The sequence below is a fragment of the Castor canadensis genome, chromosome 8 (assembly GCF_047511655.1).
Source record: "Castor canadensis chromosome 8, mCasCan1.hap1v2, whole genome shotgun sequence".
NCBI lineage: Eukaryota > Metazoa > Chordata > Mammalia > Rodentia > Castoridae > Castor > Castor canadensis.
The window spans coordinates 41025545-41169723 of NC_133393.1; the positions used below are offsets into that span (position 1 = coordinate 41025545).

Here is a 144179-nt window from a genome sequence, read left to right on the forward strand (position 1 = left end):
AGAGGGTGTGCTATGGTTTGAATGTATACCCGAAAAACTCATGTGTTGGAAACTTAATCCCCAAATTCGTATGTTAATACTATTTGGAGGTGGGAGTATTGGGGAGATAATTAGGATTATGTGAGTCCATGCCTTTATGGCAGCTTCACTGGCTTTATGAGAAGAGAGAGATGAGCTAACAGCTTGCTCTGTCTCTCCAGGGGACCCCTCCCATACACACATGTCATGCTGCAGCAAGAAAGAACCACACCAGATGCTGAGCAGATCTGGCATCATGCACTTGAGCTTCCCAACTTTCAGAAGCAGCAGCCAAATAAACCTCTATTCTTTACCCATTATCTGGTCTCAAGAATTTTGTTAGAGCAACAGAAAATGGACTAAGATAGGTAAGAATTGTCAGGAACAAAGTAAATATGGAAGAATACCATTTTCAAATGTCTAGTCGTTTTTGAAACCAGTTGCAAGGTCCTTTGCCACACTGCACTGTTTACTCCATTCCTGGCCCCTCTACCCAGAGACTGACAAATCTTGGTCACAGCCTGTCCTCTACTGATCTGCCCCAGGTCATAGATAACTTTTCCCACACTACACAAAAAGGGCACTGTTGATGGGGTACCCTATTGACACAAAGGATTTATGTAGGAAGTCAGGATTACTTACCACAAAGTCTCACCTTTGGTATTTTTGTTTTCATTGGTAGAGGGAGTAAGGGGACGCAGTTCCTCCATTGTGTATTAAACACCAGCAAGACTTCTCTCTAATCTGTCTCCTGAGTCTCTCAACTTCTGCATTGTTGTTATTATTTTCAAAAGCTTTGGAGGAAGGTTCCAAGGAAGCCCAATCTCCAATCAGCTGTCTTGGGACATTGGTACCTGGCAGGCTTCATCTGGCAAGGAGGTGGAAAGGCTAATAGTGCCTGCTAATTACTGGGGGCAATGGGGTGTCAGGATGGCTCAGTAGCTGGCAGTACTTCAACCAAAGACAGAAGTGGTAAAATTAAAAAAAAACATCACCTTTCCTCTGTACACCATTAATTCCTGATGGAAAACAGCATTTACTTATTCCACGTAGACCCTGGGGAATGCCCCCTAAGGAAAATCTCTTCAAATGCACAGAATCAAGATGCCTACTTTTCAACAGTGATTTCTCATCTTAGGGTAGGTTCAGTTCTATCTTCTTCCTGGGGCTTCTGCAATCCTGCACCCAATCCCTTCCTAGCAGGATCATACCAGGACATAGCTCATGCTTTCTCCCTGCTACAAATCCAAAAAATTAAAAGAGCACCAAAGAAAAAGACATTTAGAGAGAAAGGAAGTGGCTGTCAGCCACAATTTAAAGGGAACAAACACTCAAACGCTGGTCTCCTCCCAAGATCTACAAAACCTGTCTGTAAATCAGAAGTTGAATTGTTTGTGAATGCCTGTATTCAAATAAAAGTGCTGACTGAGAACATCAGTCCAAAGTAGAGAAAAATTCGCAAAGGATGAGTGATCATCTATAGATAGAAAGAAATAATTCGAACCACTGTTTTTACTGGAACTTACCCAATCTCCCCTTGAGTGACTTGGTGAGGAAGTATATTTCATTTCAATATTCATTTGTAGTGGACATCTGCTTTTTGTGTGCACTATAAGACTGCCTTTTGGGAAATGTCCCCCCCTCCCTTCTGTGGCTTCCCCCAGCTGTCATTCTTGTGACCTTGGCTTCTATGCACAGCAATAAGCATAGAACAAGGATATATCCTTGTTGACTGAGAGGCAGCTTCCAACATGGACCACAACAACCTCACCTTCTTTTCTTTTTTTTTTTTCATTTTTCTTTTATTATTCATATGTGCATACAAGGCTTGGTTCATTTCTCCCCCCTGCCCCCACCCCCTCCCTTACCACCCACTCCGCCCCCTCCCTCTCACCCCTCAATACCCAGCAGGAACTATTTTGCCCTTATTTCTAATTTTGTTGTAGAGAGAGTATAAGCAATAATAGGAAGGAACAAGGGTTTTTGCTGGTTGAGATAAGGATAGCTATACAGGGCATTGACTCACATTGATTTCCTGTGCGTGGGTGTTACCTTCTAGGTTAATTCTTTTTGATCTAACCTTTTCTCTAGTACCTGTTCCCCTTTTCCTATTGGCCTCAGTTGCTTTAAGGTATCTGCTTTAGTTTCTCTGCGTTAAGGGCAACAAATGCTAGCTAGTTTTTTAGGTGTCTTACCTATCCTCACCCCTCCCTTGTGTGCTCTCGCTTTTATCATGTGCTCAAAAGTCCAATCGCCTTGTTGTGTTTGCCCTTGATCTAATGTCCACATATGAGGGAGAACATACGATTTTTGAACAACCCCACCTTCTTGTATTCATACCTTTGTGTACTAAACTGGTCTATGTGACCAACAGAATATGGTAGAAATGATGGTGTGACACTTCCAAGATTAGATTATACAAGACTAGGATTTCTATTTAGGGTTCTCTCCTCTCTTCTCCTTTCCTCTCCTTTCCTCCCCTCTCCTCTTCTCTCTTCTCTTCTCCTGTCTCGGGAATATGTCACTCTGAGGTAACCCAGCAGCCTATGAAGAGGTCACATGACAGGTGCCCAATAGCCAATGACAAACCCAAAGCAGCCAGATGGGTAAGCTTGGAAACATCTTCTACTCTAAGTGCAGTCTTGGTATGATGGTGGCTCTAGCCAAAAATGTCCCTGCTACTTTATGAGAGACCCTGAGCCAGAACCATTAGGCTAAGTAGCTCCTAGATTCCTGACCCACAGATATTGTTTGAGATAATAAATGTTTTAAGTTGCCAAGTTTTAGAGTCAGTTCCTATGCAGCAATAGATAACCATAGACTGACCAATCAGATAATGTCAAACCCTTGACCACATAGAATGCTGTGACTGGTCCAGGGATGAAAACACAATCCAAGCAGAGCCAATCAGAATCCTTTTCAAGAAATGACTTGGAGACTATAGGACAGAGTCAGGCCATTTTTTCTGGGATCATTACTGTGGGTACAAAGTCAATCAGAGTTGTGGATCTCAAACAGGGAATGTTCTGTCTGCTTTAGGGGTGTGTGGAAATGTAGGAAATATATACAGTAGTCATAATGAATATATGGCAGTGCTACTGGCATCCAGTACCTGGGAGACATGGACACTCAATATCCTGCAATGCATGGGACAGTCCCACACAAGAAAGAATTATCTATTCGGAATTGTCAATAGCACCAACATAGAGAAACCCTGACCTAGAGCCTCGTGTAACTTTATAATTGCTATTTCACATGGAGAGAGCTTTCTTGAGAATGAAGCAAATCAAAGTGACAGCAGAACCATGGTATACTGAAATAAAGAGTCTTGATGCTAAAATTAGAGTCCCTGAATCAGCCATGCCTAAAGCTAGAGGAAAGACCCTTAGAATGTCTGTATTACATGAAGCTAATATATTTTATCTTATTCTTAAAAGAAGTTAAATTGGTATAAGAGACTGAATGTTTATGTCTCACCAGAATTCCTATGTTGAAACCCTAACCCCCAAGATGATAATATTAGAAGATGGGGCCTTTGGGAGCTGAGGAGGTCATGAGGGGGATTATGTGCATTTATAAAAGAGACCCCCAGAGAGACTCTTACCCCTTCCACTGCATGAGGATATGGTCAGAAGAGGAACTGTCTGTGGATGAACCAGGAAGTGTGTCTTCACTAGACACCTTGACCTTGAAATCTTCCACTTCCAATAGTGTAAGAAATAGATTCCTGTTGTTTATCAGTCAGCTAGTCTATGTTATTTTGTAATAGCAGCTCCTGCAATCTAAGACAATTGAGTTGTTGATGTTTGCCATCCAAAGAACCATGACTATTTTAATCATTCAGCCATTCATTCATGCAAACCACATTTATTAAGCCTGTAATACGTAAAGTCATTGGTTTAAATTCTTACAATAGATAGTTAAACATAGAGCATTCCAGAATGACAATGAGTTACCTGGTAATGAAATAAAAAAGAGAACCAAGCATCAGCACATTCCAATGGAAGGAAGTACTCAGGGAATATCTTGCTCAGATAAAAAACAGAATTAATGGCTTATAAAAGGCTGTCTAGAAATGCCAGCAAAGAGAGTAGAGGAGACTTGTTTGACAAACAACAAGCACCTCATTGCCAGGGCCAAAGCTTTTAATATATACCAGTTCTGGCTATTGAGACTGAGATCACAGTGATTCAAGAATCACTTACAGGCCATTTGGGAAAACACAGAATAATGAGACAAAGAGGCATTGATCCAATAAACTGTCCCTTATAAAGCACTTGGGTCATTTTCTTTCTCTTTTTTATGATCTCTAGTATTTCATCTCAAGAAATGTCTCTATTATGAAAGCAACTCTGCTTTTTAAAGTGATAAAGGAAAGAAGATATTCTCTCCCAACCAGACTCAGGTCAGAGCAGGGAAAATCATTTTCATTTGCTTCCGTATTTTTACTTCTCCTTCACCCAGCACTCAGAATTACAGGAGGAAATTACACACTATTAATTGGTGCTGATCCATAACACTGTTGCTTAGGATAGAAGGGAATGAGGTAGTGCTGATAGTTAAGGAGATTTTCAGTCTCTGGTGAACACTTGGACTAAGTCTTGGTTATGTAGAGAAAAGAGTAGCCATTAGATTTTTTTCCAGAGGCCTCTAAATATTCCCCAGCTAGCTCCATTAACTTCCGAATGACAGGCCATCAATCAATCACATCTCATAATGAGTTCGGGAGTCTATGGAGGGAGAGGCATCACAGGAAACAAAGGGAAAGAGTCACAGTCCTTGTTCTAGGGAACTTACATTCTAATCAGAAAGACAATTGTAAAGTGACAAGTATTCAGTGTCAAGGGCTGACCAAGCCACAACAGCCTAGTTAGTTTCATAGATGCTTGCCTGGAACTTGCACTGGACCTATGAAATGGGTAGCATTTGATCAAGTAGCAAGGATACTTTTCACTAAGGCCAGAATGAGCAGAGCCCAGAGGAAGCAGTTCAGGAGCTGTGTGCCAGGAGAGAGAATCTGAGAAGCAGCACGAGCCAGATGGGGGAGCAAGGAAAGGCCAGTGTCCAGCTAGATATCTGCCACCTCTCAGCAACAAACTCACTCTTTCTTACCTGCTCTGTGACAAGGGAGCTTTAGATCTTTCTCCTTTGCATCAAACACAATAGGAAACTGTCAGCAGAGAGATCTGAGCCTGGGCCAGAGGAAGGAGCTGCTCTTCCTTGGCACTGATTTATTTGTTGCTGTCTTCTCTCCCACTTTGGGCTATGTGGCTCTCAGCGGTTCCTCCTATCTGTGCACCTAGAGTACACAGTCCTCAAATGTATGGCCAGCCCTGGCCCTTTGGCCACCTATGGCGCTCCAGGCTACACCCTGAGCACCTCTGTCTTTGTACCACCTGCTGGGTCCCTGACACTTCATCCCTTTTTGTGCATTCTTCCACCAGCCTTGGCCTCCACTCCAAAGAGTGATTCCTCCTTGCCAACAATGAGAGGTGTTGTAGTCAGTTTGGGCTGATATAACAAAATACCTGAGGCTAGGTATTATGAATAGTAGAAATTTATTTCTCACAGATCTGGAGGCAGAGATGTCCAAAATCAGGGCACAGACAGGCTTGGTGTCTGGTGAGAGCCTGGTTTCTCTTTCTAGAACACCACCTTGAATACTGCTTCCTCCAGCGGGGACCAATGCTGTGTCCTCACATAGTGGAAGAGACAGAAGGGATGAAGTTCCACCTTCAAAGTCATTTATGAAAGCACAAATTCCATCCATGAAGGTGGAGCCCTTATGACTTCGTCACCTCCTAAAGTCCCCCTCCCTTTAATACAGTTGAATTTTTGAGGGGATGCAAACATGCAAATCAGAGCAGTGAACAACTCAGGGGGCTTTACACAGAGAGTTGCAATCACACCTCCAAGAAGGCCTGAATCCCAGTTTTGGAGAGGGACCCCTTCCAAGCTTCCATGGGTTCTCCCATCAGTCATGAGGTAATCTTCAGCTTTTCTTTACATCTTTATCATTACTTCCTTATTACAGTTAATAAATTTTTATATTAAACTTCCCACATTCAAATTACTGTGTGGTTTCTGTATCTGGATTAGACCCTGGCTGTCAGAGCCAGGCAGGGGAGTAAAATGATGTAGCAGAGAGCCATGCAGGTGGGGTGGGGATGTCTGTGCTGAAAACTGCAGTGGGTCCACTGGAATAGGAGAGAACAGGTACCAGAATTCTTCCCTGTTTTATCTGCTAATCTCAAGCAGATGAAGATGAGTGGGAGGCATGAGAAGAGAAAGGGAGGGGATGAGAAAAAGGAGACTCAGAGAAGAGAGCAGTGGAGGAGAGGGCAGAGCAAGAACCACAGACTTGGAGATCTACTCCATCAGGCTTCCCAGCTGCTCATACACCCATCATGGGCTCAGGTGCTTCTGGCCCTGCAGATCCACAGCCTGAGATCTCCAGCCCATGCACAGTAATATGCTAAGAATGGAGACCCTGCGAAGGCTTGGAGGATGGAGTGAGTGGCTGCTATGGCTTGAATGTATATCCCCCAAATCATGTGTTGGAAACAATTCCTAATGCAAGGGTGTTGGGAGGTAGAGCCCAATGGGAGGTATTGAGGTCATAGATTAATGCCACTATAAAAATGGCTTGTAGGAGTAGGCTCACTCTTTCACTTTTCCACCTTGTGGGGACACAACATTCCTCTTCTTTTGCTCTACTCCCTTCCACTATGTGAGGACCCGGAGAGAAGGCCCTCACCAGAAGCTGACAACTTGATCAGGGATACCTCAGCCTCCAGAACTGTCAGAAAATGTCTTTTCCTTATAAATCACTCATTTGGTGACATATTGTTATAGCAGCACAAAATGGTTTGTGACAGTGGCAAAGGATTTGAAAGGTAAAAGGCAGAACCCAGGTTGGCAATGTGGGACTAGATAGTCCAAAGGAAAAATGGACAGGGATTAGTGCCTTTCAAAGTCCAGGCAACGAAAGACTGTGGAAGCAAACAAACAAAAGCAGGAGTTATTTCCAGAAAACCTTCCTTTTCAAAAGAGGGCATGAGGGAAGGAAAGGATTGGCCTGTCCTTTGTGTGCATTGCTTGGGTGAGTCACTGACCTCTCACCTCAGCTTCCATACTTAGACAGTAGGAACAACACCACCTCCTGCAAGGATGGTCTTAGGGATTCAGTGGAATGCACCTGGTACAACATCAAGACTTTGGAAATGCTTACCATGTTGGAAAGTTGGGAGCAATGGTGGAGAGTACAGACAATGGGTAAGCTTGGACCCACAGTGTCAGGGGAGGAAGACAAAGGAGCTATCTGCAAAGATAGGGCTCCTTGAACCCTGAACAATAAGAGAGCAGCAGGAAAGCCAGGGGAGGCTAGTTCCCAGAGTGAAGAGAAGATGTCAAGAAAGGAGGGAGAAAGCCACCTTCCCATGTCTTTAACTAAGCTTATGGGCTTTAAAATGTTCAGACCTACCCTTGAAGTGCATTTGTGATTATTTCCTGCTTGTTCAACAGGGTAGTGTATTAAGCAATTCAAAGTGAATTAATAATTTTTTAAGTAGATAATCTAATGTCTATGTCTGTGCATCAGAGGTCACCCTTGCTCTGTGGGCCACACCCTAGAAGTCAGAAGAAAATATACATGACCTTTGTCAGGGAAGTTCCCACCTTGAACTTCTTTTTAAACCTCTCATCTTCGAAAATCCCCTAAAGGCTAATTAAAAGCTTTACTTTCCAGTCTCCAGTGTATTGTGCTAAATATATTTGTTGGTTTGGATGTCAACAGCAACTGATATTTGTGAATAGCTTATGCAACATCAAAGAGTTGAGGAAAAGAAGAGAGAAAGCCTTCACGATATGCCACAGCTGAGAAAATGTCTCACCTTCAGAGCTTATTACAGTGATCCAATTCTACAAAAGAAGTACTTCATTAAAAGACTACAGGTAAATGAACATTTTCAAGTGATGCAATTTTTTAATTTAAATAAAGCACTCCAATATTCATATGTATATATTAGAATATAATCACATGTTGATTGGGTCAAGAGTAATTAACAAGGGCTGATGGGAGTAGCTCAAGTGGTAGAGCAACTGCTTAGCAAGTGTGAGGCCCTGAGTTCAAACCCCAGTACAACACACACACACACACACACACACACACACATACCCCATATCCCAAGAGTAATTAACAAATGTAATATGATAAAAATGGTTATGTGTTAAGCTTTGATGAAACTTCCTCTCTACCACCAGATAGGAGACTGAGCAGACTCATCTATTATACTGTATTATAGATATTAAAAAGAAGAATCAGCTCAGTGGTAGAGCACTTGCCTAGCATGCATGAGGTTCTTGGTTCAATTCCCAGCACTAAAAAAAAAAAAAATGGAGGTGTTGTTCAAGAGTTTCAACCTCTTGAACTAGAATTCTGGACTTTATTCAGATTCTAGATCCTATGATGATGATTATGACCACAGAGATAATGATGATAATTATTTTTTAAGGATTTAAAAACAAAACCAGGAAGTTGCTGAAAAATACACTTTATAATGATTTTCCCTTTGAGAGCCCAATTCAAATTTCTCCCAAAACTAACACCCAATTTTTTAGAAAGAGGTTTATGCTAATTAAAGTCAAATCCCTTGGTTCATCAATAATGAGTTACCATTAAAAACAAATTTCATTAAGTTCTACTTCTAAGTTCAGAACTCTCTGCTTCTATTAATTACTTAACGATTGAGCAGTGTATTAGGGACCCACTTGGAAATGCTAGAAGGAATGCAAGAGTCATTTATCACTTGCTTACTTGGCTTCTATAGTGAGTAGATTCAAAGGGGAATAGAACTTAGCTTTAGTGGTTGCTATAGTTTGGATCTTGAGTGTCCCTCAAAGGCCCATGTGTTTTAACTTAAGTGTAATCCTAGTCCTCAGCTTGGTGCTACCAGGAGGTAGTGGAATCTTTAAGAGATAGGGCCAACTGGGGTGTTTTAGTTATTGAGATCATGCCCTTGAAGGGGATTGTGGGATATTGGTCTCTTTCTTTCATTTCCTAGCTGCCATGAGAAAGCAGCTTCATCCACCACATGCTCCCACCATGATATACTGCCTTACCACAAGCCCAAAAGCAACAGGGCCAACCAACCAACCAACCATGGACTTGACCCTCTAAAATTGTGGGTCAAAATAAATCTTTCCTGTTTTTAAGTTGATTAACACAGCAGTATTGTTGGGGAAATCAGAGTTTATAGGTAATTCTTTTAGCCCAAACCATGCAATACCACCATCCCTGAATGCTCTTCACTTTAAACTTTGCATTCTTCTCTATGAAACTCTCTCTATAATCACATATCCCAAGGCCAAGCCACCCTGGTTTCCAGGTTAGGCTTTGCTCCATTTATTAGGCCTACTCCTAGATCCATGTGGCAAATCATAGGAGGCTGAATACATTCCAAGAAAGAATACTTGATTTCAAACTGTGTGATGGTTAATTTTATGTGTCCCCTTGACTGTGCTAAGGGATGCCTGAAGAGATGGTAAAACATTCTTTCTGGATGTGTCTGTAGGATATTTCCAGAAAACATTAGCATTTGAACTACTGCCTCTATAGACATTTATTTTTGCTCCCTCAAGTGTTTATGGGCTGTGCATCAATCCTGAGCACAAATCCTGTTGATTTCTCACACAGGTTACTATGTGATCTGTGGTACCTTGTTGAGAGCCACATTGGTCTGTGGTGTAGGGTGTGATGGTTCCTGATATTATCTGTAGGTTGTTGGACATTGCCAAATAGTAAAATACTGTAAAGGAGCATGTGGAGAGACTTCCAACTCTCAATAGTGGGTAGCAGAAAATAAAAATGGAAAGCAGGGCTTGGGGTAAAAAGTGAAGAGTGTATTAGGAAAGACCCACTCTCATGTTTGTTTTGTCCTTAATTTAAGGAACCCTCTAAATCTGGCTCCAGCAAGCCCGTTATCTAGAGGACATTCAGATAGTAGTGCTGATGAGAGAACAAGGGCAATGTTTGGGTTTGCTTGGACTCAAGTCTCTGAAGTCTGCTTGGTTGCAGTGTGGACTGCAAAGGCTCTGGAAATGTCCTTGAAGGCATTGCAGTGGAGGCAGCAGCCTCAATGGACACTGTCGGGGAAGGGGAGAGGGAGGGGAAGAGACAGCAATAGGAACATCTGGGGGCTGTGGTCTTTGTGAAAGACAGGCTTGTACTGGCTGCTGGGTGAGGCTGTGTCTTTCAGAAGCAGCCAGTAGGAATGAAGACAGCTCTAGCAACAGATGCAGGAAAAGATTCAAGGCTGTCTCAAAATCAAACTCAAAATCAGCCTATGCTGCCTCATATATTAGTTAAATCCAGGTGCCATTTTGTAGAAAGGTAATGGTTTCAACAGTAAAGTCACATGTCCATTTTCAGCATGCTACTGATAGCTCTTTCCAGAATTTATTTCTCTGGCTTGAAATTTGATATATTCAGTGGCACCAGAAGTATCTTTACTGTGCTATTAATGTTGATGGCTATTTCAAAGATCTTGTCAATGACAGTATTATATGATTAATATAGAAGGCCAGGTACAATGGTTCATGCTTATAATCCCAGCTACTTGGAAGGCAGAGATGGGGAGAATCACAGTCCAGGTCAGACTGGGCAAAAATTTGCAACTCTATTTTAAAAAATAACTAAAGCAAAAAGGGCTTAAGGTGTGGCTGGAGTGGTAGATTTCCTGCTAACAAGTACAAGGCCCAAAATTCAAACCCAAGTACTGAAAAAAATAAAAAGATTAACACTGAATACAGAGGTATGAAGGGATGCTTGTTTTTTATCAAGCCCACAAGAACTTATAAAATAGAAAAACAGAATTCTTTTTTTTCTAATGAGCCCAGAGCCTTTTAAAGCACTCCCAAGTAACTTAATAACAGCTTTATGTGATAGGAGAGATAGAAATCAATGCAACCAATTTATAAATGGTGAAAGAAACAACCAGAGCAGGCTTTCCCAAAGACCTATGGCAAACCCCATGGAGAAATGGGTGATGGGTAGCCCGACACCCACTGTAGATGAGACAATGAGAATTTAAAGCCTCTGGTTGAGAGCTGAGAAACTTATCAACCTCCCTAATTTTTGTTACTGACTCCTAGACTTTATCATAGACAGATACTTGAAAGTAGAAAAAAAAGTCTTGCCATTAAGTTAAAAAAAAAAAGTGGGCACTGAGCAAACTTTCACTTACAAAGGGACCTTTCTGATTTTTTACAGACAGGAAAACTGAGGCAGAGAAAACCAATGACTTCATCAGAACACAGAAGTAGTAAGTGGTAAAGCCAGAGATGAGCTCAGACCTCTGATTCTTCCACCATGCTATCTCCATGTTGACAGAACCAACTTTTAACCCAGCTTCAACAGAAAACAGTCAATACTAATCGCTGCTTAGTCTGCATAACAACTGATTAAACTCAGCTAAGAGATCAGCTCACTGTTGTTTTGATTTCTAAAATGTCAAAACATGTAAAGGATCATGAAGTTAAAATTGGATCTCAGGGAGGATTGGGCAAAATTGTCCAATTTTAAAGCAAGGAAGGGAGGGAGGGAGAGAGGAAGGAAGAAAGTTGTCAAGCATCTTGGCTTACTCCCATCTCTCTCCACCATGTTTCCAGCACATAATTCATAAGTTTCTTTTATCAAGATAATTTGGAAAAGAGCAGTCTGTGTAATTGGCCTACATCACTAGCAGCTTTCTGGTCTTCAGTATAAATTCTCATTTTCATCTGTACTTGGGATCCTGAGAAAAACTTCATTGTGACCTACACATAGCATATGAAATGCATTAGAGGTATAATTGGATGAGAAAATGAGGGAAATGGCCATTTAACATTATTCCTCATATAAAGCTCCATAGCCCAAACCATCTTTCTTCTATAGCTATTCAACCAATATTGAGCAAACGTTTCCAGTTGTTGGAGAAATAAGTCTCATAAATTATAGTTACACGCTGCACAGCACTAACTTTGAGGGGCAGGAACTTATATCCTGTGCTTTCATTAACAAAAGAAAGACGAAAGACAAAGGAAATGCAGGCTACTTGAAATACATGTGGAAAATGCAATATTATCTGTTGACAACCACTGTTAACATGTCTCTCATTCCTGCCCTTTTTCTGCTTTTACCCCACTACTGAAATTATACTGAGTATATAAATTTATTTCCTGAGTACTTTCCTTACAATATTATAAGAATATTCCCACTATTTCTAGAGAAACTCCATGAGCAAGATTTATTCTTAATTAGTTGTTTTGTCTTTGTCTTCTTGTGATGTAATCAGTCATCACATTTTAAATGCTTTTGTTTCGAAGTTGCATTACACTCTGATTAAGTAGAGATTGTAAAGCAATGTTTTAGCATTGCTGAAGTTTGTATGAGTTTGTTTCAAATCTCATGTATGAGGCAGATGTTAAGGGACCATCCACACATACACTGATGTTTCAAAGGGCAAAGAGCTAATGTTGAAGGCAAAGCATTCTCCCTTCAGATTGGAAAGAGAAAGCCCTAGAGTTTCCAGTTGGCAACTGCAAAGAGAAAGCCAAGGGATTATTGAGAAAAATCAAATTAACTGCTGATCTAACATCCAGATTGTACTTCTATTATACACAATCAAGGCAAGAGATCTCTTGCTAGAGGTTAGCAAAGACTGTAGGCAGCTAGTTGTCTGTGGAGCTAAAGAAACACTGGAAAGTGAAAGGACTTCTGGAAGGAATTCAGGGTAAGAAAAAGGATGTGTTCATTCTCTTTAAGCCCAGACAGACAGAATACGAGGGTGAGATGGACAATAAATAAAAAAGGTTCAGAAATAGTATAAATGAGGGTTAATTTTAATTACACTGTTATATCTCCTTGATCAATTAAATTGCAGGATTGGAAGGTGTGATATGATGATTTGTGTCCCCTAAAAATTCATATGTTGAAGTCCTAACCCCCAATCAGAATGGAGCTTATTTAAAAACAGGGTTGTTGCAGGTGTAACTAGTTTCGATGAGGTTGCACTGGAATAGGGTGGACCCTAATCCAACAGGACTGATGTCTTTATGAACAGGGGAGATTTGAACAAAGTCTGAGGCACTGGTAGAGTACCATGTGAACACTGTAGTCACACTGTCACAGCCAAGGTGCTACCTGACGCAGGGAGAGAGGCCTGGTGTAGATCCTTCCCAGCTTCTTTGAGAGGAAGCATGGCCCTGCTCATACCATGACCTTGGACCTGGAGCCTCTAGAAGTGGGAGAAAACAAATTTCTATTGGTTAAGTCACCCACTTTGTGGTGCTTTGTTATAGCAACCAGAGGAAGCTAACACAGAAGGGACCCTAGAAGCTACTTCATCCAGAATCTTATGTAAAGTAGATCTTCTCAATAAAGGACAGACCTCACTTTGGCCAGTGTTCTGATATGCTTTCCGTTGCTGTAACAGAATAGCAAGGACTGAGTCATTCCTAAAGAAATGAAGTTTATTTAACTCACAATTCTGAAGTCTGGAGAAGAGTTTATGCTGTGTCATAACAGGTGGATGGCGCTGTATAGTGGGAACACAGCAAGAGTGGTGGGCAGGTGGGTGCAGAAGATGGGAGACAAGGGAGTTGACCTGCTTTATAACAACTCACTCTCACAAAAACTAATACATCTCTCAGAGAGGAAAAAAAAAAGACATTAATCTCTCTTAAAGGCCCCACCTCCCAACACCACTGCACTCACAACCAAATTTCAACATGATTTTTGGTGGGAACAAACCACATCCAAGCCATAGCAGCCAGCCTCCTTGGGATACTTCTTCACTGTTCTTAGGGAAACACCTTCCATTACTGAGTGGCTCCAATTATTTTGTCATGTGGAATATCATGCTTTCATAATATAAATATTAGCAAAACAGGCTAATGTTTGTTATACCATTTTTATTTTCCCCATAAAGCTTGATTTTACATTTCAGAAAAGGGTACTGTGTACAAAAGTACGTGTGTCTCTGCAGCTTAGCCCTTAACCAAAGCCCGATCATTCATCCAGAGACAGCAAAAGTACCAAGTCCTAGAGGTAAAATAGGCAGCCTCTGGTCTGGCCTTGTTCACACAAACCCAGAAGCGAGAGTACACTGCACTCTTCTCCATGGCTCTCGGAGCCTTCTGCCCGGCAGTGCCCGCCAAGAAGAGATCAATGTGAACAGGCTGGCTGGCTGAGTCATAGGAAGCACAATGCAGGAGCCAGAAGCACGGCATCTTCCCTTCCTGCTATGAAAGGGCAAGGAATCAAGCCGGCTGTGAGTCACACAGTAGCACTGGAAAAGGGGAAATCCCACCAGAGTCGTCAAGGGTGATCTGAGAGACGTCTTTGATATGTTCCATTCTGTTTTTTTCTTCCACCAGCCATATTTCAGAAAGGACTAAAGCTGAGAGGTAGCCATCTCCCCTTCAGTCTGATTCTATCAGGGTTTGCTGTGAACACTGACTGACCATCTCCTCAGGGAGGAATAACTAGAGTGATGGAGCTGATTCATTTGAAAGAGCCAGCTGCCAGGAGGTGCTTGGGGCTAAATGACTCACGATCAGAGATCAATGCTCCAGGAAGAGGTGGCAAATAGACCTTACTTCCAGAATGCCTGGCTCTGGAGGTGGTGAAAAATTCTGTCCCTACTTTGTAATGTGACCTCCCACCATCCTCTGGTGATGAGATGAAGCCACCTCACGGCAGGAAGCAGCTCCTGTATTAGGAATGGTTCCCAGTCCCTGGATTCTGTGTGACTTCTGCTCTCACACATTCAACTCAACCAATGGTTACAGAGTGGTGTTAACTCGGGACAAGCCCCATGTTAGGGACCATAGAAGCTACAGAAAAAAGCCCCACGCTGAAAAGAGCTTGGGGGAAAAGCAGGACAGTGCTTTCTTCCCTGCCAGCAGCAGTTCAGAGACACATTTATTATCTTCTCAGATGGGAAGCACGAAGAACCAGGTTCATCATCTGACTTGCTGAGACAAAATCCTAAGAGGATTCATGAAACTTGACCATCTGATTTAGAAATTCACAGGCAAAGTCAGAGACCAAGACTTTCAAGGGAATTTTAAAGATGGTGGCCAACATTGGGGCCTCTCGCTGTAAGCTATCTCATTCAGTAAAAGTTACTGTGATTAAATCAATGTGGTTTCATCATAAAACTGAATGAGTAGAAAAAAGTTGCGAAAGAAACAGAAATAAACTCACATCCATGTCAGAATTTCATACGTGACAGAGGTGACATTACAAACCAATAAGGAAGTACAATTCCAAAACTGGTCCTCAGCCAGACAAGGTAGCTTACACCTGTAATCCCAGCCATTTGGAAGGCAATGATTAGGAGGATAGCAATTTCAGGCTAGCACAGGTGAAAAATTAGTGAGACACCCCCCGCCCCAGCTCAACAAAAAAGCTTGGCATGCTGGAGCATACATGTCATCTTAGCTAAGTGGGAAAAGTAGGAGGATCATGGTCCAGACTAGCCCAGGAAAACATGCAAGACTCTATCTGAAAAATAACTAAACCAAAAAAGGTTGTAAGAGGAGCAAATAATAGAAGAACGTGAGGGGAGCAAATGGCAGAAGTAACTTTGTCTTAAATAAGACAGGAAGGCATCCTTAAAAGCAAACATCTAAGAAGACCATGAGGACCAGGCCTCCCACCAAGAAAATAAAATATAGCAGTCTCTCCTAGATAAGGGAGACAGGAAAACAAACATCCAAAGAGATGAGAAACAGGCTCCGCAAGGAGAGTAACATGGCAAACCTCCCACCAAGACAGCAAAAGTTAGCTATGAAGTACAAGTGGTGCGCCTCAAGGTGAGGGTGAGCTGACCAGGCCCTCTTAGAATGTTCGGTTTGATAAGGATGTGGTTAGGTTCAACAAGAAGTCAACTAAAATAACATCTAATCGCACACTACTTTCAAGGTAGAATAGGAGGATTAAACTAGCTATTGTCCTATATCATCTCCTAGACTTCACCCTTTCTTTGGCTTAGCTCTTATCACTAAGTCCCACCTGTCAGGGAGCTTTGCTATCCTTTCAATGAATTGTGCTTGCTTTACTCTTAACTCCTGGTCCAGCATCTTCAATCTGTCTACATCAGGATACAAGCTTGGAATCAACAGTCCAGTATCAGGGCTGGGGGAGTAGCTCAAATGGGACAGCACCTGCTTAGCAAGTGTCAGGCTCTGGGCCCTGAAGAAAATAGAGAGATGCCTACAGATCCATGTAGACAGGCTAACCTGGGATTAAAACTCTGAGATTTGGGGTAGTTTGTTATTTTAGTATAATCTAGCCTCTCCAATCACAAAAATAAATCCTCAAATAAACACAGGTGATGAAGGCCTAAGGTGGAAACTTTTAAATTTTTAGAAAAGGATACAAATAAATATCTTTATAAACTCAGAATACAGAAGGATTTCTTTTCAAAGTTTTTAAAAATTATAAACCATAAAGAGAAAGATCAATATATTTGACTGCATCTGTTCACAAACACCACAAATTGAAAAAACAAGCCACAAACTAAGAAAGATATTTGCACTTTTTAAAACTAACAAAATATTAGTGTGGAGCATACTTAAAAATACTCCAAAGATTAATAAGGAAGCAACAAACAAAACAAAAGGAAACTGAGCAAAATTTGTGAAGTGATGACAAGCACACGGGAAAGCTGCTGAACTCATTTAATAATTGGGGAAATGAAAAGTAAGGCAATTAAAGCATTGTATACCCATCAGTTTGGTACAAATTTATAATTTGATAATACCCAGCATTGTCAACAATGTAAAGAAACAGAAACTGTTTTGAGAATATTGGCAGATGTGACAAATTAGTAAAAAACCCTGAAGAACAATTTGGCTAAATCATATGAAGTTTAGGATGTGTAAGTCTCTCAACTCAACAATGCTTTTTCTTCTCATACTATTTCTAAAGGAATCCATCCACGCTTGCACAAAGAGGTGTGTGATGACAAGCATTCGTCTTGTTTTTAATAGCAAACCATCAGAAAGAACTTGAGCAGCCACTACCCAGCAGAGTAGATAATCTGTGGTACACACAGTGGTGATACACCAGTCCTCTGTGTCAGCGTGGACAAATCTCAAAACAAAATCATTCACATGGTAAAGAGCTGTGTGGAATATGCAAGAAATGCTGAAACTGGGTCAGGAAAGCACCAAAGTCAATTATGAAGAAAAACTAATACAGCACAACTTTAAATTGGGATGAGACCAATCTCAATCCCTGAGAGGTGGGTTCATAGATGCTCTTTATCCTCTTTGTACTTTTCCACTGAGGCAGGAGGAAATTTATGACTTTCCAAGGCAAATGGCAAGATGACCCTAGATAAATGCTTTAGTCATCACACCACACTGCTTCACTTATATAAATAAATCTAACATTAATTAGTAAGCTTTAATTTGAATAATTATTTATCTCTTCTGCATAAGCCAGTCTCTCAAGGCAGTAGTTCCCAAACTTAGCTGCATTTTTGGAATCAGTGGGTTCCCTGGGTCCCAACCCTAGAGATTCTGACCGAATCACTTACGGCCTAAGTAGCCCCAGTGTCAAAGCTTCCAGGTGATTCCTGTATGCAGCCAAAGCAGAGAACCAGTGCTTCAAAGAACTTGGGGAAAGAACTCAGGCTTTAGGATCTGCCAGTTGTGGGAATCTCAGGTCTGCCACTTCTTCACCAATTTATTATCAGTTTTTCCATCCATCCAATGGGATAACAGCATCTATTTTGTTGGATTGCTAGAATTATAAAATATTGGTATAAATGAATTATCCAGGATGGTATCTGATTACAGCAGAAATAAGTGATTTTTCTCATAAGGATAGATAAAGAAAAATGTGAAGTATTTTCTAGAAATAAAACTTAGTTGCTCTCTTATATGATCTTACAAAAAATGAATACCATGTAGCTAGCTCAACTTCTGGGCATTAAAGGATGGATGGGCTGGGACACCCTGGGTTTTGCCTCCCCTGCAAGAGTGCTAACTCAACAATGTCGCCTAACTGATACACAGTCCTCTTCAATCTTTGTGTCTACCCTACTGACTATTCTCCAAATAGCCCATATTCCTTCAGCATGCCAGGCCCATCCCATTTAAACGCCCACCTGCAAGTTTGAAGTTGCAATTGCATTTTACACCCAAAACAGACCTCTGTAGCTAATGACTTGGTCTGTTGGATTCCCAGTTTCTTTTAAACTGGTATCATTATCTCAATGTGCAAATATGATCACTGAATTAAAGAATGGAAAAAACTGCTTCTTTTCTTTTTGCATGTGTGTTTTACAATGGAAAGAAAGAGGTCATATTACAAAATCAGCGTATTTTAAACTATCTTGATCACGGATTAGATTCCTCTTAACCACAAGCACTTTTTTAAGGTCTATTGTTACTCATTTTGTATGTCATACATGACAAAAATAATGTTGTATATTCATTTTCAAAACTGCCTACTAATTTCTCAAATTTTCCTTTTATGTCTGTGTAGGAAGAGGGTTGATGATGAGTCAAGGCATCCAAAAGATACAGGACCATAAACGTGGAGCCTAGCTGGATGATTTTGCTCCCTAGCCTAAATTCTGTGCTGCAAGTGATTAGTGTGAGTCCACCATATACTGTATGTGAGAGCAACGCAATGTGTGGTTCTGATCTCTATCACAAGATGCTTGGAATAGACTTTTGAAGAAAGGTACAGGCTTGAAAAGAAAACTTATAAGACGGACAGTTCCTGAGTTAAGGCCCATCTCATGACACTGAATGGTTGCAAGTATTGGCTCTACATGTGATTAGCTTTAAAGGATAAATGATCTCGCAGATTCTGAGGTTTACCTCCAACTCATTCCCCTATCCCTCACTGCTTCCAGATCCCTGCTTTTGTTTAGACAGCAATGTGCCCACATCTGGGAAATAAACCATCTCTATGGCAATCCTGTTGTTTTTGCAATTGATGCATCTGGAAATGAGTTTAGGGTCCACTTTTGCTTACTAGAATTCTGGAAAATATTTTCTTCTCTTTTTTTGAGCTTCTTATTAAAATATGATTCTTAAGCTGACTCCACATTCTAGTGAATGTTATGCAAAACATAATGAGCTAGTAGAACAAAGGACAAACAAGTCTGGGCAGTTAGTGACATTGCAGAGCCATTCTGTCAGTCCCAGGACTGCCCAGCTCTGAATGTTCTACTATGTGAAATAACTATGTCTTATGAGTTGAATTACTTTAGCTGCCTCTTCCATTACTGATACAGTGAGGCAGGCATCCCAAGGAGGGCAGCAAGAGCTACTAGCATATTTGGGGGACTAAAAACAGGCAGATTTGATGAGGATGGACTAGTGGACATAAGAAAGGGGACATACACTGAGATCTGGTGAACAAGAGCAAGGGATTCAGAACCCACCAGATATGAGATCAGTCATGGTTTAGTCATTTACTCCCTATGTGACCATGGGCAAATTATCACACTTCTCTGCATCTATTTTCACATCTATAAAATGAAGCTACTTGTATCTATCCTTAGGGTTGTTACACACTTGTAAGTAATAGGTGGTCAACATTATTATTTGCTGAGAACCTAAGCTGAAGCCTAATGTGGAGGGCCTTTCACTACCAGGATAAAGAATCTGAACTCAATTTTATTGATAACATGAAGTCCTTGAAGGTTTGCATTTTACAGCTTTTAATACTATATATATTTATTGTTTAATTATTAATATTAGCCAGATGATATCCTCAAACTAACTGCCTATTTATTCCAGTCCTCTTTATGCAATAAAAACATCCAGTTTGCAACAGAACTACAAAATTCACAAGAGGAGATATATAAAATTGAATCAATAATTGAATAGCCTTCCACAAAAGGAAGCACCAGGTTCAGGTAGTTTTCCAGTTAATTCTATCAAATATTTAAAGAAGAAATTATACCAATTCTTCACAATCTCTCCCAGAAAATTAAAGCACAGAGACCTAAGTCATTCTGTACAGAAGCATTGCCCTAATACCTAATAAATAATGGCATTGCAAGAAAGAAAAGCTACACATGAATATTTCTCAAGAATATAGATGCAAAAATCTTCAACAAACATCAGCAGATCAAATCCAACAATGTATAAAAATTATGCACTACACCAAGTGGGATTTATTCCAGATATACAAGAGTGGATCAGTATTAGAAAATCAATGTAATCCACCACATCAACAGGCTAAAGAAGAAAATTAAATGATTATATTAATTGCTTCAGAAAAAATCATGTACAAATCCAAAACCCATTCATGAGAGGAATTACCTTAATAACTCCTTCAGAATTCTATATAGGATCACACCTAATGTTGAAAAGAAAATGTTTTTCTCTTAGAAATGGAGGCACCAAAAATAATCAGTCAATCTTTGACAAGACAGAGGACAGTCTTTTCCAAAAATGGTCCTGGAACAATTGAATGTCTTCATACCAAGAAAAAGAAAGCCTATATATAGACCTGAAACTTTTCACAAAAATTAATTTAAAATGGATCATAGGCCTAATTGTAAAACAGAAAACTTCTGGAAGAAATCAAAGGAAAAAAATCTAGGTAAACTTGGGTTTGGTGATAAGTTTTTAAATGTTACATCAAAACCACAATCCATGGAAGAAAAACAAACTGATAAGTTAGGTTTTATTAATAATTGAAAAATTAGGCTTTTAAAGCTTCTGATCTGAAAAAGACATTGTTAAGAAAATGAAATGACAAGCCACAGTTTGGGAGAAGATATTTGCAATGAACAAATTTAATAAGGGGTTTTTAGCTAAAGTACACCAAAAAAAAAAAAAAAACCCTTCTTACAACTCAATAAGAAACCAACCTAATTAAAAAAATGGACAAAAGATCTGAAGACACCTCATAAAGGAAGACATATAAAAGCAAATAAGCTGATGAAAAAACACACACCATCATTTTCATTGTGAAATGCAAATTTAAATAACAACAAAATACTATACACCCATTAGAATGTCTAAAATCCAGAAGAGCAATAATACTAATTGATGGTGCTGATGTAGCAAAATGGAGATTCATTTGTTGCTGGAAGGAATGCAAAATGGCACAGCTACCTCAGAAGACAGTTTGGCAGTTTCCTACAAAGCCAAACAAAGTCTTATCATAGGATACACCAACTGTGCTCCAAGATAATTATCCAACTGCATTCAAAAATTATGCCATATAAAAACTTGCATATGACTCTTTATTCATAATTAACAATAACTGCAAGCAAGCAAGATGTCCCCCAATAAGTGATGGATGAACAAACTGTGATAGATGCATATAAAGGCATATTAGTCAGTAAAGCAAATGAACTATCAAATCACACAAAGACATGAATAAATCTTAAATGCATATTGCTGAGTGAAATACTGTAATTACATTACTATCTGGAAAAGGCAAACCATAGACATGATTTTTAAAAATCAGAAGTTGCCAACAGTTTGGAAGGAGGGGAAAAAGTTAAGTAAATGAAACAAAAGTTACTTTGTGGTGGTAAAACTATTCCGTGTGGTAGTGTAATGGTGCATGCATGACTTTAGGTAGTTGTCAAAACTCATGGAACTTTTCAGCACAGAGTGAACCTTAATGTATGCAAACTTAAAAGAATCATTCAAGCCATTATGAAATACCAGGATGAAGTGCAGAATATGGACAAAACTATCTAGATTACAAATGCCTAAAACAATCTCACTAAAGAGATGGGAGGAAAAGGAGCTGACATGAATAACTTAGGAAATGAACAAAGTGTAAGACAAAAGGCCAAAGGAGCTGAACTTTTGTTCAGTTTAGTTTATCAACTAAAGCACAGTGCTTTGGTATCCCCTGGGGAGATGGGTTAACCATTCTGATACCATTATATGCATACATTGGGTTTAAATAGTAAGAATCTGGATGGTGGCTGATGGCAGGTAGTATAATTTGAAATCAGGTATTGTGATTACCTCCAGCATTGCTCTTTTAGCTCAGGATTGCTTTGGCAATTCAGGTCTGTTCCCATATAAATTTTAGAATTGAATTTTTCTATTACTATGGTGAATACCATTGGAATTTTGGTGAGACTGCAATGATTTTATAGATTGTTTTTGCTAATATGGCCATTTTAACACTATTAATACAGCTGATACATGAACATAGAAGGTCTTTCTCATGTTCTAGTGTCTTCTACAATTTCTTCTCTGTTTTATAGTTTTCATTGTAGAAGTATTTCATCTGCATTGTGTGGGGGGCATTGTGGACTTTTTTTTTAAGGCTATTGTGAATGAAATTTCCTAAGTTCTTTTACAGTGAGTTCATTATGGACAAATTGAAAAGCTACTGACTTTTGCATGCTGGATTTTGGATCCTGCTACTTTGCTCAAAATGATTACCAGATCTAAGAGTTTTCTGGTAGAGTCTTTAGGGTCTTTTAAGGATAGGATCATATCATCTACAAACAGAGATAATATGATTTTTTTTCTTTCCTATTTGTATCCCTTTTATTTCCTTATCTTGCCTTATTTCTCTGCCTAAGATTTTAAGTACTGTATTGAATAAGAGTGCTGATAGTGGAAAACTCTTGATTTTAGAGGAAATGCTTTTAGCTTTTCCCTGTTCAATATAATTTTGGCTATGCATCTTTGCAATATAGCCTTTATCATGCTGAGGTATGATCCTTCTATTCCTAGTTTCCTCAGAGATTTTATCATGAGGAAATGTTGGGTTTTGTTGTAGGCTTTTTCTGTATTTATTGTGATGATTTGTGATACTTTTCCTTGATTTTGTTTATATGTTGTGCTATACTTATAAATTTGCATATCTTGAACCATCCTTGCATTCTTGTAATGAGTCCAGCTTGATCATGGAGTATAATCTTTTTAATGTACTACAGAATTCACTTTGAAAGTATTTATTACTTTTGCATCAATGTTCATCAAGGAAATTGAACTAATATTTTTGTGGTTTTCTTTTCTGGTTTTTGTGTCAAGGTAATTTTAACTTCATTGAGTGAGTTTGGAAGTGTTCCTTCCCTTTCTATTTTGTGGAATAATTTTATGTTAGTTGTTCTTTAAAGGCCTGTTAGAATTCAGCAGTGGATCCTTTCTAATGATGCACCTTTAGTTTTACCAAAACAAGAGCAAGCCAATCCCAAAATTAGGAGAAGGAAATAAATAATAAAGATCATAATGGAAATTAATAAAATGAAAACTAAAAAGACAATACAAAGCATCAATAAAACAAAGAACTGGTTCTTTGAAAGGATAAACAACATTCACCAGCCCTTAGCCAACCTAAGAGAGAGAAAACATAAATCAATAAAATTATAGATGAACAGTTTACATTACTGTAAGTTCTGCTTATTTGTGGATTTATTACATAGTTTTGACCAAACATAATAAAAAAATTTAAAAAGCCACATGAAATTTCAAAATCAAAATTTTAAACTCCCACATGCACATCGTGTGTTCAGTTGATGAAGAAAAGTTCTCAATCAGCCCTATAGTATCATTAGTTATGTTTAAATCATTCTGTCATCTGTTGAGTATTTCCCTATCTTTTATTTTGTAAAAATTTGCCTCTCCAAAAGCAGATTGGTGGCCCCCAAAGGAAGATAAAAGTTAATGTGTTTGGTTTAAGGGATATCGTGAAAATTGGAGTTCTGTTGCAGTGTGGCATGTCTTCAGAAGAACTTGGGCAGCATTATGGGGAAAATGAATCAACCATCTGCAGTAGCACTGAACTCTGCATTCTGAGCATTCATGGTTTTTCTTCAATGGTGGTCTTCTTGAAACCACAGACATGTAGATACCAAGGGCCTACTATACAGCAGATACCACTGAAATCCAGCAGATCATTGGGGAATATTTTGAAAACTTATATTCCAATAAGTTGGAAAATCTGGAAGAAATGAATAAATTTCTAAACACATGACCTATTAAAAGTAAACAGATCAATAACAAGCAATAATATTGAAGCAGTAATAGAAAAAAATCTCACAATAAAGAAGAGCCCAGGACTGGACAGATTCTGTAGCTTGATTCCTAATACCAACCTCCAATAAAAGAATGGTCAGTTTTAGGCCTGAGATAGAAAATATACAAGATAATCCTAGAAAATCTTGTAGTGCCTGAAAATAAAGAAATGCTCAAAAAAAGAAGAAAGAAAATATCCACGGTGATCGAGACATGTCAAACGGAAACCAATTGAAAGAATTATCAATGGGCAAAAGTGGAAAAAAATTGAGCAACAAATTAAATAAACCCATACTGGATTGTCCCCAAAATATATATCCCTGAGTCCATACTGAAGTAAAGACTGAATGGGTAAATAAATGAAGAAGAGACAAGTCTCCCACACAGAAATACTTCATAAGTGATGTAGATACTCCACCCTCAATGAAGTGAAGCATAAATTCCCATGTCCTCAGAGTGGGCTACTCATAGAATGGAAAGGGGAAAAGAGTAACTTTAAAAGTAAAAATCTGCAAACACTAGGCAATTAAGTGATCAAGGCCACACCAACCATCAACATCATAACATGTACAATAGTATAATGCAATGAAAATGGCACTCTACCTCTGTGATCTTGGTCCCATCCCATAGCCCCAGTTTAATCACAAGAATAATATCAGACAAATCCCAGTTAAATGGCATTTCACAAAATACCTGAGCAGTCTTCTCAAAACTGTCAAAATGAAGGAAAGTTTAAGGAACTGTCATAGCCAACAGGCTCCTAATGAGGTAGGAAACCAAATGGAATGTGGTATCCTGGATGGGATCATAGCACAGGAAAAGGAAATTAAAACAAAACCTAGAAAATTCATTGGTTCATTAATTGTAACACATATACCATCTTTGTGTTAGATGATAGTAAGACAGAAAATTGAGTGTGGAATTCATGAGAACTTTCCCTACCATCTTCTGGATTTTCTGTAAATCTAAAGCTTTTCTAAAACGAAAAAGCATATTTTAAAAATATATACTTAATTTTTCTTGCAAGCATGACATTAGAAGGCTCTTCTTAGAGTCAATAGCCCTGGTCAAAACAAGCTGGATCTCAGAATCAGGATCTAAGGAACAGCAGGAGGCAGACAGTTATAAGGAAAGGTGATCAAGTGTTGTTATGGTTAAATTATAGAAATAATCAATAAAACAATTGCAAATTAACCAACAAAAATGAGAGAGGAGAGTAAGAGGAAAATGACATGCATCAAATGTTTCCTCTCTCAGACAAGAGAAGAGAGAGCTACAGTGTAAAGTAGATATGTTAACATCCACACACAGCTAAAGGGAACACCTCTAGCAAGTGGATAGAGCTATCTTGGGAAAAGAAAACTTCTATTTTTCACCTGGCAGCATCCTGAATGTAGCTACCAGATGAGGAAGAGGGTTGCTATGGCAATTGATTGAGATAATGCATTTAAGGCATTTGGTCCAGAATCTGGAACATAGTAAGTGCTCAGTAAATCTTAGTGTTATCATTGCAGAGCTTCCATAAGTGGATCTACAGGAAAGGGAACGAGGGCCTCAAATTCCTCAGGGTCTTGTAACCCAAAAGCACAATGTAACACAGTGCAGGAAATTCCTCTTGCCCAACAGAGCACATCACGGCTACATCACTGTGGGTTCATTACTGCTTAATGTATCACATGTTGCAGTGTTGCACGCCAATGTGTGTAAATTGGCTGATGTACCAATGTCAGACAACTGTACAGATAAGAGATCCAGGCTCCCATTTACCTACATAATTGAAAACAAATGATGCCTGACAGATGTTTAATTATTTCTGCATCTCATATTAGAACAATGTCAGCATCTTGCAAAAGAGATTTTGATGAATAACTTGGCCACAGTAAACCTTTTAAAAGAAAAATACTGGCTTTGATGATCTGAGGTTTCAAGATTATGAGATCATTAATCATGCTAAGTGTTATGTCTCATTTCTGCTAGAGTTATTTTATACCCTTGGAGCCATGGTGTGTTTATCACCCTGAAGTTTAAGAAAATGGTTTGTGCTCGTGGCTATTCAAATTCTGTTTAAAATAATTTCTAAACCAGAAACTAGTTTTCTATCCCTCCATTAAATATAGGAAATGTTAAAATGAATTTAAAACAAGACTCTACCAGGCTCCCTGTACATTTTTCACACCCTACTGTGGTGAGATGTTATTAACGTTTGCTGATAAAGAACTTTGCTCTTTGGTGAGGGTGCTACTTTGGTAATTCTGAACTCCGGCTGAGCCAAACCATGCTTAGGTAGAAACAGCACATGGGTATGCATTAGCTTTGGGTTAAACATTTCACCCCTACCTCATGTGGATATACTTCAGCTACATTATAAGAAAACATTCTAACATTTCTGGAGCTCACAGGAGCTCATTTTGATCACTCCCGCTAATAAACACAATGACCAGACCCTTCACTGCGAGTTGCTCCTAAGCCTGCAGGAGGAGCAAGTAGAAGCAGAGAGGTAGGAAAGAGATGCCAAAAAGAAGCTAATTCATGCAGAAGAGCCTAGAGAAAGCCTGAACATCAAAGACACTGGCCATCTCTGAATCTGGGGTGGCCATGTCATTGGGAGGCGGCACAGAGGATCTGAGCCTTCCGCAGTCAGGCAACTAACTGCTTCTCCCCTGCCCTGCTGAAGTCCAGAGAAGTCTATATCCAGAGATGCAAGGGTCACCCAAGGGAGGAGGTGATGAGCCCTGCTGCAAACAGAGACATTAAATGATAGACTATATATTGAAAAGAGAGTCAGACACCCTCCTTCCATCAGCTTGTAAAACACTGGCAGTCAAGATTATCCTCTGTGGGGAAACTCATCAGCTTACAAGACAGACCTGCAGAGAGTGAGAATTGAGCAGCTGCCAAAAAAACAGGAGGATCCTCCCAGGGGCCCTCTGGTGACAAGCCCCAGCCGAGCACAGAGATTCCATCCGTTTGTTTAGCTCCTCACTAAACTGAAAAGACAACTGAAAATCAGAGTTGAGGGATGGTTCTCCATGGAAGATAGAGAACAAAATAGACAAATTAACTAGGAAGACATAGGCAATGCACGGAGCAAGCAAACACATTAAAAACTCTAGAATCAATGTACTTACTAAGGCATAAAGACAGTGCATTCGTGAAAACAAGAAGAGAATGTAGGTCAAAATAGCAAAGAAAAGAGGACAAGAAAGCATGAGAAATTGCAAGCATAATAAAATTAAGGAGAAATTATGGTAGATAAATTTGAGAAAACAATCTCAGAAATTAGATCAAAGTTGGGCATGGTAGCACATGTCTGCAATTCCAGCTACTCAGGAGGTGGAGATGGCAGGACCATAGTCCAAAGCCAGTCATGGGCGAAAAATCAAGACCCCATCTGAAAAATAAAACTAAAACAGAAAGGGCTGGAGTGTATGGTTCCATGGGTAGAATACTTGCCTAGCAAGCACAAGGCCCTGAATTCCAAATCTAAGTACTGCCAAAGGCAGGGAAAGAAAAGAAATAGATCAAATGCGAAAACATGAGCTATAGGAAAGAAAGGATAAGAAAATGAAAGGATTCTGGATGGTGGTGAAAAGCTGACCCATGGAGTTCCAGAAGCTAGAGAGAGAAAATGGAGGGGAGAGTATTGTGTAAAAGGTAACACAGGAACATTTTGAGACAAAAAGATGGGTCTCAGATGGAAAGGGCCTCCTGCGTGCTAGTACAATCAATGACAAACAGCTGCAAAATAATTTGTCATTGTGAAACTTTAGGACACTGTGGGTAAAAAGAAGACCCTAAGGGTCTCCAAAATGGAAAATACAAACACACACACATGCAAGGAATCAGAAATTAGAATGCCACAGAACTTCTCCATGGTAAAACTGAGGAGTTGAAAGTCAGTGAAGCAATGAGGAAGACTGGTTTCTAACCACCAGCCAGGCCCAGGGCTAGAAGAATTTCAGACACACAGTCTTAACATTTTTACCTCTTTTTCACCCAGAAAGCTGCTGGAGAATGGGCTTCACCAAACATGGAATAAGCCAAGGAAAAAGAAGGGATTTGAGGAAAAGGGACCTGAGAATTCCCATCATGGTGGCTGTGCAGAAAGTAGCCGACCTGGGTTGGATGTAGAAAGAAAGGGACTGAAAAGACTGGCTCCACAAGGTAAACTGGCAGATTGTCACATTTGACCCCAAGGAGAGTTTGCAGCTATCAGAGTCTCTGATACTTAAGTGTCAGAAACAAAGGAATTGAAGTAAATTCTAAAATAAGGGAATTAATCCCATGGAAAACAAACAGTTCTACAGTGTAAGAGAGAAAATATATTCAGAGTACACTATAGGGGATGGGTGTAGCTCAGTGCTAGAGCACTTGCCTAACATGCACAAGGGCCTGGGTTCAATTCCAGCACGACAAAAACAAGCAGAATGCACTATAACATTAGCTATGAGCAATATTACAGGGTCATGACAACCTAAGCACTAATGCTAATTCTACCAAAAAGTGAGATCTCTATATTGGGAATAGATAAGGAGTGGAAGTGTGTGTGTGTGTGTGTGTGTGTGTGTGTGTGCATAAGATAGTAAGAGAATTAAACTCTCACTTTTTACAAAAGGATATCAATAGATAATGACCAAAATTGAGGAGAAGATTAAGAAATTGCCAAGTGCGCATAATTTTCGGAAATATAGAAAGAAAAAAAAGATCTGAGAGTCAACTCAAATGCTTTGACCTTTCTTCTCAAGAACAAATAACTGGATGATTATTTGATGTCTTTGTTGCTAGAAGAGCTTGGAGAGAATGAAATGATATATGCCCAGTTCCATGTTTTAGTGTTCATATTGACAATCCACATTATAAAAACTAAGAGGCTTGCCCGTGTGGGCTCCACACAGATCACAGAGACTTGGACCTCAGTGACCCTACTTCTAGCTCTCCTGCTGTGACTCCTTTGATCATTTCCAAGGGTTGGCTTTATCATCTATAAAATAAGGCCATTGGATTTGCACCCATAATATCTTTCTAGCCCTAATATTTGATGATCAAAACTTGCCTGGGGCTGGGTACCAGTGGCTCATGCCTGTAATCCTAGCTACTCAGGAGTCAAGGATCAGGAGCATGGTAGTTTGAAGAACCCAGGCAAATAGTTCCAGAGACCTGATCTTGAAAATACCCAATACCAAAAAAGGGCTGGTGGAGTGGCCCAAGTGGTAGAGCATCTGCCTAGCAACCATGAGGCCCTGAGTTTAAATCCCAATACTGTCAAAAAAAGAAAAAAGAAACTTGGCTGGATATGGTGGTATACACCTGTAATCCCAGCACTCAGGAGGTGGATGCTGATGGATCTTTGAAAGCCAGCCTTACATAGTGAGACCTTGACCCAAAAAAAAAAGAAGAAGCAGCTTTAAATCTGGGGCATGTTTTTCAGAAGTTTGAGTATTGAGTTCCATTTTGAGAATTTACTGTGGAAGTTTCATAGATTCAGTAAGTAACTAATAATTATTCCACTTAGGACATCCTTCTGCATAGATTTAGGTATTTCACTAAGTGTAATGAATAATAGACTAATGCTGATGAAGGTGTTAGGAACAAAGTTCTAAAACTTTGACAAGAATGCAAATTAATGTTGGAAATGAGTGAAATTGTCAATAACCTTTCATTATCCATGCTAAGAACACCTGTCCCTCTCCTGCTCTGTGTTTTGGCACTCTGCTGGACCCACTGCCTGATTCTGACCTTCTTCTTGGCTGTCTTTGAAGTGCGCTCACTCAGTGACTTACATCTATAGTCAGATTCTATATTGTGGCCATTTCTTTAAAATCAGTTCTCTAAGGGAGATTTCACAAAACACTAATTTCACAGAACACTAATCCCACAAAATATTAATAGATGTTTTAAGAGAGAGTTCCATAATTACATAAGTTTGGGAAACCCTGAACTAAACCACTGGCCGGGTCTCCTTAACTCATTAACTTTTCACACTGCTTGCACTGATGCTTGGGAGTCTCTGGGGTAAGATGCAGGCTGCTGGGCTTCCTCAGCACACACAGCCATGAACACTTCCTTTCTTGGACCAACTACTTGGACATGTTCCACATCATATATTTTAGAACACTTGTTTTGATGAGATACCCCTTTAAAAGCCCATAATTGTCTATATTTTTCCAATGAGGTGTGACATGGATGGCTACCATGTCCAAGAGTCAAGGAGTATTTGTATACTATGCATAACAGGAAACCAATAATATGAGTTAAAATAATGAATCTTGAAGTTTTGTGCCAAAAAATCTGGCAAGGCTCCCATTTAGGATATAAAGCTATAAGTAGGGAACAGGGTTAAGTAATTAGCAGTGCAATTTCCTCCTCATCCCCAAACCAGAATTTAGAATTCTTTGGTCTCCTGGGAGTATTTCTTCACTCCATTTTTCACTACAGCAGCAAAAGGTCTCACAAAATTAGGCTACACTATTTGTTCCCTTTTAACTGTTCATCTTACAGGTCAGAAATAAATTTATAATTTAAAAAACCCAGCCAAAACCAAAATTTGTAATAACAACAAATTTAATCATTCAAATAAATAGTTCTAGTTGGAATGTTGAAAAAATTCATATTAAACAGAAGTGATGTCAACAACCAGTCCATCGACTAGCTACGATAATCTCTGCAATTAGTAACAGGAATACAGTAAAAGAGTAAATAATTACCTCTGAGACAAGAGCTAATTCTGTCATTCTATGAGACATCAAAAAGGCAGCTGTTAGGGGTCAAAATATGTTTTCAATATACTTAAATGGATAATTACTAACTGGTAGAAGACCAACATGCTTCTCTTTCACAGATCTGTTCCTAAAATGTGAGTGTGAGAGTGTGGGAGTGTGTGTGTATGTGTGTGAATGAGTGTGTAAAAGTGTATGTGTGCATGTGTGAGTGTATTGTGTGTGCATGATAGTGTGTGTGTGAGCACATGCGTGAATACATGTGTGTATGTGTGTACAGGAGGTGTGCAGGAGCAAGTGTACGAGGTTCTTCCATAAATGGCATTAGATAAATAGAAAATGGAGAAGAGTGTGGGAGGTTTTGGCTCAACACGTATCAAAACTAGATGTTCACTTATTGACTAGTGATGTTTTTAGCATTAAAAATAACTGTATAGACAGTGTTGTTAAAATAATTAAAATTTACCTAAAATTCTATTAGAACATAAGCCTCTTTTATTCTGAGATATGGAACAACAAAAAGCTTCAATTGTTCTAAACTACTGAAAAGGATTTTAACATTAAGCCAGCTCTCAGAATTACCTTACCTTAGTCCATAATACATCTAATCACAATCAGATAATTCTTCATTGGCCCAACCATATTGGGATTTTATTGGCAAGAATTAGGGGGAAATGTTAAGTTTAAAATTATACAGCATACATTTACTTAAGAGAGAGAAAACAAATATAGCTGAAGGTTAACTATTGGCTCTAAGTGGTAAACAAACCAGCAATAATTATACTATTCCCTCAGCTTTCCTAGATCTATGAAAATCTTCATGAAAACAAGCTTGAAGAACCATCTTTTCATAAACCAGTGGGAGATCTATTTCCATTTGTGTTGACATAGTAATTCCCATTCTACTCCTTTCTCCTGCCTTCTGTAACCATGAGTTCTCTGGCTTCCATTCCTTCCCTCTGGCTGTCCAGAGCTGTCCTTTGGCAGCTGTCCACTGAGCATTCTGAGTTCAGCCTTGGGGAGCTCAGCTTTAGCTCTCTTCTCTCTTTATCTCTTCAATTTCTCCACAACCTCACCTTACCGTCACAAAGCCAGGCTCCTGAAGCTGGGTCTCCAGGCCAGACCTCTTGCCTGAGGTAAAACAATGTGATTGTATAAAGAATTTTCTTTGTCTTTTGTGGGAAAACCAAGATCTAAAACAACCTTCTGTGGGGCACATTCTCTGTCATGAAACCCCAGCCATCTCAATTTGAAAGGTTAATATGTTGCAAATCTAATAAACTTCTGATTAATTAAAATTCTGGCAGAGTAACTGTCTCACTTAATTGAGTGTTTTAATTAAATCAAGGTTCAACCCAACTTAGTAGACACAGTATTCAGGGTATAGATTATTATTTGTTTATCCCTAAACCTAAGGCACTTTCAAGTCAGCTATCTATACATTCAGAATGCTTAGGTTCAGATTACACCAGACGTAAATAATATATGCAATTGGGCTGAGTGAATATTGCTTCTAAGAGTCACTTGGCATTTACTCAAATTCCAATATTTACTTATCTGCATTTTAAAAAGTACTTTTTATATAAAAGTAAGGTTGCATACTAAGTATGGTGGTAGACACTTGTAATCCCGTCTTCTTAAGAAGCTGAGGTAGGAGGATCACAGTCGGAGACTGGCCCAGAAAAAAGCACCAGACCTTGTGTGAAAAATAAAAACTAAAACCAGAATACTGGGGGTATGGCTCAAGTTATGAGCTAGAGCCTTGAGTCCAACCTCCAATACCACCAAAAAAAGGGACCCTTTAAGTTAAGACCCAATGATTAAGCCTATCAGAATAAAAACTCATAAAGGATATTGAAGTAAAGAGAAATAAATATCTAACAAAGAAGCAAGTATAGCAAGTTTCAAGAACAAATGGTTAAATTCCTAGGGATCTTACCTGAAACCAAGGCTGTCATGGCTTAAGCAAAGCTCTGGTGGCCTCTCTGTGGCATTTCAAACAAAGGCAAATAGTTTTTCCCAGGAGGAGTGAGCAAACAGAGCAAGTCTCCAAAACTGCAGGCATTTGCAGCAATTTGCCTGCACTACACTCTGAAGTTAACTTGCTCCCCCATCTCAGTGTCCAGAACTTAATCCCATCACTTTGCTGGTCAATCCCAGCATCCCCTTGGCTTCAGATCTACAGAATTGTCATAATGGGAACTTTCTTCAAGATACGTATTTACAGCCTTATAAATGCCAATGCTGTCTGGTCTCTCAGCTTATAAGAGCCCAGGTAACTGCTTTCTTTAACCTGCTTCTTCTCTTGTCTATGTGAAGAGTTCAGAAGAAAATGAAACCGTTATTCATGATTAACATATAGTGCCAATTTCTCTAATTATCATAAGCACATAAACTGCTGCATAGTCCCAAATTATTTCTACTTTGCCTAACAATGGTCATAGTTAAATATGAAGTGATTTTTAAGATGTTTCCAGACCACCCAATGTAAGGTACTCCCCAACTAAATTGAGCTCTATTCTGTCGACCAGCTAGGCGAAGTCTGGAAATCAAGTCAAACAAAATTGAAAATCTTGCTTATAAACACAATATTTTTATTCCATTTTCTCTCAGTTTTCTCCCTTGCTTTAAAAAAAAAAAGTATGAATGCCTTTTTAGAAGTGCCATTGGTCGGGTCAGCTTTGTTGGAATGTTCTGGAATCTCAGTATGCAAGATAAAGGTCTTGACTCAATCAATGTTTTTGAAAGTTTGTTTGTCATTACCTGAAGTTAACAGGGGTGCAAAGTAATAAGTGAATCTCAAACACCAGTCAGAGAAATCAAACATCCAGTTTGGAAATAATAACAATTTAATAGACAAAAAAATTACCACAGTGAATAAAATATTAAAGCATTGCCCTTCTCTCATTCAACAGCATGAAGAGTTTTTGTTGTCACACATTGAAAACTCTTTAAAACCAAATTGACTTACTGTCAATTTGAAAGAAAAGGACCACCACGATACACAGACACACAAATTTAGCACTGCAGACACTACACAAAGAAGGAAAACGAACAGTACCATGTTCCAGAGTTTCTGGAAATCTCATTATATGATAATTCACCAACTTACTCATAGTATTACATTGCAGACAAAATGAACATTTTTAAAAAACCGTATAAATATATAAATCCAAACCACAAAACATCTCTTAAACATTATATTTACTCAAGGTACGAATGGATTTCTAGAAATTGCATTCCCAGTGCTACCTATAAACTAGGTTTTATGGAATCATAAAGTATTTGGCTGTATCTTGGGGCTTAAATTCTATGCATGGGACCACATCCCATTTACACTTTCTCATCAGCTTTCCTTGGGCGAACATGTTCTCAAACTTAATAGCTGTACAATGAAAATCAAACTGCTATTATAGATAAGTATCCTTTTTTCCTCAGGAGGAGACTGGCATTGGCCCACTGTAACTATTTTGCACAACAAATATTTCACCACAAACAAGCTAAAGTAGTCTTCTTAGTAATGCCCTCTTCTAAAAGTTACAAATATTTTAATGTTAATTGTCAGTCATGGGTTTTAGAAACTAAAAGCTTTTTGTTTTGCCTAGTTTCTGTGAACATTCTATTCTTCCAATCCTAAAATCTACCAGAGTTTCTTCTCATAAAATCTACCAGAGTTTCTTCTCATAAATATATACACTCAACTTCCCCTACATTGTGAAAGGAGTCCATTAACTCAAATCACATAGCTTATTCTTTGAGTAGATTTAAGGGCTTGAACCTATGATCAACCTGGTTTAATGACAACAGGGACAGCCATGTGTTCCACCTGCACCCTGCCACCTCCACTTGACTCCCCACAGGTTTTCCCAGCAGGGAATGGGCTTGGTAGGTCGCCGCCCTTAGCTTGGCCTGGACATCTGCAGCACATGGTCTCGCACATAAGCTTGAACCATTACGTTTTGGGACAATTCCACCCAGTACAGCAAGAAACTTAGGTTCTCATCTTGTCTCTGGGTGTTGGTTGCCACAGTTCACCTTGGATTATTACAGGATCAGGTTAAGTAAATCCCAATAGAATTTTTTAAATAATGGGAAGAAAAGGAAATCCCAATAAACTCATAGAGACTAATTTAAATGGAACCTTTTTCAGGATAAGAGGTGAGACTGATTAAACAATGTGGTTCAAAACAAAACAAAACTAAGGTGTTTTAAGGAAAGACTCGAATCAAGGTTTGCATGGACAGCAACTGCTCTGTGAGTTCATTGTCCTTGGTTCTCAGAGAGAGGAAAACAAATATGGAGGAGAGAGCACATGTTGGAGACATGTGGCCATGTTCTGCCAGGACATCTGCTATGATGTAAATGCCTCAATTTTCCCATTCCCTTTGGAAAGTGGAAAAACAGGTGCTCAGTTGAATCCACCCAAGGGAATGACTGGTGGTAGGGGAGAGTGCCCCGAGGGGACAGGCATCAGAGTGGCATTACCTGGATAGAGAAAGCACCAAAGATGATTTGGGGGCTTCAACAGCAGGAGTACAGGGGCATACTCTTTGTAAACCCATGTGTCTGGAGCAACTTTCCATGACTGAATGGAGGAATACATTCATCCCTACCTCCTCAAAGACCTCACTACAGCATGACGCCCCTCACCTTAGTGCCTCTCTGATGTGCTGAATGAAATCCTGCCCTGGCTCTGGGAATCTCACCCTGTCAGAGAGCCACAAAGACTGAGCACACACAGCTTTGCTTCTCTGCTAATCCCTAAGTAGAAATAAACATTTTTATTTCCAGCATACAGGAAAATTCATCAGGTCAACATTTAGATGGAAAATGGAGCACAGGCTACGGCTCAGGGCTTTGCTAATTCCATGGGCACCGATCATAAAGAACTCAAGAAAAAATAAGCCACACACACGGTGTTCCAATACAGCAAAGTGTATCCAATTGCTTATTTTGCATATCGATTAAGAAGGAAGTGCCATACAGTCCAGAAATTCATGACAAACGCATTGACAAAAACCATACACCATAAGGATGACAAGGCTAGAAGGGACAAGGCTGACAAAGACGACACCCAGAGTGACCTTCTTAGACACCAATAAGTAGATGCCTAAGGGTAAGGAGCTGAAGTACAGCAAGCCTAGCAGCCACACCAACACCCGGATGGAGGTCTGAAACAGCAGGGACGTGCAGTTCCACACTGTCCAGTTATGGGACACCGTGGTAACAGAGTCGAAACTTGCAGGCCTGTAGAATTCGACCACAGGAGCAGAGCTCAGAGATGGGGAGCTCTCCCTCTGCACCTCCATGATGGTTATGACCAGGCAGTTGGAGGATGTGTGAGAAGGACTGACGAGGGACGCCAGCCTCTTGGGGGTCAACAGCAGCTCGGTGGGGTTCTCTGGCAGGCACTTCTTCCCTTTACTGCCACAAGTCAAGTTTATGAGGATGTTGTTGTCATCGGGCAAGCTACTAACTTCATCATCCGGCAGGCACGTCTCAAACCTGCAGAAAGGACAAACGATGACACCTTGTGGGGAGTCCCCAAAGTCTATGATCTTGTAGAGGCATTTGGCACAGACCCTGTGACAGCACTCCAGCACTTTGGGTTTCCTCTGCTTCAGATTGTACCGGTTGTAGCAGATCTTGCACTCGAGCTCATCGGACACCTGAGATTCTGCAGGGTCTTCGGGTGGCTGGCTGGCCATCTTGAATTATGTATGCAGTCTCCCGCAGATGTGCCTGGTTGAGGAATGACTTCAATTAAGGTGTCCCTCTTAATATCACCTGAATCATGCAAGGAGGCAAAAAGGCTGGAAAAGTAGTGAGAGAAACCAGAAATCTTCCAGGCATTTTCAGCTCCTGGTTAGAGCTCTCTGTCTCAAATGCATATTTTAAAAAGGTCACTTGAAGGGTCTGCAAAGAAAAAAAGAGAGAGAGATTCTAATATAGTGAACAGTTCACTGAGGTGTTTCTAAAAAGTGCTCAATGAAATTCTCTAAGCTCCAAGGATTAGAAGCAATAGACTTAACAGGTTAAATCCCTCCATCTTTTCACATTGTCCCCAGGACAGACAGGATTGTCTCCATGCTAAGCTGTTCCAATCCATAAATATGGTAAGAGGAAGAAATTGAGAACTCTAATGGGTATACACTGTAATATGACATGCTCTACAGTGTATATGAGACATGAGAGATTTTTCTCTCTGAAACTTGTTCCAAATTCTGGCTTCTTTGAAAATAGAGTGGGACTTGCATCAGAAATAGCACTCATTTAGAGTATCTTTGGTGTAAACAACAATGGTGGAAATGCCTTCAAGAGGGCTTATAAACACAAAAAGAAGAGCATCTCAAGGACAAAGGTTAAGAATGTGTTTTCAGAAAGAGCTTTGATGGAGAGGAGAGCATTTTTAAGTGGAGTGGATGGCTCTCACCTTCCCCGTATAAAGAAATCTGTTACATAAAATGACTTTATTGTTTGACTATTCAATTTCAACTATTTGTTTCGCTATCAGTATTAAAAACAATACTTGTGCACATATATTCATGCAAGGTAGAATGAGGCATGAAAGCATTTGATATAAGCACTATAAAGAAGTCCAGTCTAATTTCCAAGAAACAGAAGTAAGTGCAGATAACACATGCATAGTTATGTCTCCACACATGAAGAATCCTTCTTAGTATGGCTACTCAGAAATGCTCAGTGCTCACCTACTCACCTACTTTATTTTGCATAAACACTCTTGCTATAGAAAACAGAAAGTGTAATGCAATCTGCAGTCCTGACACTGGTAACGATACTGTTACCATCCCCGGCTTTAGTCAGTCAGTTGTCCATGACTAGAATTAACGAAAGGGAGCAGCAATATAGGAAATCTCCAAATCATTTTCATTGGCTTTAATATATGTGATATTTGGGGTGGTAGATTTGTCTCAAATTATGCTTTGCTTGGAAAATATCAAAATGTATTTGAATTTATGTGCACACCCTCAAGCAACAGAAGCAGAAGGCTGTCATAACATTTCTGAGAAGCAGAGAGCAACTATGCTAGACTTGGAAATTTGCTATGGATCCTATAGCATTAACAGAGCAGAGGCAGTGGGCAGCTAAACTTGGAAATTCTAAACATCATGGACAGTTGACTTGTGTATGCACACAATCTTCCTTTTTATTTATGTCTTTGCATTTTTAATCAATATTCTATTCTAAAGAATGTGTAATGAGTATCAGTGGCAACATGTACACTTGCAGCAAAAGGAAGGAAGCCACTCAGCAGAATATCTAGTGATAAGCTAAAATACAGATATGATTTTGAAAAACAGAGTTTTCTGGACATGAATGTCTGCATATCAAAATTGTTACCATGAACCAGTATCTATGTATCTAGTCATACATACAGAAAAAAAAAAGAAAAGAAAAATAGGCACAAATACCAACTCTTCTGCTCCCTTTACTCTCATGTGCCCTAAATATTTTCTTCATTCTGATCCTTATCCGTGTCATTGTGAACATGACTACACCTTGCCCACAACTGCACAAAGCTGGTGCTGGGTTTTACCCTCCTGCAAGATGACTAGCTCTAACTGATAGCCAAGGCACACAAAGGCACTCCATCCTGGCCTCCACTCCTGGTCCTGCTGCCTTCACAGGATGGTCCTTAGCTCTGGGCCATGAGTTGATGAATGGATCACTCCCTGCTGCCACCATGCCCTGACCAGGCCTCCTGGGAGCCACACAGACCCAGGGCCCATCCAAAGAGGACACGGTGAGTTAGTTCTCTTTGCAGCTCCTTCCCACTCAGCCTCATGCTCTCCCAAACCTTGGAGCTCATAGTCGTAGTGGGATAACAGCAGCAATTGTCCCATTGCCACCGAAAGTAAATATGTGATGACATCAAGAAAAAAGAGGGTAAAGCAGAATTACCTCCAAAGGCTCAGAAAGCTGGAGTTGGCCCTTATAACCACCAACCGAAGGTTTCTGACTGAGAATGCATTACACTCTCAGCCTCTCACAGTCCTATTCCAAAATTCTGTCCAAGTTTCAGCCATTAGAGGAAGGCTGCAAGAATGTTCTATGTTGAGCAGCCACAGTTGGTTTTGTTTTTTTTTTTAATTTCCTTTATTCATATGTGCATACAATGATTGGGTCATTACTCCCCCCTTCCCTCCGCCCCCTCCCTTTCCCCTCACCCCCTCTTCCACCCCCACCCTCTCGCTTCCAAGCAGAAACTGTTTTGCCCTTATCTCTAATTTTGTTGAAGAGACAATATAAACATTAATAAGGAGGACCAAGGGTTTTTGCTAGTTGAGGTAAGGATAGCTAGATAGGGAGAGTCCTAGTTTTGCTTCCATGTATATATGTGTTACTTTCTAAATTGATTCTTCTCGAACTAACCTTTTTTTCTAGTCCCTGGTCCCTTCTCCTATTGGCCTTTGTCGCTTTAAAGTTTCTGCATTAGTTCCTTTGCATTGAAGCCATCAAATGCTATCTTTTTTTTTTGAGGGGGGGTTACCTACCTATCCTCGTTCCTCCCTGTGTGCACTCGCCTTATCATGTGATCAAAGTCCTATCCCTTTGTTGTGTTGGCCCTTGATCTAAAGTCCACATATGAGGGAGAACATACGATTTTTGGTCTTCTGGGCCTGGCTAACCTCGCTCAGGATGATGTTCTCCAGTTCCATCCATTTGCTTGAGAATGATAAGATTTCATTCTTCTTCATGGCTGCGTAAAATTCCATTGTGTATAAATACCACATTTTCTTAATCCATTCATCAGTAGTGGAGCATCTTGGCTGTTTCCATAACTTGGCTATTGTGAATAGTGCTGCAATAAACATGGGTGTACAAGTACCTCTGGAGTAATCTGTGTCTCGTTCCTTTGGATATATCTCAAAAGTGGGATTGCTGGATCAAATGGCAGGTCTATGTTTAGATTTTTAAGAAGCCTCCAAATTTTTTTCCAGAGTGGTTGTACTAGTCTACATTCCCACCAGCAGTGTAAGAGGGTTCCTTTTTCCCCGCATCCTCGCCAACACCTGTTGTTGTTGATGTTTCTAATGATGGCTATTCTAACAGGGGTGGAATCTAGTGTAGTTTTGATTTGCATTTCCTTTATGGAGCAGCCACAGATTTTAGCTGGCAATTCTGAGAACCCAATTATTTGTTCAACAATTTTGAACTGTTATTTGAAATAGAGCTTTCTTTTTTTCACAGAAATACTCCATCAGAGAGGAGGAAGGATAAGAAGCTACTTTGAAGGTAGAGATTGGGAGGATTGCAGTTCAAGGCCAACCTGGGTAAAAAGTTCACAAGACCCCATCTCAGCCAATGGCTGGGCATGGTGACATGCGCCTATCATACCAGCTACATGAAGCATAAATAGGAAGATCATGGTCTAGGATGGCTTGGGCATAAAGCAAGTGAGACCCTATCTCAAAAATAACCAATGCAAAAAGGTCTGGTAGGATTGGTTCAAGTGGTAGAGTGCCTGCCTAACAAATGCAAGGCCCTGAGTTCCAGCCCCAATATCAAAAGGAAGGAAGAGAGGGAGGGAGAAAGCGGGGAAGGAAAAATACTCCATTAGGCTTTTTTTTTTTTAAGCAGTACTGGGTTTGAACGCAGGGCCTCAAACTTGGTAGGCAGGTGCTCTACCACTTGAGCCACTCTCCTAGCCCCACCATCAGACCTTAGAATACATTGTTATATGGTCATAATGCTCATATTTAGTAAATTTCTTTACAGCCTCTTGGTAATATGCAAAGAAAATACTAAATGTTCAAATATTCAAACAAAAAGATACCTACTCTAATCCCAGGGCCAACTCTAGCAAACCCACTCCATCAGCTTGAGAGATTGACTCTAATAGTGGCACCTCTGGGTGGCCCCGAAGACAGCCTTGAGCCCTGGTAGCAGCTCTGGAAATGAGGCCACATCAGGGTCTCTTCTTGGAATGGCATAAAGCATGGCTACCACTCCCACTGAGAAGCCAGGCTACCAACTGCAACAGTTCTTAAAAACAAAATTCACCTGTCTAGCTGGGCAGCAGTGCCTCATGCCTGTAATCTTAGCTACTCAGGAGGCAGAGATCAGGAGAACCACAATTTGAAGCCAACCCAGGAAATAGTTTGCGAGCTCCTGTCTGGGAAAAACCCTTCACAAAAAATGGCCGGCAGTGGGGCTCAAGGTGTAGTAAGTCCTGAGGTCAAGCCCCAGTACCACAAAAAAAAGAAGAAAAAAATTCACCTGTCTTACCATGACTCTAGGTTCCCTCACACACCTGAGTGCTTTTATATCCTTGGATCAAAGCCACATGGTCATAGTTGGGTTCTCAAATACACTAATGGATCCTGTCTGCTTATGTTTAGTTAGAATTATGCTTGAATTTGAATTATATTCAAGATTAAATTGGTCACTGGACTCTTTTGTACTCTCTGGAGCTTCTGGTATTAAATTCATGCTTATTTTGTAAGTGAATTGGGAGCGTTTCATCTTCTTCTGGACTAGTTTAATGACAGAATTACTTTGAGCTGTAACTTCAATACGATCCATTACCATTTTCAATGGAGGCCGAAGCTTCAAACGCTCTGCGTCTTTTCATGGTTATTGTCCTATTCAGATTTTCCATTTCTTCCTAAGTCAAATTGGACATTTACATTTGGCAAGGGTACAATCTATTTCTTTTGGATTTTCAAATTCTTTGCCACAAAACTTCACAAATTTTATCATTGCTACTTTCTTTGACTCATTCCTGTGTCTCTGATTTTGTTCCTTTTCCCACTTGCAGTCTCCTACATGTTTTCTCTTTACTAATTTCCTAATCAGAAACACAAATCCTTGCATGTTTTATCCTTGTGCTCTTCAGAGAGCCCGCTATAAGTGTCTTTATCTATTTTTTACTCTCTATTTTCAGCCTTTCTTTTTATTATTCTCTCTAACCTATTGAGTTTGTTTTGTCTTTCCTTTTTCTCACTTCATAATAAAAGTACACTGTCTTTATTTTTAAATTACAAAAACAACTAAAGACTGAAATTTCTACTGATGACAGCTTTCACTCTGTCCTCCAGAGTTTGGAATGCATGTCTCCTTTCATTGATTTCCACAGAGCTTGTCATTTGACTTTTGATTTTTTCTTTGATACAAAAGTTAGTTTAATTTCTAAATAGTAAAGTTTCTTCTTATTACCCTATGTTATTTATTTCTAATATTAATGGATTATGATCAAAGAACAAGAGCTATAAAAATCCCTTTCCCTTTGGGGTTATTTAGGTGGTACTGTCATTTGAACTCAGGACCTTGCACTTGCTAGACTAGCACCCTACCATTTGAGCCATAGTTCCAGCCCTTTTTACTGTTTTTCAGATAGGGTCTTGTGCTTTTTGCCTGAGTTGACCTTGGACCTTGATCCTCGTACCCATGTCTCCCAGTTAGCTGGGAATTCAGGTATGAACCATCACACCAGGCTTGTTTATTGGAATGGGGGTCTCACCAACTCTTTCCCCATGCTGGCCTTAAACTGAGAACATCTCAATCTCCACCTCCTGGGTAGCTGTGATTACAGACATGAGTCAATATGCCAGGCCTTCCTTTGAACTTATTAATGTGCTCTTTGTAGTCATGTATATGATCAATTTTTCCAAGTGTTCCAGAAAAGAATACTTAAGAGACAAAAGACTCCAACATATCTATTAAATCATTTTTGTTTATTCAATGCTTCTATCTTTAAAGTGTGCACAAGGTTATGACAGTTGTGGATAAGCGAAGGAGGCTTACTGAAGTATCTCAATATAATAAATTTGCATTTCTAATAGTTTTACTTTGCAGAGTTAATGACCACATTATTTTAAAGTAATAAACCCTTCTTCATAAACCCTTCCTTTTTAACATTGTAGAATGCCTTTCCTGATACTACTTATGCCTGTAAGTTCAATGCCACCTTGTCTGCACCTAACATTGCTGACTCTACTTACTGCACGGCCTGGGGTGTTTATTGCTTCTTATCCTCAACGCTGACCACTTTATCTCTGGTGTTTCCCATGCACAGCACATAACTGGGTGTCAGTTCATAACTCAGTCTGACAGTGTCAAGGTTTTAATGGGAAAATTCAGTTCCACAGCACTCAGTGTAGCCCTTTTTTGTGAATTTATTCTTTCCTTCTCACTTGAGTTAGCTGATTAAATTTGAAATTTTTTCTTTCATCTTTTCATCCCTCGTTTTGAGGTCTGTGCTTCTGATTAGTGATTTCTGTCTGGTAATCTTTTCCCTCAAGGATTTTTATCAGGAAAAGTGTGGTGATATCTCCAAATTCTTACATAGTAAGAAATTTCATTTGATGGATGTGGCTATGCATGGGATTTTCAGACCGCTAGCCTACAGAGGTGCTGCACTTCCTCCAGCTTCCCATGTCATGGAAGAGAAACATACAGGTTGTGTGACCCTTCGTCACAGGAGATTTGCTTTCTGTCTGGAAGCTTCTACACTTCTGCTCCTCATTCCTAGGAGGTGAAGGACTTTTCCAATGTATACAGAAGTGTCTTGATGAGTCATTTGAATTTAAAGACTCAAGTATTGATTTCTAAGCTCAGAAAGCTTGTTTCTTACATTTATCTAATTATTTCCTTTCCTCCATCTGCTCCTTTTTCTTCTTCTGGAACTCCTGGTACTCACATACTGTATTTCCTCGACTCATTTTCTCTCGTAATTTCAATCTCTTTACATTTGGTTCTGTGCTTTCAGATTCTTCTACTTGACCAAGTCAGCTGTAACTTCTCTCAAGAACTATCATCTTCTCCCTCAATTCTGTTACTAAACTATTTGATTGGAAAGTATGCATTTCATTTCTAGAAAGTCTTTTCATACTGCATTTAAATCTCATCATGGACTCTTACTATTTTTGTCAGGTTGTCCTGTCCCCAGCTGCCACTCTATTGCATTAAGCATGCATTCTATCTGTTCTTATAAACTGTCTTCTCTTTGGCTGTGGTGCTTTCATCTTCCCTTGTTCTACCTCTGGGATCTTGGTCTGATTGTGGGAGGACCCACAGTCCTGCAGTTCTGAGAGGTGGGGGTGAAGTGGTCTCTACTCCTGGGATTTAGCATTGCAACTGTCGTGGAAAGGGGACACTGCCAAGGCATCATAAGAGAAGGCTTTCTGCTCCAAAACCTTGAGGCCAGGGAGGACTCAGCATAACTCTTCTCATTTTCCTTGGTCTCTTATGGAACAACCACCACCACCACCAATACGCGCACACACATACACTCACACACACACACACACTCACAAAATGAAGTGAGGGCAATTTTCAAACGTTCTTCCTAGCAGTCCTCCAACCTCCAGCCTCATGGAAGCATCCAGTGCTCTCTGATCATTTCAGTGGGCTGGTCAGATGACAGTCTTCAGTGCCAGCCCAGCCCAGAAAAGAAGCTTCTATCTGCTCCCCACTCCCCACCCTCAACTCCCACAAAGCTTGGTTTTCACCCACACTCAGGTCTCTGTCGGTTCCAGGAAAGGCTTGGGTCAGGAGAGATAGAGTGGAATTGACAGGGCAGGACAGTGGGCCACGTTTGCTTGCCATTCTCCCAGAATCCTTGCCAACTCTGATCCTTCCAAAGTATTTATCCAGATGGGAAACATGGGAAGTTGTGATAAGAGTTTAATTTGGAGAGTACACTGGCAATACTAATCATGTTTAGTGACTACTACATAAAGATGGGTAGCAAACTGATATTCTTCCCTACGTTCATAACTATTTCTAGAATGCACTTTTTGAAATTCTCCCTTCTGCACATTCTTTTGTTTCCTTTCCTCTACAGTAAAATGCCTGACACCCAAGGAATAAGAATCCTTCTACTTTTTCCTTGGTTATCTTTCCTCTGTAATACCTTTCAAGTTTTTAATCATAATTCAAAGAGTTATGCTACTATATAACAATTAGATTCAAAAGCCATTCAGTAAGAACTCTTCATGCTTTTCTATTTCAAAAAACATCTTATGTACTTTTAAAAACTTAGACTGCTTGAAGTCTTCTTCCCAGTTTTTCACAATGTAATTCTTCTATTTCAATTTTTAAATTTCTTAGATCATTTTACCTAACATTTTTTGCCTTGACCCTTAACAAGTGAGAAAATGTACAAATTATTCTCCATGGCCTTACAATGCAACTTTCTTTCTTTATTCCTTTTTTTTTTTTTCCAGTACTAGGGACTGAACTCAGGTCCTCACACTCTACCACCTGAGCCACAATCCAGTCCTTTCATTTTGTTTGTTTTCAAGATAAGGTCTCACACTTTTGTGTGGTCTGGCCTCAGATTGTGATCCTCCTCCTGCCACCTCCAAAGTATCTGGGATTATAGGCATGGATCACCATGCCTGTAACTTTCTTTTATTCTCATCAGCAGCTGGAGGAATATTTTCCCTATCCCTTAAATCTAAGCTGGCCGTGGGACTTGCACTGACCAGCAGAGTGAAGCTGAACACCCCTGCAGGAGTTCTGAACCCTGACCTCATCGTGCCAGTCAGCTTCTTCCCTTGCTCTCTTGAACCCTGAGGCTACCAGGCAAAAGCCCAGGCTGGACTTCTGAAGATAAAGAACCACAGAACCCCCACAAAAGCCAACACCAACACATGTCGAGTGAGCAAGACTGTCACAGAGTGCCCAGCCTCAACAGGACATCCTGCATTTGAAGGAGTGGCCCCAAGAAAGAGCAGCAGCCACTGAGCCCAGAGCCAATGCTGATCCACAGGCCCCTGAGCACATAAAAGGACGGTTGTCTCCTGCCACTATGTCCTCAAGTACTGTGTTTTGTGACAACAGGTAACCAAATGATCAGGCTAAGTTGTCTCTTCCAAACTAACCCAAAGTCAATCTGTCCAAAAAAGAGCATTTCTCTCATTTAACAATGGCTATCACTCCTACCTGAAAAACATCCTTAAAACTTTGAAACTAACCTATAGCTCTTGCAAGTTTTGTTTGTGTTAAAAACTAGTGGCCCAACTACAGGATATATAGTGGCCTATATGTTCTTCTAGGCATAAACTTTGGTCATGATTATTATAATAACTTCTGCTAATTAAGAGTGTCTCTAAATAACTCAAAAGTTTTAGAGACATGACATAAGGTCCACAAGAGGAAAGGGCACAAGGTCCACATACAGATGTATGAATGCAATGCCCATGGAAGGTAAGCACGGTCCCCAAGCTTATAGAACAGTTCAAATACAATGCAACTACAAAAAGCGCAGCCATCACTGTGACCCTTTTGTTTGCTTCCTGGGCACTGTTCTGTTACTCCTCTGTCAATATGAGTTAACTTTATAGATCTTAGGATGAGTTTACCTTCTTCAAAATATTCCATGTTCAGGTTTCATTTAGCCTGAATCTTGCTCACAGAGTCCATCAACCATTTTAATTTGACATTAGCAGGACAGATTATGTTTTTCCCCTATGAAACCACAACTGCCAAGTTTCAACTCTCATTTCCTGGATACTCCTCCCATCCTGGAAAATAAATACTGCAAGCATTGCAGTGTGTCTCCACCCGTCAGGACAGCACACCACACTTGGGGAAGTCAACATTTTATCTGGATACATATCTTGGAAGCTATACATTTTTGCTTAGATTTTTAAATTATATATCTAATATCCTGAAATTTCCATGAAGAAATAGTGAATTAGCTGAATTTGTCAAGAAATCTTTAATCACAAAACATAAAATGCAAAAAGATTCTTAAATCATAGCATATAAGAAACCCTCCAAGCATGCTGAACTGAATGAATTCCATTCTTTATCCTAATCATTTAAAATTCTCATTTTGATAAATATCTGTCCACCATCAGCTTCAAGTTTAGGCTTACCAAAGGTATCGATTAATATAAATCAGAGACTAAAACTCCCAGAGGATCATTTCTTGTAAACATCCATGCATCAACCTGAGGTAGTGTACTTTATCTTTTGGGCTTTTTAATTTTCTCCGAACGTTTACAGACTAAGCAAAATATTTATCACTACAATATCTCAATGTTGGCAGCTTTGACAAAATTATACATACAGCAAAAACTAGGAAGACATTTTATAATATAATTCTAGAATAAAAACAAAATCATGATGCAAAATATTTTTCACTTCATCACCTCCAAAACTGTTTCCTTCAGTTCCCATAAATTGCAAAGAATGTATCTCCTTTCCTCTCACTAATAAAAATGGCCGCGACACCTCATGAAGTGGAGTATATTACACAATCCACGCCCGCTGTACCCAGACTCAGCAAAATGTGACCAATTCAATTAATGGAGCGCTTCAATTAACAACAGGCAAAACATTCTTAAAAGAAAAAAAATTACTTTCAAATTCCATCACATCTCATCTATACCGACTCCAAGAGTGACAAAAGGAAGAGAAAAAGAGATTAAATTGTATTGAATTTATTTGTGCTTAATGGCTTTTCTGAGCAGGCCTTTTAGAATCAATTTTAATTAATGTATCACTTTGCAGCAGAAACACATATGTGGTATTATTGCTGACATACATTCAACTACGAAGATCAGAATAAAGCAAAAAGCTGCAAGTTTTCCCTGAGAAAAACGCTACTTGTAGAAAACAGAAGACTGTTAGGAGAGGTTTGTATTAGTACATATTAAGGCTAAGTGATTTTGTTGTGTGACAGACATACTGAACACTCTAGTCCCAAAAGGCAAACCCAGAAGAGAATTCCTGCCTTTCTCATCTGCCCAGGAAGTAAACAGTGGGGTTGGGCTAAGTATTTACTCCACAAAAAAATCCTTCTTATTTTTACAGTTGAGAGAATTAAAGCTCAGCTATTGGTTTCCTTGAAGATGGTGAGGATTAGTCTGGAAAAATCTTCACAGAAAGAAGTGAAACTTAGGAAGCTTTTGTAGTGAGCTAAGATGCATCCAAGGGAGAAGGAATGGTATCCAGTATAGCCATGAGTCACTCAATGACAGGATGCATTCTGAGACCTCTGTCCTTAGGCGATTTTGTCACTGTGCAAACATCCTGGAGTGTGCTTGCACAATCCTAGAAAATCAGTCAATCACTGAGGTGGCCCCTTGATACAAGCAAGAGACACTGTAACACCAGTGAACAAAGCTGCAGCCAGCACAACCCTGCAGACCGTTTTACAGTGAACTCCTTTATACCTGGAAGGAACTGACTCTAAAATAATGATTAAATATATAGTATAATGAAGACATAAGCCAGTAACATAGCAGTCATTTATTACCGCTATCAAATAAGATGTACTATACATAATTGTATTGCTCTACTTTTTATTATTATTATTATTGATTTTTTTTGAGACAGGGTCTCAGTTTGTAGCCAGGCTGCCCTTGAACTTGTGGTTCTCCTGCCTCTGCCCCTCCAAAAAAGATTTTATTCTGCATTTCATTCTTTTTTGAGGGCTATTATACTTTATTATTGTTATTTTTAAATTAGCATATATTAATTGTAGGGGGGATTCATTGTGACATTTACACAGGTGTTCATGCATGTTCATTAGAGCCCCCCCTCCATTGTTGTCATCCCCTCCCCCCTTAGAGCAATTTCAACAGGTTTCAGTGCTCTACTTTCATATACAGATAGGAAGTACATCAACCATACTCACCCTCTCCGTTTATCCTCCCCCACCCACTGGTCCCCACCCCCTGCACGACCTGTTTTACCTTCCTGTCCTTCATTTTTTAGGCACGCATTGATTGATGAAGGGATTTATTTCTAGGGTGTGGACTTGATGAGATCCCAGCTGAAACCCTGGGGTGTGTGATGGACTTTCTCCATGCCCGGCCTGAGCTCCACTTCCTCTCAGAGTGCCTGGCTCTGTAACCCACCCAAAGCTCTGCTTGCTATTTTATCCCCATGGCCGCCAGTGTCTCGGGCTTCCTGGCTTTGGGGTTTGGCCACGTGGGATCGTGGGAGCTCACGTGATGTCCACGTGGCTCTTGCTCCCTGCGGTGGGGCGCCTGTGGGTCCGGCTGCTTTGGTAACCCTGCATCAGTTTTGAGCGTGAGTGCCTGGAGCGTGAGGCCGCCTCACTTCCCGCACTTCCCTTCCCTGCGGGCCCTGGCCTCTCCAATCCTAGCGGCTTCTTTTTGCAAATTTTTGATAAAATTTTTCTTCCTGAGAAGGCTGGTCTGAGATAAGCTATTTCAATTTCACTCTAGATAGAAATGCAACTCTTTTTTTTTTTTCTTGCTTTCTTTTTTTTTTGGTGGTGCTGCAGGTTGAACTCAAAATATACTTTAGGGTCATCACTGTATTTGACTTAGATTGTCAAAAAGATGTTTCCTCATGTAATTTTCTTTTCTAAGTTAGTTTCCCATCTTGGAATAGACAATAAGAGTCTTCAATATATACAGTGTCTAGACAGGAAGAGTAGAAAATTATCTTTGAGGCTCCGGGCATGGTGGTGCACTTCTTTAATCCCAGCTACTTGGGAAAATCGTGGTTTAAGGCAAGCCCAGGCAAAAAAAACCTCACAAATCCCCATCTCACCAAATAAACTGGGTGTTTATTAACACCTATAATCCCAGCTACATGGGAGGCCATAGGTGCAAACAATGTGTGTGTGTAAGGCCAGCCAGGCAAAAACACAACACCCTATCTGAAAAACAATTAGAGAAAAACAGAAAGAAAATGATTTTGCAAAATTTTGACTAGGAAAATTTTACTCAATATATATATTAATAGCTAAGAGACTATTCTGTATAAAATGATACACTTGTCTACAGTGTGATTATAACACTGGTCTTTGAAATGCTTTCAGTGGTTCTTTGTTTCTTACAGTACAATTAATTTATAAAGTAATTTTATGAAACCATAACGGTGATTAAGTGTAGACCTTTATTTGTAATTTGTGGAATACTGAATCCAATTTATTTGGGTTTATTATTAGGAAACAAAACATTTAACTTCATTCATTAATGTCAACTTATTCTTAGTTTTTAATGAACTAGCATGGCATGTTTAATTTTTCATGTGAGTTCTTTAGAGCTTAATACTTTTTTTACAATATTGAAACTAAAAAAGCATTCTTGAAAATAGTTCATAAAAATTATTAGATTAGGCTGGGCACAGTGGCTCATGCCTGTAATCCCAGTAACTCAGAAGGCAGAGCCTGGGAAGATCATGGTTTGAGGCCAGCCAGGGCAAAAAATTAGAGAGCCCATCTCAACAAAAAATCTGGGCATGGTGGTACACATCTGTAATTCCAGATACACAGGAAGCACAAATAGTAGGATTGCAGTTCAGATTAGCCAAGGCAAAAAATATGAGACCCTATCTGAAAAATAAATCAAAAAGGGGTGGGGTGTGTCTCAAGTGGTGGAGCACCTGCTTAGCAAGCACAAGGCCCTGACTTCAAAACCCCAGTATCACCAAAATAATTTGTCAGATCCCCAGAAATTACCCTGGCCCATTCTGATATGCCAGTGTTACCCTGCTATTTTGCGGGATAAATAAAAGAACTTTTAACTGAATTATGAACCGAGGTATGTTAGCCATATTTTGTTCTATGTGGCACTGTAAGCAGCCAATTCATCAATGAACTATAATGATGTTATGTGTGTGTTGACTTTGAATTAAGAGAAGCTCACAAGGTAAGCCTGTAATGGTTTTTTTTAGATGGGACTGTGGTTTGAACTCAGTGCTGTGCACTTGTAAAGCAGACACTCTACCACATCAGCCATGCCTCTGGCCCATTTTGGTCTGGTTATTTTGAAGATGGGGTCTCACGAACTATTTGCCCCACTTGGCCTCAAATCTTGACTCTCCTGATCTCCTTCCAAGTAGCTAAGATTACAGGTGTCAGTCAACAGCATCCAGCAGCATTCTAAACTGTTTTTGTATTCCAGGTATTTAGTGTGTGCACGTGTGTGTGCGTTTATAACTGAAGAATTAAAAAGAGAAAATCAGTTTCTATCTAAGAACACTGTCCTTTGTCTTTTTCTGAAATTCCTATTTGATAGATAAGTAGATATGAATGAGCCTTGATAGCGTTGTCATTATTTAGTTGCATACAGGGAATACTAATGGCTACCCCATAGGTACAAAATAGTGGAAGTGGTTTTTAAGTTATAAAGTGCTTTATGCTTTTATTCAGCGGGTAGGTGCGTGTGTCTGTTAATACCATGCACGTCAAAGATCCCAGCCCTCTGCACTCTTAGTAGGACACACAGAGCTCGCTCTCACTTCACGGTCCATAGGTTTCTGGTGGCGATGCAGAACAGTGAACCTGTCATGCTGTGGTAAATGCAGACTGAGATGCCAGCAGAACTTTGCACATAGCACTTACCCAACTGTGTTGTAACTTCTGTATTTGCATGTCTGTCTGTCCCCTTCACTGGATTGCCAACACTGTGAGGAATGTGTTGTCTTGCTCACGGGCAGGTGTAAGGCACCTGGTCCATGGAAGCATTTAATAAATGCTTGCTAAGTGAAAAATGCTAAACAACAGTTTTGCACCAGACATTTGTTGAAACAGCGAGTCAGATTGTATTAAGGACTGCAGGAGCAGGAGAGAAGGGCGTCAGTGTGAGCAGAGCTGCACTCTACCCAAGCAGGCAGAGAAGAGGTGGTAGGACAGAGGTACCAAGGGATGTTAGGGGCTGGTCTGTGTGCTCAGGCAATCTTGGCTTGTTAATTGCCATTTATCTGGAGGAGGAACAAATTTCTTGTATCTTCATGATAGGAGGTGGATTTTCATACCCACCCCGGACAGCTGCTGAGTGGGGGACATCTCACAGAGGTGGGAGCTGGAGGAGACCCTGCTGGGAGTAGAAGGTCGATAGCAGTGCTTTTTGGTTTTGGTTTTCAGTGCTGAGGACTGAACCCAAGGCCTCAAGGATGCAAGGCAAGCACAGCACCCCTGATGTACAGTCAAGCCAACATGGATCTCTCAAGGAAGGGATTTATAATTTCAAGTTTAAAAAACAATGCTCTAGAAAAGGGAGGTCAAGGCCGAACCAACAAGTGCTGCCTGGAACAGACAGCAAATTATTTTGACTTGCATTGAGCATTCTCTTAAGTTTTTTCACTTTTTTATTAGTGTATATTAATTCTACAAAGAGGTTTCATTGTGATATTTCCATATCTGCATATAATGTACTTTGACCACATTCACCCCCTCTATTACTCTTTCTTATTCAACCTCTGCCCCTTTTGAGCAATATTTAGTGAGGTTTGTTATTCTGTTTTCATATATGTGTATGAAGTACTTTGGTCATATTCACACACACCCTTCAGCCTCTCCTTTCACCCTCCCTACCTACTGGTTTCCACCCCCAAACGGTCCCCCTGTTTTACATTTGTGTCATTCATTTCTTTTTTTAGATCTAGATTCTCCATAAGAGAGACAGCATGCAATATTTGTCCCTCTCAGTCTGGCTTCTTTCACTTAACATGATAATTTCTATCTCCATCCATTTTCCTACAAACATGATTTCACTCTTCTTTATTGCTGAATAATACTCCATTGTGCATGCATACCACCTCTTCTTAATCCATTCATCAGTTGATGGACACCTAGGCTGATGCCAAAATTTGGCTTTGTAAACAGTGCTGTTATAAACATGGGTGTGCAGGTGGCTCTGCTGTGTGCTTACATTCCTTGAGGTATATGCCCCAGAGTGGTATTCAGGATCGTATGGTAGTTCTATTTTTAAATTTTAAAGAGCCTCTATACTGATACCTGTAGTGGTTACACTAATTCACATTCCCGCCCACAGTGCATAAGGGCTCCTTTTCCTTACATCCTCACCAATATCTGTTGTTTTCTGACAGTTGTCTTTCAGAATCTCAGGGTCGTTTTGATCTGCATTTCCTTTATGGACAAGGATACTGAACATTTCTTCACGAATTTATGGCCATTTTACTTCTTCGGAGAACTGCTTGTTCATCTCACCCATTTATTAGTTGGATTGTTTGTTCTTTTAATTTTTGGAGCTCTTTCTATATTCTTTATCCAATTAATCCTTTATCCAATGAGTGGCTGACAAAGATTATCTCCCATTTCTGTAGGTTGTCTCTACTCTGGTAATTATTTTCTTTGCTGTGAAGAAGTGTTTAATTTGTCCTTTATTACTCTTATCTCTTGAGCAATTGGAATCCTATTCAGAAAGTCTCTTCCCTATTTTTCCTCTACTCATTTCAAAGTTTTATTTAGATCTTTGACCCATTCAGAATTAATTTTAAACAAGGTGAGAGATAGAGGTCTATTTTCAGTCTTCTTCATATGGATATCCAATTTTCCCAACACCATTTATTACACAGACCATCTTTCCTCCAATGTATGTGTTTGGCTCCTTTGTCAAAAATCAGATGGCGTAACTGTGGGGAGTTATTTCTGAATCATGTATTCTATTCCTTTGGTCTGTGTGTCTGCTGTTGTGCAATTACAATGCTGTTTTTATTGCTATATCTCTGCAGTATAATTTGAAGTTTGGTATTGTGGTATCTCCAGCATTGCTCTTTTTTGCTTAGGATGGCTTTGGCTATCTAGGGTCTTTTATGCTTCCATGTGAATTTTAGGGTTCATTTTTCTGTTTTTGTGAAGACTGACAGTGGAATTTTAACAGAAATGGCACTGAATCGATAAATTGTTTGGGTAGTATAGCCATTTTCACAATATTAATTTTACCATTTCATGAAGATAGGAGATCTTTCCATCTTCTAGTGCCTTCTTCAATTTCTTCAATGTTTTATAGTTTTCATTGTGGAGGTCTTTCAATTCCTTTGTTAGTTTTATTCTTAGGTATTTAATTTTTTTAGGCTATTGTAAATAGGATTCTTTTCCTGATTTCTCTCTCAGTCTGTTCATGATTTGTATATAGAAAAGCTGTGATTCTTGTATGTTAAATTTGTATCCTACTACTTTGCCAAAAGTGTTTATCAGATGTAAGAGTTTTTTAGTAGTCCTTGGAATCTTTTAAGTATAGGATAATATCATCTGCAAATAGAGATAATTTGACTTCTTCCTGTCCCAGTTGTACCCCTTTTATTTCTTTTACTTACCTTATTGCGCTGGTTCAGAATTGAAACACTATATAGAACAAGAGTGGAGAGTGTGTATACCGTTGTCCTGTTCCTTCCTTTAAGGAAATGGCTTCAGTTTTTCCCTGTTGGCTATGGGTTTTATATGGCTGTCATTATGCTCAGGTATATTCCTTCTATTCTCAGTTTGTTCAGGGCTTTTACAATGAAGACGTGTCGAATTTTGTCAAAGGCTTTTTCTGTATTCATTGAGATGAACATGTTATTTTTGTTCTTTAGTCTATGTACTGTATTATATTTTTTGATTTGCATATGTTGAACCACCTTGCATCCCTGGAATGAAATCAACCTGATCATAGTGTATGATCTTTTTAATATGTTATTGAATTTTGTTTGTAACTATTTTACTAAGAATTTTTGCATTTATGTTCACCAGGGAAATCAGTCTATAATTTTCTATTTTTGGTAATGTCCTTATCCAGTTTTGGTATCAGGATAATAATGACTTCATAGAATGACTTTGGTAGCATTCCTTCTCTTTCTATTTTACAGAATAGGTTGAGGAGCATTGGTGTGAGTTCTTCTTTCAAGGCCTGATAGAATTCAGCAGTGAATCCCATCTGGTCCTTTTCTTTGTTGGGGGACTCTATTATTTGTTCAATTTCATTGCCTTTTATAAATCTGTTTAGGTAGTTTATATCTTCCTGGTTCAATTTTAGTAGGTCATGTGCATCTAGAAATTCATCCATTTCTTCTAGATTTTCCAGCTTATTAGATTGTAACTTTTTCAAAATATTCCCTAATGCTCCCCTGAGTTTCGCTGGTGTTTGTTGTGATATCCCCTTTCTTATCTCTAATTTTATTAATTTGGGTCTTCTTTCTTTTGCTTAGTTTGGCTAAGGGTTTTTCAATCTTGTTTATCTTTTCAAAGAACCAACTTTTTGTTTCATGGATTCTTTTGCATTGCTCTTTTAGCCTCCATTTCATTAATTTCTGCCCTGTTATGTATTATTTATTTCTGTCAATTGCTTTTGGTTTGGCTTATTCTTATTTTTCTAAGATCTTGAGGAAAATCATCGGGCTATTTACTTGAGATTTCTGATTTTTCAATGAAAGCATTCATATATAAACTTCCCTGTTACCAGGCGCCAGTAGCTCACAGATAATAATCCTAGCTACTTGGAAGGCTGAGATCTGAAGGATCATGGTTCTAGGCCAGCCTGAGCAAATAGTTCACAATACCCCATTTCCAAAATAATCAGAGCAAAATGGACTGGATGGAGGTGTAGCTCAAGTAGTAGAGTGCCTGCTTTATGAATATGAGGCTCTGAGTTCAAACCCCAGGCCCACAAGAAAAAAAAATAAAACTTCCCTCTTAACACTGCCTTTGCTATGTCCCAAAGGTTCTTATAAATTGTGCTTTACTTTCACTTGGTTCTAGAAATTTTTGGATTCCCTCCTATTTCTTCAATGACCCATTGATCAGTCAAGAGTGTATTGTTCCATTCCCAGGTGCTAGATGCTTTCTGTAGTTTCTCTTGGCATTCATTTCTAGTTTTATTACACTGTGATCTGTTAAAATATGGGAAATTATCTCAATTTTCTTGTTTTTTAAGACTTACTTTATGTCCTAAGATATGATCTATTCAGAAGAAAGTTCTGTAGGCTGCTGAGAAGAATGTGTATTCTTCAGCTCTTGGGTAGAATATTCTGTAGATGTCGGTTAAGTCAATTTGACCTATAGTGTCATTTAATTCTGATGTTTCCTTGTTGGTTTCTGTCTGCATAACATGTCTATTGGTATGAGTATGGTATTAAATTTCCCACTATTATTGTGTTGGAGTCTATCTGTGCTTTCATGTCTAGTACTGTTTATATTATGAAATTGGATGTACCGACATTTGGTGCATGTAGGTCTACAACTGTTACCTCCTCCTGCTGGATTGTTCCCCCTTTTCAATATGAAGTGATCTGCTTTTTCTCTTCTGAGTAATTTTGAAGTCTTCTTTTCAGATATGAGTATAGCTACTCCTGCTTGCTTTAGGGCTTCATTTGTTTGGGTACCATTCTTTCCCTCTAAGCCTATATTTGTCTTTGCCAGTATGGTGTGTTTCTGGTAGGCAACAAATTGGATTTATTAATCCAATATGGCAGTCTGTGTCTTTTGATTGAAGAGTTAAACCCATTAACATTCACAGCTATTATTGAAAGATAGTAATTACTGCCATTTTATTCAGGTATTTATTCATGTCCTCTTTAATTTCATCAATCATTCTTATAACAATTTTTAAGCCTTTTTCTGGGACTGTGTCCACTTCAGTATCATTAGTGTCTGCTTCTGTGGAGTTGAGTTTTGGAGGAGTCATGTTTCCTTGTTTTTCACATTTCCTGTGTTTCTGTGTTGGGATTTATGCATCTGAGGCAAATCACTGTTTTAAAGTTTTTTTCCCCTGGGGTCTTTTAGTTGAATTACTCTCAGTGTTCAGCAAGACAGCACAGTGGCTGGGTTAAGGTGTTGCTTCTCACCACTAGACTGGGGGTGTGGCTCAGCAGCCCAGCATTCACCCAAATACTCAGAGTATCAGCTCTGATCCTTAGCATGGATCGGATCAAGGTAAACTAGCTGGAGTCACTAGCTGGAGTCTCTTGTAGGAAGGTCAGTTGTCTGCTTCTGGACTTCTTTCACTACAGAAGCTTCATTTATTTGTGTACTGGGAGCTGCTGCTTACTGCGAGGAGCTTACAGCCTGTGGAACAGATAGGCTCCCACTTGTTCCACAAGTCTCCCCATTTTATGCCTCCAGGATGCCAGCATCCAAGCTTCAAGATGACCTCAGAATGCACCAGAGAGCAAGAGAAGTGAACAGAGCACTGAGTTCTGCACTGGCTGGGGAAGAATTCAGGGTCCTACTTAGTAGCTCTGCTGCTGGTCTCAATGCTTACAAATCCTGTCAAGCAGTTTACCTTCCTATGGGGATGAGGAGGCTGTGGAAATCTCCTGGTTCAAAGGGTCTGAACTCAGGACTCTCAGTCCCACTTAGCAGCAAACATCACTGTAGTTCCCAGAGGCAGGTCTCACGCTTTCAAATCCTGCCCAGCTGTTCACCTCCTGTTGGAGAGGAGGCTGTAGAAATCACTTGATTAAGCAGGCTGGGGCTGAGGGCCCTGTGATCCACCTAACATCAAACACACACAGCCGGAAGGCAGGCTCTGGAGATCAAATACTATGCCACTAGTCATATGCTCAGTGCTTTGTTTCCAGCATGATCCTGGGGTCATGTCACTCACTACTCAGCATAAAGGAAGGGGCCTCCAACCACTGCACCATTCATTGCCTGAGCTCCTTTCTGTGTGAACTTTTCTGAAGAACCATGTCAGACCCTCTCCCTCTCCATGTCGAGAGGTAGTCTTAGTCTCCCACCCAGACACTGTGGCAGGGTGTCCCAAGTCTCCCTGAGCTGTGATTGTTCCTTACCCAGAGTATCTTAGCCTCAAACAATAGGCCCTCTCTCAAGATTGCATCTTACTATAGTCCTCTGGGATAATGGAAGGAACAGAATCTCCTTCACTGAGGCTAGCCTTCCACACCAGAGCAGTCACTGTCTTACCAAAACCTACCTGGGTTTAAGGTTTCCAGGAGGTGGAGGGGTTATCTTGCAGGCAGAATTGCCAATCTGTCACCAGAGCTGTCTGGTTTACCTTGAGAAGGCGAAGTCTTTAGCTTCCCCTTCCCCTCCCAGAAGGCTGGGGACAGGCCTGGAAAAGTTTGCTGTTTTCTCTGTTGCTTCAGTTTCTCTGTACTTTCCTGCTGTCCTGCCACCTCTTTTGTGATCCCCAATACTCTTCCGTGTTCTCTCTCCTGTGTTCTCTGACTTTATCATGCACAGAGTCAAGACAGTAGACTCTTCTAATCCACCGTCTTGCCCCGCTTCTCTTGACTGCATGAGCTGTCTCCAGCAGACTTTTTAAGGGCCTGAGGCTGGCATCTTAGGGACATGACCTTGAGTTGAGAAAACCTATGCCAGGTTTGTTCAAGTCTCTAGTGTAGGGATGAATAAAATGGTTTATGCTAATCTGCAGTTTGTCAAGGACCAGGTTGAGATCTAGTGAGGAGAATCAGGCTCAAGGAGCCTCATTAGGGTTTAGTCAGGGACTGAATGTTAATAACACAGAGCAAGGAATGGTATTTTATGAATAAAAATCTACAGTAAAACCAGAAATAGGGTAGAAATCAGGCCTACTCATGCAATTTAATGTCTGGAACTGGCTGGAGAAAAAGGAACTATGTTTTGTTTTTTGGGTTTTTGTTTGTTTGTTTTCATTACTGGGGGTTTGAACTCAGAGCTACACCTTGAGCCACTTTACCAGCGCTTTTTTGTGAAGGGGTTTTTCAAGATAGGGTCTCACAAACTATTTCCCAGGCTGGCTTCAAACTGAGAACCTTCTGATCTCTGCCTCTTGAGTAGCAAGGATTGCAGGAATGAGACACCACCCAGTGCCTGGGCTACGTTACTTTAAACAGGCACAATGTATTTATTGTTTTTACTTACTCTTTTCAACAAACTTGTGAGGTCAGGACTACCTCCATGCTGATATCAAGAGACAGAGGTTCAGAGATCATCCAGTTAGTGATTGGTGAATTTGGGATTCAAACCCAGATCTTTTTTACTTAAAAGCACCATTTTCTGATCTTCAGCATGTATTTTAATACTGTTATATAGCAATTTGCTTTCCTCAGAAATAACTTATTTCCTCAGAAATAACAGGTACACAGTTAAGCTGCTTACTATGTGCCAGAGCCTGACAAGGAAATTTAGCCAGGCTCTAATAAACACTGAGTAGTGAGAACACAGAGCAGCACTGGTGCTATGGTTTCTCAAGGTGGCATCACTGCTGATGTCCCAATTCATATGGAAAGGCTGCTTCTAGCCTTAGTGCCTATAAGGCTGGGCAGGAAGGCCTTTTAGCCATCAAGCTCAGAGTATTAACTTCTTGCTTGAGAAGCCATGACTGAGAAAAGTTAAGTGATTTACCCAGGATCTCATAGCCAGTTCATTACAGAGAGCTGGGACTGATTTATTCAAAATCATTGTGGCCCAGTTCTGGGCTTTGCCCTCAGAGTGTTGTTACACAATATATGTATCAGGTGTTACTCTGCCACTATGTTGCCTGTGCATTCTTTCAGGGTAATGATCTCAGGGGGCTGAAGGTAACTCAGCAGTGCCCCTGGCAGCCATTCAGGTGGTCTAGTAGAGCTTTCTGTTCCAAGCACTTCTGTATGAACCCACCAACTCTCTTCTGAGTGCTCCTTTCACACTAGGTTAGCCAAAACTAAAGTAATAGTAGCATGACAACCACCACAAAACAACCATCAGATAAAACAAATGAACCTTTTAAAACTTTTAAAAAGCCACTAACGGTGGCTACTAGAGTGTTTTGAACACCTCAAAGATTGAAATATACCACTGCTGTTACTTATGTCAAAACCCAAATGGGTGATGACATTTTAGGTGGCAAACAGTAAGCTGCTTCATTTTTGTTGTCATTTTCTTCCTGTATCTGAGTTTCACGTTGTCCATTTTCCTCTGCCTGTTTGGATCTCTTTCATTCTGGTTAGATTCTGCTGGATCCCTGAGTGTGGAGACAGTCTGTGGCTCTTCGTTTAATTTAGCCATACAGAGGACAGGTGAGCTACTACGACTGTGTTGGGTGTGTGTGTGCATGTGTGTTCACATGTGTATATATGTCTGTGTGTTAACCACAGAGCAGGAAAACAGTAGGTGAGCACTGGGCAAAGATGGCAGTTTAAGGCTGATGGAACCAACCCCACAGCGGCTCCGAGCATGGGGGGAATAGAGCAGAGGCAGAATCATGTTTCAGTTTCTTGGAGTCATTGCACAGGCAATGAGAAGCCTCCAGTTATGAGAAGGGGTAAGTAGAAAGGAAACTTCTACCTTACAAGAGAATAGTGGAAAATCCAGCGAGATTAGTACACTATAACAGACTATTCGAGGTGGTGATAAGGAACCAGGAGCAGGCAGCTGCCCCTTCCTGCCTTAAACTCTGGCAGCATTACCATGAAGTGCTGTAATTACTTTATTGCTAATTGAGTTCCACCTCTAGACTGTTCATTTCTTGCAGGTTAAGGCCATTGCAGCACCTAGCCCAGGGCCCATGTTATACAAAAGTATTCAATGAATATATGATTAACAAACAAAAAAGCATGGTGGATGGAGAGAGAGAAACAAAACATTCATGAACACAAATGTTGGAAAGTAGACAGAAAACTTTGCTAGTGTTTTTTATTTTTGTCTTTTTATTATGGAATCATTTTTAACACATTCAAAAGCAGAGAAAATGTTATAATGAATCCTTTTATACTGATCACTAAGCCTCAACAATGATCAGCATATGGTCAATCTTGCTTCATTTATCTGCCCCCTCCCAACTGGATTGTTTAGAAACAAAGACCAGATGTCATATTATCTCATCTGTGAATACCTTAGTATGCATCCTTAAAACAATGAGACTTGCCTTCAAAAAAACATAACCATATACCATCATCATGGCAATAAACAACACAGCAATTCCTTACTGTCATCAAAGTTACAGCCAGTATTCAAATTTCCCTATTGTCTTGTAAATGGTTTCCCAGTTGGTGAGTTAGAGTCAGAATCCAAACAAGGACGACACATGCATTTAGTTGATGAATACCTTTAGTCTTTCTTAGTTCATAGGCTTATCTTTCATTTCTTTTCCCTTGCAATTTATTTACTGAAGAAACCAGATTCTATGTAATTTCCTACAGTCTGAATTTTAACCAATTATATCTTCATGGTATACTTTAATTTGTTTTTCTGACCCATATATTTCTGTTAAACTGCTGAGGTTTGATCAGATGCTCAGTGTTTTCACCAGGAAACTTCCTACTGCATGGCATCGAGAAGCACGTGACACTACCTTGTCCTTCCCTTTGCCACATGAAGTTCCGTCACTGAGCACAGTCTCACTTCCCCATCTGCTTTTTTCCTCGGGGTTTGGGTTTTAGTAAGCACTGATAGCTTTAAACAGATCTGTAAAGGGCCAGATAGTCTTTTTTCTTTTTGAGGACCATATAGTCTCTGTCATTGTAGAAGGAAAACAGCTTTAGACAGCATGTAAATGCTTGCCTATAAAACAATTCACAAAATCAGTTTAGCCCACTGCAGTTAATTGCCAACTCCTGATCTACATCAATTACTTTACTAAAGGCTACAAGATAAGATTACAATCCTGCCATTATTTGTCATCCTTTGTTTATTAATCAAAATGCTTCTATAGAAAAGCATTTTACCTCATTAATGATTTGAGTACTTTAAAGACACAACAGGAAGCAAACTATTTGTAAAGGAGGAGCAGAATGAACTTGAGTCTTCCTTTATCCATTTGCAGAATGAGGTGCATTCTGAAAAGGTGATCTTCCAAGGGTAATGTATTTGTTTTCTTAAGTATCACTACGATATCATGGCTTTTTGACATATTTGATGCTACAAGCCTTCCTGGACCTCAGTCCTATGGATATTGGGAGGAGTCCTGTGGCTGGTATCTGCTAACAGTCACTCTGCAGTCATGTGGCACTCTGAGGTGCCATGTGCACCATAGCAGAATGATTTCCTTGGGTCAGCCATGTTGTTATAATACAGTGAGTCAATAGTCTCTGTCTGTAGCCTTAACTTCAATGATACAACAGTTTTCAATTTACTTAGGTAAGAAAAAAATGATATTCAAATGAAGAAATTTGAATTTTTTGCAATTTTACCCAATTTTTTTAATCTGTTGTCATACTTGCCATAGCTGGCAAGCAAAACTGACACTTAAAATTCCATAATGCAGTATTATTTAGTTAGCCTACAATCTGACATTTGGTGTAATGCCCTTTGGTTTTTCATTACTGCCAAGTGGAACAAAAATTGATACATTTAAAGAGCCCAAATTTAACATTATTCTACATACCAAAATGCTCTCTCCTGATTTCTCATCCATATTTCACTTAAATCAATGAACTGTTTGTTCTGATGTTCCTCTTTGTTACTTTTCTCTGTTATTCTAGCTGTAATAGAGGTGAAAACAAGCAAAGTACAATATATGCGTGTATGGAAATCTCATAATGAAGCCCTTTGTACACTAATAAAAACACACATATCCACATACATATACATACACACATACACACACACAAATTTATTGTCTGCACTTTCTGTCTGTCCCTGACAAGCTCCCCCCTAACCCCATGGCAGTCTGTCTTACCCTCAGACATTTGTGGCTAAGTGTGGCCTCCCAAATGCTGGTGTTACTGCCTCCTTGCTGCTCTAGTACCTCCTTGGTGTCACCCTAGCTTTCCTTGGATTGAGGAATGACTTTTCTCTTTCCTCACTCTCTTCTAGATTCCTTTCCACCCTCCTCTCTCCCCAGGCCATTGACTTTGTCCTCAAGTCTTGCCTATGACCTCAGCGTTGCTCATTCCTTTCTCCAAGCTTCCCTAACTTCCTTGGAAAACTCAATAGCTTGCCAGTCTTACTTTCATGATTTCAGATACCACCCCAATGCAGGTGACTTTTACAATCTCAGCTCTAATTCTGAACTCTGATGTTTCCATTTCTATGTTTATTGTCAAGTATAAAAAGACAAACTATTTTAACAACTGAAATCAAAATCCAAGAGATGAGAATGTGTTTCTTGAAGTACTTTTTGAAAGTATTCGTGTCATTCATGGAGTCCTGGTTGCTAGTTGATCAATGAAAATATTTTAAAGGTGGGTTTAAAGCCTTCCAAAAGTTGTCTCCCAACAGCTACCCATTTTTATGTTTTGTTGCACCCTGTTTCTGCTTTGGCCTAATATCTACTGTCTATCCTTTAGACCAAAGTCACAGACTGCATAATAATGTCTTAGTCAGTAACAGAGCACATATATACCCGTGTCCTGTAAGATGATAGTGGAACTGAAAAACTGCTGTCACATTGTGATGGCCTAGCCAACCTAATGTCTTAACACAATGCATGACTCATGTATTTGTGTCAATACTGGTGGAAACAAACCTACTGCATTACCAGTCTGATAAAGGTACAGCACAAGGGCCAGACACTGTGACTCATACCTATAATCCCAGCTACTTGGGAGGCAGAGATAGAAAGATCAAGATTCAAGGCCAATCCAGACAAAAAAACAAAAAAAGTAGCAAGACCTATCTCAAAGAATAAACCAGATGTAGTGGTATATTCCTATAATCCCAGCTATGCCAGAGATGTAGACAGGAGGATCTTGATTCAAGGCCAGCCCAGGAAAAAGGTGCAATACCCTGTATGAAAAAAAAAAATACCCTAAAAGCAAAAAGGGTTGGAGGCTATAGAGTCCTGGCATAGCAAGCACAAGGCCCTTAAGTTCAAACTCCAATACCAGCAAAAAAAAAAAGTGCAGAGCTGACAGAACACCTGTGTAGCAAGTGTATACCCTTGTAGCAATCATGAGGCCCTGAGTTCAAACTCCAGTAACGCAAAAAAATAGTACAGCATAGTCTGGCATGGCAATACATTCCTGTAATCTGGTAACCCAGACACTGAAGTTATCAGACATGAACACTAAAAGAACTTTAATTAATATATTCAAGAAAATAGATGACAAGAGAAGAATTTCAGCAGAAAACTGAAATCTATTTTTAAAAGAAAAGAAAGAACTGAATAAAAAGTGTAGCACTCAAAAATACAATAACTGGAACAATCTACCTTGGTATGATAGAGTAAGTAGGATGGCAGATACTCTCCTCATACAAAGCAACTACAAACCTGCACAGGACTGTTAAGGACATAAAATAAACCAAGCAGCATCTACTCATGTAAACTGCTGCACGTTGGGTAAGATTAACACGAGGCACAGCACTCCTGCCTGGGACTCCCTCATTACGCCTTGCTCCCCACTGTCTTCAGTATGTAATTCAATCAGGGCACAGCAGACTATGAAAATCAGCAGCTTCAATGCCACTGACAAGAAGGTTCACTTGACATCTTGGTTAAAGTGGTGATATCAGGCTCCAGCCGACAAAAAGAAACAGCAGTTACACTGAAATTAGTCTTGTTTGGGGCAAGTCACAGAAAAGCCAGACAGGAAACAGGGTTTTCCAGATGTTAAGACTATCAAAGAAGGCTTGCAAAGTTTCCCACAGAGCCAGTGTCCCCACACAGCCAGATGCTGGGCCTGCCCATAGGGCAGACTAGAATGGGTCCAAGCCATTCACACAGGCATAGCTTAAGAGTGGCCAATGGGAAAAAATACGGGGAAGACTTGTAAAATTCTGAACTTTGAATGAACTTCCAGCCCACATGCAGATACGTCCATACAGAGCGAGAGCCTCAATGACTTGAGGTATCTGAGCACACCTTCTAACCAATCTTTGGCTGACCCTTAAGCTAAGCAGACACGGGAAAGAGGCCTAGGCAGCTGAGCTTAAAATTTTTTTAAGAAAACCGAGCAGAAATATCAACAGCTATGGGAGAGTCAGACATCAAAAATTATTGACAGGTTATAAAACAACCAGATAAATCATAACCAACAGTTGCTAAGAAATATCACTCAAAATGGTCAGTAGTCAAGAACAAAAAGAGAAGACATGAAAAGAAAGGAGAAAACATGCTCCATAGACATGAAAAAAGTAGTCAATAAAAACTCTCTCTGAGTCTCCCTAGATATTGCAATTAGCAAAGATTTCATACAGGATTTGATACACTTGCAGAACTTTTTAAAAAAGTTTAAAGAGTTAGAGAAACATGTAAGAATGACTCAACTAAAAGAAAATCTCAATAAAGAGATATTTTAAAAGTCAAGTTGAAATTCAGGTGGGGCAAGAGGACAAAGTAGAAGCATCCTCATCTGACTCCCCTAAATAAGAAGAGTCAGGGTAACAAAGGAGAGCTTGTATTTGGAAGAGAAAGAGAGAAAAGCACCAGGAGCCACAAAAGGACAGGGCAGCTGTAAAGCGCAGAGAAACACAAAGGCCACACAGTAAATTAAGAAACAGTTTGCAGTTCCAGCTCCAGTTCCCCCAGGAGAAGGGGAAGCTGAAGTCTCTGCCACAAGTTAAGCCAGGTGGTCTCCACAACAGGCTGGCAGACCTGGCTGCAGGTCAAGCCCACCAACTCCTGCAATCCTTAAACCTTGTGTGGGGATTTGATGGGGCAGTGACTCCCCAGCAGGACTGGCTTGCATTAGACAAGAAAAGAACCTTTTTGTTCCTCATATTTTGGACAGCTATGGGGAGCTACAGTGAGAGAGGGCCTATTGTTCAAGATTAAACAACTCTGGGGATTTAAAACAAAGAACCATGATTCATGGAATCTTGGGACACCTAAGAGAAAGACAGCCATGAGAGACAGTTATAGAGAGGGAAAGGGTCCGATAGGATCTCCGTGAGAAGTTTCAGTAGTCACAGTCTCAGGCAGTGAAGGGCATAGAGGTCAGTCACCCCACCATCCCTGGCAAGAGCAAGTTTCATTGCCTGAGGATTACAGGGGAAAGAGTGTATCAAGCCTGTGGCTGAAGGAGTGCTGCCAGACAGGGTTTGAGACTGAACTACTCTGGGAACTGGAAACACCAAGAAACAACCATAGCTTGGGGAGTATTGGGACACCTTGCCACAGTATCTGGGTGGGAGACAGCCACAAGAGGCGGTCTTGGAGAGGGAAAAGATCTGACATGTACCCATGAGTAGATTAGGCAGCAGGGAACTTGGGCAATGAAGGACACATTAGCCAGTGGCCTCACTCATCATGGCAAAGACAAGGGCCATTGCCTGAGGATTACTGTGAAACAGCACCAAGCCCATGGCTGGCTGAGTGCTCAGCCTCCAGGAACTATCTGCCAGCTGTAGGTGTTTGCTGCCAGTCAGATCTGAGAGCTCCGAGCACAGGATGTGGGGTCACACTATTTTTCCCAGGGTCACACTATTTTTCCCAAGGTCACACAGGGTGGTGAACTGCTGTGTGGGATGTGAAAGCACTAAAACCTGCAGGAGGAGTGCCTGAGTCCCTCAGTTCACCACCACCAGTGCAGAACAGCAGAACCCAATGCTTGGACTGCTCCCACCACTATCTGATGAATTTGGGAAACATTTCTAAACTTGCACACTTGCTACTGCTGGGAGCACAAACTAGGATAAGTGAGAACCTGCCTGGCCTACAGACAACAAAGAACCTTGTGGCCAGCACAGACTTCCAGTATGCTAAAAAAAAAAAAAAGGAAGCTTCTAAAGTAAAAACAGCACAAACGTAGACAACTGACACATGACTAGCTCCACCCTCAACCCACATACAGCAGCAACCCATACACTGATACACTAGGAACTACTGCAGCTAGTTTTTCTCTATCTGAGAGATGCTCTGATAGCACATAGTTGAAAGTTTGGATACTGAGTCATATCCCAATCCAGTGGTGGGAAACTACACCTCAACCTTGCCACCACACAGTCCTGAATGAACATAGAGAACACTTAAAGTGAAAGACAACAGGTGATTACAATTTGCAAACAATGGCCTGACCTCACATGCACAAATTCCAACATAGAAACACAAGAAATATGAAAAGAGAGGACAACATGACTCCTTCAAAAGTCAACAACTCCACTATAACAGACACCAATAACAGTGAAGTGGATGAAATCTCAAATAATTCAAAAGAATGATGAATTAAATGATGAATGACCAACAAAAGTAGAGGTCATGATAAACACCTGAATGAACTCCAAAAGAATACAAATAAATAGTAGAATGAGATAAGGAAACAATGCAGGGTATGGAAGAGGTATGCAATAAAGATATAGAAATCCCAGCAAAATCACATCGAAATTCTGAAAATGAAAAGCTCAATGAGTCAAACAACAACAACAAAAAACTCATTTGAAAGTCTAGCCAATAAACTGGATCCAGTTGAAAACAGATTATTAGGGTTTGAAGATAAGGTAGAAGAATTAGAACATTCAGATGATAAAGAGAAAAATTAGAAAGTATTAACAGAATATGCAAAGCCTCTGGGACACCATTGAGAGACCAAACCTATGAATCATGGGCACAGAAAAGGAAAAGAGGTACAATCTAAAAGCAAAGAAAACATATCCAATAAAATAACAGGAGAAAATTTCCCAAATCTGAGAAAGACAGTAATTCATGTATAGGCAACTTTTAGGACACTCAACAGACAAGAACAGAAAAGAACTTCTCCAAAGCATATAATTTTTAAAACAACCAAAAAAAAAAAAAAAAAACTGTACAGAACAAGGAAATGATGCTGAAAGCTACAAGGGACAAGTGCCAAGTCACATACGAAAAGAAGCTCATCAGAATAACAGCAAATTTCTTAACAGAAATTCTAAATACAAGGAGGACATAACATGATGCATTTAAAGTCCTAAAAAAAAAAAAAAACTGCCAATCTAGATTACTGAATCCAGCAAAGCTATCCTTCACAGGATAGCTTTTTGAAGGAGAAATAAAAAGCTTCTTTGATAAACAAAAACTAACAAATTCATGGCCACTAAGCCAGCACTGCAAAAAAAAAAAAAATACCTAAAGGAATCCGGCACACAGAAGAGGAAGATAAATGCAACCAGGAAAATAAAAGAAAGTATAAATATCACTAGGTATACAGGTAAGAAATGAGGATTAGGAAAGAATAAAATATTACAAAAACAAAAGAAACAGAATTACTATATGCCTTTCAAAAATAAGTCTGAATGTTAGTGATCTCAATTCTCTAATTAAAAGACACAAACTTTTGGATTGGGTTAAAAACATGACACAACCATTTGTTGACTACAAGAAACACTCCTCATTGCCAAAACAAATGCAGACTTAAAGACAGAAAAAGATATTCCAAGTAAATGGAGTCCTAAAGCAAGTGGGAGTAGCTATACGCAAACTGACAAAGCAGACTTCAAACTAAAATTAATCAGAAGAGAAAAAAAGGTCATTTAATATTGATTAAGGAAACAATCCAACATTAGGAAATAACAATTGTAAACTCATTGTAAACTCAATTGTAAACTGTAAATTATAAACTGAATGTCACCATACTCAATTTCATAAAAGGAACACTAGTGGACATAAAAGCACAGACAGACCCCAACACAATAATAGTGGGTATCTTTAATACCCACTCTCACCAATAGATAGGTCATCTAGACAAAAAAATTCAACACAGAAACTTCAGAATTAAACAATACTTTAGATCAAATAGACTTAAAGACATCTGCAGAATGTCCTGCCAGTGGTTTCAGGATGTACACTATTTTCAGCAGCCCACGGAACATTCTCTGAAATGGACAATATTTTGGTATATAAATCAAGTCTTAACAAATAAACAAAAACTGAAATAACATATATTTTACTAGACAACATGGAATAAAACTAGAAATCAACAGCAAAAGAAAGTATAGAAAATACTCAAACACATGGGGATTGAACAATGTTCTGCATTATGATCAGAGGGCATTCAAAGAATTAAAGGGAAACCCAAAAACTACCAGAATCAAATGAAAATGAAAACACACAAGAACCTTTGGGACACAGCAAAATAGTGCTAAGAGGGAAGTTTATAATTATGAATGCCAATTAAAAACTAAGCAGTCTCAAATAAATAACCTAACAATGTACCTCAAGCTCTTCAAAAAGTAAAACAAGCCAAACCCAAAATTAGGAGGCAGAAGAGAATAATAAAGATCAGGGTAGAAATTAATGAAAAGGAGACTAAGAAAACAGTACAAAGAATCAGTGAAATGAGAAGCTGGTTCTTTAAAAAGATAAACAAGATTGACAAATCCTTAGCCAAAGTAACCAAAACAAATAAGGAAAAGACCCAAATTAATGAAATTAAAGATGAGAATGAAGAGAATCATTAGGGAATACTTTAAAAACATACTCTAATAAACTGGGAAATCTAGAAGAAGTAGAAAAATTTCTAGATGCAGATGACCTACCTAATCTGATCCAAGAGAATATCAACCACTTAAACAAATCTATAAAGAACAGTAAGATTAAGCAGTAAAAGAGTCTCCCAACAAAAAAAGAACTAGATGGGATCACAGACCTTTAAGGAAGATCTGACACCAATGTTCCTCATCCTATTCCATAAAATAGTAAAGCAAGGAGTGATATCAAATTCATTCTATGAAGCTAATATTGTCCTGATACCAAAACTGGATGAGGACACACAAAAAAAGAAACTATAAAAAAGTTTCCTTGATTAACATAGACTCAAAAATTCTCAATAAAATATTAACATGTCAAATTTAGCAACATATTAAAAAGATCATACACCATGAACAATTTGGCTTCTTTCTAGGCATGCAAGGATAGTTCAATACATGCAAATCAATAAACATAATACAGCACATAAACAGAATAAAAGACAAAAATCACATGATCATTTCAATAGGTACAAAAAAAAAAAACCCTTTGACAAAATCCAACATCCCTTCATGATAAAAACTTTGAATAAACAAAGATTTGAAGAAATGTACCTTAGCATAATGGTTATATATGACAAACATATAGCTAACATCATAGAAAAAGTAAAAACCATTTCCCCTAAAGTCAGGAACAACACAAAGGTATATTAACAAATAGGACTTCATTAAAATTAAAAACATTTGCATTTCTAAAGATGACATCAGTAAGAAAATAACAAGATCTGGGGAAAATATTTGCAAATCTAGTAAAAATCTTGTATCTAGAATATATAAAATATTCTCAGAAGTCAGTAAGAATACAAGTCAATTTACAAAATGGCAAACCACTTGAACAGACATTTCCTCAAACAAAACATAGAAGTGGCTAAAATATATACCTAAAATGTGATCAACATCATTCGCTACTAGGGAAATACAAATTAAATCACAAATTAAAATGTATATACACACTAGAATGTCTGTAATCCAGAAACTAGAATCTTCATATATTGCTGGTGGAAAAATAAAATGTTAGAGACACTCTGAAACAAAATTTGACAGTTTCTTAAAAAATTAAACCTACATTTGGCAATTCCACTCCTAGGAATTACCCAAGAAAAATTTAAAACGTATGTCTACACAATCACTTACAAGAATTTTAATGGCAGTATTATTCAAGGTATCCAATGACTGGAGATGATTTTTACTAACTAACTGATGGGTGGATAAACAGACTGTTGTATATCCATACAATAGAATACTATTAAGCAATAAAAAGAAATAAAGTAACAGTCTATACCACAATATGTAGTATAGATTACATATTTACTAGCTAAGTAAAAGAGGCTGTAGATAAAGCACTATGTATTATATGATTCACTTTGTTAAGTCAGTAGAAAACGCAAATTTATTTTTCTAAAAAGTAGTTGCCTGAGCTTAGAGGAAGGAGCAGAGATTGATTGTGGATGCAGGAAAAGCATTTTGAAACTCAATAAAAATGTCCTGAAACTAGGCTATAAATTTAACTAATATCACTGAATTGTGTCATTACAATGGAATAGATTTATGTATGTTAGTTACACCTCCTTTAAAGAGCTATAAGAAAATAAAACAAAAATAAAAACTGAATAGAAGACAAGTGATTAAGACACAGATCATTAGAAAATTTCCAAACCAAAATAAAGAAGAAAAAAGACAACAGAAAAAAGTTTAAGAGTCAAATAAAACAGAGTAAAAGGGACTAACAGATGTAAAGTTGTACATCCAGGAGACAGGAGAGATTGAACTAGAACTTTAGTTAGAAAATTGCCAAGAACATTTAAAATGGACTCAAGAAGCTCTATGATTCACAAGTAGCAAAAATAGTAAGTAAATGTGTCTGGGTACATGACAAAGCCAAAGGCAGGCAAAAACTCAAACAGACAGAGGTAAAAGGCACATTACCCTCAAAGGACCAAAAATAAGACTGGCAGCTGATTTCTCAACAAAAATAACAAAACACAGAGGACAATGACGTTAACTTTGAAGTACAGAAACTGACAACCTAGAATTCTACATGCATATAAAAACATGCTTCTGAAATTAAGCTAACATTTGATTCCAGTACCACAAGGGAAAAAAAGACAACAGAAAGAAAATTTCAAGTAAAAATAGAAATATAATAGGAAGTTCTTCCATTTGAAGAAAAATAACCCTATAGGGAAACAGAGACTTACATGAAGGAATGAAGAGAAATGGTAAATGCAAACCAATACTGTCTTTATGAAACAGTAATAATAATGTATCCTATGATATTAATCATTTGTGGAATTAAAATAAATGACAGAAACCACGGAAAGAAATAGGGTTTTGGATGTTGTCAAAGTATTCTAAGCACACTACACCATCAGGGAAGGAATTAAAGTATGAATGCAGAGTAAATCCAAAGAGAAGAACAGATGCTATAATCACTAGGGTTAACAGCAACTGTTAAGAGCCAACAGAGAAGAAATTTGAATGACAAATATTTGATTAACCCAAAAACAGCAAGGAAGGAGAAAAGAGGAAAAAAGTGAATGGGATCATTAGAAAACAAACAGTAGGACAGAAACTAAAACCCAAATATATTATCCATTACTTTTTACTTCTTTTTATGTATTTGTTGGTGGTACTAGAGTTTGAACTCAGGGTTTGGACGTGCTGGGCAAGTGCTCCCTACTTGAGCCATATATACAGCCCTTTTCTGTTTTTGATTATTTTTCAGATCAGGCCTCATGTGTTATGCCCCAGCCAGTCTTGGTCTGTGATCCTCCTGCCTGTGCCTTCTGTGTAGTTGGAATGCCTGCCTTGTTAACTGAGATGGGGGTCTCACTAACATTTTGCCCAGACTGGCCTGGACCCACAATCTCTACCACCTGAGTAGCTGGGATTACAGATGTAAACCATTCCACCCAGTCCCAACCACTTTAAATTTAAATGGATCATATGATCATTTCAATGATATGAAGTTTCATTTGATAAAACTCGACACATTAGAAACTCTGCCAATTTAGAGTTTTGCCCCAGCCAGTCTTGGTCTGTGATCCTCCTGCCTGTGCCTTCTGTGTAGCTGGAATGCCTGCCTTGTTAACTGAGATGGGGGTCTCACTAACATTTTGCCCAGACTGGCCTGGACCCACAATCTCTACCACCTGAGTAGCTGGGATTACAGATGTAAACCATTCCACTCAGTCCCAACCACTTTAAATTTAAATGGATCATATGATCATTTCAATGATATGAAGTTTCATTTGATAAAACTCAACACATTAGAAACTCTGCCAATTAGGAATAAGAATTTTCCTGACCAAATAAAAAGGACAATTATAAACAAATGCCATGCTTATATATCTAAAGCTTTTCCTCAGAAAACTGAGTATGAAATAAATACATGCTATGACCATTTCTACTCAAAATTATAGTGAAGGTCCTGGCCAGTACAATGACACAACAACAAAAAAAAAAAGAAAGAGAGAACTAAGAGTTGGAGAAGAAAAATAAAGCCCTTTATCCACTACATAAAATGACTATGCACATAGGAAATTCAAATAATTTCACAACTATTGAGAAGTGAACATGGCAAAGCAGATCCACAAAAATCTATTATACTTACACATACAAGCAAAATAATTAGAAGGTGAAATTTTAAAAGATGTCATTTTTAATAACAAAAAAATCAGTCTAATGAAAGATGTACAAGAATGCTACAGGGAAAACCTCACAGCATAACTTAGAGAAATTAAAGAGAGCCTAATTAGATGAGAGCCATGTCAGGTTCACTGATGAGAAGAGTTAGTATGGTAAAGATGTCAACTTTACAGATACACGGGTTCAACACAATCCAAATGAACACCTCAGTTGGTGTGTGTGTGTGTGTGTGTGTGTGTGTGTGTGTGTAAATGGACAGAGTGGATCTAAAATGTGTAAATGCCAAAAGTTATGTTAGGCTAAAACAAAACCAAGAAGAAAAATGAACTTGAATAGACTAACTTACATCATCACCATTAAAACCTGAAGACACTTTCATTAGACAAACAGCACAATAGGACAGAATATAGAGCCCAGAAAAAGATTCACAAAAATACAATTAATCTATGAAAAGCAGGTTATTGCAATCCAGTGGAGAAAGGATGATGTTTCCAGTAAGTAATACTGGGTCAGTGAGATCCTTACATAGTAAATGTCATCTTGACCACTGCCTCACACCATACACAAAAACCAATTACAAGGGGGCCACAGACCTAAATGTGGAAAGTAAAATAATAAAATTTCTCATTAGCACTAGAGAATAACTTCATGGCCTTCAGGCAGGAAACAATTTCTTAAGATATAAGAAGCAGTTAAAGCACTTATAAATAGCCTTAAAGGAAAGATTCATAGATTGTAATTCATTAAAATTAAACTTTTCTATGTGCAAAAAATTGCAAGATTAAAAAGGAAGCCAGCATGTAGAAGAAAATATCCGGACACATGTATTAACCAAGGATTTCTACCTAGAAAATATAAAGAATATCATAAAAATCATTACAAAAAAAGATGATTGGGGGGGCAAAAAAATCTGAACTGGCATTCCACAGAAAAGGTTATTCAAATAAATGATAAACTATATTAAAAAGTACTCAACTTCACTTATTGGAAAAGCAAAATCAAAACCACAATGAGATACCACTTTTCACCCACTACTATAAAATGAACAAGAAGAGAAATAACTAAAGTTTTCATCCACCGATGCTGGGATGTAACTGGTATAAATGTTGCACAACTGTTTGGCAGTATCAAAGTTAAGTGCCACATGTAACCTATGACCCTTCCACTACTAGGGAGATGCACAACAGAAGTGCCCATATATTTTGTGTAAGAATGTTCATGGGCTGCCTGTGGTGGCTCATGCCTGCAATTCCAGCTCAGGAGGCAGAGGCAGTGAGATCCCTGTGCCCTCCCCCCCCAAAAAAAAGTTCAGAGCAGCATTATCATAATAGAGAAAAAACAGAAACCACCCAAATTTCAATTACAGATTTTAAAAACTAGGATACTGTTCTATACTATGAAATACTATACCCAGAAGAGACAGACAAAAAACAAAACAAAAACACTATTACTACATCCAGCAACATGGAAGAATAGCAAATGGTTGGTCAAAGACGTCACACATGCACACATGCATAATGTATGATTCTATTTGTATACAGTTCTATAATACATAAAACTAATCAATAGTGTTAGAATTCAGACTATCAGTAACCTTTTGAGGTAAGTAAAGATTGAAAAAAGGTAAAAGAAAGATTTCTGGTTTTTTTGATGTGGGTAGTCGTTACCTAGGGGGTTTACTTTGTGAAAATGTACAAAGCTATAATCTTAGGATTTGCGCACTTCTCTGCACATATATTAAGCTTCAATGACAAAGCTTAATTAAAAATAAAAGTAATGCATCCTTATGTATAAATACCGTGCAGTAACCAATTGCTCCGCTGAGGACACTAATGCTTCCTTATGACTACTCAAATACATATAACTCAAAACAGGTAGAGAATATTGTGATTCTGAAGTCTACCTGCACCACCCAAAGAGATTTTCTAACACTCAAATCTGATCATTTACTCCCATGTTTAAAATATCTTAACAACTTCCTAATCTGGCCTCTGCCAACCTCACCAGCTACATCTCTTACCACTCCCTTCTCCTTCCACCTCACACCATCCCTCCCGAATTCTTCCTACTCTCCAAGAGAAGTCACATTTTCTAGAATAATTCAAGGGCTGTAATATGCACAGTTCCCTCTTCCTACCTTTTTCCTACGTTCTCACTTTAACCCATCCCATACCTGTCCACATGCCTAGGTTATCCTTTGTTGAGCATAGATACTAATTGTTCTCTTACAGGCCTCCATAAGCATTGTATGCTTCATGTCACACTTGTCCCTAACCTTTATTGTCTGTTAACTCCAGGAGGTTGTGGCTGTATCTGATATGTTCATCTTTAGGTCACTGGTGCCTACCACAGTGCCTGGCACACCATGGATATTTATTAAGTACTAACTGAATAAATAAGGTAATAAAGTCAGAAGAAATTCTGAACATATTAGCTTAAAAAAATTCTCCCTATACACTATGAGATTTTTACACAGCTGTCTATATTTTCTCCTTTTTTAAACTGACTTTATCTGGCGAAAAAATCAGCCATGACCTAGAGGTTAACAATGAAACCATTGACATTTACTGCAGACCAGACATAATTCTGAGCTCTGAAATGCTTTAAGCCTCTTCTAATTATGTGTCCTATTGTGGAAATGAGATTCGCTTGAAGGTTTCAAACTCTTCCATCATTGTCTATAAAGATGGGGAAAGAGGAAACATTAAATTTGTCGTGTTGCTAGTTTCTTACCGAAACTGTGTCAAAGTGTGGCTCATTTTTAATGCTCACCATAACAAGTGAGGTCTAGCTCAAATTAATCACAGGAAGATGTTTCATTTTAACATTTTCAAACGGCTTTTGTCTGTGTTCTATGTAAGATAGGCTGAGTAACTTTTCTACACACACATTATCGTGATTAAGAAATCATAACAACTTCAACAGTCTTAGTGACTTCATGTGGTTCTAATAACTAACGTTATTCTTGTTTCATGATCACATGTTCCAATAGATTTCCCCTGAAAATATCTTCTACTTGTTAACATGTGGTTTGTGGTGGTTCTACTGTCCCACTCAGAGTGAAGGAGTTGGAAAAATCTGGCCCGAATATCTGAATAAAGGCCTAGACTTTAAGACATGTTGCCCACTAGTTACAACAATTTCTTTGGCCATGATAAACCCACTTATCCTCAATGTGTGAGATAAGGAAAACAAATGGACAGTTAAATCGGCACATATGGACCACGTCTGCTCACTGTTGTTTCCCATAACACTTACCTAGTCATTAAGCGTTAGGTAATTGAGTGCTCTTATGGTGCCAGTCTGTGGACTAAACATTGGGACTATAATTTTAAGCAAAAACAGACATCGTCTCTGGTCTCATAGAACTTACATTCCAGTGAGGACAATCTCAAACCAAAAACCACATAAATAAATGCAAAATTACAACTGTAATAAGCACAAGTCTCTCTTGGACTATTGCAATTTGCTCCTAACAAGTCTCCCTGCTCCCACTCTTGCCCCTTTACTATCCATCCACTACATGGAAGAATATTTCTAAAATATAAATCAAATTATCCCCATCTCCCCTACCCTCACCTCTGTCCTTTTGGATGTGGAGTCTTTCAAGAAAAGAAGTGATAGTATCTGATTTTAAGTTCAAAGAGATTGTCCTGAAAAACAGACTGTAGGTATCAAGGGTAGAGCTGGGAGACCAGTTAGGAGGTACCTACAATAAAACAAAAGGGAAAATAGTAGTAGAGGGTACAAGGGTGGTAGTGGTGGTAGAAGTGATGAGAAATGATCAAATTTAAAGGCAAAATCAGCAATCTGTATTCAATCTGAAGTGTGAGGAAGAAAAGAGGAGTTAAGAATGACTCCAAAATTATGGCCTAAGCAACTGAATGAATGAAGTTGATGCTAATTGAAGTGGGAAAAACTGGAAGGATGAGGTTTAGCATATACCATCACAGGGAACAGGGAGTCAGTTCAGTTTCATATGCGTTGAGTAAGAGGTGAGTGGACATATGAATGTGGAATTAAGGGGAGGGTTTTCAACTACAGATATAAATTTACAATTCATCAACATATTAAAGTCATAAGACAGAATGAGATTACTTAGGAAATAAGAAATGAAAGGATCCCAAGACTAGACTCTAAGGCATTGTGATGTCTTCTAGGTCTGGAGAAACCAGCAATGACAATGATGAGGGAAGCAAGGAAGTAGACAGAGTAGACAGACAAGTATCCCAGAGGCCAAGTGGGATGCACTGGATTATTATACAGCAGTACTCACTCTCTTTCCTTTCCTAGTTGTGAATGGAGTGTGCTTCCCTACCCCACTGATGTTAGGCCTGGCTATGTGAATTTCTTTGACCAATAGGAATGCTAGTGAGCAAGACAAAACAAGCAGCCTCCAGTGTACTTATGTGGTCTGACTTTACTCCTTTACTCCAATAATCTGATATTACAAGATCATTCCCAAAGCAGCTGAAGTCCCTTTAGCCTGAGTCCCAGAAAATTATCTAAGGAGCAGATCTGAACCCCATCCACAACCTGCAATCAATGCCAGAAGAAGTAGAGCCTGGAGCAGGGCCACCCAGCTAAGCTCACCTAGATCAGCTAAAGTGCAGGTGGCCTAGGATACTATGAGCAAGAGATGAGCTACTGAGTTTAAGAAGGATTTGCAATGCAGCATTACTAAGGCCATAACTAGTGTATACACCAACTGAAGCAAACATCTCAAGGAGAAGGGACTGACCAAACATTACTGATGGCTTGGGTAAGGTGAATACTGGGAACTGATTCCCATCTATCTAATAACTGATATGTCAAGGAAAAGATCACTCGAAAGCACCTTCAGCAGAGTAGAGAGTATGCACAACTAACTGGAATAGGTTCCAAAATGGGAGGAGAAAAATAGGAAAGAGCCAAAAATAGGAAAGAAGTAACTCTTTCAGGAATTTTGCTATAAAGGGGAGCAGAGAAATGGTGTAGATGCTGAAGAAAAATGTAGGGGGTCAAGGAAGTTTGTTTTTGTTTTTTTTAAGATGTGCAGTTTGAAAACTGATGGAAATGATCTGACAGTTGGGAAAAGTTGGTGACACAGAAAGACCATTATTCATGAATGGGCAAGTCCTCACAGTATACAAGTAGGTGACATGAGAAAAGCCAGGCCATGTAAGGTCCCAGGAGAGATGGAAATGTAGTATGTTCAGAAGTAGATGGTGAGGCAGAAGTTGAAGTTCTCCACAAGCAAGGTCACTTGTGGAGGGTGAGGAAGGAGAAAGTGGTAAAGATTTGAGGAGAAAAAAGAAGGTAAGAAATTATTGTTCAGGATAACAAACTATGAATGGATTTGGAAAATGGAGCAGGAATGGCCACAGGCCTTTGACCTCACACACATGTTACAGTGAAGTCTTCACAATCCTATCTACATGGTGAACTACTTATAATGAGACAGAAGTGGCATAAGCATACCTGCTATACCTCCTTTGGAACTACTACAACTGTCAGAAACAAAACAAAAAAAGACTGTTGGAGAATCCTTTAGAAAAATAAGCAAAAGTACAGAATATTTGGAACTAATGAAGTGACATTAAAATATCTTTGAATCCCAATCAGATCTGCCCAATCAGAATCCAATCACAAATCTGCCCAATCAGATGCCATTAAAACTACTATAGAACTGTGAGCTAGAGAAATGCAGAATCCAGTTGAGTAGAAGAGATCTGAAACAGTGGAGGGGCATATCCCGGAAGTAATGGAAGAAATGGGTGATGAGTAATTGGGAATCTAGTACCTGAGGCTGCACTGTTTAACATAGCCACCTCTAACCACACTGAGCTACTGAGTTCTGCCATGTGCCATGTGCAACTAAGGAACCCAAAACAGGATTTTATTAATTCCAATTAATTTAGATTTAAAACCTGAGGCAATTAAAATATGTTTCCTTCAAATACAACTTTACTGTTTGGGGAAGACTACATTTTATTTTAACTGTTGCAAACACCCAAACTTAGATGTTCAGTAAGTGTAAAACACACACTTGATTTTGGAGACAGAAAAGAAAGAGAAAACAAAATTATGCCAGGCATGGTGGTGCATGCCTGCAATCCTAGCACTTGGGAGGCAGACACAGGAGGATCACAGTTAGAGGTCAGCCTGAATTACACAGAGAAACCCTGTCTCAAGACAACAACAACAAAAACGTTAATTATCTCATTAGTCATTCTTATAGTGATTACATGTTGAAATTATGCTGATATTTTTGATATTTTGGGTTAAATAAAATCTATTATTAAAATTACCTTTTAAATATGGCTATCCAAAACTTAAAGTTGCAGATTGGACAGGACTGATCTGAGTATTAAAAATCCAACACTCTCTGAAAGCACTGTTTGTGGTTGCCTATTGTTGTGGTCACTATAAAAGAGCCTGCCCATTCGTGTCACAGGAAGAACTGACTGTGATGTATGCAGCCAAGGTGGCACAGGCAAATCTTAAATCTGTGATCAATAAGAAGGCATGTTTTAATTTAAAAAAAAATGGTCAAGCAGCAACTTCAAATCAATGTGGAATGGTAGGGTAACTAAAGGTCACCTGGAATCGTACCTTCATTTACTGAGATGATAAACTTCCTTCCAAAGGGTGAGTGACTTTCCAATCTAGAGAAGGCTTAGAATTAAATTAGAGATGATGAAAAAAATCAGATTCATGTTCATACATTTTTAGAACAGTTGAGAAATGTGTTTTATATTAATCAGTGCAGTCTATGAATGATTGTCATGTTTTTAATGTTTAAAAAGAATCTGATATTAAAACGACAGATTAGTCTTGTGATTCTAATTTAAAATGTGTGATGGATTTTAGATGTGTGATTTATTTAGATTGAAATGCTTAAAAGTATTTTATTATGTCTAGACAATATTAATTTTGTAAGTGATGGAATATTCAAGGAACTTGAGCTAATACTGGGAAGGTTTTACTTATTTGGGTCATAAATTTGCTCAAGTTCTAACTTTTTGAAATAGAAAATCAAATATATTAAATTTATATATCTGCTCAATTTGAATCAAAAATTAGTTAAAGAAAAAGTGAAACTGATTGCTCATATTTACCAGATATGAGTGGAATAATAAACAGAACAGCAAGATATGTAAGTTGGGCTTAAGGACCTAAAGAAAACAAGGTTTCTTATTTTTACCTGTAATGAATTAAACCTTAATTTTCCTTTTTGTATCAGAAACTCACCCTTAATAACTAATAATTAAATGTTTTACATACAAATATGAATTCATTTCATCCTTACAACTGAATGAAATATTATTATTCTCCCCATTTTATAAGTAGTCCATTCAGACTGCTATAACCAAGAACCATAAACTGGGTGGCTTATAAACAACAGAAGATTTCTTTTCACAGTTCGGAAAGTTGAAAATCCAAGATCAAGGCACTGGCAGAGTCAGTGTCTAGTGAGAAGCAGCTTCCTCATTCACAGATGGCACCTTCCCACTGTGTCCTCACATGGAGGAAGGGGTTAGCAAACTCTCTGGGGTGTCTCAAGGGCACTAATTCCATTCATGAGGTCTCTGTTCATCATTTCCCAAAGGCCCCAACCCCTAATACCTCCATCACCTTAGGGATTAGGATTTCAACATAGGAATTGGGGAGTGGGGGTCCTACATAGTCAATCCATTGCAGTAAAGAATGAAAACACATTAAATAGTTCCCCTCACAGTCAAAAATAGCCAAAAGGTGGCAGAGCCAGAATTCAAATCCAGGCTAGCTGGCTTTTCATATTGCTCTTGACCATGAAAAAGACTCGGTGACAAAACGACAAGGTACTAGCAAGTTTTACAGGCTATTAAGATTTCAACCATGTTTCTTGTTCCTCTTTTTTTCCCAATAGTTACCAAGAAAGGTTTGCACCAGGAATTCCAAAAAAACACAAGATGTGCCGGAATGACCCAAATGAAAACAGCTTTCAAGACTTCTAACAGCACCCCTGACCCAAACCCCAGACCTTCAGCATCCAAGATAAGGAACTCCCCAGCTGCGACAAACAGCATGTTGCTGTGACCCTCCCTCATTCAAGTGCAGCCAGGAGTATACGACATTTGCTGAGCTGCTGTTCATTTGTTTTCATCACAGACCACACAGCCCTTTTCTATTGTAAATTCCAATCCAGGGCAAGTGTAAAACAAAATAAATTCAGGAGATAGATTACTTAATTTTGTTTTAAATTCAAACAACAGATTTGAGGATAAGGGTTCTCTCTTTCCTCTGCTTCCAAGCCCTGCTTGGCATCAGCAGCCGTGAGTGTAAACAGGATGTGCTTTTCTTGCTTCCCTCCAGAGAACTGCCTGCTCCCTGTAAGGTGACCATACCTGCCACTGGGAATCTGCTCAGCAGGCAGTCCTCAACTGCCATTCTTTCCAACCTCAAAAACATCTTCCCTGCAGCAGGAAGTCCTTCAGTGTTTGCTGGTAATTAACAAAGCAATTGCAGTCAACTTCAGATTGTGGTTTGTCCACTCAAATCATGTTCTCACATTTACCAATTTTGTGTGATCTTGGATAAGCTATTTATTAACATTGTAGAGGTGAGGAAAGAAGAGTTGTTGTGATGATCAAAAGAGATAGCTTGTGTAGCATACTTAATAGCAGCCTTGGCACCAAATAAATGCCCAATAACTGAAAGCTATTATATTTATTGTCAGAAGAACCTACAGAACTAAGCTTAATTACTTGCTTTTATAGACACCTGTTTCTTATTGAACCCTACTTTTCATACAGCTTAAGTAAGAAAGGCCCCTAAAATTAAAATGCTTAATCATCCTTCTATGAAGACCATGAGAACATGTGTTTTTGGGAGTAGGGGAGCAGATGGGAAATAGAAGTTACAACACTAGGAACATTAAAAAAAAGACAAGTATAAATTATTTTGGAAGATCCATTTTCTGCTCTCCTTGACTAGAATAATCATAATTTAATCATACCTTAGTCATAACTGCATAAAATTAAGTATAAAATTAAACTAGCTAGTGCTTTTTTGTTTTGTTTTTTGCTTTTAAGGCATGAGCATCAGAATCCAAATAAACTGAAAATAAGATATTTGGTTTTATTTAATATTTGACAAATACTTCAAATAATTTTACAGAGCCCGCTTGACACATTTTGAAACATAGATAACTGAAGTACTAGTACCACAAGGAATTTAAACCAATTTCCTCAGGCCCTAAAACAATATTGACTTTGGGACTGGATTAAAACGTAGTACTTTTACATGACATAAAAAAAAATCTTTTAAATAGTTAGTTAAGAAAAGCATATTGGTACCCACCTTATCTTTGGTGACAGAAGTACATAAGGCATAATCCTTGGAAAGTTTATCATCTAAACACAAAAATACATTAAATGGATTTTTAACACAACCAACTGAATTCTTTAAAAAATAATGATAACAAAGGCAGGCACAGAGTCCTATTGGAAGACAGAATGAGAAAGAAACATCACTTAGACCTTAGGACAGGTCAGAAGTAGCAAGGAAACAACAGCTGAGCAGACTGAGGAGTCCCATAGGCAATTCAAATGACAAACAGGGCCAAGATACACTTACACGGATATAGCAAAGCCAACTCACAGGAAATAGGGTTCTTTTAATAGATGCATTCACATAATAGATGAAAGATCCACTACCTTCAAAAATATCTTTTCTGTAAATTGATCTATTCTAACCTCTATGTACAGAAAAGAATACTGTTACATGTCACACAGTGTCTTTTTCTATGACCTTAGAAAATAAGACAGGAAAAAACCCAAGCATAATAATTAGTGCCGTGATTCTACACTTAGTATATACTATCACTGAATAGAAAATAAAGTTTGCTGTATTGCTTGACATAAAGTCAGGATTCTGGTATATTTTGCGTACCTTTAGGTTAATACAACAGAGAGATCACATCAGTTTCCTCAGTCATAAAACAAGGATGATCACAGTACCTACCTCACAGGGTTCTTAGAAGAGTGCCTTGCCCATAGGAAGCACTAGTTAAGGGACTGGTTGATTGACTGATCAATAGAAAAAAGATGGAACTCAAAATGACTTCAGTCATATTTAACAGGGTCTCAGGAAACCAATATATAACAAGAGAAAATGCCAGCTACACAATATAGAAACCTTTTATTGCAGATTTATAATTCAAGAGCCTGAGTAAACATCTGCTCTGTGTGCCTGACACATCACATTGTAATCAAATTGTGTAGAATGTCGTTTCTGTCTTGAATAACTATAGTTAGAGGAGAGGAAGACAGTTCACAACAGACTGATACTCAGACACCCAACTCCTCATTCAAATACATCACACATGTTAGATACAGTTTTATTTTATAGTTCATTACTGTCTTGATTATCCAAATTGTGTACCTAACCAATTAGATTATATTACCCAAGCAGAAGCCCTTTGTTCTTGGCACTTAATTTGTGGCTTACAACATTCAAAAATGCACTTAAATTAAAATTCCAGGGAGTCACATTTTAGTGAGTTGGGAGGAACTGTGAGGGTTAGGAACCAGGACCAGCATCCCCATCATCAGAGTGATCAGTCTCAGAAAGGAAACCTTTACTAGGTAAACAGACCTTGGCTAATTGTTTGGGAGTCTGGACCATAGGTGTTAAGAGATGATTAGAGCCATCAGAATCCTTTCCTGCCCTGCCTTGACAACTGTGACCCAGGGCTCCCTGTGTACTAATCTCCTTTTTAACACCTCTTAACTCATTGGCACCTCCACCTCCCAGCCCTTTGGTTTTCACATTCAACAGATTATAAGAAGCAGGGATCTAGTACAAGACACTTAGGGAAATGAGCAATCAATCCCCTAACAGCTTCCCAATTTCCTGTCTGCTCTAATACCTTTGCAAAAGTCCAAAATGTGAAATGGAAGGATTATAACGTGCCCCTTTTTTAATGCACACTCTTACAAACAAGTTTCTAACTTCTTTCTTGTTGAATTATAAATTAATCAAATCACATTTTTAAAGTAACTTCTGGTGATATAAACATTTTTTAAAAGCATTGTGGAATTAACTGGCAACTTTTTCCCTAAAAAGGGAAGGCTGCAAACTAATTCATAGGAGAAAATTTGGGTATTTACACATGGATTATATGTTTAAAAAGAAACAATCATAGCAGTTAGAAAACACATAATTCCACAACCAAAGAGCTCAGGTGGCTTCCATTACATAATACAAATATAAAAAAGGAAACACTTGGTACACAATTGCTGAGTGATGTCTAAAACTATACTATATAACGGCTACAAATAATTGGCAGATTATGTAATCAATCATTTGCCTTGAGCTATGTTTATATCACTCAAATATAACTGTATACATTTTTCCCCAAGTGCTTGTGGTTTGTGAAATGGCTTAAAGACATCTTATCTCCACTTTAATTGAGAGCACAAAAAATGGAACATACCCACAAATAGCTCCTCAATCTCCATCAATCATTATTACTAATCCATGCCACTGAACACCACTTCCTGTCACCATGGCCATGTGTCTCCCTGCCTCTTAGCACAGTGATAATGATCAATACCCACTGTGCACAGCAGGTCAGTTAACAGTACCTTATATTTATAGCATTTTTCCTTGCGGTCTCAGGGTCTTAGTCTTCTGAGACAAATCTAAACCTCAGTGTTTTGGTAATGAAGAAATCATTAAAAAACAATCACCCTTCACAAATGTATCTTTATAAATACTACAACACACTGCACTAGATGCTAAATTACCAACCAGTAATCATGTTATCACAGTACAAGTAGAAATTGTAAGAGAATGTTGACCCAGAAACAGCAAACAGAGGCTCTGTGGCTTTAGGCTGCCCATGCAGGCTTATATGACTTTCAATGGCACGAACAGAATGTTAATCCAAAATTAAAGAACATTTCTTGGCTTGCTTTTTTATCTTTGGATATGCCTGATAAATTTAAGTTACAGAACTCCTCAGGTAGAAAAATGGCTAGGGTGACAATTATCAGACCATCTTTTACAAGTTATACCAAAAATGACAACCAGTTTTACCTCATAAATTAAGACTCTTAAGCCTGGAAATGCAGAGAAAGACTGGCATCTCTTGAAGCAGCGGGAGTAATGTCTTGTCCCTTACACCTCAGGGTGTGCTTGCTTTCCCCCAGGTGACAAATGGAAGCCATGCACATAAAGCACACTTTCCATTTGAATTTCCTAAGGAGATAGTGTGGCTACCCCAGTATTTCCTTCTTTCACTATCTGGCTGGGCACACACCTCAGAACGCTAGACACACACACACACACACACACACACACACACACACCCCAGATCATTGTTTTCACTGCACTGTCACAGCTCCATTTTAGGCTTCAGAGCTTTTATAATTAGACCACAGCAACAAAACAGTGGGTGCAACACATGACTGTTTATTTCTGTTTGCTGACTTTATTTTTATGGCAGAAAACGATACAGCTGTGATGATGCCAAACTATATTGAATCGTGTACCTGTATGACTGGCAACAAAGGCAAAATACAAGCCGCTGTTGTACTACATTAACCTTGAGTACCACTGTACTTCATCAGTCACACTAAGGGCCACAACATAACTGTTTAGATTCACAGTGTAAATTTCACCTGGCTTCTGGAAGCATGGATAGAGTCCTTTAACTTGCTAACAAACATCTGAATAAAAGCTGTGCTCTTCGTACCTTAAAAAAAAAAAAAAAACCCAAAGAATAATTTATTTTTAATACAAAACAGGAAGCTACATTCTAAGACTTCAATATTCTGATTGTTTTTCATGCTTAAATGAGAAAATGTTTATTTTATTTTGTGTTCTGGCTATCGTCTCAAAACAGATCTACTTCATTTTAATCAATGTACCATTTCATTTCCAGCATCAAAGAGTACTTAACAGAGCATCTGTGAGTCACTCTGCAGGTAAAATTCAGTTTAAAAACAAATACAGTTGTGAAATAATCTGCAAATTGTTGCAAAGTGAATCCTTTAGTGTGTAATACAATCTTCTAATGAGGTGGCATTACTTAGAATTGCTAGCAAATATGAACAGACTTAGAAACCTAGTAATCAGCAAGCTAACAGGTGTTGAAATCCCAAAAGAAGGGAGAGGAATATTAGATTATCACTCTATGCTGACACTCAAGTAGTTGTAATACCCAGAATTCTAATCAACTTTGCTGCAATTCAAAATGATCAGTGCCACTCTCATTAACCACCTCCTAACAAAATTTTACTTCCCTGCATTCAATAGAATGTTCCCTAACTGACTCACTCTAACTTCCGCATTGTTTTTCTAAGCTGGGTATATAACTTAATTAGTTGGGTTATTTTCCAGTTATCAATATGACATCTCTCCCCAATTAATACAAATATTACCATGCATGCAATTTCCTTCTGAATAGATCAACTGTATTTGTGAAAATCAATCTCTTCTCTGTCTTTCACTATATTACACAGAAGGTGAATTCTAATTGCCCAAAAAAAAAATAAATCTTGACAATCACACTTTTAATTTATTCTTTGTGCCTGCAACAAAGTATCATGGCATGATTCCCCAGCTTGGGGCCACTGAGAAAGAAGGGCGTACCCATAAATTGAGCAATTCTCTATCCAGTACCCCCAATGCCCTTGGCAACTGAATCCTAGCCCTGGTCGTGAGGGCTCCACACTCCTTTATGAGTGTGAACTCATAAACACGGATGTAAATGCCGCCCAGCCATCTGCCTTCAGAGGTGCTCTAGACGGCTTCCTTACACACAGAACACATGGTAGTTTGCAGTTCCTCAAAGCATGACACAGTACCTTCCAGAAACAACAGCAATGATCTGGGTTGCCGAGTGTTTCATCACAAAGTAACCTTTCCCATCTTCATCTGCCTCCTCCCAAGCTAAAGGTCCTCTCCACTCAAAACCCAAATGAACTTCAGAAGCCCTCAAGATGCCTCCGGCGCAAGCATCAGCATGGACTGACTTTTCGGGGATCTGTAAAAATCTCATTTACTCCGTTTACCACTTATCCTCCCATCCCATCCTCTGAAGAATAAGACGTGAAACACGAAAGCCCACAAGTAAATATTTCCATACCTTCTTTCTTCCAAAAAGTCGCGGGGAGTGGGGAGGGGGGATTCAGACAGAGATTCGGTGGCAGCAACAGAGACAGTGAGAGATGAGAGAAAGAGAGAGAGAGATTGAGAACAGGCAGACAGAGCGAGCCGGCTCGGAGCGCCTCCGCACCCCGCAACTTGGCCGGGACGCGGCCCGGGGATGGCGCGGAGGCTCCGCCTCGTGGCCCGGCTCCCGGCCGAAGTTTGCGGCCCCCGAGTTCGGGGCGCCGTCCGGGGCTGCGAGCGGGCGGGTCCCGGGACGCGGGGCGCGGGGCGGGGGAGGCCGCGGCGGGCGCGCGCCTTACCTGGCCGGTGGCGGCGGGAGGCCGGGGAGCCGCTCCGGCAGCGGCGGAGAAGGGAGGAGGGACGAGGGAGGAGGAGGACGGAGGACGAGGGATGAGAAGGGAGGAGGGGGAGAAGGGGGCAGGAGGAGAGCGGCGCCCGAGGAGGAGGAGCTCGGGCGCGAAGCGGAGCGGGCTGGCGGGCGGCTTTGTCTCGGCGGCGCCGAGCTGCCGACCCTGCGTCACCATGGCAACCGCCGGGGCCCCGGGGGGAGCGCGGACCCCGGTGCTCCAGGGTCCCGGACCTGGCGGGGCCTGCGGGGCGGAGGCGCCCTTCCTCTCCACCACCTGGATGCTCTGAGGGGACAAGGATCTTCCCCCTGCCCCAGTTAGCCACCACCACCCGGGTCTCGGTGTTGCTCACCACATCACCGGTCCCTCCGCAGCGACAGGGAAGGCTTAGGGAGAGAGCGCCCGCAGCCGGCTCTCATCCCCGCGCCAGCAGGCACGCCTTTCTTTCCCACGCTGGACATCCCAAAGCCCGTCCATCCCCACCGCCGCCACACCTGTCTTCCACAGAGCTGGCCCCTCGCGATGGAAATTCACTTCAGGGAGAAGAAAGAGCAATGCAAAGTGACAAAGTATGGAGCAACTGGTATCCGGTGCTCCTGTTGCCACTGCCGCAGCACGCACGGAGCTGCCAAGGGACGCCGCGCCTCCTCCTCCTCCTCCTCCTCCTCCTCCTCCCCCGCCCGATCTCCCCAAGCTTTGCCTCCACTGGACCTGGCCTCGGGCCAACCCAACCCAACCCCGCACCTGCCTTGTTGAGGGCTCCGAGGGAGAAGGGCAGAGGCTTCACTCTGCGGGTAAACGCGGGACACACTTGGAATCCCACCCGCTGAAACCAACTTTGAGGCTGCAGCGTGGATCTCAGCAGCTGCCACACTGCCAGGCAACCTGGTGGAGGCTGTGACCGCTCAGCATCCACCATGCGTGCCCAGTGACTCTGCGCCAAGGGCTGGTGCGACTCAGGCCGGGGCACCCAGGAGAGGAGAGAGGCTGTGCTTGCACGTGCTAGGCGACCTGTCCTAGGGAAATTTTCTGAGAGGAAGGGAAAAGTACTAGCAGACCCTGGGGTCACGCTTCCTTTAAAGGGTAGAGCTACGGAGCAGCCACCATGGGGCGCGTGAGTCATCATACTGTTTTCTTGAAAGATCAGTTAATCCAAAATCTACACTATCTTCTTTCAGAGTACAGGAATGATGAAACTTATTTTCTGGCATTTGTGAATTACCGAAGGAATCTCAATAACTTATAATAAAACTCCAAATAGCCGGGATGTCATTGTAAGTTGCTCCCTATCTGAGAAACAACAAAGTAGAATGAGGTTATTGCCAATTGAAGCCATACGTATTATCTCATGAAAATATGAGATCCATTTTATGAAAGAAAACGAAAGCACTTCATTCCTCAGAAAGGTTGGCCACTTTCCTATAATGAGAATATTGGTATGTCCAGATGAAATCAAGAAAAAGAGGCCTTTCTGACAGGCCATTGAGCAATTTGGCAATACATACCAAAATTCAAAATGCATATACACTTCCCCAACTATCTCAATTCTAGAGATCTGTTATACAGAAACACACAAATGTGTAATGAGAGGCATACAAGGAAGCACATTGTGGCTCCTTTGTAATAGTAAAAATTTGTAAAAATAGTAAAAATTTGTAATTGTATGCCACCAGTAGTGACATGGCACTATAAAATTGGCATCTATACCAATTTTATATATATATATATCCACTAGTGGATAATACTGTTCATCCACTAAAAAGAATATATATCCAATAATGGATGCTACTATTCACCCACTAAAAAGAATAACACGCATACAACACATAGACAGATTGTGATTTTGTACTGAAAGAAAAATAAAGGTGTTAGAACAATAAGTTTGAGATGACCACATTCTGTGCAAAAAAAAATCTAAATATCTACAGTGCTATGGTTTGGATAAGGTTTGTCCCTCAAAGGTCAAGTACTAGAAGCTTGATCCTCAAAATGACACTATTGAGAGATGGTGAGATCTTTAAGAGGTGGGGCTTGACTGCTCCTGTGAAGAGATTGGTGCTGTTCTCAGGGGAGGGGGATAGGTATTTCAAGAGTTGATTAATTCCTGCAAGAGCGGGGAAGCTCCCTTGCTTCCTTTCTCACCTCCATACATGTACCTGCCAAGTGATGTCATCTGCCATGATGCCCTTGCCAGAAGTTGATGCCAGCACCATGCTCTTGGGCCTACAAAACCTTAAACCAAAATAAACGTCTTTCCTTTATAAAGCCAAGTCTCAAGAATTTTGTTATAGTGTTACAAAACGAGCTAAGACAGGTGAAAGAGAGGAGGATAAGAAGGAAGGAAAGAGGAAGAAAACAAGAGAACAGAACAGGAGAGGTAACTACAAACTAGAATAAGACTGGAAGGACTATTATTTCTTAGTATATACAAGTCATTGTTTAGCTTGCTCAGTGTCTTTTATAATGGTTAGTAATTTATCAATGAAGAATCAAAAAAGATTCTTTGTAACTGTTCATTGACCTATGCATTATTGCCTTAGGAAAATGAATACAGGAGAGAGAAGAGGCATTGAGTTGGCCGTGCCTACCCTCAAATGCTGAAGGGCTGGGAAAATCCACCTGGAGCATGAGGTACCCACTTGGTGAATTCCTTAAGGACCGGGTCCTACCTTTTTCTTCTGAGGGATTCTTCTAGACATTCATATTTAAGCTTAATCTTAAGGTTTGCTTCTATTCTCTTTTTTTTTTAATTTTTACTTTATTCATATGTGCATACAATGTTTGGGTCATTTCTCCTCCCTTCCCAGGCCCCCTCCCTTACCCTCCCCGCCTCCCGCCCCCTCCCTCTCCCCCTCACCCCCTCCATACCCAGCAGAAACTATTTTGCCCTTATCTCTAATTTTGTTGAAGAGAGAGTATAAGCAATAATAGGAAGGACCAAGGGTTTTTGCCATATTCTATTTCTTAGACAAAATTAAAAGCTTATGAGGAAGCCATCTTTTTAAAATATACCCTCTTACTGGCCAGCAGGGGTGGGGGAGTCATCTGGACAGGTGAAGTGGCAGCCTTTAGTCCAGTTAGCTAAACTAAAAATGAAGTTACCAGAGCTTACAGGTTCTGATTTTTCTTAGTCTCACCATTTTTGTAATGAGACTAAAATAATGAATTTACATTCCTAGAAAGGTCCTCTGGAGCTAAACAGTCCAGTACAGAAGCCGGTACCCACACGGGGGTTAGATAGTGGCCACTGACTAGTCTAAATTGACATGTTCAAAAACAGCAGATAAATAAATAAAAGACAGATCTTGAAGACTTCAAGCAATAACTTTTTTTAAAAGGTGCAATATCATTAATGTTTATATTGATTACATATTGAAATTATTTTTTGATATATTGAGTTAAATTAGATATATTAAAATTTAAAGTAAATATTATTAAATTTAAATTTTAATATTATTAAATTTAATATTACTTTATAAATATTTAGTTATTTAAATTAATACTATTAAAATTAAATTAGATGCTATTAAAATTATGACATTTGTTTCTTTTGACTTTCTTAACATGGAAAAATTTTAGTTACCTGTGTGACATATTGGACATTTTAGAATTAGTGTTTATGGTAAAATATAGTAAAAAACATTAACTATTCTTAACCATTACTTAAAATAGAATACAATTCCCTCATTCACGGTCCCAAGTTCACAAATGTGACATAATAAAGCAATTTATGTTAGATAATTTTGATTTATTTGAAAACTATTGTATGCATACTATTTATGTATTATACTCGTGTTTATATCTTGTAAGATTTTAATGCAGACTCTAAAGTCAGATTACCTGGTCAGAATTCCAGCTTCACTGTTTATCAACTATGTGACCTCAGGCAATTCAGTAACATGCATTCCTCAGTTTTCTCACTTAAAAAACAGGATTCATAACAGTCTATGCACTTGAGTGAGTTGTGATGAGTGCACATAAATTTCTAAGCAGGGTGCCTGATCAGACACAATGCTGAATAATTGTAGTTATTATTATTTTGTCATAGTTTGTTGGGTCTCGCACTTGCTCTATTATAAACCTCTATCAATTCAGGTTAGTCTGTGTGTAACAATCTTTCCTTTAAACGGTCTGATTGGAACATAACTAAGTCATCAAATTTTAATTCCTTTGCTCCTGAGCTGGATATAAAATCATAAAAATCAAAGAGCTATTTTGAACCATGCTGAGAGCAAAATAAATCATGTTTTAATTACTAGATTAGTACTCATAATAATGTCCTCATGATAAATATTAATTTTTCCAGGTTTAACAAAAATACAGCAAATATCTTCAAGTGTTCTTGTTTTGGGCAGTAGAGGAGTTTGAACACAGGGCCTTGTACTTGGGAGGCTGGTGTTCTACTACCTGAGTCACTCCACCAGCCATTTTTGCTCTAGTAATTTTTGAGATAGGATCTTGCTTTATGTCCAAGATGGCTTAGACTGCTATCATCCTATTTGTGCTCCCCACATAGCTGGGATGGCAGACCGGTACCACTGTACTCAGCCACTGATTAAGATGGGGGTCTCACAGATTTTTTGCACTGGCCTTGAGCTGCTATCCTCCAAATCTCCACCTCCCAAGTAGCTAGGATTACTACTTGAGCCACTACACCTGGCTTCAAGTAGTTTATAATCAATTTATTATAATTGAATCTTTAATATGCAAAGTAAATAATACAGCCCTTCTGAAGAATTTGTGTAAAAATTTTTTTGTTTTTTCTGTTTGGGTGGATTTTGTCCACCCAAATTCTTATTTTTTCTCAATTATAAATCATAAAAATAGCTGATGTTTATTGCATACTGTATCCCAGTAGCAGAATTACTAGACTGTTAATACATTACAGATTTGATAAAATGGAAAAGAACATGTGTTAAGCTTTACTTCTTGACAAAATAAAAAACTAAAAGAAGCTGCATGTGGTGGCTTAAACCTGTAATCCTAGCTACTTGGGAGGCAGAGATCAAGAGGGTCAAGGTTGAAGGTCAGTCCAGGGAAAAAGTTCGAGAGACTCTCCCCATCTCAACCAAGGGCTGGACCCAATGATGCATACCTGTCACTGTCATTCCAACTGCACAGAGAAGCACAAATAGTAGGATAGTGGTCCAGAATGGCCTATACATAAAGAAGGACTCTAAATAAATAAACAAACAAACAAGTAAATACTCTTATCTCAAAAATAAAAATGGGCTGGCAGGGTGGTTCAAGTGGTAGAGCACCTGTCTAATGAGCATGAGGCTCTGAGTCCAAACCCCAGTACTGCCATATATATATATATAAAGAAATAGCTTAAAATCATTAACTCTAAGTTTTATTTTTAAATTAGCATACCCTAATAACACGAGGGGATTTCATTGTGGTAATTCCATACATGTGTACAGGGTACTTTGAACAAGTTCACCCCCTCCATCATATCCTCACTCTTCCCTTCCTCTCCCTCTTTCAAACCAGTGTTTGGTGGATTTCATTATGCTGTATTAAAATTATTTGAAAACTTGGGCTCAAATGTATTTTTATCCCATTAAGCTGTGAGTTTTGGAATAGGCAGAGGAAAAACAAGCAAGCTTCGATGTTCTCTCATTGCAATCTCATTAAACAACACCTCCTTCAACCCCTGCCTTCCAGCCATATTCTGACATTGTTTAATGAGGTGATATGAACACATTCAAAACACATTAAAAAGCACTTGTTTGTGTCTTAAAATTTATTTGAAAATATTTGTTCAGTCTTAAAATTAGTTTTCTTCGTGGAAATGTTTTTAAATTTGGCTGAAAAACCCAGCTCTAACCACTCAGAAATGCTGAGAATGAAAGGCACACTCTTAGTCGAAGCTATACAAGCTGAAAATTGAGAACTTACTAATTCCTCTTCTCCCAGGGCCCCACATAAGGCACTTGGCAAATCTGCTGTAAAAGCAAATATTGACTATCCTATCCCTGCAAGGAGAGAAGAACATAGCCCTTCATGCATATCTAAGCGGTATGGGCATCTTTGTTCGAAGGAGGCTTGGTGGTCCCTTGCACCTACCAACCTACAGTCACAGAGAGCAATTTAAATCATATTTGTTTCAAAGAATCAAGAGGAACCCAACTGACATTCTCAATTCCTTCCTCTTCCTAAATCTCTAAGAGAAATAAAGAAAGATGCTGTCAAAGAACAAGAATTTCACTTAATGTGAAACGTGCTCCGTGTGTGGTGTGTTGCTTTACAAGGGGATCTGGTATCCTTTAATGGCTTTAGTGATAAGGAACTTAAAGGACATCCAGGTTTCTTATCAATGCCAGATGATCCCATAACTGCTTGTAGAACCAAAGGAGCAGGCCTCCTCTCCGTAATCCACTCCACAAAAATAAGCTGAATTATACAGTATTTTTGCTGTGAAAGTAGGGATTATTAAAAATACTGACAGTAATCAATAGTGGTGATACATTGGACCACCAAGCTATCTAGTGTATCAATATCAGAATGAGAAAAGCTGCCACTTATTAAAGAAATGTACCCTCTAATGACTTTGGAGAATATAGACAAAAGTAAACGGGATTGAGAGGCACAGTCTTGTTCATCATTTATCATCCCCTGTGATTATTGTGCACCACATCTAAAAATATATGTGAATTATTTGTCAATGGTGAAAATGGCATGGAAAGAAGTTAAAAAGATAAATGAACAAGAAAGAGAGAAAGGGAAGAGAAGGGAAGGAAGGGAAAGGAAGGAAAGGGAAGGGAAGGAAAGTCATCACAGTTCTTATTTATTTATTTATTTTTGGCAGTACTGGGGATTGAACTCAGGGCCTTGCCCTTGCCAGGTAGGCACTCTACAACTTGAGCCATGCCCCATTCCTATGTCACAGTTCTTTGCCAAGAGTTCCTTATGGAGACATCCAACAGGAATTCAGCCAAAATATTAATTTGATATTGATCAGATTGCATTAAGGTAAACTTCGGATGTACTTTAATATGGTTCAAGTAAATTTTGTTTTAAACAAATCAACTTTCGACTGAATCAAGAAATACACCAGTGTGAAGGCACTGCTTCCTTTTCTTGGACCAGAAAGCAGAAGCTCACATCAATTTTCAGTGATGCCCCTCAGCCTTCCCGCACTCACAGCTTAGCTCAATTCAGTGGCAAAGTGTGCCAGAATATGAAGCACTTCCAACAGTATCTGTTTTAAATCCATGCTTCGTTTACTTATTGATCCCTGGCACACTGCAAATTAGTTCTTGGTAGATGGAAGCGGTTTGTTTCTATAAGATGAGGTGTTGACTGCCCTTAACTCCAGTAAAGATTTCATGAATGTGAGTTAGATCATTCAGGAAAACTCGTTGATCAAATGTTCCATGACACACTAAAGCCACAAGACTACAGGAGCAAGAAGTTGGAGGAGGTATCAAAGGGAAATTGTGTGCTATGCACATTATTCTGATAGTAAAACTATTTCAAAGGCCCTCTTAGTGACTAGATTTTTTGAACATCATAAATGAAGAATTCCACACACCAAAAACAAGCCAAGGGTGTTGTGACCAGGCAGGCTCTTCATGGATAATGTATGTAACGTGTCAAAGGAAAGACACACGTTTTCCCCCTGATGCTTCACCATCCAAATGAGAGCATACCTTGCTTGATTAAATGACCACAGATCACAGGGAATCAGGGAATACCCAGACATAGATATGTTAACTACAACCCCATGTGGCAGTTCTAGAACTGGCTCTGCACACTTTAGAACAAGTGAAGAACACTGTAGCAAAGGGAAGATAAATACTGGACATGCAATATGTAAGATATACACCTCCTAAAACATTTATCACTGTGTTTATCTGAAATTCAAGCTTCCCTGAGCATCCCGTGTTTTTAGTTATTAAATGAGGCCGCCTAACACAGGGATGTCAGAGAGCACTTTACCAGCTGTAGCTCCCACTCTTAGGAAGAACTGTTCTAGAGAGTAGAGTAAGATCACTATTTTACACAATAGTAACCAGCAGCTAACAATAGTAATGCAGGTAAGTAGCCAGCAAAGGAAGTGGGGAGGCTGAAGGAGAAAAAGAACACAGTTCTAAGAACTGGCACAAATTCACGGCCACTAAACTGTCATTGAATCACAAAGCAATGGGTTAGAAGGGTAGTTTCTGACTCCAAACCACTCAGAAAACTAAGCCTTCATCAATAATATCTCACTTTATATTCTCCCAGAGATGTATCAAATTTCCCAACAAGGAGGCATAGTCTGGAAAATTCATCCCAAATATTCATCACGTCCATGAATACGGCTGCTTTAGTCTATTTTGAATTGTTTTTGCTGTACTGGGATTTGAACTCATGGCTTCATGCTACATAGGCGAGTGCTTTATTACTTGAGTCGCTCCACCAGCCCCTGTCTTAATTCATCTTGTGCTGCCATAACAAAATATCTAAGCAGAGTAATTTATAAAGAACAGAGATTTATTTCTTATAGTTCCAAAGGCTGGGAAGGCCAAGGTTAAGGGGCCCACATCTTGTGAGAACATTCCTGCTGCATCTTGCCATGGCAGAAGGCAGAAGAACAAGAGATCACCCATATGTGAGGAGGAATGGGGTTTACTCATCTTCTGTCAAGACCCCATTCCCAACATAACCAATCCACTCCTGTGACAGTGAAATTAATCCATTCATGAGAGGGGAGTCCTGATGACCTAATCACCTCTTAAAAGTCCCACCTCTCAATGCTCTTGCATTGGGGAATAATGAAATTTGGGGGGTACATTCAAACCACAGCAGCAGCCATCCCTCAATCAGCGATTTTCTAAGAACCAACCATTCTATTTTCTGGAGAATGGGTTTGTGGTGAGCAAGATGAAAATAGGAAGAGACATGAGTAGATTCATGTTGGACTGAGGTGTGATGGGTGACAGTGTAGAAGAAAAGAAGCAAGAAGATTAAAGAAGCACTTTGGAGGAAAAGCAGAGAGTCCTTGGGAAGGGGCTTCCTCCAGGACTTAAGAGAGAGGAATGTACCAAAAATGCCTGGCAGGTTTCTGGCCTGCCGTGGGGATTCTGTGTCAAGGGAGAAGAGCTGGCTAATCTGATCGCTGTACCTGAAAGGAGAGCCTGATATCACTTGGTAGAAGTGGACAGAGCTGCGATGTTATGATACACAGCTATGGCTAGCTGCCATACTGATCACTGGGTTGGAGCGAATAAGTGGGAGAAGATAAGCATCTGCAGAGACAGACAGAGAGAGAGAGAAACTCACTGTCTTCAAGGCTCCTATGCACCCCACAAGGTCCTGGTGGACTTGCTTTCAGGTCTTGGAACATATCAACTGCACTCGTTTTTTGTCCTCTGCCTGCTGTTCCTAACCTCAGATGCTCTTTCCTACAGGTTCACAAAACTGTCTCCTTTGTGCCTCTGGGCTCTTTACTCAATATTACCTCTCAAAGGAACTTTCGCAGCTGGTTTACCAAAATCACATTGCCCTCTTAGATTGTTCTCAAAATACCGTCTCGATTGCCATTTGCTCACCTCTGCATTGTCCTTATCTACACCACACCCTCCAGAATGTGAGCTCCCCGACCACATGAACTCCCCCATCCCTCTCACACTGGCCCCCGTACTTCTAGAACAGCCCCTGGTGCAGTGGGCACAGGGTAAACACTTACGGAAGGGATACCCGATGGCCTCTCGGTTCCCAGTTCTAATTCACAGATAGCCACTGTCATTCATTTCCTGCCCTGGGATGCTGTAAAATAATGTCCTTATAACAATTTTTTCTTTTCTTCCGTCTCCTTTGAGTGGTTTCTCTTCCTTACCAACAAAAGAGCTGGAACAGAATTCATTTAGGAATCTAAATCAGTAGAAGGACTGGATGAAGGCCAAGGAATAGGCCCAACATGTCAGCCTGTAATCAGAGCCATAGATCTGTCAAAGTGAGGACAGATACATCAGGAACAGGAAAATCCACAGTATTAGACATTAGCCAGCTAACTGTTGCACACTGGCCAACTCAAAGATTCTATTCTTGTATGCCTAAGTGTCACCTCTCCTCCATGTGCAATCCCTAGGTCAGGCCAGAAATCCAGAGATGAGCAAGGGGTGGCTCAACCCTGAGGGAAGGCAGCTGCAGAGGAGAGGATGGAGGTGACAGGCAGTGACCACCCAGGCAATGAGTGCTCTACAGCAGTTCACAAATCATACTTGGGGCAGCAAGAAGGAAATGATCACACCAGTCCTGGGGCAACAATGGAAGGAGGTCACTTCAGGTGGAGTAAGCAACAGCTGTGAGGCACTGAGAGGCAGAGTCAACCTCTCAAGTTCTCAGGGCTCCATTCCACAGGGTCAGAATTCAGGGTGTTTATGCCTGGTAGCAGGAAGTTATGTCAGGACAGTGGCAAGGACCAGACCCTGTGGACCTAAAAATTTCTTTCACAAGATTAAAAGCTACATGGGAGGCTGAGATCTGGAGGAACTTAGTTTCAGGCCCACCCAGGCAAAAAGTTTGTGACCACATTTCAACTAGTGACTGGGGATGGTGGTGCACACATGTCATCCCAGCAATGGCAGGAAGTATAAAATAGGAGGATCAAGGTCCAGGCCAGCCTGGGCAAAAAGCGAATCCCTATCTCCAAAACAACCAGAGAAAAAGGGCTGGAGGTTTGGCTCAAGTGATAAAGCACCTGCCTAGTAAGTGTGAGGCCCTGAATTCAAATCCCAGTACCACAACCCCACCAAAAAAAAAAACTTAGCCCTGGAAAAATACATGCATTGTACAACTCACACGGTCTGCCTTGCATCTCTTTGATATTTTTTATGAGGCTGCCTTAGCAAATATTAAAACTGAACATGATTAATAATGAAGTCTCTTGGAAATTAAGAGCTCTGTTGGTCCCAGTCCAGGTTCCCATGGATGATACCCAGCGCCGCCAAGACCCACGCCATTGTCCGTCTCATCCATGACAGCTTGCCAACAGCATCGGGCCAGGAATCCTCCAAAGCTGCCTGTTGTGTCAGCTGATGGAGATCTTAGAATCACAAGGGGCTTCAGTTAACTTATTTAACAGGAAGTCATTCACTGGAACAGTTTGATTTTAATGAAAACAAAACCTTTAGACTGGGAGAATTCTGTGTTCTTTCAGAAACTCACATTTGTAGACACAGGCCTGAGGAAACTGTTTTCTCCCTACTTTGGCCATTTGCTGTGTTCTGTTAATGATATGTTTGCATTTAGGTTTAAAATCCACCCTCTTACTCACTTTCATTTTTCATAACCTTAGTTTGGATCTGGAATGTCCCCCAAAGGAGTGTTCAAGCTTGGTCCCCAGTTTGGCACTGTTGGGAGGTGATGAAAACTTTAAGAGGTGGGGCTTAATAGAAGGTTTTCTGGTCATCGAGGGCATGTCCTTGAAGAAAATGGAACCCCAGCTTCCCCATTTACCCTTTTATTACACAACCAGGCCATGAGGTGAGTGGGTTTGCCATACATCTCTGCCTTACCACAGGCCCAAAAGAAAATTGAAACCTCTGACACTGAACCAAAATAAACCTTTTCTCTCTATAAACTTATTTATATTTATATTTGATAACAGTTACTAACACACCTAGTAAGGGCTTTTTATTTTAAATATATCACTTCATTTATTTATTTTGGTGGTACTGAGGTTTGAACTCATGGCCTCATGCTTGCTAGGCAAATGCTCTACCAATTAAGCCACTCTACCAGCCTCTTTCTGTGATTGGTTTTTTTCAAGATAGGATCTCAGGAACTATTTGCTTTGGCTGGCATTGAGTCACAATGTTCCTGATCTCTGCCTCCTGAGTAGCTAGGATTGTAGGCAAGAGCCACCAGCACCCAGCTAGTAAGGGCATTTTTTAAATAGCTTCTCAACTTTCTCAACTGGTCATGTGGTTTCTCAACTGGTCATTCCACTCTCATTGCTGCTGGCTTGATTTTCCTAAGGCACAGTTGTGAACAGCTTATGCCCTGCTCCTAAATACTCCATGACTCCCCATTGCCTATGGAATTGCTCCACTTAACTCTTGCTTTGCATATCTGGTACTAACTTATTTTTCTCATTGTCTGTACACCCCAGTTAACTAAAATACAGTATTATTCTATCATGATGTGTTTATACTACTTGGAGTCTCCTTTTTATCTGACTCTCCCAGGTTTAAATACTACCTAGCCTTTAAAACTCACTTCAAAGCCTACACTTCATGAAGCAATCTCTCATCCTTTTGTTGAGATGGAACTTAATCTGGTGTTTGTAGAGCGCTTGTAGAGCTCACAGTCTTATATTTTGTGCTCCAGTGGTATGTGCATAGCCAAGAATAAAAGCTCCTACACCACAAAGTTCAGGTTCAGTGTCTCATCTTCCAAGCCCACCTAGCCCCAAGCATGATGTCTTGCCCTCCATAATTGAATTAATTAGTCAAGTCTCTCATTCCTCATAGAACTCCCACCCCAACTGTAAATTCCACTCAGGTCATTGCTGTGGCATTATGTTTACCTGTCAAATCAGAGTGTACACACTTCAAAGGTTTACTTTGTTTTTCTGTATTCACTGGGAAGTGCATTTGGTTGTTTGGGGTTCAGGGTGAAGGCAAACTGAAGAGGTGTCAGTTTGTTGAACTTGGCCTGAAAATTACCTTGCCTCATTGCTGGGAGGCACTGTCACCAGCACAAAAGCACAGTTTTGCAGTTGTAATCTGAGCTTTCTTTTCTGCGTCCCTAATTACTCATGCGTACTTCTTTTCTTGGAGGTTTTTGTCCTTTCTTGGACGTTTGCCCTGTTTCACAGCCCTGAACACCCAGCACTGGAGACATTTGTTTCATCAGCTCTCATTCCAAAAGGATTTCATAGGATCAATTTGTTTAAGCAAACTTTTAATTTGGTTTTGTTTTCTCTTCAGGGGCTTGATTTGTAAAACTCGAATGCGTGTGCACAAAATCGTTTGATTAAAATGATTGAAATGCCAGAGAGCAGAAAGCCAGCTCAGCCTCAGGGGACACAGAAACAAATTCATCACACACACCCCAGATGGATGGATTGGCTGTTCTCACGTTTGTGGAGGCAAATGTTAAATTATTAAAGTAATCGTGTCAGGTAGGATGTTTGTAACTACAAGGAAGAAAAGAACGGACTAAACACAGCCCAGATATTATGCATCTATTTCACAGACCAAGATGTCCAGAATGGACAACCCTATCAGCAAAGATTCTGCCCTCCGTCAGTTAGCAGAAGACCCCCTTCTAAGTACAAAATGGCTGGCACAGTTGCAGCCTTCATGTGTGCATGCAACTGCTCGCAAACAGGAGGATGGGATGTGACAAAATGTATTTCCCCTCCAGCCACTACTCCCTCTAATCAGGGAGGAACATTTTTCCCAGAGGCAAAGTCTCAGCAGACTGAACTGGATCCTGTGCTCATCCCTGGCTCAACTGCTGCCCAAGGGAAATTCTGAAACCATGCCTGGCATCATTCCTGGAGCAAGGCACCTTTCCATCTGAGACAGAGTGAGGTTCTGAGAGTAAAAAAGGGGGCATGATTTTTGGGTAGCTATCCCCTGAACTTGCTCCATGCTGTGTACCTCTCTCCAGCCAGTTACATATCAAGCAGGTCACAATAGGCAGTAAATCAGCAGTGAATGAAGAATATTTTGTGTAGATTCATCCAAATCTAATCATAAAATAATAATAACTCACTGTGGTCATTATCATAATCATTATCAAAATGGACCAGAAAGAAAGGCTGAATCTAAAAGAACAAGATTTTCTACCAGATGTAAGCCCTAGCTTGTCTGGTTGCCCTGGATATTTTTCTACACCATTCCTGAAAACATTTAGCTTGTATTTCCCTAAATTAAGCTGAAAGGCTATCACTCTTCATTCTCTTCAGATTGATTGCTACATCAAATAGTGGCTTGAGTGTAAGTAGTGGACCTGGAGGCTTCTCCTGACATGTGTGAAAATTCTTTTCAATCTGTCCATCACCATGACCTTTCATTTAAACTGAGTCACCCAAACTTTATCACTTCCTGTAGCCTGACTACAGCTGTCATTTCTCTTTTATCACTACGTCATAGGATCCCTCTTTATCACCTTAGTTTGTGTTGTTGCTCTTTCTCATATCAAGCTGATTTTATTTACTTTTGCATGGATTTGCTCTTCCCCAGGTTTTGTATTCACACATTGGCAGCAAATATTCTTTTGAACATATTGCTGTCTTGCATTGTCCACAGATATAAACTCCTCCAAGGGAACATTTCAAGTCACAAATCACATGTAAGACTACAAATATCAGAGTGCTCTTTGAAGCCATGCAAGGGACAGTAGTAGAAATGAATAGGACAATTGAGCAATTCCAGAAGGATGACTAAAATGCCAAGGAGCAGAAGGATAGCTTGGTCTCAAAGAAAACTCAGAAGACCATGGGCAAACCAGCCACCAATCCTATAAAGAGAGAGCTCCAAAGCCGTGGGAAGTCTGTGTTGAGGCTGATGAAGGTTAAGTAGGAGAATGATGCAAGAAAGACAGTGAGGAACAATGGCAAAGAACTGGATCCTATGCTGATTGAGAAGGCTGGTTTTGGTCCTCCACAACTATAAGTCACTTTAGTAGAATATAAGGATTGTTTTCACTTCCCATTTTTCTCCATACACTTCTAGCCACTAGTTCCCTCACTAGATTTAAAAGTGAGACTAACACAGGTTGAGCATCCCTAATCCAAAATCTGAAATAATCCCAAATCTGAAAATGTCTGAGTGCCAACAGGGTTCCCCATGTAGAAAATTCCACTCCATGAAACTTTGTTTCACACCCAAAATTATTACAAATATTGCAAATTATTACAAATAGACCTTCAGGCTTTGTTTATAAGGTATATATAAAACATAAATTAATTTTGTGTTTAGGCTTGGGTCCACTTCCAAGATACCTTCTTGAATGTAAGCAAATATCCCAACATCTGAAGATATCCAAAATCCTAAACACTTCTGGTCCAAAGCACTGTGGATAAGGAATACACACCTGTAGATTCTCATATGAAAAAAAGAACTACTCTAACTTCCAAAAAGATCTTTCTGCAAATTGAGTTCTCTTGACATCTTCTGGTAATACAAAATGAAGAGTGAAATAAGCAACATTTCATGAATATGCTTGCTTGTTATTTTATGTTCCTTCTATGAACTCCTAAGTCCCTGACCAATTTTGTAGTCTGTTACTTCGTTTTCTTTTTAACATCCACCCACTGCCATCTCTGCATTTTCACCTGACACATCTAATTCAAAAATAATATTGCAGTCTAAGAAAAAGCTGTCTCCAGTATATGTGGACAGCTGAGTGTCCTTGCTAACCCTCTGACATCCAGGTGATATAAGATAAGGGAGAGAGTTCCAGGCAAAAAGCAGTAGACTTGGCTCTGTGCCAGCTCCTCCCATATATAAAATGAGGGTGGGTTTAACAAGAGGATTGCATACAACCATCTCCTCTCTTCCCAGCCATATGGTCTATGATTAAAGTGGAGATTCTGGAGCGCTTCCCCACACACACCAGTTCTACCCAAGAGATTGTGATACAGCCTCTCCTGAGATAAGGAACCTTGGATAAGATCCTCATTCCTCTGTGTCTTGGTTTCCTCATCTGTAAAATAGACAAGATTAAATTGTGTACCTCATGATCATTGTGAAGATTGAAGGTGTTAACATATGTTTTAAATACGTGTTTAGAATAGTATCTGGTAAATAAATTCTATGTAACATAAATAGCTATAGCAGGCTATAGATTCTTTTAAAAAAACAATTTTATTAAGCTATAATTCACATAGTATTCAACTCATCCATTTTAAGTGCATAATCCAGTGGTTTTTCGTATACTCAGAATTGGGCAACCATCACCATAATGCATTTTGAGAACATTTTATCATCTCAAGAAGAAACTCATATCCTTTACCTAGCAACCTCTTATGCCCCCACTCCCACCCCTAGCCCTAGGCAACCACTATTGACTTTCTGTCTCTACAGATTTGTCTATTCCAGACAGATCATATAAATAGAGCCATCCAATTGTGACTGACTTCTTTCGATTAATATAACATTTGCAAAGTTCATCTATACTGTAGCATGAATCAGTTCTTTATGCCTTTTTATTGCTGAATAATATTCTATTGTATGGATATGTCCATTCTTCAAATAATGGTCATCTGAGTTGCTTCCACATTGAGGATATTATGAATAATGCTCCAGTAAACATTCATGCTCAAATTTTTGTATGAACATACATTTTCATTTCCCTTGGATGTAAACCTTGGAGCAAAATTGCAGGGCCCTATGGTAACTCTGTGTTTAATCACTTGAATAATCACTGGACTGTTCTGGAAAATTGCTGCATTATTTTTCATTCCCACTATCAGTGGATGAGGGTTCCAATTTTTCTACATCCTCACCAGCATTTGTTACCTTACTTTCTGACTCTAGCCATTCTAGTTGTTGTGAAGTAGTATCTCATTGTTAGTTTGATTTGCATTTCCCTAATAACTAATGACATTGGGCATCTTTGTGCTTGTTGGCCATTTATGAACTGTGGATTCTTATAAATTGTCTGTTGCTGATGCTTTGGAGACCTTATAGTGTTCCCCATGTTTGGGCTGTTACAGATATTCCTCAGTTTTTGATGAAGAATATCTAAGATGAGGATGCCATCCCAGGTACAGCAAAAGAATCAGGAAGAGTAGGAAAATAATAAAGAGAGATATATTAGCAAAGCAAAAGTACACCTTGAGGTGAAGGGTGCAGATCGATGAGTCCACCTTACCTGAGGCAGGCAGTTTAGATAAGGATTAACCGTGTGGAAGCTGTCAGGGCTTGGAGTTTTATCCAATAAGGTGAGGTTACTAGGTAGTGTGTAACTGAGTCCCTCCACTTTTCCTTCAACCCCTCCCCCAAGTGGTTTGAGGATTGCGCAGTGGCTGTCTGGGTGTGGGAAGGTTCATTTAACCCTCTTAGCCTTCCTGGTTTAGGTATCCCAGTGGAAGGTCATATAGTAGTCATTACAGTCGCAAGGTATATGCCCAACCTTGATATGTGGCGTATGCACCATAAGGAGCATATAGGGTCCCTGTCCTAATGATTGGTCCAGGGTTTTGACCATTCTGAGCTTCATGACTTTTTATGAAATTGAATGCTATACCTCTGGCATTCCTCCATCCTGCTCATATCTACCTGTCTACCTATGCTAATGACACCACCAGAGACCTTGAGAGGACACCCACATCCTACTGTCCCAGAAGAGTCTAAGGATTCTCTTCTCCGCAACTTCCCCCTTGCAGTGTGACTTGGACAATCGCCAAGTTCTTCATGTTATACTACCCAGGAGAAACCAGACTCCTGTCTAGCTTCCATTCCCACCCAGGCCCCTTCCATTTCTATGAAACCTACAAACACTAGAACAATATTTTATCCCAGTGTCTTCCGAAGATCCCAATTATCATAATTTGGGCTTTCTCAAATTCCACTGCCTTGTACCTTTATGTGGATCTCCCATTGCAGTCTTCAGAATCTGTAACATTTCTATCTTTTATAAAGCACACAGCCATAATCTGACATACTGGTTGAAAGGGTCAAAAAGAGCCTCCTCAAACTTGCAAAAATTGCTTAACCTGTATTTAGTTCCATTTCTTCACTGGTCAACTGTGATTCATAATATCTAATTTATAGCACTCTAGTAGGCACAAATGAAATGATATCTATAAAGGATTTGTCACAGTTCTGGACAAATAACCAGCACAGAATAAACACATATATTCCTATCAACCAGTTTATGCCTACTTTAAGTGATTCTGTTTGAAGTCATCTGCAGTTTGGCTCTCCAACCTCATGGGGCCTGTCCTGGTCAACAGGACTCAGGGTATGGGTTGCACAAAGATCCAGTTTGCTGGGAGGTTGAAAAGAGAGAGGAACTCCAGATCCATAGGAACCAAATTGATGGGAGTGAGTTCTCAGAACTTTCATTTCATGATGCTCAGAGTTGAAGGAGCCAAGGCACAGATGCTGGTAACTAAGAGAAGGTTGAACTTCCTGACCTCCTTGTGTGGCCTCACAAGGAAGACCTAGAAAAATGATCAAAGAAGAGCAGCGGTCTCCAGACTTGAAGAGGAGAGCTACATCTCAAACAACTGAATGATGCATTCTCCACACAGGTGACCTGTTCCACATTCCTTTTACCATTATTTCACAACAGATCCACCTGCAGGTTGGCTAGAAGGCCCTGCGGTTTAGCAGACTGGTCACTTGCTGCCATCTATGGGTAGAACATTAAAAGTGACCCAAGGAGAATTAAAATTTCGTACATTCATTACCACGCATTTCAATGTAATTGTATGGAAAGTATCAGTGGAGCTTTTGGCTTATTCACTGTTTTTCCAAAAATGCAGAATTATAAGGAGATCTAGGATACCTAGCAACTCTGCCATACATATTATCAAATCTGTCTGAAAATAGTGATTCAGAATGAGTTGCTGGTTTGAAAAAGACCCTAATTTGTCTAGATCGCTACAGCCTTTAACTGGGACAAAGTTAAAAAGAAGATAAAACTAAGTTAAGGGAATTTTAATAAGAAAAACTGTCATTGTCTTAACCAAAATTAAGCTCATGAAAACCTATTATAGCAGAAAAGGTTCACTTGTCAAGGTTGCTGTGGAATTGGGGTCTTCACAATTATTTTTAACAGTACTTTCTCTCCACGGTGAGATGCTTCTGCATACGAGACAGGAAAGTGGGCTCCAATGTCAGAAGCTCAATTGTGCCCTGAAATATTTATGACACCTCTGGAGACAAAAATAAAGCATTTACCATGGGTGCCTCCAAATACACTCTTGTAAAGGATAGAAAACTCATTCTCTGATTCACCCACCCACACACACACACACACACACACATACACACACACACACATACACACACAAACACACACACACACGTGCACACGTGTTGTTTTGAGTTGTTTGGTCGTTCAATTTTAGATGAATTTAAAAGTTCAGAGTAGGTTCAATAGAACCAGAAAATGGAGAGTGATGACTTCATCTAGGAAAATGGAGGTAGATGCTCTCTCTATATATAATTCTTAAAGCGTTCATCAGATTTCTGATTGATACATCTCTCCCTTAACTAGATATAAGATCTTAGAAAATAGAAATGATATTTCATTCATCCTTGAAATTTAGGCAATAAATATTTGTAGAAATTTAGCTTATAAAATTTTATTTTGTACATACTATGTGATAAATTGCTGTTCTAGATGCTTGTTCAGGGCACTGCTACAGAAGAAAGAAAAAGGGAATAAAGGAAAGAAGGGAGGGATAGAGGGAGGGTTTTAGCATGTGTGGAAATGGATACTAACTTTAACAATGCAGCCAAAATGTAAGGCAGGAGAAATTGTATTTTATTGAATGGACAATCTCAGACAGTATCTTTTGATTTGATTAATACATTCGCCATTGTGTCAGCCTGCATTACCAAGAAGATACAATGCATAATGGCTAAATTTTGGTGAGGTGTGACTAAACTCAAGTAGGTCATTGAGTACTTTCAGCTGAAGAAGGTAATAGCTTCCCCTTTAAGAAAAATAAAAAATAGATTCTCACTTTTTACTTACAGCAGATCCCTAGCACTTAGAATCATTCTTGGCACAGAACACTTTGATAAAAATCTACTGAATGATACCAAATCCCATTAGTAGAGGCATTGTTTTGCATACTTGTGAAAATGAGGCTTTCTGAGAGGTAGAATGACCCACCCCCAAGATCACCTAAGAAGAAACTAATTGAAATCTATCTGGCATCTAAATGTCTGATTTCCAAGAATCCAAGTTTAGTTATTAAATCAGACCATGTTGTACTGCCTGGATCTCAGATCTACTGTTATTGACGCTAGCAAATAAATATAAAAGGCAAGTATAGTGAAGCCAGCCTTGTCACCCGCCTCTCCCACAGAGCCTTCCTCTGTCCACCTTCTGTCTGATGTGATCTGAAGGGTTCCATGATAATCACAGAATTACATAACCACCCAAATGAGATTGTTCCTCCATCTGTTAAGGGCCATCAGAGCCCCCATGCAATGAATTTCAATTTAAGAAGCTTTACATCCCATCTGGAGCTAGAAGATTCATTCCTATATGAGAGGGAAAGAGCACTGTGATTTTAACCTGGTTTTAATGGAAATGGCTCAATTCAAATTTAAATTTTTAAGTGGTGTTTAAATATTATATGTTTCAGCACACTGAGAGAGAATCGTCTTGCCAATAATTATTTTCAAAGTCACATTTCGCAGCAGTAAATGCTCATTAGACAGAAGCCATACATATAAGAATTCTCGCTGCAGTATTGTCTGTAACAGGAAGAAACTTGGAACTAACCCAAATGTCCATCAAAGTAGATGGGATAACAAAATTGTGTTATGTTGATACCATACAGCCATTTTTAAAAATGAAGTAGATCTATATGCACCAGTGTGACAAGATGTCACAGATACAGCAGTGAAAAACACAAGCTACAAAATGGCATGCATGTTTTTAATACTCACAATAATGACAGTGTATGCCTATCAAAAAATCTGAAAGTATATTCACAAACTACAAACAGTAATTACTCTGGGAAGTAACACAATGGGATAATTTGGCTTTTAACTTTATGTATCTCTGTATAGCATAAGCTCTTCACAATGATCATGTATTACTTCTGTAATTTAAAAGTGCTTGCTTTATTTCATTCGAACTATCAATAAGCATGATAGATTTAAATGTAATAAGTAAACTGAAAGTTTGAAACAACAGTTCATATGTAAACTGAATATGATCCTTCTAGAGAAATTACTGTATCGCAAGCATTACAAATGTCTATATTCTTTAGACCAGTAATCTGTAATACAAAAAAAATTCATTCATAAAGATGTTTGTCATACAACTGGTGTACCAAAGAAAGATTGGAAACAGCCCAAGTGGTTAATATTAGAGTAGCTAAACTATTGTTGATAAAATATTATGCAGTCATTTAATATGGTGTTATGAAGATTGCTGGCCAGGAGAGGTAACTCGAACCTGTAATTTCAGCTGCTCAGGAGGAAGAGATCAGAGGGATCATGGTCTGAGGACCACTGGGTAACAGTTAAGGACATACCATCTCAAAACACAAGTTTGGCATAGTAGTATACATCTGTAACTGCAACTGGATGGAGGCACAAGTAGGAGTGTCACAATCCAAGTTTGGCCCCTGGCAAAAACACAAGACTCTATCAAAAAATAAGCTATGATAAGGGCAAAATAGTTTCTGCTGGGTATTGAGGTGGTGGGGGGGAGAGGGAGAGAGCGGAATGGGTGGTAAGGGAGGGGGTGGGGGCAGGGGGAGAAATGACCCAAGCCTTGTATGCACATATGAATAATAAAACAATTTAAAAAATAAGCTATGTTTTCTTTTCCTTTTTTCTTTCTTTCTTTTTATTAGGGGGCAGGAGGACACTGGGATTTGAACTCAGGATTTCATGCTTGCTAGGCAGCAAACTGTTGAAACTGTTCCAGAAATAGGGGAAGAGGGAATAAAGAGGAATGATGGAGAGAGGTGAATTCAACTATGATATGTTGTAAGAACTTTGATCAATGTCACAATGTATCATCAGTACAACAATAGTAAAATAAATAAATACATAAATACATAACTAAACTAAAGCAGAATGGGCTGGAGGCATGGTTCAAGTGGTTAAGCACCTACTAACAAACAGGGCCCTGAGTTTAAACCCCAGGAACAAAAAAGAAAAAGATTACAAAGGAATATGAAATGCTTATGCTACAATGTTAAAGATAAATAGAAAAAATATAAAATTATCTCTTCAAATGTGTTCAGTAAAATATGACAGCAGAAAAGAAAATACAAATTTATCAGACCTAGGGGTAATGTCAGGTGGTGCCATGCTTGGATCTTCTTCTTCTTTGCTTATTTTTTATTTTGTAATTAACTACGTAGCAGAAAAGAATGCAGTTACTGCTGTTGAGAAGATAACATAGTGGTATGCTTCTTCTCTGGCCTGGCACACATACCTACTCACATTTTTTCCCTTCACTTGACCCTTGCCTTCTTCTATTTTTTTTTCTTTTGCAATGCTGGGGTTTAAACCCAAGCAAGGTTTTGTGTTTACTAGGCAAGAGTTCTACTGTGTAAGCCATCCCCCCAGCCCTTTTTCTCTGGTTATTTTGGAGATGGTGTCTTTCTTTTTGCCCAGGCTAGCCTGACTGTGACCCTCCTATTTTGCACTTACCTCCATCATTGGGATGATAGGCACATGTACCATACTCAGCTTTTTTTCCATTGAGGTAAGGTCTCACAAACTTTTTACCCCAATTGGCCTTGAATTTCTATCCTCCTGATCTCTTGCCTCCCAAGCAGCTAGGATTATAGGCATGAGCCACTGGTGCCTGGCTGATGCTTGCCTTCACTTTAAAGAAAACTTAGTTCCAATCCACTGCCAGTACTCTGCAGTAAATCATTTGTCTCTCACTTAGCTTCTGTGAAATTCTACTTCATGGGGCTGAATGGGAAATTTTCCTTCTGGGTGTGTTTCCTGATCTGACATTGGAGCTCACTAATTTATTCTTCCAACCACATACTTACCACATTTGTAGCAGAAAATAGTACAATTGGAGCAAGAAAGCTCCAGTTCTACCTAACTGGCCTGACTGGGGGCAACAGGAGAGGCAAAAAGACAAACCATAGAAGGCAGACATGCATAAAGTTGGGGCCAGGTGTGCTGGGCGCTCAGATGGAGACACACCACAGCCTTGTTGTTTTTTTACTCTAATAACTCTTCTTTTACTTCTTTTTCCTCAATCTTTTCTTTAAGGCCTTACTCCTTTATAGTTCTTTAAAACCTTACTTCTAAAGTCTTTCTTCTCTGTTCTTTACAGTCTCTTGCCTTAGCCTCTCACTGTCCCATGTTTTCTTTAGCTTTTCTTTAGCATAATCTCTCTTAAAATCTTTGCCCTCAGACTTGCACTGTCCCATGTTCCCTTAAGTCTCAGTGCTCAGATTTGCAGACAAACAACAGCAGCTGTGTCTAAAAACTGCATTAGCATAATTCTTAAAGTCTCGGTCCTTAGTCTTGCACTGTCCCATGTTCTCCTTAGTTTTTCTTTAGCTTTGCTTTTCTAAAGCCTATGTATAAGGTTCCCAGTGCAGAAAGATGCTGGTGGAGCTTTGTGTGGAGACACACCAGCCAGTGGCAGCAGCAGCCAATCAAAATCCTCCATCAAAAAATCTTGTGTCCTCCTTCAGCAAGTCTTTTATATCCAGTAGTAAACAAGGAGGTGGAGCAACAGTTCTCAGGGAGGGGCACAACATTGTAACAAGAGAAACCTGCATTCCTACTTCTCTGAATGTAAACAATTTAGGGAAAGCAGCTGTGTTTGCATCCTACCTCGCTCTCTTCGGTGGCTGGGGTTGTGCCAAACTCAGCCTGTTATTGAGCACAACTGTGCTTATGACAAGCTCTCATCGGCTTTTCATAATCTGCTCCCCACATACAACTACTGCTGTTTCATTCCTTTTTTCACTGGCCTAACATTTTCATTTATTCAGATTTCTATCTTTCACTGGTATCCCACCTATCAAATTTAACTGTTATTTTAAAAATATAATTAGTATCTCCAGCATGCTCTCTTTTATAACTTCTTGTCTCTGCTTCATAAACTTTTTTTGTGCTTATTTTAAATTCTCGAGCTGTGTAATTTTTTCTGGTTGCCACAGTAATGTCATAGTCAGGATAGGATCTGCTACAGTAACAAGTAACCCCAGACATTTCAATCACTGACACAACAAAGCTTTATTTCTCACTCACAGTCAGACAACTTTCCTTATTTTCTGACATCCATTAACTGGGCTGATACAATATTGCAATTTCACCATTTTAGAATTTCAGGGAAAAAAAGTGGAGAATGTTGGAGATTTTTGGTGCTATGGATTGGCAAAAGAATTTCCCTAGACAAGAAGTTTAAGAGAAGCATCAGATAATAGGACACAGAAGAGTGCTGCTGTGGTGCTGATGTGAAGGTTGGGGCAGGTTTATTTATGTTGAGCAAAGAAAAAGCAAACAAAGGTGCACCCTTAACAGGGGATGGACAGGCTTAAGGAGGAGCTTTCCACTCGGGGTCCTGAAACATCAAGCTCTTACTGGGATTTGCAGAGATGAGGGTGGTCAGTGCTGGAAAACTGGGTTGTGTGTCATTAACTCTCAGACTGGTCTATATGTCACTGACTCCTACCACAAACCAGGCAGGGGAAGTTCTTGGTGTTGAATGATCAGATTGGAGCAGGTATTTTCTGTGGCCTCCAAGGGCTACAGGTCAGCAAGACCCTGCTGTGTTTCACAAGCTATTCTGTTAACATCAGCAATCAAGATGGGATTCCTCATCAGCAGTCAAGCTGTGATTCTTGGCCATCAGTTTCCCTCCACTTAGTCTTCATCAGAGAGCTCACATCCCATTAGCTAGAGCAAGTCACATGGCTCTAACTCACCTGCAAGGAAGGCTGCAACATGGCAGATGAGCACAGAGGTATTTGATGAGTACCACGCATCCCCTCTACTAAGCAGCTTGCTTAGTTCACTGTCTCTTTCACTGTATCCTGCTCCTCGGACAACATCTGTGAGCCCGTTTTCTCCTGGGATTTTACTGCCCCCACTGTTGGCTGCAAATGCGTATCTTATGGGAAATGTCTAAGTCTGTGCCCAAGACAACAAAGAAAGACCCCTGAATCATAATCTGAGCCTGACCACAGGCCTGTACACACACACACACACACACACACACACACACACACACACACACACACACTTTGTTTATTGCCTCTTCTCAGAATGATCTGGACCTCAATAAGATTTTCTTTTCCATCTTGCTCTTCATGATAAATTGATTATGTCCCCAACTGTGGAGAGGAGAGGGAATGGTCACAGCAAAGGACAGACACTGGTGGTTATTTATTTGAGATCTTGCTCATTTTTTAATGTAGAAATTTTATGTAGCTATAAAATTTCCTCTTAGAACTAATTTTGCTGTATCGCAAAGATTCCCATTTTGATTTTGATTCCAGGAATTTTTTAATTTCTTACCTAATTTTTTTCAATGCCCACTGTTCACTCAAAAGTGTATTTCTTCCCTGTTTAGCTTCCTGTTGATTAGTATACTATCTTTCCCTGTTTATTTTCTTGGCACTGGTTTTTTTGTTGTTGGTTGGTTGGTTTGGTTTGGTTTTAGTTGTTTGTTTGTTTGTTTGTTTGTTTTTCCCTTTTTCTTCACCTTCTTTGCTTTCCCTCTCCTCTCACCCTTCCATTCTAGATATCACCATTGTTATTATTACAAGCTAGAAAATACTTAATTGTACACAGTACAGGGACAGTAAAAATAGCAAGGGAAATGTTGGGAAGATGGAAAAAAGAGGGAAACCAGTTTCCCCCCAGTAATAAATTAGTAGAGGAACCAGAGGGAAATGAAGAAAACAGATACTCACATCCAGACTCCAACAAAACAAAGGTAAACTATGCCAAAGAACCCAATGAAGCCCACAAGATCAATCTGAAAGAAGAAATCCAGCAAGTAATCAATGAGAATTTTATAGAGAAGAGACACTCAAGAAATTCCTAGACAACAAAAATAGAGAATTTGAGAAAGCACAAGAACAAGTAAAGAAACTATAGAAGCACTGTATAAACACCAAAGTGAAACAAAGAACATGATAAATACAGAGATAAATGAACTCAGGATGAAAATAGACAATATTAAAGAGGAAGAGACTCAGGATATGGAAAAACATCAGAAAAAAGAACGAAACAGAAATGCAAAACAAAATGGAAGGCCAATCCAGCAGAATAGAACAAGCAGAAGACAGAATCTCAGAACTTGAAGATGAAGTGGTAATTAAAGGAAAAACTGAAGAACTATTAGTTAAACAACTCAAGACCTGTGAAAAGAAAATGCAAGAACTTACTGACTCCATTAAAAGACCAAACCTAAGAATCATGGGCATTGAAGAAGGAGAAGAGGTGCAAGAAAAGGGAATGTGAAACATATTCAACAAAATAATTACAGAAAATTTCCCAAATCTAGAGAAATCTGTGCCCATACAGGTACAAGAGGCCTCCAGACCAGCAAACAGACCTGACCAAAATAGAACTACCCACAGCATATTCTCATTAAAACAACAAGTACAGAGAATTGAGAAAGAATATTGAAGCCTGTAAGAGAGAAAAAACAAATAACATACAAAGGTAAACCCATCAAAATCACAGCAGACTTCTCAACAGAAACATTAAAAGCAAGAAGAGCTTGGGGTGAGGTCTACTGGGCACTGAATGAAAATAACCTCACCCTAGGATACTCTACCCAGCAAAACTATCATTCAAAATAGATGGAGCAATAAAAGTCTTCCATGATAAGCAGAAACTAAAACAATATATGATCACAAAGCCACCACTACAAAAGATTCTTTAAGGGATTCTACACACAGAAAGTGAAACCCAACATAACTGTGAAAAGGCAGGCAGTACCAAAATACAGGAAAAGAAAAAGCAAGAAAGTAGAGTAACATTGACTTAGGTATACACAAACAAACCTTCAAACAACTAAGACAACTGAATGACAGCAATCACCACATACCTATCAGTGCTAACACTTAATGTTAATGGACTTAATTCTCCCATCAAAAGGCACTGTTTGATGAACTGGACTAAAAAGGAAGACCCAACAATTTATTGCTTACAGGAGACCCATCTCATCAATAGAAATGAGCATAGGCTTAGGATGAAAGGCTGGAAGAAGATTTACCAAGCCAATGGCCCCTGAAAACAGGCAGGAGTAGCAATACTTATCTCTGACAAAGTAGACTTCAAACCTACATTGATCAAACGAGATAAAGAAGGACATTCCATACCAATAAAAGGGGAAATAGACCAAAAGGAAATAACAATTATCAACCTATGTGCACCCAATGTCAACACACCCAATTTATCAAACATACCCTGAAGGACCTAAAAGCATACATTAACTCCAACACAGTGGTCGTGGGAGACTTTAACACCCCATTATCATAAATAGATAGGTCATTCAAACAAAAAAATCAATAAAGAAATCCTAGATCTAAAATATACCATAGATCAAATGGACCTACTTGATGTCTACCGAACATTTCATCCAACTTCTACACAATATACATTCCTCTCAGCAGCTCACGGAACCTTCTCCAAAATAGATCATATCCTAGGGCACAAAGCAAGCATCAGCAAATATAAGAAAATAGAAATTATACCATGCATTCTACCTAATCACAATGCAATAAAACTAGAACTCAACAACAAAAGTAAAGACAAGAAACATGCAAACAGCTGGAAACTAAATAACTCATTACCTAATGAAGCCAGTATTATACTTATCCAAAACCAGGCAAAGACCCCTCCAAAAAGGAGAACTATAGGCCAATCTCCTTAATGAACATTGACGCAAAAATCCTCAACAAAATAATGGCAAACCGAATTCAACAACACATCAAAAAGATTATTCACCACGACCAAGTAGGCTTCATCCCAGGAATGCAGGGGTGGTTCAACATATGAAAATCAATAAATATAATAAACTACATTCACAGAAGCAGAAACAAAAACCACTTGATCATCTCAATAGATGCAGAAAAAGCCTTTGATAAGATCTAACACCATTTCATGAATGGTGTAAGAAAAGATGTAAGAAAACTAGGAACAGAAGGAAAGTACCTCAACCTTACAAAAGCTATATATGAAAAACCTATAGCCAGCATTATACTTAATGGAGAAAAACTGAAACCATTCCCTCTAAAATCAGGACAAGACAAGGATGCCCACTATCTCCACTCCTATTCAACATAGTAGTGGAATTCCTAGCCAGAGCAATTAGGCAAGAAGAAGGAATAAAAGGAATACAAATAGGTAAAAAAAAATGTCAAAATATCCCTATTTGCAGACGACATGATCCTATACCTTAAAGACCCAAAAAACTCTACTCAGAAGCTCCTAGACACCATCAACAGCTACAGCAAGGTAGTAGGATATAAAATCAACATAGAAAAATCTTTAGCATTTCTATATGCTAATAATGAACAAACTGAGAAAGAATTTATGAAAACAATTCCATTTACAATAGCCTCAAAAAAATCAAATACCTAGGTGTAAACCTAACAAAAGATGTGAAAGACCTCTACAAGGAAAACTATACACTTCTGAAGAAAGAGATTGAGGAAGACTATAGAAAGTGGAGAGATCTCCCATGCTCATGGATTGGTAGAATCAACATAGTAAAAATGTTTATACTCCCCAAAGTAATCTACATGTTTAATGCAATGCCCATCAAAATTCCAATGACATTCATTAAAGAGATCTAAAAATCTACTGTTAAATTTATATGGAAACACAAGAGGCCATGAATAGCCAAGGTAATACTCAGTCCAAAGAACAACGCTGGAGGTATCACAATATCCGACTTCAAACTATATTACAAAGCAATAGCAACAAAAACAGCATGGTACTGACACAAAAACAGACATGAAGACCAGTGGAACAGAATAGAGGTCCTGGATATGAAGCCACACAACTCTAACCAACTTATCTTTGACAAAGGAGCTAAAAATATACAATGGAGAAAAGACAGCCTCTTCAACAAAAACTGCTGGGAAAACTGGTTAGCAGTCTGCAAAAAACTGAAACTAGATCCATGTATATCACCCTATACCAAGATTAACTCAAAATGGATCAAGGATCTTAATATCAGACCACAAACTCTAAAGTTGATACAGGAAAGAGTAGGAAATACTCTGGAGTTAGTAGGTATAGGTAAGAACTTTCTCAACGAAACCCCAGCAGCACAGCAACTAAGAGATAGCATAGATAAATGGGACCTCATAAAACTAAAAAGCTTCTGTTCATCAAAAGAAATGGTCTCTAAACTGAAGAGAACACCCACAGAGTGGGAGAAAATATTTGCCAGCTACACATCAGACAAAGGACTGATAACCAGAATATATAGGGAACTTAAAAAACTAAATTCTCCTAAAACTAATGAACCAATAAAGAAATGGGCAAGTGAACTAAACAGAACCTTCTCAAAAGAAGAAATTCTAATGGCCAAAAAATACATGAAAAAATGCTCACCATCTCTAGCAATAAAGGAAATGCAAATTCAAACCACACTAAGATTCCACCTCACCCCTGTTAGAATAGCCATCATCAGCAACACCACCAACAACAGGTGTTGGTGAGGATGCGGGGAAAAAGGAACCCTCTTACACTGTTGGTGGGAATGTAGACTAGTACAACCACTCTGGAAAAAAATTTGGAGGCTACTTAAAAAGCTAGACATTGATCTACCATATGATCCAGCAATACCACTCTTGGGGATATACCCAAAAGACTGTGACACAGGTTACTCCAGAGGCACCTGCACACCCGTGTTTATTGCAGCACTATTCACAATAGCCAAGTTATGGAAACAGCCAAGATGCCCCACCACCGACGAATGGATTAAGAAAATGTGGTATCTATACACAATGGAATTTTATGCAGCAATGAAGAAGAACGAAATGTTATCATTCGCTGGTAAATGGATGGAACTGGAGAACATCATTCTGAGTGAGGTTAGCCTGGCCCAAAAGACCAAAAATCGTATGTTCTCCCTCATATGTGAACATTAGATCAAGGGCAAACACAACAATGGGATTGGACTTTGAGCACATGATAAAAGCGAGAGCACACAAGGGAGGGGTGAGGATAGGTAAGACACCTAAAAAATTAGCTAGCATTTGTTGCCCTCAACGCAGAGAAACTAAAAGAGATACCTTAAAGCAACTGAGGCCAACAGGAGAAGGGGACCAGGAATTAGAGAAAAGGTTAGTTCAAGAAGAATAAACTTAGAAGGTAACACACACGCACAGGAAATTAATGTGAGTCAACTCCCTGTATAGTTTCCTTATCTCAACTAGCAAAAACCCTTGGTCCTTCCTATTATTGCTTATACTCTCTCTTCAACAAAATTAGAGATAAGGGCAAATATTTTCTGCCTGGTAGTGAGGGGTTGGGGGGGATAAGAGAGGAGGTGGGGGGTTAAGGGACGGGGCAGGGGGAAGGAGGGAGAAATGACCCAAACATTGTATGCACATATTAATAAAAGAAAATTTTTAAAAAAAGGAATGGACAGGAAAAAAAAGTGTATTTCTCAATCTCTAGGTGTTTGTATAGTTTCTCCTGGTATTGATTTTTTGGTTTTAATCCATTATTATCTGATGAACTATAAGAAATTACTTCAATTAGTATTGTATACCACAATTAGACATAACAGTAGAGTGGTGTCTGATCCTAACCACAGACTCCTCTTTAGCAGTTGGCAAAATACTAAGGTACTCATATTTTTTGCTCATCCTCATTATTTTTTATTTTCACTAAGGTCTCCACACTGTTCACATTAGAACAACCTGTTAGATCATGGCTGTCATTACAAGTAGCTGAAAATTATCTGACTCATGGTAAAACTGCTAAAAATCCAGACAGGGCTAAAATATTTTTTCCTAGGGGTTGTGGGTGTAGCTTAGTGGTAGAACGCTCAGCATAGTTGAGGCCCTGGGTTTGACCTCCACACAGCAAAAGAATCATCATCACCATTGGCCTTTCTTATAAAAGCAATATATTTTGGTTGCAGAAAATTGGGAGAAATAAAACAGAAAATAGTGAACAGTAATAAAGAAAATTAAAGCCATGTGTAGTCTTGCCACCCAGACAAGACTATTGTGCTATATTTCTTCTAGGTTTTTCTTGAGCATATGTATGTATGTGTGTGTATTAAGTTAAATTGGGATTATACTGTAAACTACTAACCATTTTTCCTATTACTATTTTGTTGTAAACATACCCCCACACAATTAATTATTTATTTAAAAACATGGCTTTTAATAATGGCAAAATATGTCATCATCAATAGAATTAAATTTTATTTGGCCATTCTGCCATCACTGAGACTTGATCCATTTTCAGCTCTTGGATATTCTAAATGAAGCTTTAATAGAATGTCCTTAAATTAAAATAACTGCAACAATGACTAGAGTAAGCATGCAAAGTAGACAGAAGAAGCATCAGTGGACTAGCCTGCCTTTTGCTGTTTGGCACAGCAAGAACACAGACATGCCCCAGACATCAACAGCTCCTGGAAGGAAATTAACCTGCAGTCATTTTCTTATTGCAATTCATCAGGCCAAAAAAGCTGAGCAGATAGAAGCTTGGGTGTACAGGAGCTGAAGAGTGATGCAAACCACCATGTTAGAGCCCACTTCCTAATATCAGAGAATTCACTGGAGAAGTTTGTCCTTGGCTCTCAAAAACAAAGCAAAGCAGAAAAATGACCAAAAAAAAAAAAAAAAAGATGCCTGCAGCCCAAGAGAGCCAGCATTTGGACGCTACCACTCAGCTGATCTCAAAGGTCAGTGCATGGGCACAAGAACAGCAGAGACAACTAACAGAAGGAGGGGACCATGCCTATGGTCACTGAGTAACAGACATTTGTCCTCTCCAACTCTTTGTGGGAGTGAAGGAAGTATTCCAAAGGAAAGTTATGTCCTTGAATTCCAAAGTAAGAGTGAAGACAAGTAAATCCTGATCTTTCCTTACTTCAAGTCACCTGTGAGATCATGACGTTCCTTATTACTTAACACTAGCACTTTCAGCCAAGACTGCCCCAATAGACCCTTACTCAGATCCTGCTCAGAAATGATGAGATCCGCCCCTCTGTCCCTAAGGGATCACATGCCAAAGGAAAAGCGAAGTCACCACAGAGCAGAATGGAAGAATGACATGACTGTCACCTGTTTACATCCTGTCACATTCCCACTGTTCCATAAACTTACAAGCAAATGATGAAATCTTACCTTTGCTATTAGCCAGCAGATGTCTGGGAAAGTTTCTTAAAATCTGTGCACCTCAGTTCTGTCCTCACTGAAATGGAGACAGTACTTATTTCCTAGGTGGTTCTGAAGATTCGATAAAATGATGACTGTCAAGCACTTATTATGGTGACCAGCATACAATGAGCATTCAGTAAGTGGCAAATGGTAGGTGAAGTGAAGACTCATGAAGTCTGGGAGAGTTCAATGTGAAAACATACAAAGAATCCACATAAGTAATGTCTTCAAATATCGGAAAGTTTCTCACATAAACAAGAGTGTAGGCAATCCTGAGTTGTTCCAGAGTAGGATAAATGGGCAGAGGGAGGAATATCCAAGAAGAAACTTTTTAGCTCAGTTTAAAAAAAAAAAATCTAAGCCAGGCACCGGTGGCTCACACCTAATCCTAGCTACTCGGGAGGCAGAGATCAGGAGCATTGAGGTTTGAAGCCAGCCTAGGCAAATAGATCATGAGACTCTATCTCAAAAATAAACCATCACAAAAAAAGGGCTAGTGGAGTGGCTTAAGGTATAGGTCCCGAGTTCAAACCCCAGTATCAAAATAAAAATAAAAATAACCATCAGGTTTGTAAATCGATAAAACAGGCAGCTTCAATGAATACTGACCTTACTGGCACCCACTACTGGAAATGTACAGCCAGAGGAGGCAAGATGAGTCCATATCACAAAACTTCTGCACTACAGAACACGAGGACCTAAATTATATCTCAGGCCCCTTGTTCCTCTCTGACTCCATCAGTGCCTGATGCAGATCCTGAAGGGCATCTCTGTGTGCCACAGAATAAGCTCTGGCTTTTTCTGAAAGGATAGAAAATGGCTTTTCCTGCAAGAATCCTGTTTCTGGGTAAGAAAAAGAGGCTAAAGTTTTGTTGCTTTGTTTTTTCCCCTTCAGTGGCAGCAGTGAGCTTAATAGACAAGCAGAAGCAAGCACATCGAGGGGAAAGTGGCATAGTTTTTGGTTGTCTGTAACCCTGGGGTCCCCCAAGGAAGCTGCAGACTAAAGCTCCCACATCTCCAAGAAAAACTGGTTCCTTTCCTTTTTTTTTTTTTTTTTTTTAATTTGTGGTACTGAGGTTAAACTCAGGAGCTTGCACCTACTAGGCAGGTGCTCTTACAGGAGTCACTCTGCCAGCCCTTTTTTTGCAGTGGTTATTTTTAAGATAGGGTCTTTCTTTATGCCCATGCTGGCCTGAACTGTGATCCTCCTATTTGTGCTTCTCCACATAGCTGAGATGACAGGCATGCGATACCTCACCCAACCACTGGTTGAGATGTGGGTCTTGAGAATTTTTTGCCCAGGCTGGCCTTAAACAGAGATCCTCCTGATTTCCTATTCCTGGGTAGCTGGGTTGTAAGAGGTACTTAAACTGCTTTGTTGAAAAGCACCAACTCCTTACTGTGGCCCACAATTAACTAAAAGTAGGAGAAAGCTTGACATCTCTACCTTCATTTTATCTTTGTCTTTGCTCTAAGCCATTCTCTCTCCAGTCATTTTGCAGTCATCTTGGATTCCAGGAAGGACAGAACTGATAATATCTTTTTAACAACCCCAACAGAAGAGCCTCCTCAGGTCCTGCCAGGCCACAGTAACTCTAGATAACAACTTCTCAGGAACAAGGACCGAAATAATGACTAACCAGGTTACATCTGTGACTGGGACCATTTAACTATGCAGACCTTTTGTCCCCTACCCTAATTCTTTGTCTATTTAAAGTTAAGGCTCATGTCTGTACCCTGAAGATGGACTGAGTACTTATTCTACCTCTTCCCATGGTGTGTCCCAAGTCATGTCATAAATCTTTCTCTGCCATTCACCATGCCTTTTTCTTTTCTTTTTTTTGGCATATGGGGTGAGTTTGCAGACCTGAGATATGGAATTCCAGCACTTTCAGCCTGGGTTCCAAAACTCCAGTTTCATGATGACCGGCTTGAGCCACCATCTCCAGGCAACTGGCTGCTTTTATGGAGAGTGCAACCACCTGGGGTCTCACAGAGGCAGCGGAGGCCCCACACAGTCCACCCACTTTGCTCACAGCTCATATTTTGACCTACTTGTCCTCCTTTGTCTTTCATAGCTCTGTCAGTTTTAGGTCAGTCTGTCAGTGGGCAGCAGGCATTGCATAGAGAGGAATGATTCCTTTGGAGACTCTTCCTCAGTGGAAGCCACTGGAAAAATCTGCTTTGGCTAGTTGCCTCTCATCCCAGAGACTATATGGACCACCTTTCCTCTATTGGGCCTCACCACCTCCCGCCACCACATTATATTCTATGATCCAGTTGTCTGGACACATCAGTTGCCAGGGGCCACTTTGCACAGCACTCTAGAGATGCTACTGGAGCCAAATGTCAGGAAATTTACCCACTGTGTACATCCACAGGCAGTGGGGTAGATGCAGAGGGCTCTAGTATATCTCAATTTGATTTTTGTTGTAAGAAACTTAAATCTCTCCTCTTTCCTCACTAATGCTCTCCAGTTGTTATAACACAACCCCCATTGTGGATGTTAAATGCAGTAAGCACACAGAAGCATCTCAAGTATATTTTTCAGAGCTTATAATGATAGCCTATCATTAAGTCATCAGTTTTCACTGAAAGGATAATTTTCTCCAAAGAACGTTGACTTTCAGCATAATGTTCTTCAAATCTCTGGTTGCAGCATGTGTACCAAACAGCAGAAAGTTTGCTATATTCTTACGAATCTTAGCTTCTAACTAGTAATGTAGACTCAATGACAAATTTACCTAACACCTGTTTCCATAATGCAGGTGCTGTTCTTTGTTATGAGTTGAAGTGTGTCCCTCCCTCAAAAAAGGTAAGTTGAAGTCCTAACGCCCAGAACTTGAGGATGTGATCGCCTTTGGAAAAGAGTCATTACAGATATAATTAGCTAAGCAAAAATGAAGTCATACTGGAGTGGAATGGACCTTCAATCTAACATAACTGGTGTCCTTAGAAGAAAAAAAGAGAGAGACACAGTGAGGGAAAATGTTGGGTGAAGATCCAGACATGGAGAAGACGGTCATGTGAAGAGTGAGGCAGAGGCTGGACTTCTGCTGCCACAAGCCAATGACTGATTACCTGGGGCTTCAGGTGAGGAAGGATCCTCCCCAAGAGCCTTTGAAGGGAATGCAGTTCTACTGATGCCTTGATTTTGGCATACTGACCTCCAGAACTACGAGAGAATAAATCTTCACTGTTTTAGGCTGCCCAGTCTTGTGTACTTTGTTATGGCAGGAGATGGATACACTCTTTGCCCATTCCCATGCATCTTACTGGAGCTTCTTCATGCCTTTAAGTGAGCAGCCCAGTTCAAGTCTTAAAGGAGAAATAAATCAAAAGAAGCTGCTAGTGACTACCATCAGAACTTTGCTCTAAATTCCATATCAAAAATATTCTCAACTTCATATTAGACAACAGTCTCCCACAGACAACCAGTTATTAAGCCTGTATTACCAGAAATCACTCTAGCATGGCCCTTCTTCTAAAATTACTGTCACCATCTTAATTCAAACTTGTTATCAAATTCCATTAAACTGAAATTACCATCTAACTGTGCTGCTTCCAAATCTCTTCCCATCATCTATAGTGTCACTCAACTTATCTTGTCAAAGAGAAGATGACTGAGAGTGTAGATCAGTGATAGACTGTTTTCCTAGAATGCACAAGGCCCTGGGTTAGCTCCCCAGCACTGTAATAATAATAATAATAATAATAATAATAATAACAATGATAATAATAGTAATGGTGGTGGTAGCAGTTGCCTGTGGGAAATGAGGCTGGGGTCAGAGAAATGACAGAGGCCTTCACTGTCATTGGAATGTTATTTCTTATGTTGCTTCAGTATATCATGATCTTACTTAATCTTTTAGGCCTAAGAAATTGCATTAAAAGAATGTCTTGATCTTGTGCTTTCCCTGTTTAAATTTCAGTAGGCTCACACGGCATGTAAAGTCAGGCTCATGGCCTGACACAAAATCTGATCCATCCTCTTGCAAGCCTCATCTCTCATCTCACCCAGACCCCTCCATCAGGCCTCATCACCTCCCACCACACTATGTTCTACACTCCAGCTGCTCTGAGCTGTTTACCATGTCTCACAAACAGATCCTTTTATCCCGCTATATCATCTTGATGGTCTGAAATGTCCTCCCCCTGCTTCTCTTAACAAAGATGTACCCTCCTCCAAAACCTGGACATGACATTGCCCCCTTGTGATACTCCCCTGATATCACAGAGTAAAATTTATGGCTCCCTCCATTGGGTTCCCATTGAATAGTCATAGCTTATTGGCTCATTTACAAATCATGTGCAATTATCGATTTATACATTCATCTCCACAAAAAGATCAATAAGTAATTCTTAGGGCCAGGGATCTACAAATGATGGCCTGGGGGACAAATCTATCCCACCACCTGATTTTGTACAGTCCATGAGCTAAAGTGATTTTTACATCTTCAAATTTTATTTTAAAAAAATGAAAATAAACTTTGCTTCATGATACATGAAAATTATATGAAATTTAAGCTTCATCATCCTCAAATTACTACAACACAGTGATGCTTATTCATTTAGTGGTCCCCAGTCATGCATTGGGGATTGGTTCCACTCCCCTGTAGATACCTAAATCAGCAAAGCTCAGATTACTAATAGAAAATGATGCAGTGTTTCTATAGAACCTATACAATTCTCCTGTATGCTTTACACCATCTCTAAATTACTCATAATTCCTAATATGGTATAAATGCTAGGTAAATAGTTGTTATAGTGTGTTGACTAGGGAATAATGACAGGAAAAAGTCTATACCTAACTATACAGTCCATATTAGCAACAATGGAACCTGTTTTTCTGGATATTTCCCAGAATGTTGGTAGACTCCATGGATACAGAGCCCGCAGATACAGACAGCCCACTATTTTGTCTTTGCTGTTTCAACTCAACAGAATTGGACAGCTTTGACAGTTGACTATACGGCCCACAAAGCCTAAAGCATTCTCCCTCTGGCCCTTTACAGGAAAAGTTTACCAACCCCTATCCTAGAAGGTGGAAACTTTGTTTTACTGATGCTTGGTCCCAGGATCAAGTTCAGTGCCTGACACAGGTTCAGTGCCCAATGAATGGAGAAAGGAATTGACAAATTAGACACTGGTTTAGGGAGAAAAGCATTCTATGCTTTCAGGATAGCCCTGTTTCCAGGACGATGTGAGTCAGAGTATGTGCGTCCTGGTAACCTGAGTTTTCGTGTGTGTTTTCTTCAATAAGTAAATCTTGGCTAAAGTCTTATCTGGCACAGACTGTCAATACAAAATTGGACTCATAATATAAGTGACTGCAGAGCAACTCAAATTTCTGGCACAATGTATATAGGACCAGTTATGATTAGCTAATGCCTCATCACACCATAGTTGGCAGTACTCTAAAGAAGCAAAAATGGCCAAATGCCAGAAACTCTAGAACCTTCCATGACTACCTGAACAGATCTTCCATAGCTTCTCAAAAAAAAGATTGATCCAGAGTCCACCTAGAAACATGGTAAGAATTTTAATCTTTTTCAAAGTTACTAATTAGTATATTCTTCCCATCCTTTTCAGGGAAACCTAGTTAAACTACTTCCTAAGTACCCTGAACTATTCTGCCATCTGTAATATACGTACCAGTCAGAAATAATCCTTCTTGTCTTAAAAGAGTTGCCAAATTGCATGAAGTCTCAAACCCAAGACCTAAAAAAATCTCTCAACAGAGCTGCGCATGGGCAGTGGTAAATAGTTGGATTTTCATTTAGTGGATAGGCCTATGGTCAACAAAAATCACAGCCTGCCAGAAAGAAAGCCCTACAGTTAAAATAGGTCCCAGATATTTTTAGCAATCTAATGACTCCAAACATTTTTGTCAAAGAAACAGAAAACAGGTGCACAAAATGGGTCATAGCGGTTGAAATTTCATCTGATAAGTCTTTGTTCTGAGGTTTTTCAACTATAAAGGATCATATAACTACCACCCTGCAGAGCTGTAATGTTAGCACATCTTTCTTTATAAATGGGGCGCTCCTCCTAGCATAACTTCTTCAATCACACTTTGATGTATTTGAGGATTGCCTAAGAGAGATCAGAGTCTTCAGCACAGGCAGGTTCAGGAAATAGCCACTGTGTCCTGAAATTGAGGATAATAGAAAGGGAACAGAGTGTGTGAAGTTGTTTTATTTGCAAATGTTCTCAGAAGATACGCTGGGAAGAAAATGAGGAAGACGCAGGGAATGGGAAAAAGAGAAGCTCATTTGCAGTGCAGTCATGGCAGAGAGCTGGGCTCTCCTTCAAGGAGCCCTGGAACCAACATGGCTGTTCCATCCACGTGGAGATAAGAGTGTAATGATGTGTGGTGTTGGCAGTATAGCAGTGAGCATAGCTGACTTCCAAAAGTGTAATAAGTATAAGCATCCCCTGTCCCCCCACAAAAAAAATTCATCTACTAAAATCCTGACCCCTGGTACTTCAGAATGTGACTGTATTTGGAGATGGGGCCTTTAAATAGGCAAGTAAGTTAAAATGAAGCCATAAGAATGGGACCCTAATCCACCATGACTGGTGTCTGAATAGGACAAAGAAGGACACAGTGGAAAGGCCACCTGACAATACAGCTGGAAGGCCTCCTGCCCTCTGCAAGCCAAGCAGAGAGACCTGGGGAGAAACCAAATCATGCCAACTCCTCATCTTGGATGGTTAGCCCCAGAACTGTGGGAAAATGCATTTCTGTCATTTATGGCACCCAGTCAGTGGTATTTTGTTATAGAAGTCCCAGCAAATGAATACGGATAGTCAGACTTCTATCTGTCAAAATGGATCTTTCACTACTCTTGCCTGAAATTACATCATCACGCACCTCTTCCTATGACCAGCAACTTACTCTGCTCATCCACCAAAACTAAAACAAAAACAACCAAAGAAGATATATTAACCGTCTTCCCTATGTCAGAGACAATGCTAGACCTAACAGTGCGGTGACAAACATGACTTCCTGGAGGGCACAGATGTAAGAAGGGCAGGGTACTGTGGACAAGCAGATGCCAGGCCCTTCATTAACTCTGGTGGTCAGTGAAGTCTTCCAGATGAGGAGGAGATGCTCAGGCTAAGTGAGGGAAGGAACAGTCCAGAAATGAAGTATGTGTAAAGGTCACGAAGCAAGAATGAGTGGCGTGTGGAGCAGCAGAAGACTGGAATGTAGAGTGAGGGAGAAATGGTCAGAGGAGAGGCTGAGACAGTGGAAAGCAACTGGGCCTCAAGAACTTGAGGCCTTACATGAGGAGCTATGGGAGCCCTTGAGGAGAGTGAAGTACAGGCATGAAATAGCATCTGTTTCACAGGACACTGGCTGACCACAGAGCAGATTCTATGGGAAATGGATTGCAGAGATGGACGAGGGACTAGGGAGGACACAGGACAAAGCCTTGTGGCTGTTGCAATAAATCAACTGGGGAAGGAAAGTGGCCCCTCTGAATGACAAGGCTGTCTGGATATTTCTACAAGCCCTGATAGTAACAGCCACAACTAGGGGGTAGAGATGAACAGGACTTTGTGACCAGCTGACTTTCCATGGTATGACAAAGGAAAGAGTCATTTGAGTGCATGGTGGTAACTCACTGAGTAAACCTAATCCTACTGGCTGTTGTCATCATTTCCAAACCTCGCCTGTCATTGTAACATAAATGTTTACAAATCTGTCACCCAATTGAGATATGAGCACCTTGAGGACAAGGTAACAATGTGAATTTCTGTTCTCTGGGCACAGCGCCTCCTACTGCTTGACACATGCTATCAGAAGCAACATGGACTCTAGGGCCAAAGAGATCTCAGTTCAAATTCCAAAAACCACTAACCAAGTGACTTGGAGACAGGGATTTCATTGCTCTGAACCTCAGTTTCCTCATCTATAAAATAGAGAAGGTAACAGCCACCTTACTAGGTTGCTGTAGGGACTAAGTGTAATCATGTATATGATAAACCTAGCATATTTATTCATTCACCTTTAAGCACCTGTCATATGTCAGGTACTATCCTAGGCTTGAGGATTCTGGAGGTACATTCCAAAAGGGGAGAGAGATACTAAATAAAAAATCAACAAGTAAAATAATTTCAGACAGTGATGAATATTATGAAGATAAGGTAGGAGTGAAAAGAGGGGGTTTTCCTTTAAATGAGACCATCCTTGAAAGTTCTCTGACCAGGGTACACTTTAGTGCACACTGAATGATGAGTGTGCAGAAAATTGGGCTATAGTGAAAGATTTCAGGTGCAGGCAACAGCAAGTGCAAAAGCCCTGAGGTTTGCACTCACTGATTATTAGCCCCCTTTTGCCTCTCTTTCCCTTATTGAAATGAATACAATTCAAATTGTTACAAGTTCAATATCAAGAATACTGTGCAATAGCATACCTTTTGTCTTCAGTTACTGTGACTATGGCTCTCAGTCTTGCCCTGACTTTACTCCCTGAAGATCCAAATTTAAGATAAAGTGCCCTAGACACATACCTTTTTAGTAGGCTGTCCAGCTGGTTCTAAAGTTTAAGAACAACTGTGTTACAGATAGGACTTTGAGTCCCAATTTTGAAATGTTCTATATTCCTTATAAAATGGCTTTCCTGGAGTTTGAAATTTGAGCCTTTTTCTCCTTCTCAGTTTAACTGGCTGTATGCACTTAGATGAGGCCTGGCTCAATTATGAAGCAAATTAGCTTACTCTAAGCTAGGGGAAGCATGTGGCCATGATTTTGGCACCTTTTAATTGGAGATAAATGCTAACATGTTGGAGAAAATCCAAAGAGCAATTAAGAGGAGAAAAGAACTAGCAAAATTATAAAACTAGTAAGTATTGTTTCCAAAAGCTGAACATACCCTGCTCCATAAGGATGGGGAGAGAAATGAAGTATCCAAAGAGGTGTTTATAAATGCCAAGAAGAAATTTCTAGAAGAGAATTGTCTTCATTTACAAAGTATGCGCTTCTTGCTTTAAGTAGCTAAAGTCTGAAGTTATAGCAGAAGAAAATATTTATATCAGCCATTATACAATTTATAAAAGTAGAAGCACAATTGTTGCATTAAGAAACCACATCATTTATGCATTATCATGTGGAATAGTGTTGGTGTTGAAAAGATTATATCATGCATATATTAAATACCCAAAGCAAAAGGGAAGAGATTGGGGGTGAGGGATGGGGTATCTTCCTAAAGAGACCATCCACACTCACACAGGCTCACGCTTACCTGTCCCACACTCACAGCATGCACAAAGTCACATAGTCACACACTCCACATGCTCACACACATACAGACTCGTGCTCACACACACACACACACACACACACACATACTCTTTCACAAACACACTCAGTCAAAAGGAGGATTTTTTTTTTTTTTTTTTTTTGCAGTTCTGGAGCTTGAACTCAGGGTCTACACCTTGAGCCATTCCACCAGACCTTTTTTTGTGAAGGGTTTTTTCGAGATAGGGTCTCGTGAACTATTTTCCCGGGTTGACTTCAAACCACAATCCTCCTCATCTCTTCCTCCTGGGTAGCTAGGATTACAGGCGTGAGCCACCGGTGCCTGGCTCAGAAGGAGGAATTTTAAGAGGTTGCTGGAAACTCCTCTAGCTATACAGCTAGAAGCTTCAACATCATTGCTCAATCTTTATTTTCTATACCTATTAGGAATATTTGTGTAAGAGGCCAAGGAAGTGCCTGTCACTATAAAAACTCCACCTTGAAGACTAAATTCTAATAATGTTGAATAACAGGGAGAATTTAAATAGATATATAGAATAACTTAGAGTCTTTCATGAATCACATCCCCGGCCCCAAAAATACTTACTGAGGAACTCTGGGTATCATTCCTAGTAATCTCTACCCTCCTAGAGCTTGTATTCTACTGGGATGGACAGGAGGAAGAAGGAGAAAGAATATACAGTATGTTCTATGCAAAAAAGAGAAGGATCTGGAGTGGGTGGGTGGAAAAGAGGAGGGGAAGGTATAGTTTTAGATAGGGTAGCAGCAATGAAAATCTCATATCTTGAAAAAGGCAGGCATCCTGGGTATTCCATGCCAGGTTGACAACTCTTCCTTGATCACTTAAAGTATATTGTGGTCCCTGATTTCTCAACCATTGAGGGAAAAGCAGATGAGGGAAGAGCAGCCTCCCTTGCTTCTTAGGACCCACCAGGAAATCCACACAGCTGGGATGGCCCTAGCCCAAGGAGTTCCTGAAATCCTTGGGAGGCCACCAAGGGGCCTGGGCAACACACGGCCCTCCAGGTTCATCAGGAGTAGTGACATGTGCTTGGTGTTTGGGAAAACCAGAATCCAGGCAAGAGGCATGGGGCCTTCTGCCTGGGTCTAGAATTTTGGTTCAAACCAGGAAAGAAGTTATCTAGTATAATATAGGTTTCCTTCCTCTTACTTCAGGGGTTATGTTCAACCTTTCTCTGCCATTACATTTTAGTCTCTAAAAACACCATGTAATTTTTTTTTTGTTTTTGTCCAGTTTGAATACTTTAACTGGAGGGATTAGTCTGTTTACATTTATTGTGGTGTCTGATACTACTTAAGAAAGTATTTCTACTGTCTTATTGGTTCCCTATTCTGTGTGTAAGTGTGTGTGTGCGTGTGTGCACCCATGCACGCATGTTTTCTGTCTCTTTTTGCTCTGGGGATTAACTGAGGTTTTCACCAATTTATGTTTTTCTCTTTGACTCATTTGAAAACAGAGACATTCTACCTCTGTCCTTTGGTGGTTAGCCTGGGAAAGAATCTGCATCTTTAAAGTATCTCCTTCTGTTGACACAAACCGTAGATGTTTTTATTCTGCTCACCTTATTCCCATATCACATGCAGTTGGTTTTCAGTAAATTCTATTTTATCTGCTTTAAATCACAAAGTTACTTACTACTATTGTAAATGAACATTAACATTTCTCCACATCTTTTTTCTGTAACTGTCAGAAAAAACTGTACCAGACTCATTGTCAAGGTACTGCAGAAGTTATGTTCAAGTAACTCATATTTTAATCATTAATAATAGTCCACAGCATAGGAGTAGTGGTGTTGGCAGCTCAGATACGCCAAAGAGAAGCCATAAAAAACTTCCTTTAAGTGAAAAGTTTAAAGTTCTAGACTTAATAGGAAAGAAAAAAATGTAAGCTGAGGTTGCTAAGATCTATAAATTGTTATTCACTTACTAATTCATAAGTTGAACTTTACCATCGGTATGTATATAGGAGAAAACATAGCATATATAAGGGTTGGTACTGTCAATGGTTTCGTGCGTCCCTGGGGATCTTAGATTGTACACCCTGCAAATCAGACTACTGCACCATGTTTTCTATTTGACACTTCCCTTTGCACTTTGGTGCCTCCTTCTGGTTGCTTTCCATCTTCTTCAGGTACATCTAGAAATTCCTTCAGTGAGAGTCTGTTGGTGGCAATCTCTCAGGTATTATTTATTAGAATTGTCTGTGGTTCAGTCTTCTTTAAAAAAAAAAACAGTTTGCCTGGGTATATAACTCTAGATTGACAATTATTTTCCTTCATTAATTTAAATGTATTGCTTCCTTCTTTTCTAGCTCCTATTTTTCTTGATTCTTCCACTGACAGTGTAATTCTATTCTTTTTTGGGTAATACGTTTTAAGAATTTTTCTTTTTCTTTGATGCTTTGAGACTTTTCTTTTGTTGTACAAATTTCCTTTTATTTAACATTGCCAGAAATTTGGCTTTCCAGTGAACCAGCTTTTAACTTTATTGGTACTGTCAATTGTTTTTCCATTGTTTGTTTCATTACTTTTCTGCTCTTTATTATTTCCTTCCTTTATTTTCAGCTTCCATTTTTAAGAATAAAAAGTTCTCATAAAACATTTTTTGGCTCTATCCTCTAAGTTTTGATGGGTAGTATTACGTCAGTTCATTTGTAATATTTTTGAATTTCCATTATGCTTTCACCTTCAAATCCACGGGATATTTAGAAATGTGCTTTTTCGTGTCTAAATAGAATTTTTAGCTTTTTCTTCTTGACAGCTACCTTAAATAGCACTATATTCAGATATGTGATCTTTGAACTTCATTGAGATACATTTTTAGGGCTTATACAGCGATAATTTTTGCACATGTTCCAGGTGCATTAGTAAAAATATATATTCTCTAATTTTTGATGCAAGGTTTTATAATGCATCGTATTGTTGTATTGTTAGTGTTCATAGTACTGTTGAAATCTTCCGTGTCCTTATTGATTTCTTATCTTTTGATAAACAATAATTGAGAAAAGTGCATTCAAAATATTTCACTGTAAGTGTAGATTTATCTTTTTCATAATGATCTATCAGTTTTCCTCAGTGAATCTTGACATTGTGTTATGCAGTGTACACAGATATTATTTCTTCCTGGTAACTTTAAAGTTTTGTTATTATAACATGACCCTCTGTGTGTCTAGTAATGCTTTCTGCTATAAGGTCTGGGTTTTAGTTGTTCCCATGTTAGTCCTGGAACCCAACCTTAGGGGCCAGTGGGCACACCCCTAGTCACATTCTGAATCCAGAGTTTTAGGCCCCAGCCCCAGCTCCAGGGATTCCATATGAAGGTTTGATTATCTGCCCCAACACACCATATAAAGAGACAAGTAATGGTAGGTAAACAAGGGACTCCCACAGAAGGAAGTAAAGTAAGCCCTCTGCCCATCTTCAAGGTACAGACATGAACTATAGGTTTAAATAGAAAGAAAATTAGGATGGGGGTGAGAGGTCCCCATAAATATTAAACAGTCCCAGTACAGGTGCGTTCAGATGCCCCTTATCTCAGTCCTAGTTTTGTGAGGGATTCTGGGGAAGTTGTTAACGCTGTCTTCACTTGAGGGGAGCAATCTGGTCAGATAAACAAGTCATTGTTGCCTGTGGACAGTCTGTCCTGTGGAGACACTACTGTTCCCTTTCTTGGGGACCGTTCCCTTCCTTGGGGACCGTTTCCTCCATCCCTCCTTGTAAAGATACTATTCATCGGTCCTGTCTTTCTTGGATTCCAAGGTTACTGCAAGGTGAATGGCTTAGAGAAAAGACAAGACACAAAAGGCAAACAAAGATGCCACGTTTTTCTCCTGTTTTTAGTTAATTTATGGGCCCAAGTAAGAAGTCAGTGCTTTTCATCAAAAGCAGTTTCTAAGTACCAGTTGTAATTCATTCGCGTGACAATGGATTACAGAAGAGTTGTCTGATAGTGGTACCTGAACCAAGTCTTTCTCGGGATTCGGGATTCAGGAGTCAGCGCATTCAGAACAGATGTGGGGCCGATTTCCTGTTGGAGGTAATGGATGATGACTTTGTTTCGTGGATCTCTGCCCGCTCCGTCTCGGGGGCCCTAGCAGAAGAAAATTGACAGCAAGTTAATTAAGTGTTGAGGGCCGTTCAGATAATTTACACCCGGCTGGCTGGTTACATGGTAGTTTCATCCAGCCAAGAAACTGTGTCCTGATGAGTCTCATGGCTCTCTTATTAATGTCCAGGTGGAAGCTCCATCCCAAAGCAGGGCGGGACGCGGGGCGCCTCCTCTTGCCACGCGCTCCTCCTCACCTGTGCCTCAGGTCACCTGCGCTTAGGTTTCCTCTGTGCAGGTCCGGGTCGCGGGCGCCCTCTGGCGGCCGCTGCCCGCTCTGTCGTGGATCTGAAGATGGGCTAGGAGGGGCGGGACCCCAACCGCCCTGTGGCGAGACCCCTCCTCGCTCTCCGCCCTGGTGACCCGAGTCCCTGGTAGGGATCACAGGAGCGGTCCTCGCCCTCACTGCTCCTCCGAAGCCCTTTGCATCCCGGCCATCATGCTGTCGTGGTACCTGACCAGCGGCGCTCTCGGGCCTGGAGCGTCCTCTGCAGACCACCATGCCTGGGAGCAGGTCATCACTGACCCCTTGCATGGGGTGGGAGGGACACAGGAAGGCACAGAGGAGTAGTCACTTCCTCATGACCTCTGCTCTGAAAAGGACAGCCACCTGCTCTCCTCTACCTGGCTTGTGCTACAGTCCCCTGTTCCTCCCCCCACCCCACACCCAAGCACACAAACTAGGGAAATGAGGACAAATGGGCTTTCCTCTTTCACTGTTTCAGTTTGCTAGAGCTTCCATCAAAAAATATATATATTTATTTTCTCACAGTTCTGAAGACCAGAAATCTGAGACTCCAGTGTCTGGCAGGGTTAGCTTCTAAAACCTCTTTTCTAGGCTTGTAGGTGGTTACCTTCCCATTGTGTCTTCAGCCTGTCTTCTCTCTGTACTGGAGTGCCTCTCTCTCTCTCTCTCTCTCTCTCTCTCCCTCTCTCTCTCTAATAGTCACATTGGATTAGAGCTTACCCTAATGGCCTCAGTTTACCTCAGTCACCTCTTTAAACACCCTCTCTCCACATACAGTTGCATTCTAAAATGCCAGAGATTCAGACTTCAACATATAAACCCGGAAAGGGTAGCAATTCAGTCCACAGTAATCATCTTGATGCCTTACCATCGGTAATGGGGAAGGAGAGGTGGTGGGAATCAAGAAATGAAGTTTACTGTCTTCAATTGTTGCTGTAGTAAACAAACATATCTCACCCCTTTGTTGCCATATTTAAGTGCCCATATAGCTATGAAGTTTCAGGTGAACTGTCTCAAATTGGTGCCAGTAACCTTGTCAACTCTTAATAGGTAAGGGAAAATGATGTAACAATTCGGAATAATTTGTTTCCCTTACATACTATAAGAAGTAACTTCTGCTTGTGCAAAGAGGATGAGTACAGATAGGATTTTTAAAGTCCTTAGAATCACCTTCTCCAAAAGTAAAGAAAAAAATGAAGATTGGAGCAAATGGTGCCAAAGCTGGCTGAGCCCCAAGACCTCACCCACCAAATTGGACAGTTTCCTCCCATAGCCTTAAGCTCCCTGGTAAGCATTAATGAGACTTATAGGTGAATTTGTTCCAAGGAAGCATTTTACCAAAATATAACTCATAACAACTTTAACCACACCTCACCCAACTCCCTCCACCCTGCCCATTCCTCTTGTGTACCTCTTCACCACTTTCTACATCTTGTAGAACTTCCTGAGCAAAATGGAAGTACTCTATGCGGCTTTTCTTTGTACCTATCACAACACCACAGCTGCAGAGGTTTTGTTTCCCCGTTATCCTGACTGAGTCTATTAAAGAATAATAAATAACCATGATGAGCTATTTTCTGGGATCTCAATTAACTTCTGCATAGCAATGCATTTTCTTGCCCAATATATCTTGTACCCTGTTTGCTAATCACTGCCAAGAGCTACTGGCTTCCTTTACCCACAGACTCTCCAACAGACTGCTCAAGTAATTGGAATCCTCACTTCCTTATTCCAGTTAAAAAAGAAGGGTCCCAAACCCATTAGGATGGCTATTGTAAATAAAACAAACAAACAAAAAATCAGGAAGTAGGAAGAAGTATTGAGAGAATATGGAGACACTTGGACCCTGAGCACTGTAAATAGGAAGAATCATTATGGAAAACAGTATGGCAGTTCCTCAAAGTGTTAGAAATGGAATTACTTACTATACATCACAGCCAATCCACTACCGCGTCTATACCCAAAATAACTGAAAACAGGTATTTGTGCATCCATGTTCATGACAGCCTCAGGTACAATAGCCAAAGGATAGAAGCGTCCATCTAAGGATGACTGGATGAACACGTGCCAACAAATTGCCAAGACAATACATTTTAATTACTCCTATTTCTCTCTCACACACAAAGGTAGCTATCTAAAATGATGGATAATGTTAATTTGCTTGATTATAGTTGGTAAACGCTTCACCAACTGTGAAGTCGGTGAATCTGTGGGTTCTGCATCCTCAAGTTCCATGTCTGTAGATTCAACCAACTACACATTGAAAATATTAAAAAAACAATAATATAAGCCAGGTGTAGTGACATGTTACTGTAATCCCGGCACTTGAAAGAGTGAGGCAGAAAGATTACTCGTTGGAGGTCATTATGGACTATATTGTGAAACCCTGTCTCTAAAACAAAACAAAAAAAAATCATAAAAATAATGCAAGTTTTAAAAGACTACAGTGTAACAACTTCCATAGTATTTACATCATATTGGTTATTATAAGTATTCTAGAAATGATCTATGACAGAATGTGCATAGGTTATATGCAGATGTTATGCCACTTTTATAAAGGATTTGAACATCACAGGTCTTATCTTTGGGGAGTTCCTGGCACCAGTCTCCCAAGAATATAGAAGGATATAAATAGAAATTATGTAGATATCATGATAAGTATATCAAAACATCATATTGTATATTTTAAATATATACAATAAAAAAATGAAGGCAAATATTACCTAATCCCAAACCCTACACTTCAGTTCTTTTAGATCCAATTAGATGACATATGATTATACTGCTGTTCAGAACAGGCCTTTTCAACATGAAGCATAAAGAGATGATATTCTAAGCAGTCCTTTGTCAACTGTGTGAAAACAGTGCATCTGAATGAAGAAAATAATTCTTAAGTCAAACAAATACCCCGACAGTTACCTCACCATGAGCCTTTCCTATTCCTTCATCCTATATCAAATTAATGTCAAAATGTGAAAACTCTTGTTTCTTTTTAAGTATCAAATAGTTTTCAACTCTGCTGTATAGATAACCTTGACCTTAACCCAATACCACCCCAACCCATTTCTCATATTCACTCCCACCATGATGATGGTAAGAAACTCAGGAGAAGATGGGTGTCCCACCCAGGGAGAGGCATCTGGTGGCCACATTGATGAGGAATCATAGCAGCCTTTCTTGGTCTTGGTGCCCATGTTTCATCCCCTTGATGCACCTCTGATTTTGGTCACAGCTGCAGAGAGACAATTCTGAAGCCTGCCTACTCAGAGATCCACCCAACTCAGATACCCAGGTAGAATCATACCCCATCACCTGGATAATTCACCAATCTATCAGCTTTCCCTTTTTCCTGTCTACTCCTCTCCTTTCTTACTTACAGGACACACACACACACACACACACACACACACACACACGGCTTTGATTCAGGGTCAAGTTCCAGGAGAGCCCAAACTTTTTTCAAAACCTACATGTTTGCTTGTTCAATGGTGTGAACTTCGAAGGCTGTATCAAAGTAAATCTACATCCAAATGGTCAGCTGAATTCCCTTTTCAAAATGTTATGGACTCATATAGAAGCTCTTTGTAAGAGGCTTGAGGGTGTGTGTGTGTGTGTGTGTGTGTGTGTGTGTGTGTGTGTATGATACTACAAGTGTAGTGTTAGTACTGGGACTTTTTTTAAGCAACTGTAAGGAGAAGTTATAAAAAGAGACAGTATTTGTGTTTAAAGAGTACTTATGCATCGTCTCATGTCATTTTAAAGGTGAGGAAGCTCACAAGCTTAGTGAGCTAAGAAATGTGGCCCAGGGCATCACAGGGCACTAGTGGAAAACCTGGACCAACACACTTACTCTGACCCCAGCTCCAGTGATCTTTCCATTATAGCACATAATGAAATGTTTCAAATATAATAAAGGAACCTAATTTAAATGATTGACGCAATGTTGTTGAGGATAACGAGAGCATCATTTGTTAAATGCTTACTGTGCTCTGAATGCTTTGCCTACACAATGTCATTTAGTTCTCACAGCTTTGTGGTAGGTACTGTTACCAATCCCATTTTGCAGATGAGGAAACGGAGGCTCAGAAGGATTGGGTAACTCGCCAGTTCACAGACTTGTAAGTGATGAATCATGCCTCACACTCAGCCAGTCTCACACCCTGCCAGCCAGGTTCAACCACCATGTTCAAGTGAAAATTCATCTCTGTACTTCCTGTTTTATAATTGTATATTTTTACATATATAAAGTCATCTTTGAGAGAAGACAAAGACAGTTTTGAAGTATAATTATCTTCTCCAATTTCTCAGGGAGCCATGGCACTGATGCTGCTTTTTGGGAACAGGCCAGAGCTGCACTGCTGTGACAGATGGCCCCTGTCTTTCCACTCATGCTGGGATGGCAGTTCTGGCCATAGTCACGCCCTCCATCTGGGAGAAAGGGCTGGTGCTCTTTCTTCCCTCTCTGTACACAGACTCCAAACATTCCTGAAGTTCATTAGGAAAGATGCCTCATTTATACCTACTTAATTAATGTCTATGCCTACAGTGCCTACTTCTGTGATGAATTACTCCCACAAATGCCACTTTGTCAAGACAAAGAATAACTAAGTTCAAAAAGTGTGTTTTCTTCTGGCTCACCAGTATCAAATAATCATGGGATTATTTTGTGTCCACATGGATTGTATTCTTAGAGCACAACAATTATTTCAGATTTCACATGATCCTTCAAATTATATATCTGAAATAGAAAATACACTCATATCTGTGAAGTCAGTTGTAAGCATGTTGATTGAGAGGTAAAAATCGTAAGTATAGTCTCTTCTTTTTTAAATTATTTTATTTTATTTTTGTAACACCAGTGTTTGAACTCAGGATCTTGAGGCACACCTCCAGCCTATTCTTTTTTTTAAAAAAACAACCATATTAAAGCCACTAAAAGAACATAATCATGAGCTAGTCATAGAAATGTTGACAATCAGAAAAAAATTACAAGAGGCAAATTTCATCTATCACCAAATAAATGATCATTTCCCAATGCAACACACACACACACACACACACACACACACACACACACACACACAAATCACTATATCCTAAAAAGTTTCCTTAGTTTGAGAGTACAATATTATAATAGTTGAGGACACAAAATCACAAATGAGGCTTTATTCTAGTCTTAAATGAGAATTTCCTGAGGAACACCTCCTTGTACAACATAATAGTAAAAAATTTGCGCCTTTACTATAATAATAATAATAACAAGGCCGTATTGAGTGAGCAACCCAGTTTTCATGAGTTTGGTTTTTTTTTAAGTGTGTAATTATCATAACATTGAGTGATAAGTCTGCAAAAAGGAGATCACTTTTTGGTTATAACAAGAAAGAATTAAAACTTGTCCTAATCATACCACTGTTGATTGTAATGATAGCCCTATTGTATCTTTGCACCCACATAATCCAATCCTAGAAGGGTTACAAATTCAAAGAAAAAAAAGCACAATGAACAAAAAGTAACTGAAAAAATCCAGATGTTATTTTTATATCTCAAAGAGCATCAAGAGGTTCTATTGTCTCTTCCTCCACATGTTTAGAATTGTTCAGCAGCTCTGTGCCTCTTTTCACTCACGGCCCCCTTGAAACTCTCCCAGACACCTTTCCTTCAAACCTGCCTCCCTTTCTTCCTTCTGTTCTTGGGGATGATTAATCTTGATTGTCAACTTGACTGGATTAGGAAATTCCTAAGAAATTAGTAAAGTGCACTCTGGGTGTATCTGTGAGGGCAATTGCAGCAAGGGTTAACTGAGGGAGAAAGACTTGGCCTGAATGTGGGTGACACCACCCAATAGGCTGGGTACCCATGTGCATAAATGGAAAAGGAGGAGGAAAACTATTTGGGCAAGCATTCTCTCTTGGCTACCATGAGGTGAGCCACTCCTCTCCACCACACCCTCCCTACCATGACCAGCTGGTACCTCTGAAGCCATGAGCCAAAATCAATACATCCTCCCTTCACACTTTTCTTTTGTGTATTTGTCACAGAAATGAAAAGTCTGACTAACACAGAAAATTGGTACCAGAGAATTAAGGTCATTGTTGTGACTAAATGTGCTTCAGAAACCTTTGGAACTGATTTGTGGGAGGAATTTGGAAAAGTTTGGAGAAGCTGACGAGAAAGCCCTCGAATGAAGTAAGCTTAGCCTAATAGGTGATTCTGGTGGGGACTCGCTTTGCACAATTAAGGCACACCAATAAAAATAATTTATAAAAAGAAATGCAACATGAATGATGAAATAATAGTAAAACCAAATTTTAGAGAAAATTTTTTCAGAAATCAATTAAACTCATTCTAAAGATGCTCAGAAGTTCATTGGTTATAAGAATGATATGATAAAATACACATCAATGAAAATGATGAATTAGAGCAATACATATATTGATCCAGAGATCTGCCCATGACATATGTTCAGTGAACAAATCAAACTATAACTAGCAAAATTAGCATCATTCCACTTTTTTAAGTTGTGATAACTACAGTATATAGATTGATGGCTTTTGAGTGTAAAGAACATGTTTCAAGAGGGCAGACTCAAAGTAGAAGATCTTGATCTTGGATTATAAATCTTTATATTGCTTATCTTACTGAAGTAAGCATTTATGATTTTCATAATTTTTAATACAGTGAGACTTACAAGTTTTGATGTGGAAAAGTATTTTTTGAATACTGAACTTTTAATGGAATATGATGTATATGTCATATTGAACTGCTTTTGGAATTTTTTTTTTTTTTTTGGCAATACTGGGGTTCACTCAGGGCCTGGCTCTTGTTAGGAAGGCTCTCTACCACTTGAGCCTCTCTCCAGTCTCTTTGTGTGTGAGTGTTTGTGTTTGTGTGTGTGTGTGTGTGTGTGTGTGTGTGTGTGTGTGTTAGGCACACTTTTTTCCACCACTCAAACTTCAATCCTCCTGATCTCTGCCTCTTGAATAGCTAGGATTACAGGTAAGACCCACCATGCCTGGCCTATAATAAAGTGTTAAAATGTGAAATCACGTTATTAAATGCTTAAATTAACCTTAAGAAGATAACTAACTAAAGAAATTAAAGAACCTCCATACTTTGCTTTCAAATCCAAATATTTTTTAAATACTTAACTAAGTGTAGTATGCAAATATCCAAATTGCAAAGGCATTCACTTTTTGAAGAAGTAAACGATATCAAGGTATCGTTTCTTGATTTTGTGCCAGAGGCGGGGTGGCTCAACTACTGTAACTACCCTAACTTGGGAGACTATTAATTTTAGTGATCCAAAGCATTTGTAATGTCAGAGGAAGGGCTTTGATAGAATGAAACACAATAAATGCTGTACCTTCAGGCATAAAAGCAGGCCTACATTTACTAACTGGTTTAGAATCTCAATTTCTTTGGTAACAAGGCAGTAAGCAAGTATCTAATTATTTTGACACTGTTCAAAATACAGATACAGTTGTGCCCTCTTATCTGACATTTCACTTTCTGTGGGTTTCCATTATTCACAGTCAATGCTGATCCAAAAATATTAAGGGGGAAATTCCAAAAATAAACCACTCATGAGTTTTAAATTGCCTGCTGTTCTGCATAGCATAATGACAACTTTCACTGTGCTGCTGCCCTACCTGTGTCTCTCTGTCCTGCTTCAGACACCAATCATCCCTCAGTGCAGTGTATCCACTATGTATACTCTACCCACCTGTTAGCCATTTAGTAGCTACCTTGATTATCAGATTGAATGTCACAGTTCTGTGATGCTCATGACAGGACTTGGTATTATACATGGTTTCAGGCATGGAACATCCCCACAAATGGGGGTGAAAAATCTATTGTGCAATTCTTCAGATTTGCCTCAAATTCTATACCATGCAATTCAGACACAATTCTAGGTAAATTAGTGGCACATTCATATCCACTAAATTTGTCAGAGTAATAAAACTTCTTGGGCTGCTTATATTAGTAATAACAATCAAACTTGTGCTGTTTATACTGCTCTATGATACTAACGGAAAAATCTAATTGAGTATTAAAGCAACAATGATTTTATCAAGAAAAAATTGTAACATTCAGTTAGTCTAGGCTACTTAGAAGCATCAGATAGTCAAGTTTTTTAAATGAGAAATGCAAAAATATAAAATAAGAAATCAGTTTTAAAATAATCATTAAGAAAGTAACTACTACTACACAAAAAATAGGGCATAAAATGTCAGTTTATAAGTAAACAGGGAAAACTTGCAAGCCCCTCTGACAAACTGGAAATAAGAAATGTACATTAAAGTTGGTATTCTCCATAATCCCTAAACCATGAGTTGTGTTGCTCTTAGTCCAATGCAATGGTAAAGAAAATTCATTGTGAGAAATTTAGGGTAATATAAAAGAAAACACTTGTAACTTGCCAGTTATTTATATAATTACCACTGTACATAAAAGTCAATCAAAAGTAGTATTTAAACTGGGCGAAATGGTTCACATCTGCAGTCTTAGCTACTTGGGAGGTGGAGATCTGACCCCGCTTCGTTTAATCAAAGCTGGGCTCCATGGAGCAAGCCTGTCATCCCAGCTACACAGGAAGCATAAATGGGAGGACCATGTTGCAGGCTGGCCTGGGCAAAAGCATGAGCCCCTATCCCAAAAATAACTAAAGCAAAAGGGCTGGGTACAGCATAAGTGGCACAGCACCTGCCTAGCAAGGCTCTGAATTCAAACCCCAATACCACAAAAAAGTAATATTTTACAAGAGTATAAAATAGTATTCATTTAAACTTTCTCACGTACTTCAGTTTTAGATAAAAAGGATATCAAAATCATATAAAACGCAGGAAAACAGACAAGTGCTGTGAGTTCCCCACACAGCAGCAGCAGGCACCTGGGAAGTTGTTAAGTATGCAATTTCACCCCATCCTACCCCCTAACCTGTTGGAGCAGCAGGGAGCGGGTATGGCAGTCTCTGTGTTAGCAAGCTGTCTATAGATTCTGATGCAGACTACAGTTCAAGAACCACTAGACTAAGTAAGGACAACATCAAAACTATTTCATGACCCTGTCCCATAAAACAAGATTCAAAAAGAGTTAGCAGCTCATGGCCTAGAACCTCAAACAGCTGATAAAAATGGAAATTAAAGTAGGGCACCAGTGGCTCATGCTTATAATCCTAGCTACTTAGAAGGCAGAGACAAGGAGATCACAGTTCGAAACCAGTCTGGGCAAATAGTTCAGGAGACCCTATTTCAAAAATACCCAACATGAGAGAAACAGGGCTGGCAGAGTGGCTCAAGTGCTAGAGTGCCTGCCTAGCAAGCATGAGGCCCTGAGTTCAAACCCCAGTACCATTAAAAAAAAAGGAGTACTATTTGGCTATTAATAAAGCAATGTACAAATACTCACCAACATCAGCTATTAGAGTAGGCAGAGTGTTTTGGGAGAATACTACTTTTGTATGTCAAGTTTCTCTGATTTGGGATTCATCTTTCTAATTATACCATTGTCATTACAGTCTATTTGCCTGGTCTCATTCAAATCAATGGCCACAATTCTTCCATGCCAACTGGAGGGACAACTTTCCTATCCTTAATTGTCATCACTCATTTAATGACCAAGTATTTAGGTCTTTTTCATTTTCTCTAAAATGTGCCTTTATTCTTTCAAGTTAAAGACCTCTTGATTTGGACCAGAGAAGCAATTCAATAAAGCAGCATTCTTCAAAATTGGGAGAAAAAATATTAAAACTTCAATGAGCATTCATTTTTACCTTAAAGAATAAGAATTAAGGGCCTGGACATAGTGGTTCATGTCTGTAATCCTAGCTACACAGGAGGTGGAGATCTGGAGAAGTTTGAGACCATCCCCGGCAAAAACTTAGGAAGACACTATCTCAGTCAATAAGCTATGAGTGGTGGCATGCACCTGAGGTCCCAGCTATGCAGGAGGCCACAGGTAGGAGGATTGTGGTTCAGGCCAGTCCCAGGCAAAACATGTTTCCTTAATCTAAAAACTAATAACCTAAAGCAAAAGGGGCTGGACATAAGAGCAAAGCCCTGAATTCAAGTCCCACTGCCACCAAAAGAATAGGAACTAACACCTTAGTAAAGTTTATATATGTTCATGGGTTCTGTATGTATGAATTTAACTAACCTCAGATGGAAAATATTTGTGAAAAAAATTGTGTCTGTTCTGAACATGTAACTTTTTTTATTACCAACACAATCAAGTACAAAAACTCTTTATGTAGCAATTACATTGTATTAAGTAATATTACATTGTATGTAATCTAGAGATGATTTAAAGTAAAGGGAAGGTGTGTATAGGGAGAGGCAGTCTCTCTAGGATCTAAGCCCAAATGATAGAAAATAATATAATATGTATATTTAATATAATAATATTAAAGCAAGCTGAAAAATATTATGAGGCAACTGAGACAATGAGTGCTGCTGGATAGTTAATACACAGGGTTACTGTGGGATTGAAATGGTGCAATGTTCGTAATGGTAAAGAAAAAAATACTTTTTAAAGATCCTCAGAGATGAAAGATTGCACACTAAGTAAATCTCCATCTGGCCTGTGCAGGTGTCTATTCTGAGGACATAGCCTCCCAGGACAACGGGTGTCTCTCAGCAGGTTGGACTCTGAAAGGGACCCAGAAACTGGATGTTTTCCCATGTTGCTCCCTCAGAAAGCTTTATGAGTCCTTCCTGCTTCACACTCCATTTCTGTCTCAGCTGATTGGCGGGATACTCAGCAAGGCCCACCTGAAAAGCACAACACAGGTGTCCTCTCTGCTCTCTGAGAGACTGAATGTACACACAGACAATGGTGCAACCATGAACAAAATTCTGATCTATAACCTACAGCAGCCTGTCGGGGAAACCAGCCCATCTACAATAGCAGCCAGGAAGATGGCCTGTTGTAATTCAGACTTGCAGGAAGTCCCGTCCCTATGTCCAGTAATAATTCCAGAAGTCAAACAAACCCCAGCACAACGGGCCTCACAGGGTCAGGACTTGACTGGTAACTGACAGCTGATCTGATTTTTGCCACATATGACACCTTAACCATTCCCTGGGATGCTCACCTCTGCTCAGCTGCCCCCAGCTTCCCCCACCAGCAGCCCACCACTGCTCAGCCGCCTTTGCATTGCTACCAAAAGTGACTATGGCTGATGCCCTTCTGACAAGCTCTGAATGAATAGACTTTGCCTCTTGTCCTTTGGTTGGTCTTATTTATTTTCACACCTCTGAATCCCAAGTATATTTAGGGATTTTGTTCCCACACACCTCCATGGGCCGTCTTATCAAAGCGCAGGGGCCAGACTGGGCCCTGCTGAGACAGACATTAACTTCATTGCATCTCCTCCAACTTTGACCCTTCTCCCAGCTCCGAGATATTTGCAGTTCCTCTGAAGCAGGAAAAAAAAAATGTTTCAACAAGTAGTCCACCATGTCCGGTGTTTATAGTATGAATATTCTGAACCTTCAAAACACAGGATATTCCAATGCTTATGGCTCAGTATGCATTCCCTCAACCTTGATCTCTGCTTTGACATTTAAATTTTTATGGCCAAAAAATGAGAAGTAATTATTTTAATGTGCTCATCATGAAGAAATGATACATGTTTGAGGAGATAGATGTATCTACC

The 144179-nt window shown here is 39.6% G+C and overlaps 1 protein-coding gene across 3 annotated transcripts; it reads right to left on the reverse strand.

The window, feature by feature from the left end:
* Positions 1 to 32890: 32890 nt before the first annotated feature.
* Positions 32891 to 87488, reverse strand: Rnf182 (ring finger protein 182). Of its 3 annotated transcripts, none has more exons than XM_074082878.1 (2): positions 87368 to 87488; positions 32891 to 36668 (listed from the first exon to the last, which is right to left on the reverse strand). In XM_074082878.1, the coding sequence occupies exon 2, from the start codon at positions 36458 to 36460 to the stop codon at positions 35717 to 35719; it is 744 nt and encodes a 247-aa protein (XP_073938979.1). In that variant the 5' UTR covers positions 36461 to 36668; positions 87368 to 87488; the 3' UTR covers positions 32891 to 35716. The 3 variants fall into 3 exon arrangements, with proteins under 3 accessions (XP_073938979.1, XP_073938980.1, XP_073938981.1); XM_074082879.1 differs by having other exon boundaries at positions 87226 to 87482; XM_074082880.1 differs by lacking the exon at positions 87368 to 87488 and adding an exon at positions 86826 to 86958.
* Between the last annotated feature and the right edge of the window lie 56691 nt (positions 87489 to 144179).

Bases quoted from the DNA above. Each gene is read 5' to 3' on its own strand.
- Rnf182 (XM_074082878.1), bottom strand. From the start codon at position 36,460: ATGGCCAGCCAGCCACCCGAAGACCCTGCAGAATCTCAGGTGTCCGAT.